The 144179-nt window shown below is 43.0% G+C and overlaps 2 protein-coding genes and 1 long non-coding RNA gene across 5 annotated transcripts; 1 reads left to right on the top strand and 2 right to left on the bottom strand.

Moving 5' to 3' along the window:
- Positions 1-25470: 25470 nt before the first annotated feature.
- LOC144454978 (uncharacterized) lies at positions 25471-37015 on the bottom strand. Its single transcript, XR_013483559.1, has 2 exons — positions 35576-37015; positions 25471-28622 (listed from the first exon to the last, which is right to left on the bottom strand). It is a non-coding gene; the product is annotated as an uncharacterized LOC144454978 (long non-coding RNA).
- A 2389-nt stretch (positions 37016-39404) lies between these two features.
- On the top strand, positions 39405-49184 carry ZBTB33 (zinc finger and BTB domain containing 33). Its single transcript, XM_020975127.2, has 2 exons — positions 39405-39764; positions 44136-49184. The coding sequence occupies exon 2, from the start codon at positions 44138-44140 to the stop codon at positions 46133-46135; it is 1998 nt and encodes a 665-aa protein (XP_020830786.1). The 5' UTR covers positions 39405-39764; positions 44136-44137; the 3' UTR covers positions 46136-49184.
- Positions 49185-49950: 766 nt separating this feature from the next.
- On the bottom strand, positions 49951-141759 carry TMEM255A (transmembrane protein 255A). Of its 3 annotated transcripts, none has more exons than XM_020975140.1 (10): positions 141530-141759; positions 115908-116050; positions 97469-97531; positions 92380-92469; positions 90284-90352; positions 89336-89424; positions 82875-82937; positions 76750-76912; positions 72106-72249; positions 49951-52306 (listed from the first exon to the last, which is right to left on the bottom strand). In XM_020975140.1, the coding sequence occupies exons 1-10, from the start codon at positions 141663-141665 to the stop codon at positions 52148-52150; spliced, it is 1119 nt and encodes a 372-aa protein (XP_020830799.1). In that variant the 5' UTR covers positions 141666-141759; the 3' UTR covers positions 49951-52147. The 3 variants fall into 3 exon arrangements, with proteins under 3 accessions (XP_020830799.1, XP_020830802.1, XP_020830800.1); XM_020975143.2 differs by lacking the exon at positions 141530-141759 and adding an exon at positions 138863-138945; XM_020975141.1 differs by lacking the exon at positions 82875-82937.
- Positions 141760-144179: the final 2420 nt, after the last annotated feature.

Below are 144179 nucleotides of genomic sequence, written 5' to 3'. Positions count from 1 at the left end.
CCTCTTCTAAGTGACCAAAATTTTAGCCGAAAACCTCATCTGGGGAAGAAGTAAGGCAAGGTTGGCTTTCTTACCATTAGAGTCATCACTGTCCTCCAAGTCCTCATCACTGTCCTCAAAATATTTTCTATGTTTTCTTTTGGATGACTTCTTCTTCTTCTTCTTCTTCTTCTTCCTCGTTTTCTTAGCTCTATCCTTGGAATGACTAGACTTCTTCTTTCTCTTCTTCCTTTCCTCTGTACAAATATTTAAAGAGCATTAAGGGTAAAACTACTTAAGTCATTTCCCAGGACACCCCTCCCCACAATCGAACCTTCCCTTATAACCAACAGCTAAGCAAAATCAATCAACACTGAGGCCACATCTGACTGGGTATGTAACATTCCACACCCACAGTTCCCCACCTCTCTAACAAAAAGACAGAGATGTATCTCCCCACTTCCTCCCCAGGACCAAGATCAGCTATTAACAATCATTCATTCATTGGCTTCATTGCATTCTTTTCATTTCTTACCGGCTCTACTTTCTTCAGGATGCATCAGATCACAGACATCCTCTCATGTTTTTCTGAATTCCTCATATTCGCCGATGTCTTACCAAACAATCCTATTCCATTCTATTCATTTATACGCTACGGTCTATTCAGCCAGTATCTACTTTGTTTACCGTTCTTTGCTACCGCAAAAAAAGGCTGCTATGGATATTTTGGTATATAGAGAGGCTTCTCTTGTGATGTCCTTAGGGGTCTATGCCTTAGCAGTGAGATATGTGAGTGAGACCAATCCACAGCTCTGTCAAGTGTGTTAGTGCGCCTATATTCCTGTAGGCCTTCCAACTTTGACTATTTCTCTCTTTTGTCAAATTTGCCATTTTGAGGGGGGTGACATGAAGGTTCAAAATTGCCTTAATTTGGAGTAGTCCTCCATTGGCAAATAGCTCTTGAGCTTACATATTTGGGTTAATTCCCCATACCTCTTAGATATTAGCCCTTTATAAGAGATACTTATTGCAAAGTTTCTCCCTACAGGAGTTTGTTCCTATCTGTAGCGGTTTTATACAAAAGTTTTTCAATTTCATGTAATTGGAATTTTCTATTTTATTTTTCATGATCACCAGTATCTCTGGTTTGGTTAAGAATTCTCCCCCTAACGAGTTTTGAAAGGCGCTCCCTTCCATTTTCATCCAATTTGTCAATGATGAAACCTTTAACATTTAGGTCACATATCCATTTGTCACTTAATGTGATATATAGTATGAGATGCATTTATCTACCAAATTTTCTAGTTTTCCCAGCTGCTTAGCAAAAGCAGTGAATAATTGAAAAATGAAAAATAAAAGGAATGAATAATTTTTCCCCACCCAGTTTTATGTTTTTAAGAGTACTGAATAATGGAGCTACTGAATTCCATTGTTTCTGAATCTAGTTTGTTCTAATGACTTATTTTTTATTTTTGACCAGTACCAAACAGTTTTAATGATTACTGCTTTATACTATAGTCTGAGGTATGGAAGTGCTATTCCTATTTTTTTCCCCATTATTTCCTTTCAGATTCTTGATCTCTTGTTCCTCTACATAAATATTACAATTATTTTATGTTGTCTAGTTCTATAAAGTAGCCCCTTGATAGTCTGATTCCTATATCACTAAATTTGCAAATTTAGGGAGCATTCTCATTTTTATTATATTAGGAGGGCCTAGCCTTGGACACCAAATAATCTAATTATTTAAGTCTTCTCTTGTTTCTGTAAAGAGGATTTCATAATTGAATTTAAATTAAGCTGCAAATGTGTCGGCCAACCAACTCCTAGATACTTTATGCATTCTGTAGTTATTTTGAATGTGATTTTCCTATCATTTCCCTCCTGGTTTTTTTAATTGCTAAATGAATATGTTGATGATTTTTTTATTTAATATGAGTACTGCTACTTCATTGAAGCAATTTATAATCTCAGTTTCTTTCCTGATCCTCTGAGGTTTTCCTAACAAAACCATCATGTCATCTGCATACAAGGATAACCTTGTCTCCTCTCTACCTTCATGCCGTTAGTTTCCTTTCTTTTTCAATGAGATTGCCAACATTTCTAGAACAATGTCAAATAATAGGGGGCATCCTTGTTTTATACCTGTATTTACTGTGAGAGCTTCAAGCTTCGAGTGGCACAAATAATGCCAGCTTTTGTTTTTACATATTTTATTATTAAAAATAGACTTGCTCTACCTATTCATGTTAGAGTTTTAAAGCGTAACTGATACTCTATTTATTAAAGTTTTTCTGACTCAATTGGCATAATTGTGTGGTTTTTGTCCTTAAAAAGATTAATCATAACTGTTTTTCCTAATGTTGAATCTTCCTTACTTCTGTGGAATAAATCCAACTTCATCATAATAGATAATTCTGGAGATATATTGCTGTGGGCTTTTTATTAATGGCTTGTTAAGAAATATTTCTGATTTTCAAAGTCTATTGCTTTACTATTCATAGCCCCATCCACACCATCCAAGAAAAAAAGCTTTGTCATTAAGCAAAAATACCTTTTAAATCAGAAGCAGCATTTTTATCAGATTTTGTCTCTTCCTCCTCGGGAGTATGCTCATCTGAACTAAATGTAAAGAAAAGAGTTGCAAAAATTAGAAATGTGATAAAATAAAGTGTTTACTGCTTTGATGGATCTATGATCTGTGTGGGTTCATGCTTAATTCCCAACCAGTCCACCTCCTTTTTGATATATTTTGAAAAGTCAACTATTTCCCAATCAGTGACATCATCCCCTCTTCTCATTAAAAATAAGTTAATTAAAACAATTCTAATATAGTGATTGGGACATACATAACATTCTACTCTTATAATTTACAAGTTTTTAACAGAAAGCAAAGAAAATGTACTTTAGCTTCAGGCTGGGATTATTTATCCTGTTGTTATGAAATCTAGAAAAAGAATATAATTTTCTTCCAAGTCTACAAAGGGCATAAGAGACAGTAATATCTGTTCAGCTCCCCAAGAATAAGGGGAGAGTAGCTTAAACTGCAACATAAGGTATTTAGGTCAGTTTTAAGAAACTTAGGTGGAAAGGAAGGAGGAAAAGATTGAAGAAACATTTCAAATTCATAGAATGCTCAAGCTGAAAGGAGCCTTGGAGATTATTTCGTCCACTCTTTCATAGACCTAAAGGGGAAAAGAAACTAGTCCATTGGTCCCTTGGAAAGTAACTCATCTATCTAGATGATATGCATGATCTCCTCAGAAGGAATGGTTTAATTTTATTTACGTAGGAGAACAGGGATGAGCTTCAGTCAAAATAGTGGAGTTGGAAGAACTCTCAATGGTCATTTTCATCCACCTATTTACCCCATGCAGAAATGCCTTTCCAACAAGTGGTCATCTGACCTTTTTTATGAGGAATTCACTGCTGCCTCCCAAAAGCAGCCTGCTTCAGCAGTTCTAGTTGTTAGAAAGTCCTTCCTGATGTGCATTCAAAAATCAGAGTCTTTATCATTTTCTACCCATTGGTTTTTGGTTCTGCATAACCTCCAAGGGCTCTTTCCAGACCTCTATGAATACAAGTTCCCTCAGCCTTTAAGAGTCTGCAATTTTCTGCAATATCTACAAGGGCACATTTCTGGTGATGCAACTCCATACGGCATCAGGAATCACCAGTTCATTGGTTACAAACGCTGCTGCAACTGAGCAAAGTGAACCCAGATGTGCAAGAAAAAGAGAACCCCAAAATGAAGACTATTGCTAAAGAAAAAGGAAACATGGGGAAAAAGAGGAGAAACAGCTTAAGACTGTAAAGAGGAGCGTACATAATATAATTGATTCACCAGAAGGACCATTTGCTCCCTATTAAAATTCATTTTGTGATATCCATATATGAGTATATATGTTACAGCTAGGCTAGGCAAAAAGTAAAGTCATTGCAAATAGTTAGCAGTTTTATATTAAATCTTGCTATGAATGAGAAATCAATGTCACATAAACACAAGAATGTTTAAAGAATTAATGTTCTATTTTCACTAAAAAAAAAAATGTTTCATTCTTAGGTCAGTTCTACGGCATAAGATTTAGGAGGAAGATAATGTGGAGCCCCAAGACAGAAAGTAAACCATGAGACAGGTTTGAAGCTTTTCATTTAGCTAGCAAAAAAAAAAATCCTCTCATTTTTACATGTAATTGAGGAAAATAAAATACTAAATAAATCATTTTTTTAAAATGTGGCTACATAAAAAATTCTCAATTAAGACAGCTTCTGAGTAAAAAAGTATAAGATACTCTACTTTTGCAAAGGGAAAATCACTTACTCTGGTTCAGGATTTTTTGGAGAAAGTCCCCAAACTTCAGGAGCCCCTAGTTCTCCAATTCTCTCTCTCTCACTTAATCTCCTAAAAGATACAGGAATCTAGATTTAGTAAATATGTTGTACATATACTGTACTATATTCTGCTTTCTAAATCAGTGGTCTCCAAATCACATACTGCCCATTCCAAGGCGTGATGGAGCAACTGGAGGGTGGGGAGATGGTTTGACTCTCTCCCACCCATAGTCAAAAACAATCACACCTCCTGTTATCCCCCAACATTTTCCCACTCTGTCCCCTCCATATTTCTGGACCTTCCCTTTTTCTCCTTTTGAGAGACAGAGTGAATTTCACAAAACTACCAGGCATGGGATGGTTTATGACACCACATTTCAGATCTCATTTCCTTATCTTTCTCCTCAAATCCACTCCTCTTCAGACCCCCTCCCCCCCATTTATGAAGAAGGTTTTTGGGAGCCATTCTCAACTCACTGGTACTCACCCCACATAATCTAGTCACTTATCAACTCTTATTATCTCTACCTCTACAATATCTGGAGAATCCATCCCCCTTCTCTCTGCTCACACAGCCAGAAGCCTAGCTTGGGATCTCAGCATCTTCTCCTGGACTACAGCAACAGCCTCATTTGGCTTGTACTGCCTTATCTCTCCCTTCTCCAATTAGTCCAGGTGCCAAAATATTAGGTCTGACCAATTTACTTCTCTACTCAAACTCCAGACTCTCTCTGTTGACTCTAATATCAAATACTATGTGATCTTTTATCTCACATTTAATATTTTATGTGTAAATTTTATAATGCACATAATTATCAGCACAGTGGCACCTATAAACATTATTACATATTGTGAGTTATTATCATAAATATTATTCTATATGAAATATTTGGGGCCCACATAGCCTTCCAGTCACCCAGGTTTGCAAATTCAGAGCCAATTCTTAGCTCCTCATATTCCCTTCAGCCCTCCTCTTGCATTCCTATAATAAATAAGGGCAGTAGATAAGACTTATTTTCCATGGAAGGCTTTGGGCCAAGTCCATATACACGTTAGTATTTCCCTTTTTACTCACCACTATATTGAGCCTCACAAGATACCATCGTTAGCCTCCTGAGAGAGGCAGAGATTAAGACAACTATTATCTTTGATTTTAAAATATGGGAAAAGTTACAACAGCTTTTACACTATCACATACTTCAAGCTAGAAGAGACTTTAGACGTTATGTAGTCCACACCCTTCCCTCCCATTTCACAAACCAGATAGCTAGCTCCCAAGAGGACGGTTCATCAAATGCTAGATGAGGATTCAAAACCCACTCTCAGCCATTTACTAGCTATGCTATCCTGGGCAAATTCCTAACCTCGATTTCCTCATGGTACACTTAAGGGTCTGTTCTTAGACTCTTTCCAGGTTTAAATCTATCATCCTATGAGCCCTCTGAGACCAACTTGCTCAGTACCATCAGCAGTAACCGTCAGAGCCCGGATTCGAACCTAGGTCCTCTGACTCCCCAGAGGCAAGGCTCTCTCAAAGGTGCTATTTTTTTCCCTTAAAAAAAACAAACTAATTTCACTTAAAAAAATCTTTCATTCTTTTAAAAAAAAGTATTTTGTAATACACTTGGCCAACACCAACAAATGTGAATATTTTAATAATACACCCATTCTCTGGGAGGTACCACACACGATGCCTCAGATGAATAGCAGGAGACCCCTCTGACCCTCAGAGGGACAGGTGCAAGTCTCCCAAAAACATTTTTCAAGTATTGCCTAAAGTTACCTATACCGATGAGTTCCTAAGGAGAAGGAAAAGGGGTGGAAGGGAGAAAACAAATCGAGAATTAGTGAAGGGGAGATGAGACTAATAGGACGGAAGAAACCGATGGAAAAGGAAAGAAGGGGAAAGAAAAATGGAAAAGGGGTTGGGGAGGCAAGGGAAAGATCGTTGAGGGGAGGGATTTAAGTGAAGCTCAGAGTGTCAGAAGAACCAATGAAAAAAGAAAGGGGGGGGGAGGAGAGAAAAAAATGGGGAAGAGGTTGGGAGGCAAGTGAGGACCAGAAAGTAGGAGAGAAAGGGGAGAAAGCGGGCCCGGGGGGAGGGGGGGACTTACTTTTGCCGAAGACTCTCCTTCGCTTTTTCGAGGTAGCTGGACCAGGGCTGGTAATGCCGGGGCTGGTAATGCCGGGGATCGCGGCGGTAAAAGCGGCCAGAGGCGGTAGATAATGGGAATGAGAAGGACTGGCCATGCAGGACAGAGAGCCACCCCCTGGGCTTCAGAAAGCTCAGGCTCGGACCCGGGAGGATGCTGAGGCCAGATCCCTGCTCCAAGTTAGGCATGCGGCCGAAGCTGGGCGCAGGCACCAGGCAGGAATTAAGGCTGAGGCTGAGGCCGGCGATCGGAGCCGGCCTCAGACTGGGACTGAGTCTCGGACTCAGGTGCTGGCTCTGGGTGGGCACCGGGCTCGGGCTAGGGCTCGGGACCGGGCTCGGCGTCGAGCTCTGGCTCGGTGCCGACCCAGAGCTGAGAGGCAGCTCGCTGGTCAAGCAGGCCGTCGCGGCGATGGCTGCCGCGGGGGGTCCGCCGCCGTCGTGGTAGTCATCGCGCTCCCTGGAGCTGGAGCGGGAGCGGGAGGAGGAGCAGGAGGGGGCATTGGGGCTGGAGCTGGACCGAGATCGGGAGCGGGACCGAGATCGGGGCCGCGGGAGGGACCCGGGCCGAGTGTGGGAGCGGGGCCGAGTGCGGGAGCGGCGGCTCCGCGACGAACGCTTGGCCTCGCCGCTCTGGGGGTTCTCACTGGAGTCGCCGGACTCGTTGGCATCGGCGCCGCCGCCGCCGCTGCTGTCCCCACCACCAGAGCCGGGGCTGCCGCCGCCGCCGCTGCCCTCGCCGGAGCTGCTGTCACGCCGGCTGTGGCCGGTGCCCCCCGTCCCTCCACCTGACGCCGCCCCGCCTCCACCTGCCGCCCCGCCTCTGCCTCCACCTGCACCCCTGACTTGCCGTAGCTGGGTGCCGGTCACCTCCTCAGGTCTGTAAGAGCGGGATGCGGAAGCCATGGAGGAGCGCCGATCCGCTTCACAGGCTCCTTGAAGCACTGAGACGGAGAGAGCTCCGTCCAGTTGCCGAGGCGCCGACATCCAAACGAGGAAAATCCGCGGCGCTAGGAACACCCGAACTTCAACTGACTGCCCGACTTGTGGCGCGAGCTCTCAACGTGTATGCAATGCGCATGCGTCTCCCTCCGTGTGGGGTCTCCCGGGCTACTAGGATTCGCGCCTTCCTCCCGTGCCTAGGCTTCGATTCCCGCCTTTGTCGAGTGCTGAGCTTTGCGCCTTGCAGTTCTTGCTTTGCCCCTTCCTAATTGTATTTATAAAGCATGTGTTTCATCAATAGTTGCTTATGCCAATGAAATCACAAGTCAAACCCAAAAAGAAAAAAGAAAGCAACTCCCTGTAAGGAGAGCCCTCTACCAATGCACATTTTCAACTTCTGCAGTTTGCGGTTTTAGAGAGTTGCTTGGGAACATTGAGAGGGAATATGACTCATGCAGGGTCAGACACAATGTATCAGACGAGAGATTTGAATCTAGTTTTTCCTGGTTTCAAGGCAGGCAGATCCTCATATTCTCAGGCCTCAGACTCCTGTACGCACCCGCTGGACTCTGCTGCCTCTCTTTAGGCTATTACTCCCCACCTATTGAATTCTCCCTATAAACAAAGCAAAACCAGGCAAACTGGTGAGGGCACAGGATGCCTGCCCTGTATTCAAACTTTTCACATTCTCCCCCCATCCCCTACCCCTGATTTGCTCCACCCTTGGTGCAGAATGTTTTATTTGGTTATTTGTTCTCTCAAATGCCCTTGTCATCTTACAGAGGGGGAAACTAAGACCTAGAGAGGGAAAGGGCTCTCAGGATGTCAGATCTGGAAAGGTCCTTTGAAACCACCCAGTCCCATCTCCTCTTATTACAAAGGGGGAAACTGAGGTCCAGAAATAGGAAGGAATTTTCTCAACTTTACACAGGCTGACTCCCCATCTAGTCACGTAGGGTTACAGCCTCAGGATTACACTGCCTTGGTTAAACAAAAACATAAGGGCAAGCTAACAGTTCAATGCATGAATACAAGGGTTGTCATAAACCAATAGATTCTTTTATTAATTTTTTAAAATTATCTTTTGTTTTTACATCACCTTCCTTTTCCAATGAATCCTCTCCCCCATCCCCACCAGGAAAGCTATCCGTTATAACAAAGAAGGGAAAAAAAAGCAGTTCAGCAAAGCGGAAATCAATCTAGACACCAATCAAGTTGGATTATACGAAGTATTTCACACCCATAGTCTCCCACCTTTACAAAGAATGAATGAAAAAATATTAAGAGCTCTCTTTGTACAAAGCATTGTGCTAAGCACTGGGGATACAAATTGAAAAGTCAGACAGTCCCTGCTGTCAAGGAGCTCACATTCTAATGGGGGTGAGGGGAGAAAACAACCCCTAGGGAAGGCTTCATTTTCAATCAGATGGAAAGGTCCTATTGTCCTTAGAGTACAGCAGCAAAGCAGGTGGTAATATTTCTTCTTTAATGTTATTTCCATTGACAAAGTCACATCCATGAGTGATGTTGAACCATTTGACAGTACTAAGGACTTTGGGGACAGGAACTTTCTTTTCCAGATCTTCAGTAGCCATGGCTAAAGCACCTGCAGAAACAGTTGCCTGGTCACACCTCCATGGGGTTGCTCCCCCAGATAAAGGCTGTTGGGACTGACCTGGAAGCAGGACTGTCCAGATTCTCTGTGGCAGTTGGTCAGTGGTTGGTGCTGCTGATGCTTAGGAAGGTTGGCCCCTTCTCCACAAAAATTTCTCTTCTCAGTGCTGCCTGGGAGGCTGGGCTGGGCTAGAAGCAGAGCTGGTAGTCTGAGGGACCTTGCTATCCCCAGGGCTCTTGGTTCTCAAGGTTCTGAAAGGGGAGGCGGGGGGGGGGGGGGGGGGAGTGGCAGTGGTTTGATTCACCTGACACATGCTACCTCCTGTCTCTCCCTCAGAGCAATTTCTTTCAGCCAAGCCTTGTTCACCTGCCCCATCTGTAACAGCTGGAAGGAATGTGCCTTCTTTTTTCTTTGCTAATAGATTCTAAACTGCCAAATGAAAAGTCCACCCAAGAAACACCTTCCAGAGAAGGGAAAGGAACACTTGGGATTTGAAAACTCTGGCCTTTTAGCTGGGTCTAGAATGGGGAGGTTTTAGGGAGGGCATTTGAAGTGGGGAGAGAGGCAGAGCCTTAGGTAGCAGTCCTGGCACCCAGGGGCATTTGGGGGAAGGGGAACCGACCTCAGCACTCAAGGCTATGTATGTGAAGGGGGTGGAATAGAGTGGTGGAGGTCTCCAGGACAGTTCCCCAACCAGAAATGGACCATTCTTCCTCTCCACAACCCACAAGGCCCCTGAAGGAAGGAGAAAGGAGGATGGGGGAGCCTTGTGCTCATTCCACTCTTAGTAGGCACATAATAAATACTTGCTGAATTGAATTTCTCCCTCCTTCATGGCCTCACCAGTCATCCTGGTCTTGCCACTGGACTCCGACGACCCTGAAGGAGAGAGTGAGACTGATGACTTTGCACAGCTCTGCTGCACTTCTATCCAATTCACTTGCAAATCAAGACATCACCCTGCTGATGTCCTCTTTAAGAAAGAAGGACAAACAACAATGATAATTGAGATCAATCCTGCTAATATATTTGAAATCTAGTCTTGGCCAAATGATTCTGTGGCATTGAATGGGAGTCAGTCTCTCCTTTTCTTTTTTCTTTTCTTTTCTTTTTTTTTTTCCGGCTAGTTAATGAGGTTAAGTGACTTGCCCAGAGTCACACAGCTAGTGAGTGTTATGTGTCTGAGGCTGGATTCGAACTCAGGTCTTCCTCACTTCAGGGCCAGTGCTCTATCCACTGTGTCATTCTCATTTTCTTACCATCTATGCATACCCACCTCTTTCCCCAGTTGGTGAGGGACCCCCAAGAGAAGGCACTTACTTCTCTGCCCTCCTGGGATCCCCAGTCCAGTTTCAACAAGAGTTCCAACCCAGACCAGATCTGCCCATTTTGTGACCAGATCCCTGAAAATCCTTCACATTAAATGTTAAGAGTAGTTGGAAGTAGGGATTAAGCTTGTTTGCAGTTCAGAAGGCAGTGAAAGGTGGAAGACACAGCAATAGTTTCCAATTGGACTCCTAAACTGCTTTATTAGGCTACCAAATATGCTCCTTTAAGAGTCCTCCCAACTCTAAAGACAATGAAAGAGATCAGTTCACAGGTTCCTGGGCTGCCGAGCTCACCTGCAATTACAATTCCCTGATTGATCATTTCAGCCCTTTAATGTTGAGAGAATGCCTGGGGAGGGACAGGGGAGAGGATTTCCTGAATTTGGGATTAGATTTTAAACCTGCCTTAATGCAGAATCTCCCAAATCACAGAATTGAATATTTGGGGGAGGGTTAAGGACAATTTCGTCCAATTCTTAGGCTAAAAGGACCCCCCATGCTAAAAAGGTGGCCCAGTGGATACAGCATGGGCTCTGGAGTCAGGAGGACCTGAGTTCAAATCCAGCTTCAGACACTTGACTCTAGCTGTATGACCCTGGGCAAGTCACTTAACCTTGATTGTCTGAGGGGAAAAAAAAGGACCCCCACTACAATACATCTGAGCATTATTTGATGATACCTAATGAGGTACCCATTGCCTCAGAATTAGACAGACTGAACCACTTTTGGGCAATGCTAATCCTGTCCTCTCTCTCTCCTCTCAGTAAAGTAGTAATTTTCATGATTTATATCCACAAAACCTTGTTAAAATATGTATTCATAACTTTTCTTTTTACGACTTTACTTTTGTTATATAATATATCCTTCCTCTTTGTCTACCCTCAGAGCCACCCCTTGTAACCAAATAAAAAATTTTTAAAAAATTTAAAAAGCACTTCAGTAAAACTAATACATCAAAGGAATCTGACAATACATACAGCATTACACACTCATAGTGCCTCACCTCTTCAAAGAAATGAGGGGACCGATTTTCTCATCCTCTCTCTGGGGTCAAGTTTTAGCCATTACAATTACAAACAAACCTTCAGTTTGTTTTTTTAAATTAATTAATTAGTCTATTTATTTTTCGAGGCAGTTGGGGTTAAGTGACCAGTTTAGTTCTATTGCTCTTTTCATTTACGCTGTTGTACCCATTATGTATATTGTTTTCCTGGTCCTGCTCACTTGATTCTACACCAGCCCATCTCAGTCTTTCCAGGCTTCTCTGGGTTCATTTCTTACAGCACAGTCATATTCTCTTACCTTCGCGTACCACCACTGGTTTGTCCATTCCCCAATAGATGGACCTCTGCTTTGTTTCCAGGTCTTTGCTACCAACAGAAAAAAAATGCTGCTATAAATAAGTATTTTGGTCTTTATAAAATCATCTTTTCCATCTTTGCCATCTGTTCTGTGATAGCATGAGGAAGGATGCAGACAAATTGGAGGAGGAATTCAAGACTCCATCTTCACTACTTGATTGGCACTTCTCAGTGACTCTCCACTACCTCCAGAAGAACTCTCCCTTTCAATGAAAAACTACAGTTAAGAAAAACAAACCAAATGCATTGGCCAGGTGTGACTACAGATGCCTCCTTCCCTACTAGCTCTCAAAGAGACATGTTTTGCTATTAATCCTTTCATCTAAATGTTGAGTGAAAGCCAATTTAGGGACCCTAAGTGAGAAGGGGCTTGGTTGTTTGAAAAAATTACACATTTTCCAGGAATTAATCCATACTCCTTTATAAAAATGCTAGTCAGTAACTTGAGGGAAAGTATAGAGGTTTGAAGAAGCTAAAGGTATCTGTGCAGTCTCAGATTGCAATGAGCTACTATAGCTCAACCTTCAAGTGCCATGTGGGGCTTCCAAAGGAGCAAAGGCAGTCAAGGGTGTGCTGGAGGCAGCTCCCTCCGACTTATAAGAACTGATTGTTAAATTTTCTTTCTTTTAAAAAAAAAGTATTTATTTTTATACATTCACTTCTACAAGCTTTTTTTCCTTACCAGCCAGTCAGGGTTAAGTGACTTACTCAGGGTCACACAGCTAGTAAGTATCATGTGTCTGAGGTCAGACTTGAACTCAGGTCTTCCTGACTCCAGGGCCAGTACTGTAGCCACTGTGCCACCTAGCTGCCCCTCTGATTGTTAAATTTTCAGTGTGAGTATTTACACCTCAGAAATTAGCAAACTCTAGGAATCAAGTCTTGATCTAGTGTTCTGTTGATCATCTAGATTTAAGAAAGCATTCTAGAACATGTTAATGCAAATTAAACTTAATTAAAACTGAGTCCCGAGAACATTTGAGCTGGTTATTAAATATTTACCCTTAGTCACATCCCTAGTGGGGAAACACTACTCGTGTGTGTGGTCCATGAATGTTGACCACACCACAGGGTTTCTTATGCCTCACTAATTAATAACAGAGATTGTAGACTGAGAGGTAGTGGAGAGCATATTGGACTTCTGATCAGGAGACCCTGGATTTCAAGTTGTTTAATCCCAAGTGGGGTCAGGAAGAATTGGACACGATTGAAATGAATCAACAACAACAAATAGCTCTCAGCCCTGACTTCAGGGCAGCTGTTGCCGCTCACACCATTTCAGTGAGCTGGGGGGAACCAGCTATAGTCCTTTCGGCAAGAGGAGGGATCACCAGGCTTTCCAATCTGCCCCGCCCCTGGCCCCTAAGGACCCATGGGTCTTTCCATCCTCCCTGTAGCTCCGTCCTCTCTTGTTGCCTCTCCCAATCAGAAGGTGAGCTCTTTGAGATCCAGGGCCATCTTCACTGGAAAAAAAAATCTCTTTATATTCCCCACACCTAGCCCAGTGCTTGTTACTTACTAAGCATTTGACAAATGCTTTTCTATTCCATCTCTCTGAGCCTCAGTTTCCTCATCTTTACAACAGGAATAATAACACAAACATTATTTTACTGGAGTATTGTGAATTTCCTCCAAGTACACATAGGTGAAAGAACTAACCAGAAATCACTCTGTAGCTATTGAGTATGACTCTTGATCAATCACATATACACAGCAGAGTGTCTATTACGTGCAAAGCATGGTGCTTTTGAAATATCAAAATGGGTAAGACACAGTCCCTACCCAAAGTAAAGATTGTCTACAATTCGTATTACCTTCTAATAAGGATGGAAAGATGAGTCTCCTTTTAGACCTTTGTCCCATCATCAAATTTCTATCCCAAATAACATATTATTCCATGATCCTGTTTATAGTAGCATTCTGAAGTTAGAAAAGTCACAATCATCTTTGACTCTTCATTTTTGGACACTTCCTCATTCCTCAGACACTCACTAGCTGTGTGACCCTGGGTAAGTCACTTAACCCTGTTTGCCTCAGTTTCCTCATCTAGAAAATGAGCTGGAGAAGGAAATGGCAAACCACTCCAAGATCTTTGCCAAGAAAACCCCAAATGGGGTCATGAAGAGTTGCACGTGACTGAAATGACACCGTCATTACCACCATCACAACAGGCAGCTATATGTCACAGTGGATAGAAGGCTGGGCCTAGAGTCAGGAAGACCTGAGTTCAAATCTGACCTCAGACACCTACTAGCTGTATGACCCTGGGCAAGTCACTTCATCTTGTTTGCCTCAGTTTCCTCATCTGTAAAATGATCTGGAAAAGGAAATGGCAAACCACTCCAGTATCCTTGCCAAGAAGACCCCAAATGGGGTCACAGAGAGTCCGACAGGACTGAAAGGACTCAACAATATTCTCCGAATACAATCTCAGCTGCCAAGTCCTCTCTATTCTACCTCCCCAATAATTACTCTCCCAGATGTTTTCTCTTTTCCTCTCCTATTACCACTACTCTGGGTCAGAGGTGTCAAACATGCAGCTAGAAGAGGCTACATTGCAGTCTATAATATTTCCAAATTAGCCTGCAACCAGATTAGAATGTAATCAGGAAATATTTTTAACAAAATAAATTAAACCACAATAGAACATAGACAATGTTAATATATGATTTTCTAAATTGATCTGTGGCCTGCTAGGCTTCTTATTTACAGTTTTAGTGACCTTATTTTTATTTGATTTTTTTTTGTTTTTGTTTTGTTTGTTTTAGGCAATTGGGGTTAAGTGACTTGCCCAGGGTCACACAGCTAGTAAATGTCAAGTATTTGGTCTGAGGCCAAATTTGAACTCAGGTCCTCCTGACTCCAGGGCCCTTATTTTTGTATGAGTAAATTTGAGTAATTTTTATTAGAGTAAATCTGAGAAAAAATATTTATTTTATTTATATTTATTAAATATATGAATTAAATAAATATTGTTTATTCAAATATATATTAATTTATTTGAGCAGCACTATTCTAGGCCAGGTCCTCCTTACCTCCAACCTAGACTCCTGTAATAGCCTCTGAAATGGCTCCTAAGGGTATGTTGGTGAATGTTTAACAACTCCTTCCACCCACGCACTTTTAAATTTATTCTGCATTATTAAAATTGTCTACATCACTTTTTTGTTTTGGATAGGCAATGGAGTTAAGTGACTTGCCCAGGGTCACACAGCTAGGAAGTGTTAAGTGTCTGAGGTCGAATTTGAACTCGCGTCCTCCTGACTCCAGAGCCAGTGCTCTATCCACTGAAGTGCCACCTAGCTGCCCCCTCCATCATTTTTTTTTTTTTGTGTGTGAGGCAATTGGGGTTAAGTGACTTGCCCAGGACCTCCATCACTTTTTTAAGTCTAAACCAGTGGTGTTGAACTCAAATAGAAAAGGAGTTGCCTATTGACTTAGAAAACCACAACTTAACATTATTTTATTCTACTGTAGTTTTCTTTATTTTGTTAAACATTTCCCAATTACCTTTTAATCTGGTTCTGACTGGCTGCAAGTTTGAAAGCCCTGGAAAAATCAACGAAACAATAAAACAAGCCTCAATATGTGGTGTGTGCTGATTTCCAAAGTGTAAATGCTCACATGGAAAAATAAACCGTCAGCTCTGGGAGTAAGTTTGAGATGGTTAGGACACATCCCCGGGCCCCGCTGAAATCTATCTTACTGATATATTAGGGCCCTTTATTAAAGAATTAATTAATTAATCAAGTCCCCAGATCAAAAACCTTGAGCAGCTCCTAATTGTCTACTAAACACCAAATTCCTTGTCCTGGCATTCAAGGCTCTTTGTATCAGTCAGTCAACAAGCATTTATTAAATACCTACTATATGTGCTGAGTACTGAATTAGTGATGGAGATACAAAGCCCAAAAAAATAAATAATCCCTGCTCCCACAGAGCACACCTTAAGTCAAAAAACAATAACATTACTTATGCCACCTGCTTCACAAGTTTGTGAGGAAAGCACTCTGTAGAAAAACATTTATGTAAATTTGAGCTGTTTTTATTACTAAAAGGCAGCTAGATGGTGCCCCTGAGTTCAAATCCGGCCTCAGACACTTACTAGCCGTATGACCCTGGGCAAGTCACTTCACCCTGTTTGCCTCAGTATCCTCGGCTGTAAAATAAGCTGGAGAAGGAAATGGCAAACCATTCCAGTATCTTTGCCGAGAAAACCCCAAATAGGGTCACAGAGAGTCGGACGAGACTGAAAACGACTGAACAACAAATATTATTGTGGTAATTATAACCTATTCAGCCCTGCAAGAATGTTAGCTCCTTGAGGTTGGTAAAACCTGTCTTTTTTTCTATCCTTGTATTCTTAGCTTCTAGCACACGTGTTTTTTTTTTTAATTTTGTGACTTTATTTAATTAATTTAATTTAACAAGCACTTATTAAGCACCAAGCACATACCTGCTGAATTTTACCAATTAAATTGGTCCAGTGTTTTAGCCTACTTCCAATTTTGGCTCCAGATTCCCACTATCAAGGCAGTTCAATGAACATTTAATAAGTGCTGAGGGGTTTATTGGGCGTTCAGGGAGGACCAGTGCCTCTGGTGTGAGGGCTTGCCAGGCCCTTTTCAGGGCTGCTCATCCACCTTTGGTGTCCAACTGGTCACCCAACTCTCACCTGGGGCTCCAAGAAATGGCAGCATTCATAGCAGCCACAGTCTGGTAAAAACCATCTCAGATGACAGGTTAAACCAAGGTTTTAGGTAACTGACCTGGTCAGTGAGTTAGGGGGATATCTACCCCAAACACATGAAGATTCTGCCCCACCCCTACCCCCTTCCATCCCACCCCCTGCAGAATAGGCAATGAGAACAATTTGTTCCAAGGGCCATGAGGGCGGCTGAAGCCGGGGCTTTGGTCAGACACTAAGGTCACCCTGGGCCATTGCCAGTCATCCTGACTTCTGTCCTGCCACTGGACTTCAATGACTCTGGAAGACAGGCTGAGGCTGATGACTTTTTGTAACTCTGCCTCACTTAAATCCAATTCATGAGCAAGTCAAAGTATCATTGGTCCTCTTCAAAGGAAGGACCAATAATGCTATTAAATGCTAACTCCATGGCAAGCACTACACGCTAGGTACTGGGGAAACCTACAAAAATGGAATGAATAGTTTCTACCCTCAAGGATCTTATATTCTACTGCAAGCACCCAACATGTCCACAGGTCAGTAAAGTCAAAGTTTAGACAGAATAAATATAAAATAATTTGGAGGGTTGAAGAGGAGCCCTAAGAACAAGGAGGATTAGAAAAGGCTTCTAAATTTGGGCCACTCACCGTAGGAATTGGAATGAAGGCTGTCCCAGAATGAGCCTTTGGTCTCAGATACTTTCTAGCTGAGACTCTGGGCAAGTCATTTAACCTCTGTCTGCCTCAGTTGTCTCAACGGTAAAATGGGGATGATAGGGACAGCTAGGTGGCGCAGTGGGTAGAGCTGCGGCTTTGGAGTCAGGAGGACCTGAGTTTAAATCCGGCCTCACACACTTGACACTTACTAGCTGTGTGACCCTGGCCAAGTCGCTTAACCCCAATTGCCTCACCAAAAAGAATAAACAACTCTAAAAAAAAATGGGGATGATGGTATCACTTACCTCCTAGAGTTGTTGTGAGGATCAAATGAGATAATATTTGTAAAGTTCTTAGCACAGGGCCTGCCACATAGTAGGTGCTTAATAAATGCTTGTTCCTCCCTCCCCCATAAGAGACAGCAAACTCTGGAAATGACTATAGCAAGCAGACTCTTTCCCAGAATTCACCTTTTTTGGTGATGTGGAAATTGTGGGAGAGAATTCTAGGCAGAAGAAAGAAGGTGGAAGAGAGGAGTGTGTACTTCATCCTGAGCACTGAGCTGCAGCTGATTTCTCGACACCAGCTTCCCTGTTCCCTCCTCTGGGACTCTGACAGGCTGCTGATGCAAGACAGTGGTGTTTGGAGCCGATGGGCTGCTCCCCACAGGCCCCAGGTTACTTCCTTCTCCATGAGGGGCAGGAGAATCAGAAGAGGAGACAAAAGGCTGATGTCCTGGGCTAAAGCCAGGGCTTGCTTATGTTCCCTATCTTATGATCGGGTTTTCCCCAGCCTCCTCACATTATCATGTGCAATAATAAACAAGAAAGTATGGCAGACCCCCAATCTTTGTCTGGTGCAATTAATGATCGCATCACATAAAGAAATGGGAGAAAAATTCCTGCTTCAGCATGGGAGTGGGGAGAGGGGCAGGAAAGGACACTCATTCCCTTTGGATTTTTTTCCCCATGCAATGCAAGAGAGATGTACTATGCTTATACACCTAGGCAAGGGCAAGTTTCCATAAACAAGAGAGGCCCCTTAATCAGAGATTCAAAATTTATATCGTTATCATACCCCTAGACCAGAGACAAGACCTTAAGACAAATGTGAGAAGAGTCTAAAGACACAGTGTCCTTTGAGTGAGGTGTCAGTCCATCCCATTAGAAGGAGGTAATATAGCTTTCCTCCACTTACAGGTGGAGACAGCTATTACATCATGGAACTCCAATCCGCCTCTTACATGAGGGCCACCCTGGAACACTGCCCACTTCAGACATGTTACACCTTTATCTACTAACAAATGCTTCTCTAACTGATTTTGCAGTAACCCTGTATCTGAACTGGGGGTGAGGGAAGAAAGAGGAAAGCCCATGTGCAACACCTACATGGCCAAAAGAGATTTATTACAGTATATGGTCTTTATAGTTGGCTGAAGACTGGAATGGCCCTCCAGATCTCTGCCTGTGAGACCCCCTAGGTGGCATGGTGGATGTAGGATACTGGACCTGCAGTCAGGAAGACCTGACTTAAAATCCTACCTCAGACACTAACTAGCTGTGTGACCCTGAGCAAGTCACTTAACCTCTGCTTGCCTCAGTTTCCTCATCTGCAAAATGGGGATAATAATAGCACCTACCTTGCAGAGCTGTTGTGAGGATCAAATGAAATAACACATATATAGTACTTTTAAAGTGCTATATACATATTATCCCTTTTTCTCTAAATTTCACCATTTCACTTCTTTGAGTCTTCAAGGGAAGAGGGGTGAGTCTATGGGAAAGGATAATGAATTCACTTGGAAATGTCTGTGGGACATCTAGCTGTGGACTTCCAAAAGGCAGTTGGAGATAATTGGGCTAGAGATCAGGAGAGAGGTTAGGGCTGGATAAATAAATCTGAGAATCATCTACATAGAGATAATAATTGAATTTATGGGATCTGATGAGATCAGCAGGTAAAATAGTGTAGAGGAAGACTTGTAGAGGGCCTAGGACAGAGCTTTGGGAAACGCTCATGATTACTGGGAGTGATTTGGCTGAAGAACCAGCAAAGGAGACTGGGAAGAAGCACTCAGGGAGGAGGACCAGAAGAGGGCAGTGTCATGAAAGTCCAGAAAGGCCAGAATAGTTGGGAAAAGAGGGTGCTCTATTGTGATCAAGGCTGCAGAGATGGCAGCAAGGATAAAGATTGAGAAAAGGTCATTAGATTTAACAGTTAAGAGATCACTAGTCTCTTTGGATACAGTAATATTGTTTGAAGACTAACTGTGAATGACTAAGCAATTCTGAGTTACGTGAATTTTTTTTTTTTTGGTGAGGCAGTTGGGGTTACATGACTTGCCCAGGGTCACACAGCTAGGAAGTGTCAAGTGTCTGAGGCTGGATTTGAGCTCAGGTCCTCTTGACTCCAGGGTCAGTGCTCTATCCACTGCACTACCTAGCCACCCTGAGTTATGTGAATATTCAAATCAACTATGCAGGACTTGTGAAGAGAGATACTATCCACCCCTAGAGAAAGAACTGATATATGGAAGTATGTATTGTATATATCCATCTGTCTATCTGTCTCAAATGTGGGCCTTCTCTAGTGCAGGGTTGGGAGGAAGGGAGACAGCTCAGAACTTTAAATGTCACCAAAAAAAATAAAAAGAAAACAAGACAGAAGGGGCATCTAGGTGGTGCAGTGGATAGAGCACTGGCCGTGAAGTCAGGAGGCCCTCAGGATGGCCTGAATGGGGGCTGTCCCTACCCAGACATGTCTAGCCCCTCCTAACCCCAGGTCTTCCTGGTTTTGCTACGGGTTAGGAAGCAGTTCCATATTATGATTGCCCCATTTAGAAGTGAGCAGGACATGGGGCAGCTGGGTGGCACAGTGGATAGTGCACTGGACCTGAAGTCAGGAGGACCTGAGTTCAAATCTGGCCTCAGACCAAACACTTAACACTTACTAGCTGTGTGACCCTGGGCAAGTCACTTAGCCCCAGTTGCCTAAAAATCAAAAAACAGAAAAATAAAAATAAAAACAAGACAGAGAAAGAGGGAGGGAGAGGAGAGAGAGACAGAAAGAGACAGAGAGACAGACAGAGACAGAGAGACAAAGAGACAGAGAGATAACTAGTAACTTTGTAGAAAGCATGTTTCTTCTATGCCCAAAGGGTTATAAAACTGTGCATACCCATTGACCCAGCAATAGCACTTCTAGGACTGTATCCTAAAGAGATCATACAAATGGGAAAAGGACCCACGTGTACAAAAATATTTATAGCAGCTCTTTCTGTGGTGGCCAAGAATTGGAAATTGAGGGGATGCCCATCAATTGGGGAATGTCTGAGCAAGTTGTGGTATATGAATGTAATGGAATACTATTGTGCTATAAGAAATAATGAACAGGCAGACTTTAGAAAAACCCGGAAAGACTTACATGAACTAATACAGAGTGAAGTGAGCAGAACCAGGAGAACATTATACACAGTAACAGCCACATTGTGCAGTGACTGACTTTGATAGACTTAGCTCTTCTCAGCAATGCAAGGATCTAAGACAACTCCAAAAGACTCACAATGGAAATTGCTCTCCACACCCAGAGAAAGAACTATGGAGTCCGAATGCAGATGGAAGCATACTATTTGCTCCCCTTTCCCTTTGTTGTTTTGTTTTATTGCTTCATTCTCATGGTTCCTCCCATTAGTTCTAATTGTTCTTTATATCATGACTAATGGGAAAATAATATGAATGTACAAATAGAGCCTATATCAGATTGTATACCGTCTTGGGGTGAGGGGGAGAGGAGTGGGAGGGGGAGAAAATTCAAAACTCAAAATCTGATGGAAGCGAATGTTGAGAACTAAAAATAAATTAATTATTAAGGGAAAAAAAAGAAAGATAGCACTTCACTTATTTCTATAAAATTGTTTTTTGATAAATTGTGTAGTTAATTGGATGAGGATGAGGGAGAGATAAAATAAGACTCATCTGAGATAAAATGAACTTGATGAATGCTGAGAGTTGTTTGGGAGGCAATATGGTAGTGTGGAGGACACTCAGGATGAGCTCAAAGTCGGCCTCTGTTGCTTACCATCTGTGTGACCTTGGGTAAGTCATTGCCCCTTCCCAGACCCAAGTTTCTCGGTGATTGAAGATACTACAAATACTCCACTTACAAGGTGAGGACAATGACAATCTAATCAGCTCGACAACAAGTTGCTCCTTTCAAATTCAAAATCATCAAGAAGATCATTTGAAATATGGATCTCTATCCACTATAATGCTGAATTGGCCCTGTGTGTATACTGTACCTTGAGACTGTGTGTTGCTGAAAATGATGTGTTATCTATAAAAGTTCTCATGTCTACATGCTTAAAAATCTTAGAGAAAGAATTTTAATATGTTTGAAAAACTTTCCAAATGAAGGATTTTAGTGAATTTGAACCCACTTGTCTGAAATCATCCCTTTTGTCATTTCTTACAATGCAACAGCATTTCGTTACATTCATATGCTATCAAAATAATGTACAGTTTGCTATTCTTTTATTTATTTATTTTTTTGGTTACATTTTAAGTTCTGCACTGTCTCCCTCAATCCCCACCTGGCACTAGAAAAGGCCAGCATTTGACACGGATATATAAATATATGTAAAACCATACTATGCATACTTTTATTTATCAGGTCTTTCTCTGGAGGTGGATAGCATCTTCCCTCATAGGTCCTTTGCAGTTAATTTGAGTATTTCTAGTATTCAGAATACCTTTGTTATTCACAGTGACTCTTCAAACAATATTGCTGTTACTACATACAACGTCCTCTTAGTTCAGCTCATTCCACTCTTCGTTATTTTATGCAACTTTCTATGTTTTTCTAAAATCAATCTGCTCATCATTTCTCATAGCACAGTAGTATTCCATCACAATCATATACCACAATTTGTTCAGTCATTCTCCAATTGGTGAGCATCCTCTCAATTTCCACTTCTTTGCCACCACAAAGAGAGCTGCTATAAATATTTTTGAACATAAAGGGTCTTTTTCTTTTTCCCTGATCATTTTGGGAAATAGACCTAACAGTGTTGTTATTGCTGGGTCATAGGCTATACACAGTTTTATAACTCTTTAGGCATAATTCCAGATTGCTCTCCAAAATGGTTAGATCAATTCACAACTCCACCAACAGTGTATTAGTGTCCCAATTTTTCCACAGCCCCTCCAACATTTGTCATTTTCCCCTTCTATCATTTTAGCCAATCTGATAGGTGTGAGATGAAATCTCAAAGTTGTTTTAATTTGCATTTCTCTAATCAATAATGATTTAGAACATTTTTTCATATGACTATATATAGTTTTGATTTCTTCAGCTTTTAAAGCATATAATAAATTTAACACGTAACTTCAAAGATATCTTGCTTGTCTATGATTTCTTCTGGTCCTTCCTTCTATTCTCTTTTGGACATTTAAACATGTTTTGGTGACTCAATTTATTGGTTTTTAACCCTATCCCTCAATCCCTTTTCCTTCCCCACTTCCCCCATCCATAGCCTCTTTTCTTTCACTCCCACCTCCCAATTAAAAGAAGAGAAAGAAAACCTTCGTAATACATTTGCATATGCAAAACAGATTTTTCACACTGGCTGTCTCATTCTGCACTGAGTCCTTCTGTGTCAGGAGGCAGGCAACAGGCTTTATCATTGATCCTCTGGAACTGTGGTTGGCCATTGATCAGGGTTCTTAAATCTTTCAAAGTTGTTTGTCCTTCCAATGTTGTTGTTACTGTATAAATTGTTCTCCTGGTTCTGCTCACTTCACTCTGAATCAGTTCACATAAATTTTCCTAGGTTTTTCTGAAACTGGTATCAATTTCTTTTTTTTTTTTCCCCATGCACAGGGACTTGATTTTTAAAACAATTTTTTTTCCAATTAAAAAGCTTTTATTTCCTGATAAATGGCTAGAGGACATGAATAGGCATTTTTCAAAGTAATAAATATAAGAAATTATGTGGAAAATATACTAAAAATACACTAAATATTAATAAATAGAGAAATACAAAATAAAATACAAAATAAAATGGTTCCAATTCACACCTACCAAGCTGGTAAAGGTGATAAAAGAGGAACATGATAAACGTTGGAGGGGCTGTGTGGAAAATAGGCATACTAGAGCAGGGTTCTACAGGTTTACAGTTTCTTACAGGTTTACAATTCTGTAAAATTTGGATTCAGTTAAAAGGCCATACTTAAGGATCTAGAAGGCCACATGTGGCCTCAAGGCTGCAGGTTCCCCACCCCAACACTAGAGACTGTTGGTGGAGCTGTGAACTGGTTCAGCCATTCTAGAAAGCAGCTTAAAGCAATGCCCAGAAAGTTACCAAACTGTGTATGCATTCCCTTTGACTCAGCTATACCACTACCAAGCTTATACTCCCAACAAAATCAAAGAAAAAGGAAAAGAAAGTTTTTGTACAAAAAATATCTATCACAGCTATTTTTGCAGTAGCCAAAAAGTTGGAAATTAAGGAGATATCCTCATCTTGGGAAATGGCTAAACAAATTGTGATACAGTATATGAATGTGATGGAACTTTATTGGGTCATAAGAAATGACAAAATGGACAATTTCCAAAGAAATTGTAAAGATTTTTATGAACTGATGCAGAATGACATAACCAGAATTAGAATAGCTTATCCAATGATAACATTATAGAGAAAAACAACTTTGAAAGACTTTAGAACTCTGATCAATGCAATGATAAAACAAGTCCAAAAGACAGATGATGAAACGTGCTACTCACCTCCTGACAGAGAGGTGATGAAATTGAAATGCAGAAAGAGATATATTGTTTTGGAAATAGCTAACGTGGGAGCAGCTGGGTGGCACAGTGGATAGTGCACTGGACCTGAAGTCAGGAGGACCTGAGTTAAAATCTGGTCTCAGACCAAACACTTAACACTTACTAGCTGTGTGACCCTGGGCAAGTCACTTAACCCCAATAGCCTAAAAAATAAATAGCTAATGTGGGAATTTGTTTTGCTGGACTATGTAGATTTTTAAAAATTTGTTTAATAGGAGGCAGTAGTAGGAGGGTCAGATTAATTTTGAAATCTTATTGCTTGAAAAATAAAAATAAAGGAAAAAAGTTGTCTTATTTATCTATGATTCCTTCTGTTCTCTTCTGTGCATTTAAAAATATTTCAATGACCCATTTTTGTTTCTTTTATTTTTGCAACGCTATATCTTGATTCTTTCTTCTTCCTCATTTCCCCCACCTGAAATTGAGATAAAAAAGAAAAAGAAACCATTTGTAATAAAATATGCATTGTCAAGGAAAACAAATTCTTGCATTGGCCATATCTGAAAAAATATGTCTCATTCTGCCTTTTGAGATCATTATCTCCATCAGGAGGTGGGCAGCATGCATCATCATTGGTCCTCTGGAATTGTGGTTAGTCATTGCATTGATAGGCATTCTTAAGTCTTTTGAAGTTATTTATCTTTATAATGTTTTTGTTATCGTACAGATTTATCTCACGTTTCTATGAATGCTATATCAGCTCACATGTGTCTTCCCAGGTTTCTCTGAAACTATCCCTTTCATAATTTCTTACATTATTTCTTTCCATTATATTCATATACCATAATTTGTTCAGCCATTCTCTCAAGAGGTAGCGCCCAATCTTAGTTTCTAGTTCTTTGCCACTACAAAAAGCTGCTATAAATATTTTTATACACAATGGATCTTTTCCTCTTTCTTGGATCATTTTGGGGTATATGCCAGTAGTGAGCAATATTGTTGAGTTAAAGGGCATGTTCAGTTTGGTAACCTTTGGGGAATAGTTCCAAATACTTCCCAGAATGGTTGGACCAGTTCACAGTTCCACCAACCATTGCATTAATGGGCCTGTTTTTCCATAGCTTCTCTAATAATTTTTCTTTCCTTTCTTTTCTCTCTCTTCCTTTCATTCCTCTTTCTTCCTTTCCTTTTTTCCTTTCTTTCTTTCTTGGTTATCTTTGCCAATCTGATGAGAGTGAAATGGAAACTCAGAGTTGCTTTTAATTTGCAAGCCTCTACTTATTTGTTATTGGGAAGATTTAAAAAATATAGCTGATTATAACTTGGATTTCTTCCTTTGAAAACCGACAAATGTTGAAGGGACTTTGAGAAAAAGTCATATCGATGCACTGTTAGTGGTGATATGAACTAGATTAGCTGTTTTGGAAAGCAATTTGGAACTATGTTGAAAAAGTTACTAAACTGGGTAGTCCCTTTGACCCATCAGTACCAATTTTTGGCATAAATCCCAATGAGATTAAAAAAAGGGGGAAAGGACCAATATATACAAAATATTTATAGCAGCTCTTTTATTGGTGGTAAAGAATTGGAAACTGAGGAGGTACCCATTGTCAAAAGGCAATCACAACATCATGAGACTTAGGTGAAAACAAGATTTATTACAAGAGAAATGAACATGCAGGTGGAAACCAAAGGGTTCTCAGTCTTTACAGATGTTTACATTTTTATAATAGCAGGACAGAGGGAGGAAGGGATACCAGGAAGGGGCATGACATGAGAGGTGGAGAAAAAAGACAAGACCATTCCCCACGGGGAGGAGCAGGGTGATGGCAAAAGCCTCCTTCATTTCCCTTGGAAACTGCTAGAATTCTGAAGACAGGAGGGTTTGTTTATCTGCAAAGGACCCCAGATTCACAAGCATTATGCCAGCCTGGCACAGACTGGCTAGCTGCTGTCTTGCCTCCCAAGGACACATGTGGATTCCAGCTTGGGGTACAACAACAAATTATGTCAACTCAGGGGGAGTTTTGTCCTTGACACATTCAGGGCCTCCCTTGCACTCTGGGTGCAGTGTTTCTGGAAAATATGGCAACTCAAAAAGACAAGTTCAGGGGACCCCTTAATGGCCCTTAACATCATTAGTTGGGAAATGGGCTAATAAATTATGATATATTGATGTAACGGAATATTATTGCAATGTATGAAATGACAAAAGGGATGATTTCACTGAAGTTATGGTAAAATTAAGGTAAACTGAGAGATAACGTTCTAAGCATGATCAACTTATTAGTTGGGCTAGCAGTAACCAACAAATTATGTCAATGACCTCTCTCTATGACCAAAAATATTGAGTGAGGGCTGACAGGGTCTTTTATAACAATTACCAAGATAACAGTGCAGGTATCTCAAGCAACACAGATGTGTTTTCTTCTGATTGGGTATTAATGACATAGTCAGATTTGAGATTACATCATCTGGACCTTCCCTTCTGAAACCTCCTTAACCACAGCCAAGACATGTGATTCGAGTCATAAGACAAAGGTTCTCAAGTGATGGGAGTATTCTTCAGGGTGATGGGAGTTGCTACAATAGTTTAAATATTTGATATTTGACCATTTAGATTAATCAAGCTTCTCTGGAAAGTGGGTGCTGGGTAGGATTACAAAGATGTTTAAGGAAGTTTCTCTGGGATGTGGGTGGTGGGTGAAGCTTACAAGGGGAAGGAACCTTAAAAGGGAATATTCAATCTAGCTTGATAAAGTCTCAGCAAAATAGAATTAAAATCAACACTCAATTTTACAATTGAAATTACAGTTAACAATTCTCTGCTTTGATTCTTGGGAGGCTTTTGCCTCCCATGAGTCACTTAGCCTGATCAAAGCTACAAATGAAGGAATAGTAAAAATCATGTATGTCTGTCATTCCAAAATGTTTAGTAAAACAATTATTACAGAAACAAAAATGGTGTGGCCTAGTATCTCTGTCAAACTGACATGTTTCTAGCTGCTTGTTCTAATGCTGAAACCCCAATACATGGGAACAGAGGTCAAAGAAATTTCGTCCCAAATATTCTACCTTAATGGGACTAATTTGAGAGTGGATGGCTCCCAAACCAGCAGGCTTAATCTTATCCCTTGGTCTTTGAGACATATTGACAAACACTGGCAGAGGCCATTCCCTTTGGCCTTACAGAAATAGCAGTGCATGGGCAAAGAATGAGAGGGAAGGGTGATTCAGTCTCTTTCCTACTCCCATTTGTCCATTTCATCAGCACATCATATCTTAGGGCTCAAGTGTCTCATGCAATTGTCTGGTTTCTGAAAACATCTCCTTTTAGGCATTCTGGAATGGGCCTGTTCTCAGAGTAACTTTGAAAGGAGGAACTTCTCCTAAAAGATCTGCTTCTCTGATTCAAGTTACCTGCAGATTCATAAATATTTCTGCTGTAATCTTTTGCAAAATAGACCTCAATACAATTTAGTATATCCTCCTAAACTTGGTTTTCCAATAAACAGCTGGAGCATCAGGAATCCATAATTCACCCAAAAGTGCAAAGAATTTAAGTTTTCACATCTGACCTGCTTGTACCTAAACCTTGTACTTGATATGGACACTGACATCAAAGGCTAAAGGGAGAATCCTAAAAAGAAATCTTGGAGGGCTTGACTTTTAAGATGACACCTTCTGGTAAAGATTAATATTTACCAAAATAGACATATAAAATAGGGTGCCCAAAAGGAAAAATCTTCAGTTTTAAATTAAACTTTAACAACATAAATCTTCTACTCCATTCAATTTTGAAAGAAAAGAAAAAAAAATTATATTTCATCTTTTCCTTATATTTATCTTACATTTCCCCTTGGGAAGATAGTATCACTATATCAGATTGAAAGAAAACCCATTCTCATATATGAACACACAATTCTTAAGAGGGTAACAAGCTCAAAAGTTCTTTTATTTAGTTGGTTAGGGAATGATATTCCCTACTGTTATCTTAGTGTTTTTAATATAAATCAGCAGTAACTCAGATGTCTTACTGGCCATCTGCTCTGACAGAGAAACTTGCTATAAAAGCTAAAAAAAGGGGAGGGCCATAGTCATAGCAGGGAGATAATACTCCCCTAGCTCTGTTTGACTTCAGGCATGAGTTGCTTGACAGTCAATAATGTAGGAGAGTGTCATATTATTCTCAGAGTATGGAAGACAGGCTTATGATTGACTAGGTGGGAATATATCCTGTCTAGGAAACTGAGTCAAGAAGATCCTACCTTAGCCCATGCTAAGATCATCCCTTCAACCTTTCCCAGGGACAGATATCTACCTGTAGCAGTTGCCAGACTGTAGCACGTGGCATTTCCTTGAACACATTAGGTGATGTATTGGTGGTCTTTGGTCTATGAGAGAGACGGCCAAATAACCATCCTTTAATTAGTAAACATGTTTGCATTATTAATAAAATGATTAAATTACCCAGAAAAAAAAAAAAGATGTATTGGTGATTTCAGATTTTCATACCTGGAACTAAAACTTAGAGAAATGTCAAGTTACAATTCAACAAATTTTTACCTCAAATAGCAAAATCTCAGAATGAGTAGCATGATAACTGACTTCAGTACATTAACAGATATAATTTCATAAGGGCTATGTGGTGGTCCAAGAAAAGAAATACTCTTTACATTTTCTCAATGTGGCTGGATGCTAGTACTCATCAATTTCACAATTCTTGATCACTAAAGCTGTGGAAAGCAGAGTTGATCATCTCTGCAGGCAAGGGCAATCTGAAGAAATGCCTGTAACACAATTTTAACAAGGTATTATTTCCATTTAAATATAAGAAATCTCGGAGACACAATAGGAACACAATAAGAGTACTACACAAATCTCATAACAAGTTTAGATGATAGCAGTGTAGATAAATGTATTTCCAAATCATCCTTCACAGAAAGCCATTCATTCTATCATAAATGGCTTTTAAGCTCATAATCCTTATAATTTGGAAAAGGATTAGTGCAAAACACACTTCATTAAAGACACAATATAAAGGTAACATATACGTGGGACAACTCTGGAAGGGTGGATGTTACTACTTATCCCTTTAGACTGGGAAACAAGAGGTGATAAGTAAGGGTAATAAGTTCTGGCGAATTGTCCTAATATGAAGATATACCTTGTTGTACATGAAATCACATAAGACAAATGAATCTCACATTAAAATGACTGGGAAATACATAAAAGGCTCTACCAGTTTAAATTCACAACTGTTAGGTCCGCTCAAAGTGTGCTGGGCTAAATATCATAAGCCATTGTTGTTAACGTTTCTCACTCTGTTATTATAGGTGGGAGGTTGGTAGGTATCATGATTTTTGGTCCAGACAAAAGGCTCTAAGACAGAGGTGGGGACCCTGCAGCCTCAAGGCCACATGTGGCCTTCTAAGTCCTTGGGTGTGGCCTTTCAACTGAGTCCAAATTTTACAGAACAAATCCCTTTATTAAGGGAATTGGTTCTGTGAAGTTTGGATTCAGTCAAAGGGCCACACTTGAGGACCTAGAGGGCCACATGTGGGCCTTGAGGCCACAGGTTCCCCACCCCTGCTCTAAGGGGACTCTGATGGCATGGAACCCCACTTTCTTAAACAACAGTCTTAGAGAATTTTAACAGGGGTTAGAGCCCAGGAAACATAAAAGAGATCCCCAATTTGCGCTATATAAGAAAACACTTAAGGCATCGTAGTCACATCTAAAGCCTAGTATCTAATTATCCAGAATGGAGCACTGAAATGAAGTAATCACAACAGCTACCATTTCTATAGGGCTTGATATATGATATGGGCAAGGCACTGTGCTAAGCACTTCACAAGTAACTGTTCCCCATAAGCAACCCTAAGAGGTGAGTGGACTTGACTAAAACTTCAATTGAACAAAAAAGAACAAAAGGCTAAAATAGATTCAGTTACTCCCTCTTAAAGCAACTGATTTTACTGAAATCTTTCTTTAAAACAAAATAGAGGGGGCTGCTAGGCAGCATAGTGGATAGAGCACTGGCCCTGGAGTCAGGAGGATCTGAGTTCAAAACTGGCCTCAGATACTTCCTAGCTGTGTGATCCTGGCTGGGCAAGTCACTTAACCCCCATTGCCTCCAAAATTAAAAAAAAACAACAACAGAAAAATACTTCTGACTTTTAACTATTAATTAATAGTTACATGTTTGTCTTACAAGCTTTTTTCATCATTGCCTAATTATTCCCTTATTATGCTGAGATATTTGCTTTTAGATATGGTAATATTTGAATACCATCTTACGGTAATATACATGAGTATATTTGCTAGCAAGTGAATGGCAAGTTTAGGAACCTTTATCTTATTATCTTAACTCAGATGCTGAAATATTAATTTCACCAACAAATACTTTACAGGTAACCTGCCCTGATTACAGAAATTTGCATGAAAGAAAAGGGAGGAGCAAAGATACAGCAGGGGGAAAATATTCCCCAGCTCATTTTGAGTCTAGGTGAGAGTCATATTCATCAGACAATCATATTGTTAATAGGGTATTAGAGCCAGGCTCACAATTAGCCAGGTGGGAAAATTTCCTGTAGCATTTCTCAAGGCAGCTAGGTGGTGCTGCTGTGGATAGAGCAAAGCACCTGAAGTCAGGATGACTCATCTTCTTGAATTCAAGTCCAGCTGCAGACACTTACTAGCTGCGTGATCTTGGGCAAGTCACTTAACCCTATTTGCCTCAGTTTCCTCATCTGTAAAATGATCTGGAAAAGGAAATGGCAAACCACTCCAGTATCTTTGCCACGAAAACCCCAAATGGGGTCATGAAAAGTCAAACACGACTTAAAAACAACTGAACAACAAGCATGTCTCATTCCTTTTGAGTGGCTAGCCTTTCCTTTCAAATGATGGAGCATTGGCTTAATGACAATTCAGACAATCGTACCTGAAACCAAACTCAGATTAATATCAATTACAGTCTCACAAGATTTAACCTTAAATAGCAAAATTTAAGTGATGACAGTGCAGGGCTAAGATAGTTATCTTTTTTTTTTTTCATATCACAAATCATAGTCACTCTAAGCAAACTTCTGAGTTCTCACCTAGCTTCCCAGAAAACCAATGTAAAATTTTAGGGCTAGAGGATATGATTGGTAATTGTCTATTATTATTTATCTCATGTTAACATAGTAATTTAAATCATATTGTGAAGTTTCTTATATACAAAATTCTAATTAAGGTTAAAATGTACTTCTTAGAAATGAGCAAGACAGCTCTTTTTGTGGTGGCAAAGAACTGGAAATTGAGGCGATGCACATCAACTGCGGAATGGCTGAACAAATTGTGGTATATGAATAAAATGGAATGCCATTGTCCTATAAGAAATGATGAGCAGTATGCTTTCAGAAAAACATGGAAAGACTTATATGAACTGATGCAAAGTGAAGTGAATGGAACCAGGAGAACATCGTACACAGTAATAGCAATACTGTATAATGATCAACTATGATTGACTTAGCTCTTTTCAGCAATACAGTGTTCTAAGACAAATCTTTTTTTCTTTTTTTGTAAAAAGTATTTTATTTTTTCCAATTAGATGTAAAGATAGTTTTCAACATTCTTTTTTTAATAAGACTTAAAGTTCTAAATTTTTCTCCTTCCCTCCTTCTCCTTCCCCCTCCCCAAGATGGCAAGCAATCTGATACAAATCAAAATTTTATTTAAAAAAAAGGAATGTTAAAAATTATCTTTACATGTAATTGGAAAAAATAAAATACTATTTAAAAGGAAAAAAAAGGAATGAGCTAGAAGCAGGAAGGGTACTGCTTTCTATATGTACTTTCATCAGAATTTCTCCCACTTTTACTAATGAGATAAGTAGGCTTAAATGTTAAATATTCTAAGCAGCTTCTTCTACAAATTAGGAAGGTTTGCCTGTAGTTTTTAATCATAGAACATTTACCTAGTATACTAAGAAGTTAAAATTTCATGGCTCTTAGGGCAGTGTGGTATAATAAATTGACTTTCTCCTCTTTGTAATTTCTAGATAGGCCTATGATTTTCTGGGTGTGAGGAACCTTAAAATATATTGTTAAATGATCTTACTCTAGCCTGGGTATGGGGCTACTAGTTCTTAAGAGTTAGATAAATTTAAGCTGCCAACGGTACCCGAAAATTCACCAATACTCAAGAGCTGTTTGCAGTTTCAATCCATTTTGTAAATAATGTTTGCAAACCCATTCAACTCCCCCTTTTTTATTCCCCCTTTAAAACAATAAATTTGTTGGTTTGGGGGGAAAGAGTGATTAAAAGCTGATCTACTTTTCACTTTTCAGCATCTAGAAAGAATTTTCTCTGTAGATTCAATATTTTGCTCCTTTCTTTAAAACATCCAGATAATATTCTGTAATTTCCAAGTCAAGAAACTTGCATTTTTAAATTCTTAACATTTTTCATACAATGATTTTATAATAGTAGCATAGATTTTTAAATATTAATTTTTGACATTCAAAATTGATTGCATCCAAGGCCAATATAGAGAAATCTTGATCAAAGCACACTTTAAGGACTGTGACAAATGAAAATCTCAAAAGACAAGAGTTTCTGGGTAATTAATAATCAATTTATTAATTAGGCTAGGTAATAATCAATAAATTGATGATCACTGGTCCCTCTCAATAACCAAAGACTGAACCATGGAGATCCCTGAATGCTTAAATACCTTTAGAAAAGGGGGTGCCTCAACAGGTAAAAATCAACCCTTATTGGTGAACAATTAATGAGGGGTGGACTTTCAAATGAGGAGGTAGGCCAAAAATCTTCAGCATCTCCTGCTGAGGATGTGGTTTGGACAAAGGAATCCATCTCTATCCAGACCACTCTAGTTGGTTTTCTCCTTCATAAGCTGGGTCCCCCTGGACTCTAATAGAGGGGTACAATGCTTTAAGGCTGGAATTCATTACATTAGATTACTACATTAGATTCTGTTTACACTATAAACCAAGTAAGGTCCCCTAGTTGGGTGGGGTACAACCAAGAAGATAGAGCATGTACCCCAAGGATGAGATCAATCTCATCTATCAGCCTTGTCCTTCAGAGACTGGCTGGTTGGCCTACAAGGGCTGATCCCTGAATGAAGAAATAGAAAGGAAAAAACTTAATCCTAATTTAATAAATGCTTATTAATAGAAAAATAATAAATTTTCTCAGGGAAAAAACGACTTATTTTTGCAGTTTTTAAACATGTTGCCCCGATGCCAAATATTGAGTAGTAACATGAAAATTAAGCTCAACAGCAATAATCTATACCTAATATTCCACAGGGCTAGTTTTATGTTAAGGGCTATTTTTGTTCTTCAAATCCCTCTTTTTTGTGCAATACCACAAATGTAGCCACTTCTTCTTTCATAATTCTTAATGATATGACCTTCTTTCAGACAGTAGAAGCACCTTGGCTGGGCCCTACACTTAGATTTTTCTTTTTCCTTATCTTTTCTCTCATAGACACACTGGGATGTATCTTGTAACTCATTAATTCCTCTCTCATTACACTCTGGGCAATTCTCTAAAAAATGCTTCCTGATTTCTGGTTGAGACTGGTTGACAAAGCTAAATTAAAAATCCGAGCATCACATGGTTTGTTCAAATTTCGAGCTGCTGAAGGCTTAGCATCTTTGCACAATCTATTAAAAAAACCAGTTAAGTTTCTTCTGGAAATTGAAAAATACTCCAAATTCTGAGACAAGTGGTCATAGTCTAAAAATTTTAGTTTTAGAGCCCAGATTAAAATGGATTACAATGTCTAATATTTAAAATCAATTTTACTCAAGCTACTTTAAAAAAGTAAGGATTAAATTTCACTCACCCTCAAGTTACTCCTTGATTTAAACAATTTCTTTCCTTTCAGGGTCAAGAACAAAGTTGAAATTGTGAACCATCTTTGAAATCTTACTGATGCTGACTTCCAGCTGTCTGACACTTTTAAAACTAGTGTGAAAAAACCCTACTTCTCCAAAAGAATTCACGCAGTCTGGACATAATCTTTTCTTCTCCTAAAACAAAATCTACAATTTTGAGATACCACAAAAGTATAACATCTATAAACACGATCAATTCATTATCAGTTTATGTTTAAGGCTGATTATGTTCTTTGCTTATGCCTATGTATAAGCATGGAATGGGCAGATGAAAACAAATTGTTCCAATGGCCACGAAGGAGGCTGAAGTAGGAGCTGTGGAGAGCTTAGAGCTTGGTCAGGCATCTAAGATGCCAATGTCATCCAGGCCATGGCCAGTCAGCTTGAGTTTTGTCTTGCCACTGGACTTAGATGGAAGAGAGAGTGAAGTGGACAACTTTGTGCAACTCTGCCTCACTTAAATCCAACCTACTTGTCAAGATGTCACCTCATGTCAGTGGTCCTCTTCAAAGATGAAGGACAAACATTTACATCTTGTATTTCATGATCATAAGAAAAGTTAGCTTACTCTATCCCAACAAAGAAACACAAAAAGATACAGACATAGAAGCACAAATAAACAGCGTCCCCTGGAGACAATGAATAGGAGGATTGGAAGATTCCTCAATGGTGGTAGTTTGAGGGTTCAGTAGAAGTCTCTGCTTTTCCTTTATGAATTTTACCTCTCCTTTTCAGGTAAGACACTTCAGCTTGGAGAAGTTAAAGTAATCTTTTACCAGCCCAATCTCCAATTAAGATATTTGAGTAGCTAATAGAAATATGGTTTCAGAGAATGCCCTTCTAAGTTTTTAATTGGGCCATGTGGTTCAGCCGAGTGGCCTAGTCACAGGCCTGGTCCTCAGTTCATAGATCTAGTAAATGGTTCAGGAGTCCCTACCAGGTGTCCCTCTGACAGTTCACAGCATTCAGACTGGTGGCCAGTTTAGTGCCAAAATGGGTAGTTAGTTGATGGCTAAGGAAAAAACTTGTGGGTTTCCCAGAGATGTAGGTGCTTTTGGTACAAGTGAATTCCTCCTGGGGGAGGGGCGGGGAGAGGGCCACAGGGTTCTGCTACTGACCCTTGCTTTCCATGACCCGGTTCACAGAGCCATATTCTTCCAGTGAAGGTGTAGCTGTCAAATAGGTTAAGTCCTTTCTCTCGGGACCCAGTTTATAAGCTAATAGAGGACAATGTGGGGCAAAACTTGGAGACCACCTCTCTCTTATTGGTAATTTAAATATAAAAAAATGGGAATCACAAGACAGATGCTCAGAAACTAAATACCGGCGATGAAGCTTCAAAAAGAAATTAGTGGGTGCACATGTGCGCACACACACACATACCCCTCTTTTTAGGTCAATTTTGGGACATATATCTTGGGCTGATTTTGCTGTATATACTTTGGTAATCCCCTCTCTTGTCTCTTTCTTAAATGTGAAGTACATATCCCTCCCAGCTTTAAAATTGAGATCCCCCATGAAGAAAGAAGAATTCTCCAAAGGTTAAGAACCTCCCCCTACCCTGCCTCAGCCTGAGCCAAGGCCCACTTTACAGAAAAGAAATTTTCTAAGGTTTAAAACTTCCTGAAAGGTTATTGATTCTTCTCATCATAAGCTGAGAGACCCCTTTGAAGAAGGAAAAAACATTTCTCAAGAGTTTAAACTTCTTAGGGGAATTTCCCAGGCATTATATCACCAATTATTGCCAATTAGTCACACTATAACATGGACAGGATACCAAGACAAACAAACACAGCTGCAGCTTCCCCAACGGTGTGGGGGCTTACCTTGGCTTACTGGGGTGGGGAGCGTCAGGTCTCTGGTGCAATCCTCTTTGGAGAAATCCCCTCAGTGAAAATGTCAACTGAGCCCTCTGGGGGGGGCCCTCCCTAAGAGGCTCCTCTAGGGACTAGCCTCCAGCCCCAATCCCTTCATGGTCACCAAGCTGTTCTGGTAGAAGTTAAGGTAAACTGAGAGACAAAGTTCTGAGCATGATCAATTTATTAGTTAGGGTCTTTTTTTTTTTTTTGCTGGTGGTCAGTCTTTTTCAAAAGTCTGTGACCCCATTTTGGGTTTTCTTGGCAAAGATACTGGGGTGGTTTGCCATTTCCTTCTCCAGCTCATTTTACAGATGAGGAAACTGAGACAAACAGGGTGAAGTGACTTGCCCAGGGTCATACAGCTAGTAAGTGTCTGAAGCTGGATTTATACTCACGAAGATAAGTCTTCCTGACAACAGGCCTGGTACTCTATCCACTATGCCACCTAACTGCCCATTAGTTAGGCTAGCAATAACCAATAAATTGGGTCAATGGCCTCTCTCAATGATCAAAAATATTGAGTGAGGGTAAGATGACAGTGCAAAAATTTCAAGCAACATAGATGTGTCCTCTTCTGATTGGCTATTGATGACATAGTCAGAACTGAGATTACATCATTTGGACCTCCCCTTCTGAAACCTCCTTAATCACAGCCAAGATATGTGATAGAAGACAAAGGTTCTCAGGTGATGGGAATATTGTTCAGGCTGATGGGAGTTGCAGCTGATGGGAGTTGCTACAATAGTTTAAATATCTGTTATTTGACCATTTCTATAAATCAGGTTTCTCTGGAAAGTGAGCACTGGGTAGGGTTACAAAGATAAAAGCTTGATCTTTAGGGAAGCTTCTCTGGGATGTGGGTGGTGGGTGAAGCTTACAAGGGGAAGGAATCTACCTTGATAAAGTCTTAGCAAAATAGAATTAAAATCAATTTTCAATTTGATACTGGGAAGATTTATGTAAATTGATGCAGAATAAAGTGAGCAAAACCAGAAGAATTTATACTGTAAAGCACAACAATGTTGTCAATGAACAACTTTCAAAGACTTAAGAACTCTGAATGAAATGATCAGCTGTATTCCAGAGGATTGATGATGAAGCATATTAACCACCACCTGCCAGAGAGGTGATGGACTCAGGAGTGCAGAATGAGACATTTTTTTGGATGTGACCAATATGGGAATTTGTTTTGCTTGACTATGCATATTTGTTAAAAGTTTTTTCCCCCTTTGTTCTTTTTTCCCTCCAAGTAGGGGAGTGAGGAGAAAAAATAGATTTTTAATTGGAAAAAAAACTGATTAAAAAGAAAACCGTCTGTTCATAGCTATTGAGGAGGGACTCCTATTCTTGTAAATTTGAACCAGTTCCTTATATATTTTGGAAATGGGAATCTTATCAGAGAAACCTATTGTAAAGATAATTCCCCCCAAACCCCCCCCCCAAAAAACTTTCCCTTCTAATTTTAACTGCACTGGTGTTTATTTTAATTTTATGTAATCAGAATTGCTCATTTTATTTTCTGATCCACTCTATTACTTTTATTTTTTTGGGGTATGAACTCTTCCCCTTCATATATGGAATTTGTTTGTAATGTGATCTTTTGTATCTAAGCCATAGATCCGTTTGAAATTGGATTTGCTACCTGGTGTGATCTTTTAACCTAAATTTAATTTCTGCTACACAGGTGAGAGTCCTTTCTCCAGCTGAACTGCCAAGCATTCAAACTCCATTGTACGTTGAGCATCAAACATAGGTTAGCCTAAAAGACTTTTACAGAGAACTCACACAAGGCAAGCCAAGTGCTCATATGGAGGTTATAAGAAGCAATACAAGGACACTCTAGAGGTCTCTCTGAATTTTGGAATTGATTGAGACACGGGAGGCATTGGCACAGGACTGCCCAGCATGATGTACCCATATCAAAGAAGTCGCTACGCTCTATAAGCAAAGCAGATTTGCAGGAGCTCAAAAGAAATGTGAGATGTGCCAATTTAGAGCCATCTCCATTCCAAATATTCATATGGACCATTTGTGCCCCAGCTGTGGTGGAGCCTTCCAAGCTCCTATTGGTCTGACTAGCCACAGTTGGACACACTGTACCTTGACCCCAACATAGTGATATCATTTTGGTCCCCTTCAAGAACAAAGGAAAACCAATTTCTGCCTGATTTCCAGTTTTTCTAGAAGTTTTTGTCAAATATCAAACCCTTGCCTCAGAAGTTTATTTGGGTTTATTAGACACAATGCCCCTTTGCTTTTGTATACTATGTATCTTCTCTAATCAGTGCCAAATTGCTACCTACTGTTAAAAACCTAAAAATGCAATATCTTCCCATTAGTTTCCAAGTACAACTTGATATAAGGGAAAATGGAAATTTACTAGTCGAATTTCAACAAAAACTTTTGCACAATTGTTGCGTGGTATTGAAAATTAGTATCATGATTTAGTAAACACAGCTCTTGATGCATGTTGGAACAAAGTATTTTTAGGAATTGTCTTTTTCAGTCAATCAGCAAGCATCTATAAAGCACTTACTATGGTGCTTAAAGGTAGCACTGCACTGGCTAGAACGCTGGGCCTAAAGTCAGGAAGACTCATCATCCTAGTTCAAATCCAGCCTCAGACACTTACTAGCTGTGTGACCCTGGGCAAGTCACCTAACCCCATTTGCCTCAGTTTCCTCATCTGTAAAATGAGCTGGAGAAGGAAATGGCAAAACACACCAATATCTTTGCCAAGAAAACTCCAAATAGGATCACTGAAGAGTCTGACATAGCTGAAAACAACCGAACAACAACAATGGTGCTTAATCCTTGGCACTGTGCCAAGAGCTGACCTCCAAAGACAAAAGGGTCCTTGCTCTCAACGAGCTCCCGGTCTAATGGAGATGACACCCATTTAAAATCATGTAAACTGAATTTAGAACCAGACCTTTAAATCGCTGTTATCACAAAGTATTAAACCAAGATTTTTAGAAATAATAAAGCAATCATGTTGCTGTCAGGAAAATCATCACCAATCATTATCAGTAACAATAAGAAGAGATGTTTTAGGGAGGGCCAAGTGGTTTTTTTCTTACCGTTCACTTATGGTGTTTATGAAAATATTTAAAATATAACTTACTGCATCCTTTCTTTGTATATGTTTTATAATGCAGACACATTTCGAAACACGCAAATAAAATACTTCTAACTTGAAAAATAAAATGAAATTAACTTTTTAATAAAAGGCAAAAATAGTCTGGGAATGCATGCCTAACTTTTTTTTTCTTTTAATGACAGCACAGCACCATTCAAAAAGTTTTAACTAGCCTATGACCGTTGCACCCCTAGCTCTCGCTCAGCTCTAGGGAGACCCCGTTGCTTTTCAGCTTAGCGCTTCCCGCCCGTTGGGAAGGAGCCGAAAGTAGCAGAAGGCGCGCTCCCACCTTCCCCGCTAAGGAGCTGAGCGGCCCCGCCCTTTCGGAAAGCGGGGAAGGGGGGAGCTAACATTTCCCTCCCTTTTGGAAGGAGGGAAAAGGAGCCGATGGCCCCCCACCCCCTCGCCCCGCCCAGTCCTAGGAAAGAGGGAATGGTTCCCTCCAGTTGGGCGGGGGCTGAGCTCTCCCCTCTCCACGACTCTCCCTCCCTTCCGAGAGTAGCCGAAGGGAGCTGAGCGCCCCGACTCCGTCCCGGAAAGGGCCCCGGGAGCCCCCCTCCCCACTCCACCCCGGAAGGAGCCCCTCAGAGCCTGGCGCCCTCCTTGCCTAAGCCGCCCCAGCGCCTCCTTCACCCAAGAAGCACCGGGCGGCGAGCACCCCAAGGGGGAGAGAAGGCCGGCCCGGCGGGAAGCGCTTCCGGAAGGAGAGCCGGCCGCGGCCGCGATCCCGCGGAAGGAGGCAGCGATTGGCTCCTGGGGCCGCAGCCGCGTGAGGAGGCGCTGGGGCCCCGGCGCCCCGCGCACATCGCCCCCTGCCGGCTCTCGGAGCGGCCGCAGCAGAGGAGAGGCTGGCTCCAGCGGCCGCGGCGGCGGAGGCGGCAGCGGCAGCTCCCGAGCAGCAGGCGGAGGGCTGGCAGCGGGGCTACGGGCTTCCCGGAGCACGAGAGGAGGAAGAGCCGGAGCTGGAGCCGAAGAGGAGCAGGAGCGGACGCGGTGCCCGCGGCCCCTGGGGACCAGGTGAGGAAGGGCTCCGCTGATCGGGGCTCGCTTGGGCTGGGCCGGTGCCCCCTCATGCAAACCAGGAAGCGACAGCTCTGAGCCTCGGGATTTTCCTTTGTGCGGGGAGGGGGGGTGCTCCTCAAGCCCGGAGAGGGGGGCGTCCGGGGGGGGGTGCTGAGTGCAAGACACAGCTGCTGGATGGACAGGTTTCTCTATGCCTAGGCCCCGGGACCAGACGAGAGGGAGCCTTTTACTATTGCCAGTGCCCTTCCCTCTGGGGCTCCTTCTTTCTCCCACTTGACCCTGGCCTAATCCGCGCTTCTTTTCCCCCCTTTCCCCTCCCCTACTCGCCCCTTCGGGCCACTTCCCGGGCCATAACAATGCAGCCTGCTTCCCTGTCTCCCTCCCTCCCTCTCTCAATAACCAGCAATCTGCTCCCCTCGACACTCCCCACTCTTTCCACTCTATTCACTAGCTTGTACTTTCCCCTATATGTGCCTGTTCTTCTTGGATCTCTCCCCCCCACCCCCCACCTTGCACCGGTAGCTGGTGCGAGACTTGTCCTCCCCAAGGAAAACGCAGGTTGTAAACCTTGCTTTCAACCTACTGGCCTCAAAGGGTAAGGGAAGGGGGGGGGGAGCAGGTGGAGGAAGGGAGACAGGTTTCAGTTTCTGCAGTGATCCCCCTATATTTGATTCCCCATATCTGATCCTGTGTTATTTCCTCTCTATATCCCCTTCTCCATCACCTCTGCTTGTCCCCCCCAGTCCCCCCACCCCCCACCCCAGTGAGAAGGTTGAACACAAAATGGTTGTGCAGCAGGGATATTCCACAAAGTGTGGTTGTGGATCCTCAATTTCTCAACCCAAGAAAAACAAACAAACAAATGGAACTCCACCAACTTGCAAGGTTTCCTGTAAATGTCAATTTTCCTTGCTTGCAGTTTAGTAGGACCCCTTTGTGAACCACAGGAAATCGCAGGGCCTTTTTCGGAAATCCTGCCTACTAAAAAACTGACTACTGTGTTGAAATTCCCACATTTAGGAATCTCAGATTGTTGGCATAAAGCCCAGAAGTCACTCTTTTTCATCTGATGGATTCCTTTATGTTACCCTTAAACTGTTGGATGTTGGATTGACAAGAAATGCTCCGCAAAGTAATATCTGTGCTATTTTAATCATGCCACATTCTGGTGATTTTTGAAAAACTGCACCTTGGATCATGTCAGTGTTGCTTTAGAACTCTGAAGGAAAAGAATATTCATGATACTAACATTCTTTTTTCTCACAAACCAGTGTGATTTTATTGATGGTGTTTGCCCTGATCTTAGTATATTAATTATTATTATTATAAACATCTTTTTCAAGTTTTCAAAATGTTCTTATTAATTAGCTGTGTCAAGAACAGAGCAGCATTTCAGTATTGTCTTTGGCCAGGTGTTATTCCCTGTTTTTGGGAGATTTTCTGAATTGCCTTTGTCATTTATGCATTCAAAAGTTACAACTCTGATATAGTGGTAGAGAACAAGTCACTCCATGCACGCATGGTGTATTTATTATATTATTTTCTTAGGATTGTAGAATTTATTGACCATCTAGTCCAGAAGTTCCCAAACTTATTTGACCTACTGCCTCCTTTTAAAAAAATTACTCTTTGACCCCTTGGAAATCTAATTTCTTTAGCCCTTTAACTTTTTTTTTTTTTTGGAAATTTGTATCATTTCAAAAAATATATAAATTTTTTTAAAAAAAATGATGCATTTTAAATTTAATAATTTGTTGTAAATTTGTGGGTTTTTTCTACATTGAAATTTTGATGACACAATATTTTGTCATGTAACTGTATAGTATTGTGTTATAAACAAGTCATTACATTAACATATTCCTGCCGATGCATGCTGGACTTCTGACAATTCGACACATTTGCCTGCCAACACTTGCTTGTTAAGACCTGTTGTCAGACTTGACCACTGATCAGTTGTAACTTGCATTTTGTGTGTTTATTTGGAAAATAATGTAATCACTATGGCTTTAACTCTGTTGCTCAACAGATGAAACATGTACCAATAGTTTTTCAGAATTTTCTTATCTTCTTTCCTTACGCTTCCACTGCCCCTTAGTTTTATTCAACACCCCTCCCCCAATTGCAATTGAGGCTGCTACCACCCCCCTGGATCGTTTCAGTGCTCCCCAGGGGGTGGTATTGCCCACTTTAAGAAAGTATGAGTCCAACCCCCTCATTTTACAGAGAAGAAAGATGAAGCTTTGAGTAGAGCTAGGACACAAACCTAGATGGTAGGGCCTTAAAGTTGGAAAGGACCTTACAGGTGATCTAGTCCTAATCCCCCATTTTACAGATAAAGAAACTGGGGCCCAGTTAGGCAAAAACTTGCCTAAAGTCACACAGGCAACCAATATTGAGGTTAGGATTCAAACTGAGGCACCTAGGTGGTTCAGTGGATAGGGTGGTGGTTCAGTGGATAGGGTGGTGGTTCAGTGGATAGGGTTGCTGGTCCTGGTCAAGAAGACTTGAGTGTGGCCTCAGACACTTCCTAGTCTTGTGATCATGGGCAAGTCTGTCTTTCTCAATTTCCTCAACTGTAAAATGAAGATAAGAATAGCACCTACCTCCAAGGTTGTTGTGAGGATAAAATGAGCTAATATTTGCACAGTGCTTAGCACAGTGCCTGGCACATAGTAGGTGCTATATAAGTGCTAGCTATTATTATTACTATTATTAAACCTATGTTGTCTGACTTTGATCATAATTAGTTCTCTGATCACTACCATGATGCTGCTTCAACAAATCTGACATTCTTTTGAGGAAGTTAACTAAACCTCTTCACCCTTGACTGTGAAGGAGAAGAAAGTTATTCTTGTTGATAACTAACTAGCTTGAGTGGGGGCAGTTGTGTTTGAACTAGAGTGGATAGTGACTGCTGAGAGCAGAATGAGCAGGCCAGTCACAAATAAAAGGACTTGAGTGATTTCTCCCAGTGTTTTTTCCCCTAAAAAGATGTTTCCAGTACTTGAATGAAAACCAGAAATCATCAGGAACTTTTCTTCTAAATATTGATTTTAAATTAACTTATGGGCCAAGGAAGATAAGAAGAAATGTTCTTTAGTGGTTAACAATGTTGGGTAAATGTCAGAACTGAATCAAGCCTCAAATTTATAGCACAGAGTGACAGCTGGAAACAATTGGTGGGAGAAAGAGAGAGACAACATTTTGTAAAAAGTCAATGGAAAGAGGATGAGAACACATACATTCTTCCTTCCTAGAAACATATAGTGTACTGACAGATATGAAGCTTTAGCGAAAATTGGGCAGGAATGGATCATTTGCTTGTGTGGCTCTTGGGCATTTATTAAGTACCTTCTGTGTGCAGGCAGGCACTGTGTTAGAGAGGATACAGAGACCAAAATGAAATAGTCCCTGTCCTCAAAGTGCTTGTGTTCTGTCAGGGAAGACAACAGGTACATATGTAAGTGTATACCAAATAAATAGAACGCTCTTTATTGTTTGAAACCTATCTATATTCAATCAGAGCTCCTTGATGAACTAATTGTATGAGAGCAGTTATTAGTAGTTAAATGTATAGCACATAATAGTAGCTAACGTTTGTTTATGTAGCCTTTTAAAAAAGGTTCACAAAATGATTTTGCAAAGCACTTACATGAAATAGTAAACCCTGAAAGGTCTTATGTACTTTTGTCAAAGATTATATCAAATTGGTACATCACTATGGTTGAAAAGATTCATCCCCCAGTGGCCAGTCTTAGATGAACCACTCAAAACTTAGCTTGGTTGGTCCTTAAGACATCAAGTGTCTAGTCTGTTGCTTGTACCCGGCTCGGCAGCACCTTCCAGAGCTCTGTTGCATACCCATTAGGAATGCAGGTTTATCTCCACCCTGGGTTGAGGTATTAGAGGGTGATGGTGGTGGAGGGACTGACTAGGTCACACCAGTGAAGAAAGCCCTGCTTAGTCCTCAGGGAAAAGACATAAAATTGAACATGTGAACAATTTATATAAAAGTAAGAAAGATTAGGTAAGACCATGGAGATTCGAGCTGGAAGGGATCTCAGGCATCAGACCTCAGGATCTCATCCAATGCTTTCATTTTACAGAGGAGGAAACTGAGGCCCAGAGAGGGGAAGGGACTTGCCCAAGGTCACAAAGTCAGTAATTGGCAGCACCTGGATTCTAATCCAGGGCCTCTGCCTCCAGGTCTGTTATACTTATACAGTGCAATCTCCATGGGTTGAAACTAGGAGCTGCATACAGGTATTGAAATTATATGTTAAAAATGTTTAAATAGTAAAATGTTTTTGTTTTCTTCCCTCCCATCTTTCTTTCCCTGCTTTTTCCTTTTTTTTTTTCCTGTAGGCATGGAGAACAGAAAGCTTATTTCTGCCACAGATACTCAGTACTCTGGTAATCTACTGAACTCCTTGAATGAGCAACGAGACCATGGCCTGTTTTGCGATGTCACTGTGATTGTGGAAGATCGAAAATTCCGGGCCCACCGGAATGTTCTGTCCGCATCAAGTACTTACTTCCACCAGCTTTTTGCAGTTGCTGGGCAAGTGGTAGAACTAAACTTTATAAGGGCAGAGATTTTTGCAGAAATTCTCAACTATATTTATAGTTCTAAACTTATGCGTATTAGATCAGATCTACTTGATGAGTTAATTAAGTCAGGGCAGTTGTTAGGAGTTAAGTTTATAGCAGATCTTGGTGTACCTTTGTCACAGGTTAAAAGTATCTCAGGTGCAATAAAGCAAGATAGTGGTGATACCTTAGCTCCTGGGACAGATGAAAAAGATCTTCAAGTGCAGAAGGCAGAAAATGAAGGGTCTGATGCTGGGATAACTATGATGCCTGTTATCACTGAGACTTTTTCTTTATGTGCTGAAGATTATGAGACAAAAAAAATTGGTACTGATTCTGATGAAGACGATGATGTCATTTTCTGCTCCGAAGTCTTACCTCCCAAAGAGGCTTTGCCAGGTGGTAATGCGGCAGCACAAGTCCAGCCTGACCCAGGGCCTGTTGCCTATGCAGATAAGGCTTGTGGTACTAGTAGCTCACCCCCTCTAACAAATAAACCACTGCAGACAATTGCTACTTCTGCGAACCAGATGGGCCCAAGCCAAACCCGAAATAGTGAAGAAACACTTAAGTCTTCAGCCCCAAAGCATCTGACTCCCAACATCATTTTGTTAAATCAGCCATGTCTTAACTCCCTACCAAGTTCTTCACATCCTAGTCAGGTGTCTCCTTCTGTTAATTTACTTGTACAGAATCATCAGCAGACATCAAATAACAGCATGGCTTTACCTAAACGTAGGGCTAATGTAGAAGTGGAAGCAGAGATTATAGATGATGATGATGACACTATTAGTTCTAGTCCAGACTCGGGAGTCAGTAATCCCTCTTTGCTCCCCCAGCCTGATGCTGCTTTTAATGGCTCTGTAGTCCAGTCAAAGCAGGTCTCTCTTTTTCATCAAGAACCACTCTGTAACTCTTTAAAAATTTCAAACGTCATTGCTGAAAGTAGTAAGGAGTCAGGTGGAGGTGCGAAACATGTGATGGAGGGTCAGAAGATCATTACGCTGGATACAGCGACTGAAATTGAAGGTTTATCTACTGGTTGTAAAGTTTATGCAAATATTGGGGAGGACACATATGACATAGTGATTCCTGTCAAAGATGACCCTGACGAGAAAGAGGCCAAGCGTGATAGTGAGGTCCCGAAAACATCTGGCGATGAGCCTTCGAACAAGCGCGTGAAAGTCAAACATGATGATCACTATGAATTAATTGTAGATGGGAGGGTGTATTATATTTGTATCGTGTGCAAAAGATCTTATGTCTGTCTGACAAGTTTGCGGAGACATTTTAACATTCATTCTTGGGAGAAGAAGTATCCGTGCCGTTATTGTGAGAAGGTATTTCCCCTTGCAGAATACCGCACCAAACACGAGATTCATCATACTGGAGAGCGTCGGTATCAGTGTTTGGCCTGTGGCAAATCCTTCATCAACTACCAGTTTATGTCTTCACATATAAAGTCAGTTCATAGTCAGGACCCTTCTGGTGATACCAAACTATATCGCCTACATCCATGCAGGTCTCTGCAGATCAGGCAATATGCTTACCTTACTGATCGGCCTAGGAGTATACCTGTAATAAAGGAAGATGGAATTGTGTATAAGGTTGATGGTGGGAAAGAACCTTCAGAAGGGACTGCCACATCTACTCCCCAAAGCAAGCCAATGACTTGGGATGATATCTTTATTCAACAGGGAAATGATTCAATGTTTAAACAAAATGTAACAGATGGCAGCACTGAGTTTGAATTTATAATACCAGAATCCTACTGAATTGCTTTGGGGGAAAAAACCAAAACAAAACCTGAGTTTGTGTCAGGGGGCAATGGTTTCAAAAGACCAGTAAATTTAAATTGGGGTGAAAGCAAGTTAATTAGTCATTCAGAGTCATCCGAAAGTAGTTTTTATTTGCATTATTTTTAGTTACAGGAAATTGGTAGGAGCAAATTTATCTGAAATTTTACTTGAATATAAATTGAGGAGTTATCTCCAGGGCAAGCTGTTTGTTAGTTTATTTTCGGGGTTTTTTTGTTTGTTCGTTGGTTTTTTAAGAAAAATTAATGGTATGAAGAGGTAGAATTTAAAAAGAATTTGAAGCAGTCACTCCTCTCTAACAGGTATTATTGGCATACCTGAAAAATTGAACCTATTTTATGAATTTTCTATTATGTATAGCACTTTACTGCTGATTTCTGCAAAAAAAAAAACCCATTTGAACAATGAGTCTACAATTTTTGTGTTGTTTAACGTGTATGAAATAAAAATATCCAGCAGCTTTGAAAGTTATTTTGAAAAGGTTCAAAATAACTATCCTGCCCACTTGGATGGCATACTTTGGGTCCAGCAGTGCCGTATCGCTCTGGTCCAAATGGATTGTTAAACTCCCATCCGGATAGTTAAACCTGTCCTTTCTTATAAGCTTGTCACCTGGAACAGTGATAGAATTGGGCTCATCAGAACAAGCTTGACTTATATCTGGCCATGTACCGAAAGAGACCGATGGCTGGTCCACTTTATCCCTTTGCCACATGGGATATGCAGAGGGAATCATGACGGACTAAGATCTGAATGGTATGGAATGGAGAAAAAGGAGAAGTCCTGCAGCGATTATTTTGTTAGGAAATTGTCAAGAGCTCTCAACTTCAGACACAGAATGAAGTTAGGAAGCGTTATTGATTTGCTCGTGACTGACGGGCCCAGATTTATGTAATGTTACTTTTACTTTTTTAATCTGAAGGCTGCATTATGGGCTTGCATATGTGCATAAAACTATAAAAATACCTAAACTCCATGGTTTTGGGGGAGGAGTCCCTCGATGTAAATTCTTAAACCTAGAATTTTCTAGTAGGAAGTTTTCATTTAAAACAATTGATGTGTTTGTTTTTTTTTTTCCTCAAAGAAAAACCTTAGCTTTTTATGTGTTCTAAGGTATGCTTTGCTCTATTCTACCTGCAAATCACTGTGATGCTACAGCATTTGGAAACTTTGTGTGGAATCATGTTGGCCTACCGGCCTGTGTGTCATCTTCAAAGTGACGCACCGATGGGAAACTTTCATTGGAAAGGCTAGTAAAGTGAGCAAGCACATATACTTCACTTAGTTATTTCCTAAGTCAGCCTGTTGAATTTTCTGTAAATGATTTGCAAAAAGAAAAAAAAATGTAAAAAATACAAAAAAAAGTTAATACGAAAAGGTTGTGCATAGTAATAGTTATTTGTAACCTTTCATTAAATATTTCTTATCTGACAGTTTAAAAGAATTTTTCTTTTTATGTATTATAAGAAATAACTTTTTTTAAGCTTAAAGCTTTAATTATAAGTTTTCATGCATATGTCATTGTTGCCAAGATGAGTTAGATTTGAAGATGATGATTTTAAAGCTTCTAAAGCTACAAAGGTACCAGAAATCAGTATTTTTAATAAAAGGAGAACAAAACATAAATCATTCTTTGCCTAACCAGGTGTATGCTGTGCATATGTTTTCTGTCTTGCGTGTGAATAGATTTTTCAAATCATGATCATTTTGTAAATTAACCTTTTTAAAAAATTGGGAAGTAGCTTTTAATTTAAGACCCTGCTACCAGAAACCACAGTAGTAGAGTTTGTGTATAGATATTAATGATGTTATTCTTTGGTCATAAGAGTGTACTTGCTTTGAAAAATGTTCTTGGTTGAATTTTATTCGTTTCATTAACATACTTCATCAGTTAAACACGATTATTATGAGTGTGAACAATACCTATACCAGCATAGCTTTCAGACCTTTCAGACCTAATGGCCTATGTACAGTTCAACACATAGACACATTTGGTCACACTAAGGCTTGGTAAGTTTTATGAATCTGTTGTGACAAATGGGGAATTCCTTGTACCACTCCAATTCTTTATTCAGAATGAAGTGGATGTAATTATTTGCTGCTGAATGTGCCCTATTGAAGTCCTGATCCTTAAATTTAAGCCCTATGCCTATTAAAGGTCACTTTTTGAAGGGCTAGAGGGGAGCAGGGGTTTTGAGGAAAACTGGAAAAATTAACATTAAATTGTATTTCTGCCAGAAGACTCTTACTTGCATGTGTCTCAGGGTCTTCAGTTTTCCTAGGAGTAATTTCAATATCCAAAGTCCAGAGCGCATATGAAAAACTTTTGGGGGGGAATAAAACCCTTCACTTCTAGTATTTATTGGGTTGAAAATGTGTAGGGGCCCCTGTTGATGATTTTTTATGGGGCCTGTTGGCCTTTAGATCTCAGCCTGTTGCACTTACTGTTTTGGTTGTTAACGCTAAATTTCCTGTAAATATTAGCAGATGTTGATGCTTTGAAACAGTACTCGCATTTGAAACAGTTACATAATTTGACAACGCTGAAAGTCTTAGCAAAATCAGGAAAAAAAATGCCATAGCAAACTTGCAAGAACCATTTTGAAATACTTTCAATGTTCATAATGATTTTTAGTGGTGAATATCCTCCGCCCTGTCACTAAGGGAAACTCTGCTACGTCTTTCCAGTATAGCAAAGAGCAACATAACACATTCGAGGTAATCATTGTCAGAGGCTGCATATTTATTTTCTGCTGTTGTTAAGGCATGACTATTATCAAGGTCCGAGAGCCGATAAACTGTACATTGTCTTAAGAGCTTTGACTTCCATAGCTCCGAATTCAAACTGTCTGCTGTTTATTTTTACTGACACTGTAATGTGTATATATACACTTGTACAGTCTTTGCTTAACTTTTTAAAGTTGTGCTTTAAACTTTAACCAGTAATTCTTGCTCTTAGTTTTTAGAAGCTTTCTATGGCAAAAATAAAAAAAAGTTTTAATTCTGACTGTCAACCGTCTTTATTTCAAAAGGTCGTCTTTTAGGACTGTGATTAATTTCTCACCTAAAAATCTCCCTCTTAGGGGAATACATATGTAGTCATAGATATTTTGGGTGTGGTGGGGAGGCCCTCTCCCTGGGCATACATACCATATACACATGGATTTCAAAAAAGTTGCCAAACCAGATTGAAAAAGCAGAGTGATGCCGTTTAGAGAACACGTTCAGGGACAGGCATACTTGTTTTCCTTGACTTGACTGAACAGTGAAAAAATAGAAAATTTCTTCCACATTTGTATTACTTTTAAGTTTTGGCAGTTGGACATCAGAGCTAGATTTTTGTTGGCCGATCCCCCCCCCCCCTTTTTTAAATTTTGGATCAGACTTGTGATTTCATTAACATAGGGAACTCCCAATAAGTAAATTCCCTTTACCAATCTGCACCTTGGTCTTAGAAGTTCCTTAGGCACGGATCACGGAGCTAGACAAGATTATGCATTGCAAAGCACACCTCTTAAAAGTTCATAAGCAACAGCCTAAGGGTGGAAATTAGCCTCTGTGTCCCTATATAGCTACAGGTGTGAAGCCTGTCTGAGGATCAGATAGGCATTTCTGTTGACACCTTGGCAAAACTTCTGATAGGGTTAGTTTGTTTTTCCTGTTGGATTGGTTGAGATCTCCCATCTTATGTGTCGTCTCCAGCCCCTACAGAAAAATGAAAATCTACAGTTTTAGACAAGTTATATTTAAGTTAAAAGCATGAGAAAGACAAGTGAATGTTCATACTTTTAATTTCTTTTAGGGATGAAAGAGAAGGATAGTTGAATTAATCAGAAACATCACAAAAGCAGTCAATTTCAAACATGGCAGTGATACAGGTTTTAAGCAACACTCCATTGATACAGATTCTGGATTAATAGTTGATATTTTCATGCCTTGTTTAGCACTTGAATATAGAATGAAGAATAAGGCATTAAATATTACAAAATGCAATCAAAATACATATTTTGGAAACATTCCTTCATTACTGCAAACATTTTGCTAAATTAAGATATTGATATTTCTTATAATGTATTTTATATATATATATATATATGTATATGTAGTTTGGTGTAATAAATACTGATAAAGCTGCTCAAATTAATTTAGTATTACAAAATCCATAATGCATTATTTTTCAGTTACTTTGGAAAGTAAGAAAGATACATAGAAATGAGATCCTTATAATCTTAACACTTTGGTGTGCAGAAATGTGATGGTACAAAGTAACTATATTTTTTCAAAATTAAATGCTGGGGCTAAAGGAAAAGAATAAACAAGATGCCAATGATGATACAAGTTAACATCATAGAGTAGCAAGACAAATCATATATTCTCTATGTAGAATTCAATGGAATCCCCTTTTCCCCCTCTCATGCTTAGATTTGCAGAAAAATAAATAGCAATTTTGTTAAGAATTACTGGGGGGTTTTTTCAGACCCTAAATCTGGATGACAAAACTCATGATGCTAATATTGTTTTCCAAAGAGATGCACTGAGCAAATTGAGTGCATTTTAAAGGCATTAAGGAATCCTGCAGCTAGGTGTCTACAAATACCTATTTGGATAACCAGCACCTGTCTACTACCTCTAGACCCTAGCCTGCTCTATTAATATTGATCATTTGTCAAATTGGGGGAAAAAGTGACCTGTTTGCCAAAGGACTCAATTTTTCTTTGGCCCCTCTATTTTATAATACCCAAATGTACGATTATCAAATTGTTCCTTTAGCACTCTTCTTTCATATAGTATTTACTTATCTCTTCATAGGCTGAGTCCCCCAATTGGAGTAAAAGCCCCTTGAAGGCTGGGACAGATTTTTTTGCAGTAGTTTAATTGCACTGAAAGTCTGTATTTGGTGGAGGACCAGGTGTTAAATTTTGTAGTGGGAGTCAGCCTCACCTTGGGTGTCATGAGGGTCAAACAAATAATGTACATAAAGCGGTAAGCACCATATACATATCTATTATTTGAACTTCACTAGTATGGTTTGAAGCTTGGAATACTTTTTAAAAGCTGCTCAGATGCTTTACATCTACTATAATACTTAGAAATTGAGCGAGATGACGATGTCGCAGTTTTTACAGAAGTCGGGCAGGAGCCTGACATAGTGGAATGATTTCATTGCTGTTCTGCAGAATGTGTGAAGTTTGTTAGAATGCTCAACCGGCCCAGTTTTAGAAGATTAAATAGCCACAGAGATCACAACAAATCACTGACAATCCAAGACAAGCTAGCACTAACGAGAACACACAGAATTGTATCCAAGTAAGATGTGTATTTTTCATCGAAGCAAAATGTGTAATATCCACAGGTTCCTGGATCTACTTTTTGGACCCACTTTTGAAAAACCTCACTTGTATGTCTGGATGGTATGTGAACAAATCCTGATATCCCCACTAAAGGAAGGGGAGGAACTATTGCACTTTTCCCTTTGAGAGGTACCACTAATGAGATCTGAGCTCATTTTTTTTTTTTGCATCACTCAGGAGAGTAAAATAACTCTGGTGAGGTCCCATCAGCTAGGGACTTCGTTGGGGCCTGGCTGGTTGAAGGTAGGGGTGTTTCAATTGAGGGGCCAGGTGGCTGAGGGCTATGGCCAACTTGCATAAAATGAAAAATGGCAATTTGGCCACTGCTGAATGCAGGTGGAGTGGGAAGGTGTAGGATGCGGCATGCTAAGTCCTTGCTATGCGGGATCCCCCGCAAGCATGCTTGCAGAGAGAAGGTGAGATGATCTCAGTTAAATAGAAGTAGTGGGTTTCACCTAGTCACCCCCTCTTCTGCACTGATAAATAATAAGCATCACCTTCCCCTGCCCGGGCAGGCAAATCATGAAACTGCAAATACATTGGAAGGATCACATCTTAAACTCAGCCAATGCTACAATAACAGACATCCATGATCTCAGTGGTGGGCAGGAGTTCTTCATCATGGGCTATATGGAGGCGGCTTTTCAAAAGGCGAATAATATGGTGGGGAGTACTGTGGTGGCTCATTGGAGGACCACATGTAACTCGGAGAAGGTGAATTAGACTGAGGCTCATCAGAAAGTCCTGGCGGGTTGGAGCCTGGAAAGACACTGGTATGCTGTGTGAAGAAAACAAAAGTCAGTTCAAGGCCAAGTTGGTCGTTCTTTGAACAAACGGTTAATATACTCAAGAATACAGTATCCATCAAAATAATTTCTGCTCGTTCATCTTTGAGTTTCACATTTTCCCATCAGAGGCAGCTTGGCATAGTGGCTCGAGAGCTGCCTAAAAGCTCAATGACCTGGGTTTCAGTTTTACTTCTGACATAACTGGCTACATAACCCTGGACAGGGTCACTTAGATACTCAGTATTAGTAGTATCAAATTCAAGTAGAAACTAAATCATAAACTTTTTTTTTTGAATCATCAATCGAGCATTTATTAAACTACTACTACATGCCAGGTAGAAACCAGCTGTGGCAGCTTTATTGTCCTGGATGGTGAAAAATTTGTTATTAAAAAATCTTTGCAGTCCACTTCCATTTTCTAGTTGTCTTATCTCCATTTTCACCCCTGCATGGCCTTGGGAAAACTGCTTAGTTGGGTCTCTTGCCAAGTTGCCTTTAAATTGGTTTTTACCCTCAGCTGCCTCTCTCTTTTATGAGAAGATACTGCTTACAGTCTTCAAGCATCTTTTTTGGTAAAAACTGAAACACAAGTTTCCAAATGAATTTATAGTTATCCTTTCCACATCACAGGGATTAGAGGCGCCTCCCTCCCCGTGATCTGGAAAATCTTGAGTAAATTTTTTTGGCCCCCACTTTGTACCACAGAAGAAGTTTGATTTTTTTTTCTTTTTCTTTTATGGAGTATTTACAGTATCTTATTGTAAAATTTGGGCTAAGTATTTGGTCATAGGCTCTGTGTTGTCTGATGGCCTTTGGGTGTTGTCTGCAGCTTCCACAAAACTTCCCCAAAATTCCCATTTAATTTCTTATGCCAACCCACGATATATTGAAACCGTGATGGGGAAAAGTCACGATGTGGAAGGGATAACTGTATGTTGTAATTGTGTATTGCTATTGGCTGTCACATCTTTCTGCCTCACTTAAGTGTCTACTGCATACTGCAGTAATTTTTAGACTCCTTTGGTTTCCTCATTATGGCAACCGAACAACACTGATTAAACTTTTGTATGCAGTCATTGTTTTGCAGTTGTTTTAATTATATATTGTATCTTGTCCCCCTTTCCTCTAGCTATGTACCAAGTTTGGTCTTTGATCTGATAAGTCAGTGCATAGCAACAGCTACTTTGGGAATGACTCCCACATCAGTAACAAGTCATCTCCTGTCTGTTAAAACAGCAATTTCATTTTTTGGTGATGCTATTGGGTACTTGCCATGTCCAGTGTCTTCTGATACTTTCTTGAAGAAAATATTCATGGTTCATAGGAATGAAGCTTCTGTATAGTTAAAAGTCTATGAACCCTCTCAATACCATATTCCAATCAATATTTTACACCTATGTTTCTCTATAATCTCACTTGTTCCCACATTTCTATTGAGGTCATTGAGTATTCAAGTGTATATTGATTTAAATTTGAAGGGTCTTATCAAGTTCTTTGTAGAACTCTACCTCTTCATCATTGGCAACAGATGTCTGTACATACATTGAAATTCTTTTCATGGTAGACTTTGCTAGTTCTGTATGGTGATATCATCTGAAACAATGTTTCTTGTTACCTTTGAGTACGTGATAAAGTTGACTTTGCTAACTTCTTTTTTGTCTCTCTAAGGAGCAGACCCATCATGCCATTTAGCTACAGCTTCACTCATTCTTCAGGTCTCATTTATAACAAGAATGTTAACATGGCTGCTAGCTTGACTGATTTAGATTATCAACAACCAAGTTAAAGTTTATAGTTTAAAGACTGCTCCCTTTTGATGGCACTGTTTCCATTACTGTCGAAGTGAAAAAGGACTGCAAAGGACCGAAGGCCATTTTGTATATTTCTCTTTCATGGGTTGTCACAGCTAAAGAGTTTGTTACTAAGCGGTTAGCCTATTTGTGATGACCTCCATTCTCAGTTAGGTTGGTCCTTGGAAAAGTAGACTTAGTTAATGCCTTTGAAAACCTAGGGTCCCTGCCATACCATGGTTAAGTATTGGTGTAGAACACTGGAGATTAGCCAGATTTGGGGAATTGGGGGTGGGCAAGGTTGACAATTTGTAGTCATCATCATCAAACGTTAACCCTGTACTCATCCTGTATAGGGGGACTGGGGGTGGTGGTGGCACAAATAGGTACGGGACAGGCTGACTTTGGAGAAAGAGTAAATGTGTACTGGCAAAACGAAACCAAACCACTCAGTGAACTGAAAAATGCAACCCCCCCTTTACTATCAAAAACCCCTCAGGTGTACTGATGGTGAGGAGTTTTCAAAGACTCAGCTCCTTATTCAGCCATGAAACCTGGTCACATTTACTTGTTTTAGTATGACTAGTAACAGTTAATAGCTACTATTATGCTATGGTTAGTATGTTTGGGAGGGAATAGAGAGGATGTGTATCAAGAAAGAGAACTGAATTATCTCTAAAGTTTCTCCAGAGTTCATTAAGAAGTCACAACTCCCATTTTTTCCCCCTGCTCACCTAAGTTTGTGTGGGCCCAGAGTTCTCTGAAATCAGTGGCAAGACAGTCCAACAGACAGAGTGGTGGACCTGCAGTCCGGAAGACCTAGGTTCAAATCCTGCCTAAGACGCTTATTGGCTGTGTGACCCTAGGTAAGTTATTTAACTTCTATGTGCCTCAGTTTCTTCATCTGTAAAATGAGGTGGTTATACCTGATGGCCTCCAAGGTTGTTTCCAGTTATAAATCTATGAGCCTATGACCATGAAAGCAATAAAGCTGTGCCCTCTTTACCATGCCCCCCCCCCCCAAACAAGTTGGTGGAAAAGGCATGTCTGGCATTTCCTTTGCTTGATGAACTGTAAGTACTCCTATCACATGTCACCACTGAGAAGACATTGCAACTGCCATCTTTTATTGCCTTGGATAAAATTTCCAACTGAAGGAATTAAAGAGTCATCGAAACTGGAGACCTTTCCCCAGGTCTTCATTCCACGAGGTAAACTGGAGAGATACTCAGTTCACTTTACCGATAACTCTAATTTTCTCTCTGCCCTCTCCAATGAACACCTCCTCTGAGCCACCAAAGGCTAATTAGGGAGGGGGAAGAAGCAGGCAGAGGGTTGGCACTCGTCCTTGCTAGAGCATATCTGGCCATTTTCCTGTATTATTTCTTCTTCTAGTATTGCTTTTTGGTTTTCACAACTGCTACTGTTGCCACTGAGGCAGCCCAGTGGTTAGGGTTGGAGCTGCTGTCTATGACCTGACAGTAGGGGAAAGAGCAAGCATAGTACAACTAACTGTAAGGGAAAAGGATTTGGATTTGGAGGATGTGGGTTTTAACTCTATCCTAACCCAGGGGTAGGGAGGGAACCTGTGGCTTCGAGGCCACGTGTGGCCTTCTAGGTCCTCAAGTGGGGCCTTTTGACTAAGTCCAAGTTTTACAGAACAAATTCTTTTATTAAGGGGATTTGTTCTGTGAAGTTTGGCTTCAGTCCAGGGGCCCCACTTGAGGACCTAGAGGGCCACACGTGGCCTCAAGGCCGAAAGTTCCCTACCCTTGACCTAACCTGACTAGGGCTGGACTCAATGACTTTAGGGTGCATCCTTCTCAGCTCTAAATCTATGACTCTTTGTGCTCCTTCGAGCTGTGGTGGAGGTGGGGTGGGTTTACTTGAAGGAGTCAGGAGAAGCAGGGGCTGTTCCCAAGCCAAGGGTTCGCCTTAGCTTAGGTGGTATGCATTACAGGCCTGCTGCTCCCAGGAATGGAGAAGATTGGGGAGCTGGGCTGGGGCTAGGCCAAGGATGCCCGCTATTGCTTTGGGAGCTGCCACTAGGGCCCCTGAAGAGAGCAGCTGCTGGGGCGGTACTTTGATGACTCCCACAGGCTGTGGGTGGCGGAACATCCCCAGTGATCTGACTTCAAAGTTTCATATTTTAGGAAATAGCATGTGGGAAAGGGCTTGAATGCCTTGCTCATCTTTTCCAAATGCTTCCTCCTCTGAGTGCCCAGGGTGAAATTGAGGAAGCCCTGATAAGCTGAGGGAGAGAACTGGTTATAGAGTCTACACGCTAGGGAGGGGTGTACAAGTGTGTGTGTCTATGTGTAAGCATGAGTGTGTATGTGTGAGCATGTGTGCACGACCGTGTGAGACTATGTGTGTGTGGTTATGTACATGAGAGAGAGCAGATGGATGTGTATGATCATATGTGTATGAGGGGATGTGCGACCATGTGTATGAACGTGAGAGCATGTGAGAAAATGGGGATGTGTGTGAGCATATGTATGAGTGTGAGGGTATGTGACAGTATATGTGTAAGCATGTGTGTGAGAGAATGTATATGTGTATATATGTAAAAGTGTGTGTGTGAGACCATCTGGATGTGAATGAGTGGGTGTGCATGAGTGTGAGAGCATATGAGAAAGGGTATATGTGTGTGAGCAGGTAATATAAGTGTGACCATGAGTGTGAGAGACTATGTGTATGTGTAACTGTGTGAGCATGCATGTGTGTGAGTGTGTACTGCACATGTGTATGAGAGCATGTAATGTATGAGCATGTACGTGTGTGAGAGCACTGTGTATAATAGTGTACATGCATGTGAAAGCATGATTGTATGAGTGTGAGCACATGTATGAACATGAGTGTATGTGTGATAAAGCATGTTCACATAAATGTACGACTGTGAGCATGTGTGTATGAGAGTGTGTGCATGTGTATGTATGAGCATGACTGAACATGAGCATATGTGTGAATGTATGAGTGAGCGTGTATCTCGTGAGAGTGTGTATGTATCTGTAAATATGCATGTTGAGAGCATGTGTATGAGTATGTGAGTCTATGAGTGTGGGAGAGCATGTATATATGTATATATGTGTGCATATAAGCCAGTGTACATGTGTATAAGTGTGTGTATATGTGTCTGAGTATATATGCAAGAGAATGTATTGTATCAGTGTGTATCTGTATGAGTGTATGAATGTGTATATGTGAGTATGTATGTGCGTGTGTGTATGTTAAAGAATGTGTATGTGATCTTATATATTGTGAGAGTACGTGTTTGTTGAGAGTGTAAGACTACTGTGTTGGGGTATACTTATCTGTGATCACATATGTTTGTCAGTGTGTGCATATGTGGGAGTGGGCATGCATTTGAGAGCATGTGTGTATCTATGTTTTGTCTGTGTGTATAAGCATGTGACTGTGATAGCATGCATGTGACTAGATGTGTGAAAGAGTATGTTATGTAAGTATGTGTGACCTGTGAGTGTGTATGTGAGTGCATGTGTGTATACAGGAGAATGCAGGTACATTTGTGAGAATGTGTGAATGTACGTATGTGTATACATGTGTGCACGTGCATATGAACTGTGAGTGTTGTACACATGTGATAGAGAATGTAAGTGTATGAGTGTGTGCACTAATGTGCTAGAACATGTATAAGTGCGCATGTGTGAGAACGTGTATGAGGTATGTAAATGTGTGTGTAAGCATGAGTGTATGTATAAACGTGAGCATGAGTGTATAAGAGCATGCATATATGTATGTGCATTGTATAAGAGTGTGTATATGCATCTGTGAGCACATAATCCGAGAGGGTAGGGGGATATGTATATATATATATATATATGCATATATTGTGTGAGAGATGTATGTTGTATAAAAGATGTGTATATATGTATGTATGAGAGCAATGTATGTGTGACAGCCTGTATATGAGTGTATATGTATGAGCATGTTAGTATAAATGTGTGTATGAGTGTGAGCATGTCAGCATATGTATGTGTATATGAGTGTATGTTAAGTGTATGTCAGTGAGTGCATGTGAGCTTGTGAGTGTGTGTATATATATAAACATATGTGGATGTGTGTTGAGAGTATTGTAAGGGTTTATGTATGTCAAAGTATATATGTGTGAGCATACATATGTGTGAGTACGTATGCGTGAGCATGCGTGTGAGTGAGGGCATGTGGATATGTGTGAGTATATTGCGTGGGAGTGTATGAACATGTGTGTCCATGTGGCTGTATTATGTGTATTGTGCGTTTCATGAAAGTATGTGTAAACGTGTGTGTATGTGTTTGTGAGAGCAAGTGTGCTTGAGTGTATATGTATGAAACAGCAGATTGTGTGGGAATGAGCACATGTGTGTGCATGTATATATGGGTATTCTATGTGTGCGTGAATGTGTTGGAGTATGAGAACATATATATATACATGTGTGTGAGTGTGTATGTATTGTTAAGTGTGTGTTTCAGGGTGTATTGTTTAGGGGTGTTGAGAGAATGTGTATGAGTTTGTCCATGTTGTATATGTAAGTATGTCTGTGAACATGTGAGAGCATGTGTATATGTGAGAGCGTGTGTGTGTGTGTGTGTGTGTGTGTGTGTGTATGAGAGCATCTGTGCATATGAGTGTGTGTATGTGTATGTACACTCATGTGTCTAGCTGAGGTGATGGAGAAGGGAGAGGCAGGGGTTAAAGATGAGCCCAGGCATTAGCATGTGGCTGCCTAGCAACAGCCGGCACCTTGGAGACCATGTAGCTTTGTTCCAGCTGGAGAGCAGGCCGGTGCATTTTGGTCCCAGCCCGAGTCTGGTCTTATTAATGGGATGGGCAGTTGGAGAGGCCAGGCCTTTGATTTTTCCCAGCGCACCACAGGCCATGAAAGGCTGTGGAAATCGCCTACTGCTGGGGCCAGTCAGCCTAGTCCTTCCTGCTCCTCCTCAGTGGCGGCCTGAGGGGGCCCCAAATTGTACCACACTGAGAGGAAGACTAGAGTGGGGCCTCTCCCTCCCTCCCACCTTCCCTTTCCTTCCCCCACCTGGCCCCCTATGAGATTATGGACCCCTAACCACCCCCACTTGACTCACTATAAGAGCAATTTGGAATAATGACTTGGGCAAAAAAAAATTCTAACTCAATTAGGGTATTAAAGACTGCCACCCAGTATGGAGGGAGAGTAGGGCCCTGAAAGCCCGGTGCCAACCACATCACTGCCCTGCTCAAAAACCTTCAGTAGATCCCTATTACCTATGGAGAGGTGTAGTGTATTATGCTGGCCCTGGAAGCAGAAGGCCAGAGTTCAAACTGTATTAGCCGTGTGACTGTGGATGAGTCATTTAACCTTTTTGAGCTTCAGTTTCCTTACCTGCAAAATGGGGCTACTAGTACTTGAACTACCTGTCTCACAGGGTTGATAAGGCAATTAAATAAGCTAAGGCACATAAAGTTTTCTGCCAATCTTAAAGCACCATATCAGTTTTGCCTTTTTATTTCAGAACTGTCAAAATTCAGCCTGGCATTCAAGGCCTTTCAAAATCTGGCCCAACTCTGCATTTCCAACCTGATATCTTACAATTCTCCTGAATATTCCATATGTTCAACAAACCAGAGTATTAGTTGTACCCTGTTCCCACCTCTGAAAGGCTCACACTCTTTCCTCTTCCCTCTCCACTCCCTTCAATCCCTACCTGTTGAAATCTACCCATCTTTCAAGGCTGTTCTCAATGCTCCCTTCTTCCTGAAGCATTCTGTGATCCTCTCCAAGCAGACACAACTGCTCCCTTGTCACAATCCACGGAGCACTTTGTACCTCTCTTAAGGTATACAACTTTGGCCTGGCATCATAGTTATTTATTGCTTGTCAATTGTAAGCTCCAACTGGATTGTCAAGAAAGCAATTTTCAAAGGGCTGAGGTAAGATCCCATGGACTAAAAAATTCTAAATGACAAGTCAGCTCAGAAGGTTGGGAAACTGTCACCAAGAATGAACTTCCAAAGATATAAAGGGAAAAGATTCCAATGAAGAGGAAAACCAGCAGTTGTCAGAAAGAAAGGAAGATGTGGGATCATGTTAAGAACAAAGAGGAGGCTGAGGTGCTTAATTTTTACTTTGCTTCTCTTTTCTCTACCAAGAAGAATGACCTTTGGATTGGGTGGCTAACATGGGGGCTGGATAGGAAGAGGGCATGTAGCTGCCCACAATGACTTCAAGTCGATGGGCCCAAATGACCTACATCCTTGGGTACTGAAAAGCTGGCAGATATGACTGCTGAGTCACTATCAGTGAAATCCAAAAGATGGTGGAGAATGGGAGAGGTAAGCAGGATGGGAGGAGGCATACCACAATTTTTTTTTTTTAACAAGGAAAGAGAATAGAGTCTGCAAACTAGGAGCCAATGAGGTTGATTTCAACTCCTGGAAAAATCTGAGAACAAGTGATTAAAGGGATGGTTAGCAAACACCTAGAAAAGTAAGCAGTGCTTCCTACAAAGAGCCAGCAGGGCTTCATTAAGAGCAGCTCATGCCAGACTAACCTCATTTCCATTTTTGTACTGGGTTACTAAAAAGAGCAGATCAGAGGAGCGCTACAGATACAGATTATCTATCTTTTAGCAAAGTCTTTGATAAAGCATCTCACACTGCTCTGGTGGAAAAAACGTAGATTTTGTAGAGAAAAAATGTAGAGTTCACTAAAGTGAACACCATACTTTTTTGATCACATACCTTGTCAGTGAAACATTATTGAGCTTGTGACCTCAATATGTGTACATTAACTAATTTATAACTTGTTTATGTGTACTAGTATGCTAATCACTGTGTATATTATAAAATATACACAAAAATAGAAAAGGAGGAGATAAAGATGAACTAATATTTGATCCTAGCATCAGTAAGGAGCCCCTGGAATTTTTCAGGTAAGGGAGTAACATGATTAGACCTGCACTTTAGGAAAATCACAGTGGTAGCTGTGTGGTTGATGGATTGGAAAGGGGAGAGACTTGTGGCAGAGAGACGGTTACAAGGCCATTGCAATAGACCTGGCGAGAGGTGATGAGGGTGGTAGCTGTGGGGATACAGATGTTAGCAGCATTAAGGCAGAAATGACAAGATCTGGTACCTGATGGGTTATGTGGATGTGGGGCATGGAAAGTGAGACATCCAAGGTGATGCTGAGGTCATGACAACCTGGGCAAGTGGAGGGATGGTAGCACCCTTGACCGTAACTGAGAAGTTTAGAAGATGGGTGAGGTTTGGGCAGGGGAGGAGGGGGAGGAAGATAATGTATTAAGATTTGCATTCCAGTAAGCCATCCATTCTAGGTGACTTTACCACTCATAATAAAATGGGGGAGGAAAGGGAAGAGAGATGTCTGGTTCTTACTCACACACTTGCCCGCCAAGTGAAAAACCCAGCCTCTGAAGGATGCTGCCATAGCCACAAGGTCATCTGGGGGCCAGGATTTTCCCAGTGGCACCTGTGAGCTGCTGTGGGTAGTGGTTAATTTAGGTTGCAAAGGAGGAGGTAGAGTGAAGAACTGGTAGAGATTAAGGGTTGTGTTGGCAGAGCGGGTGGAAGGCAGCCTGTCTTCTTACATTCTGACTGGTTTTGACTCCTCTTGGGGTCAGGCCATGGTCCCTCTGGATGGATGCCATGGCCCACCAGGGGTCCCTGCTCCCCCTTGGCAACCACTGGACCAGATGACAATACAGTCAGAAGGATTTGGAACTGGCTGAATAGCTAGATCCAAAGAATAGGCCAAAATGGCAGGTCTCCAGTGGAGTGCCCCAGAGATCTATGCCTAGCTCTATGCTGTTTAACATTTTAAGTAATGACTTACATCACAAAGGCCCAGATGGCAGGCTTATCAAATGTGCAGCTGACATGAAGCTATGAGCAATAGCTTCTATGTTAATTATGTCTCTCCTCCCTTTCACAGCCAAATGCCTAGAAAGCGCTCTACTCTTGCTGCCTCCACCAATAAGTTCTTTGCAAAATCCCCAATGATTTCTTTATCGCCTTTTCTTAGTCTTCATCCCTTTTTGATTTCTGCCGCATTTGACCCTGTGGACAACCTCTCCCTCAAGGTTTTCTCTCCTTCTTGGCCAGCTTCTTCCTACCTGTTAGACTGGTCTTTCTTGGTTCCCTCCACAGGCCCATCCTCCATTGTGCTCCTCCCCTCCCCACCCCCGTATGTGGGTATCCCCAGGGCTCTGTCCTTTGTCCCTCTCTACCCTCTCTCCCTAAAATCTCTCTGGGGATGACTCAATCATCAGTTCTCATAGGCTCAATTATTCTCTCTCTGCAAATGACTCTGAAATCCATATAAGTAGCTCTGCAGGCAGCTAAGGCTCACAATGCCTACAGTATGGGACTTGGGATCTGGAAGACATGGGTTTGAATCCTGCCTCAGACCCTCACTAGCTGTGTCCACTCTCTGAACCTCAGTTTCCTCATGTGTAAAATAAGGCTAATAATAGGCCTACTTCCTTGGGTTGTTATAAAGGTCAAAAGAAATAATATCTGCAAATATATTGTATATTTATATATAATATATGTGCAGATACAACAATACTGTAAATATAATCTGTAAAATATAAGAATATCTGTAAAAAGATTTTGTGAACCTTAATGTACAATGCAAACACTAGCTATTATTACCAGTCCCTTCCTGAGTGCCAGTTCTGATTCTTCAACTGCCTGAGCTCCTGCCACCTGGGATCTCGAATTCAGTAGGTCTAAAACAGAACTCATGGGGAAGCTAGGTGGTGCAGTGGATAAGAGCACCGGCCCTGGAGTCAGGAGGACCTAAGTTCAAATCTGGCCTCAGACCAAACACTTGACATTTACTAGCTGTGTGACCCTGGGCAAGTCACTTAACCCCAATGGCCTAAAAAGAAAAAACAAACAAACAAACAGAACTCATCATATTTTGCCCTAAACATCCCCTCCACCCCTGCCCCACCTTCTCCAAATACCCTTACTTTTGTTGAGGACATCACTCTGATTCTAGTAATAACAGCCAATATTTCTTTAGAACTTTAAGGTTTATAAACCATTTATATAATTTATCTTGTCTGATCTTTACAACAACCCTGGGAGGGAGGTATCATCATCATCATCATCATCATCATCATCATCATCATCATCATCCCTATTTTACAACATCTGCAAAAGTGACAAGCCAAATCACCAATAAAAATGGTGATCAACACAGGACCAGTATCAGATCCCATGGGTGTTCCATTAGAGGGTTCCCTCCAAGGGGAAATCACTGAGTTACTAATGGCTACTTTGGGGGTCTCGTCAATCCACCTAACTATACTCAATCCCACAAAGAAAAAAAGGGTGAAGTCAGTCTGGAATGACTTGCCCTCAGTTGAAGCTACTCTGATGCTTCGTAATCACTGCCCCTTTCTAAATGCTCACAAATCAACACTTGGAAATATTCTTCAACTTTCCTCACTGCACGTAATGTACCATCTTCCAACACTGGCTGTCCCCGTGCCTGAAATTCTCTGCCTCCTTATCTTTGGTTTTCTGGCTTCCTTCAAGCCTCAGCTAAACTCCTATCTTCTAGAAGTGTCTTTCCTGATTCCTCTTAATACTACAGCCTTCCCTCTGAGATTATCTCTGATTCATTCTGTCTATATCCTATTTGTGCATAATTGTGTTTCCAGATTAGACTATGAACTCCTTATGAATCATAGCTAATATTTATATAATGTTTACTATATGCCACGCTGAGTGTTTTACAATTATTACCTCATGATCCTCAAAACAACCCAGGGAGGTAGGTGCTATTATCATCCCCATTTTACAGATGAGGAAACTGAGGCAAGCAGTGGTCATATGACTTTCCTAGGGTCATACAGCTAAGGTATCTGAGGCTGGATTTGAACTCAGGTCTTCCTGACTCCAGACCCAGCACTGTGCCACCTAGTTGCCCCTCCTTGAGATCAGGAACTGGGGTTTGGCTTTCTTTGCATCCCCAGTGCTTATTCCTGTGCTTGGCTCACAGTAGGCACTTACTAAATGCTTACTGACTTGACTCCACTTGGAAAACTAATAATATTGTCCAGCATGAGGGGCTATCGCCAGGGATTCTCTTCCACCCTTCTCCTCTTTCGTCCCAACATTCAGAGGCAAGAGAAAAACTAACCCTGCCTGACTAAAAGTCACATAAAGGCTCTCCTTGGCAGGTAATGGCCCGTTGGCAGGACACAAGATGAACATTTAAAAAGATACATCCTTTGGCTAGAAGTGAGGCTGGTCTGTAATTGGATGCAGTGGAGCATGGCTGGTAGCAGGGGGGGCGGGGTTAGTGGACTGGCACTTCTGGAGATTTTACAGACAGACCTGGGATTCTCCTAACAGCTTTTTATTTATCTGGGAACAGAAACAGATCCTCCTCCTGTCCTTTCAGGTTTTCCAAGTAAAGACTGCTATTTCCTTTAGTAAAACTACACAGGATGGCACCATGTTCACAGCGGCAATTTTCGCAGTCACAAAGGACTAAGGAAAAGCAGGGTGCCCATTGATTGGGGAACAGTTGAACAAGTTCATAGGATCTGAAACCAAGAGCTGGAAGGGCCTTCAGAAGTCACTTACAGCCCTTTCATTTTACAGACAAGGACATTAAGTCATACCACTGGATCCTAGATCTAAAACTGTAAGGAATCTCAGAGGCCAGCCATCCAGTCCAAATCCCCATTTTTCAGATGAAGTCTTCCAGCTCTTTCTTGCCCATAGCTTACCCAAGATCACACAGATAATCATCATCAGAGAAGGGATCTGAACCCAGGGCCTTTGACTCCAGATTCTGTGCTCTTTTTTCTTTTCATACTGCCTGATTTATGAATATAATAAAAGATTGCTGTATTGATGGATATAAAGAAATTCAGAGAAAGGTGGAGAGATTTCTATGAATTGATGGAGAGGGAAGTGAGCAGAACTAGGAAAACCATTTCCAAAATGGCTATAAGAATGTAAAGGAGACCAATATTAAAAAGCTCAGAGCTCTGATTAATTCTGAAAGACTTTAAAACTCTGACCAGTGACCAATCTCGACTTCTGAAGACTGAGAGGCAATCATGGTTTCCATCTCTAAGTATAGAGGTGAAGGGCCACAGGTATGGAATGAGGCAGACATTTCCAGACTTTGCCAAGGTGTTGATTTCTTTTGCTTGACTATACTTGTTTCGGTTTTTTTTTGGCTAGGCAATGAAGTTAAATGACTTGCCCAGGGTCACACAGCTAGTAAGTATTATGTGGCTGAGGCCAGATTTGAACTCAGGTACTCCTGAATTCAGGGCCGGTGCTCTATCCACTGTGCCACCTAGCTGCCCTAAGATTTTATGTACGTGTGTAAATATGTATACATATATATGTGTATGCATGTATGAGAGAAATGATTATTAAACAACTAATTGTTAACATTGGGAAGACACAGGATTTATCCCTGAGATTTTTTTTTTTTAGGCAATTGGGTTAAGTGACTTGCCCAGGGTCACACAGCTAGTAAGTGTCAAGTGTTTGGTCTGAGGCCGGATTTGAACTGAGGTCCTCCTGACTTCAGGGCCAGTGCTCTATCCACTGTGCCACCTAGCTGCCCTTGTTACAGTCAAGGGAGGGTTAAATTCAATTGTAGGGGCTTCAGGGAGTCCCTGGGAAGTGACAATGAATGTAGAAGTGTGGTACGGTAGGAAGGATGCTGACTCCTTTGGGGTCAGAGGAGCTGGTTTCTAATCCTGGCTCTTTCACTTACTAACTATGTAACCTTGTACAAGTCCCTTAACCTCTCTGGACCTCAGTTTCCTCCTCTGTAAAATGAGGGAGTTGGACTAGAGGACCTTTGAGGTCCCTCCCAGCTCTAGATCTGTGGCCCTGAGAAAAAGCATTTACACAGAGAAATAAAGGATAAAATAATGTTTGCTTTGCAAACCTTAAAGGTTTTTTAAAATGTCAGTTACTATTACTGGGTAAAACTAGACTGAGAATATCGACAGAAAGCTGAGCTTGGATACTCAGGAGAAATTGCTCATCTGAGCTCTTTTCTGTCAAAAACAAACCAACATTTTTATTGATGCCTTTTGTCTTTATATCATGGGGGATTCTGGAAAAACACACATCTTCCCTTTCAGAATGAACTCTCCTTTGTAACAAAGAAAAACCAAGCAAACTACCCTAAACCAGCACTTCTTAAACTGTGGGTCACGACCCCATGGGGGTTGCGAAAAATTTGGCAACAGTAAAAGGTTTCTGAGCATACAATAACCAAAAATTAATTAAAAATCAAACACATAATGAATCTGAGGTGTTTCTGGCAGTACTCGTCCGTATTGCACCGTGCAATTTCACTGCAGCCTTGGACCTGAACACAAAGCACGTGCACTTTGCACTGTGTATGCCATCACGCCACACAATGCCAACTGATGCTGCCGAAATGCTAAAATGGGTCGTGAGTGATCCTCTCTTAATGGAAGTTTATACCTCTCAGCTCCCTGCTCTACCCTCAGTGATCACTCCAGAAGAGCAGGTTGGGGCTCTGTGGCTGACTGCCGTAAACACGAGGGCTGAAGAGAGCGCACAGCCAGTATGGGGCAGAGACTGAATGTGAACCTAGGGCTTCCTGACTGCAAGGCCAGCCCCTGTTTACTATGCCAAATACCTACTACATATGAACTTCTAACACTAAGCTCACATTTCCATAGCATTTGAGGTTTGCAAAGTAATTTACATGTATTATCTCATTTCATCCTCACAAATGACTGTTCTTATTAATAACAGTTAACATTTGTATAGGGCCTATGTGCCAGGTACAGTGCTAAGTGCTTTACAATTTCTATCTTATTTGATACTCACATTATAATCCCCATTTTACAGATGAGGAAACTGAGGTCCAGAGAGGTTAAGGGACTTGTCCAAGGTTACATAGTTAGTAAGTGAAAGAGCTATTTGACTAGGGTCACACAGCTAATAAACGTTTGCGGCCACATTTGAACTCAGGTCTTCCTGACTCCAAATCTGGTGCTCTATCCATGGCGCCACCCAGCTGCCCATACTTGCTATGTTATATTATAAAAAGTGAAGTCTCTTGTATTTATTGCTGCTTCTTTAGTCTTATTTAGGGGAAACTAAATGACACCGTGAATAGAGTCTGGACCTGGAGTCAGAAAGACCTGAATTCAAATCCAACCTCAGACCCTTACTAGATATGTGACCTTGGCCAAATCACTTAACCTCTAATTGCCTCAGATTCTTCATCTGTAAAAATGTGAATAATAGAACCTACCCCCCAGGGTTCTTGTGAGATAAAAATTATAAAGCAGCCAGTATGGTGCCTGCCACATACTGGGCACCATAAAAATGTTAGCTATTATTAGTTTCATGGGGCTTTGAGTTAGAAGGGACCTTTGAAATAATAAGGGATTTTGAGGATGAAGGTCCCTTAGAAGTCATCTGGTTCTTTGTTTTTCAGAGGAAGAAACAGGGGCCCAGAGAGGGAAGCCCAGTCTGGCTTCCAACCTCACCAATCAACTGAAACTTCACTCTCCAAAGTTACCAATGATTTCCAATTTGCCAAATCTGATGGTCTTTTCTCATCCCTGTTGCTTCTCAACTTCTCTGCTGCATTTGACATTGCTGACCACCCTCACCTCTTAGATACTTTGTCCTTTCGAGTTTTCCTCCTGCTTCTCCTCCTACCTCTCTGACCGCTCTTGTTCAGTCTTCCTTTGCTGGTTCATCATCAACATCCCACCCCCTAACTATGGGTCTTCCCCAAGGGGTTCTCCTAGACCCCAGGCTCTTTTTGGGGGGGGGGGGCGGCTAGGCAATGGAGTTAAGTGACTTTCCCAAGGTCACACCACTAGTAAGTGTCAAATGTCTGAGGCCGAATTTGAACTCAGGTCTTCCTGCCTCCAGGGCCGGTACTCTATCCACTGCAGCACCACTTAGCTGCCCCCTACATGTGTACTTTTTAGTCCTTATTATATGACATGGACTTCAGGACCTCACCACTTTGCATTTTTCTGAGCTTATCAATGTTCTTATTAATCTGTGGAGCATAGAACTGAGTACTAAATCCCAGTGTGATCTGACCAAGGGCAGAAGAAAGAGATCATCAACTCACTCCTGGAAGCTACAGTTTCTCTCTCTTCTTGTAGTCCAAGATCACCCTGGCTTAGAGCACCAGGCCTGGAGTCAAGAAGACTCCTCTTCCTGAGTTCAAATCTGGCCTCTGACACTTCCTAGCTGTGTGACTCAGGGCGAGTCACTTCACCCTGTTTGCCTCAGCTTCCTCCTCTGTAAAATGAGCTGGAGGACGACATGGCAAACCAGTATCTCTGCTACAAAAACCCCAAATGGGATCATGAAGACTCAGATATGAGTCTGAACAACTGAACAACAACTGATTTATATTGAGCTCCAGGCAAACTGGGAATGGAAAGGAAAGGAAGAAGCATTTATATAGCACCTACTATATGCCAGGCATTGTAGTAAGTGTTTTTTAGAAATATTATCTCATTTGATTCTCACAACAACCCTGTGAGGTAGGTGTTATTATTATCCCTACTTTATAGTTGAGGAAACTGAGGCAGACGAACTCGCCCAGGGCCACACAGCTAGCAAGGATCTGAGGCCAGATCTGAACAACACAGGTGTTCCTGACTCCAGGCCTAGCTATCTATCTACTGTGCCACCAGCTGCTGTCTAACCAGGTCTCTCCCTCTAATTGTGATTTTTTAATTTTTTGAAGCAAAATGTAAAACTTTCCATTTGTCCCTGGTGAATTTCATCTTCTTTGGCCCAGTGTGCTAGCCTGTCAAGATCTGTTCAGACCCCAACTTCTCATCCAGTGTGTGAACTGACCCTCCTAGCTTTGTGTTATTTCCAAAAGTGACATATGTTATCTCTGCCTTTAGCCAAGTCACTGATAAAAATATTAAACAGCCCAGATTTCCCAGGCAGTGTACCACACACCTGCTACGGTCAGAGCAAATCATTAACAACTCTTCTTTGAGCCCAGCCATCCAAGCAGTTCCAAAACCATCTACCTGGATTACTGCCTAATCCCCATGTCTCCATATCTGCTCCTAGACCCTGGGGAGAGACTTTATCAAATGTCCTGCTAAAGCCAGGTAAACTGTATTCACGGCATTCCTTTGAGAGTTGCTAGTTAAGCAACCTTGCCAAAGAAGGAAATGAGATTAGCAAGGCATGAACTGTTCTAGAAGAAGTCCCTCTGGCTCTTCATAATCATTACTTTCTTTGCTAGATGTTCAGTAACCATCTCTTTAAGGATCCATTCTAGAATTTTGTCACGAATAAATGTCAAGCTCACTGACCTATAGTTGACATACTCTGGTCTCTTCCCTTTTTTGAAAATTGGGGCAGTCACTTTCCCTGGGCCCATGGTACCTCTCCCATCCTCCACAGTCTTGAAAATATCACTAATAGTGGCTTAGCGATCACGTCCTACCATTCTTTCATCCTCTGCACCTGGCAACTTGAACTCATTGAGGGTCAGCTAGGGGTTCTCTTCTTCACCTTGGGTATCAATTCCCTCTTAGCCATTTTTGTTCTGGCATTTCTAGCACAAGGGTCATTCTCCTTGGCAGAGAAAACAGGAGCAAAGTAAGAATTAACCAGTTTAGGGGCAGCTAGGTGGCGCAGTGGATAGAGCTCTGGCCTTGGGAGTCAGGAGGACCTGAGTTCAAATCCAGCCTCAGACACTTGATACTTACTAGCTGTGTGACCCTGGGCAAGTCACTTAACCCCGACTGCCTAGCCAAAAAGCAAAAAAAAGGAAAAAGAACCAGTGTTGTTTCCTCTCTGTTGTCACTTATCATCATCGTCCCATCTACTCCCAGCAGCAGCTACATCCCTTTTCTGAGCCTTTCTTTTCTACTGATGTTGCCTGGAAATGGAGTTGCTGTCCTTAGCTTCAGCATTCCTAACCTTATTTTTACAAGCCTTATACTCATCCTGTGTTCCTCAGACTTACTTCCATCTTCTTCTTCTTCTTCTTTTTTTTTTTTTGGCTGGGCAATGGGGTTAAGTGACTTGCCCAGGGTCACACAGCTAGTAAGTGTTATGTGTCTGAGGCCAGATTTGAACTCAGGTCCTCCTGAATCCAGGGGTGGTGCTCTATTCACTGTGCCACCTAGCTGCCCCTGTACAGATCTCATTTAAAAACTAAGTTGGCAGCCACATCTGTCTTTTTAGACAAATCCCATTTTTCCTTCTTGTTGCAATGTTCTGCTTTGCAATATCAGAATTCCCTTTAAGAGCTTCCCAACCTCTCTGGGCTGAATTTCTCTATAAAATTTCCATGGGATCCTGTGTATCTTTCCTCCAAATCTTTTGAAATTTGTTTTCTCCAAATCTAGGGTACTGTTCAGACCATGCCCAGCTTTCCTCTATATTCCCTCTCCCCTAGTTTCTGAATTTCTTCACATAAGTATATCTTAATATACCATACTTCCTCACCCACTCCCTGACTTCTCCCTCCCCTTTTGACTATCTTATTTCTTTTGAATGATGTTTTGAATGAGCTGGTTTAGTAACTCAGCACTTTCAAATTAAAGATAAACTGAGACTGCTATCTTAGCCTACTTCCTTACTGATTTCCATCTCCATCTGCCAATTGGAGATCTCAAAGAGGATGTCCAGTAGACATCTTCAACTCAACATGTCTAAAACAGAGCTCATTACCTTTTCCCCAAACCCTCCCCCCACCTACCTTCTCCATGACAGTAGAGGGTAACACCATTCTCCTAGTCCCTCAGGCCCATAAGCTAGGAGTCATATTGGATTCCTCACCAGCTCTCACTCCTCATATCCAATCTCATGTCATCTTGTCACTTCCACCTTTGTAACACCTCTCATGTACACCCCCTTCTCTCCTCTGACACTCCTACCACCCTGTTGCAGGCCCTCATCACCCCACCCCTGGACTATTAAATAGCCTGCTGGTTGGTCTGCTTGACTCAAGTGTTTCCCCACTCCAGTCCATCCTCCATTACGCTGTCAAAGTGTCCTTCTTTTGTTTTGTTTTTTTGTTTGTAGGCAATTGGGGTTAAGTGACTTGTCCACGGTCACATAGCTAGTAAGTGTCAAGTGTTTGGTCTGAGGCCAGATTTGAACTCAGGTCCTCCTGACTTCAGGGCTGGTGCTCTATCCACTACACCACCTAACTGCCCCTTCAAAATGATATTCTTAAAGCACAAGACTGACCCTTTCCCCCCACCCCCCAAAACTGCAGTGACTCCCTATTACTTCTAGTACTGAATATAAAATTCTTTGACATTCAAAGCCCTTCATTATCTGTCCCCTTTCTACCTTTCCAGTCTTCTTATACCTTATCCTCCCTGCCCCCATACTCTGTGATCTAGGGACACTGGCCACCTTGATGTCCCTTGCACATGACATTTCATCTCTGGTCTCTGGGCATTTTGGCTGGCCGTCCCCCAAGCTCATAGTCAGAAACCAGTCTAAGGCGGCATAGCTGAATTCCCCAAGCCAGGGAATGCCAAAGTTAACCCAATTAGAAGAATATCAATTTCTTGCCGTTTTAGTAAGAGTGATACAAACTAGGGCAATGCAAGGCCTGAGTTGCTTCTTTAACCACACAGGTGCTGAAAGGTCATGTGAGAAGAACTTCAGTGGCTGGGGATAACATCTGTCTATGTCACACTAGCCATACGGGGGCTTCTGAAAAAAGGGGAACTGATAAGGGCCTGGATTTGCTTTGAAACAGAGGGAGCCAGGGGAGAAGAGTGAGGAGGGATCTATTTGGAAATGAAGGTCATGTCAAAACCAAAGAGAAAAATACAAATTTCTTTTAAAGTGATTATTAAGAAAAAGGGAGAACAGGAGAGGGAGGGAGGGAGGAAAGAAGGAAGGAAAGAGGAGGGAAGGAAAGGAAGAAAGGAGGCAGGGAGAAGAAAGGAAAGGAAAGAAGGAAGAAAAGGAGCCATTTCCTAATGACACATACCTGAAAGTCGTAAGCCGAATAGGGTGGCAGACGGGGCGTACTATGGTAGTAAGTATTGTACGATGTTATCTGAGGCCGTGAATAGTAAGAGACCCTTGGATGGGCACTTTCCACCGAACAGTTCATTGCCGGAATTGTAGGAGTCTGTTTAAAAAACATCAAACAATCCATAAATTGTACTTGTGCAAAGTTGAATGGGCTGGGGGATGGTTTTGTTTTCTAAAAACCATGTAGACAAGGGGCACCACAATGTTACAGAAAGAACACATGCCTGGGGGTTAGGGGACCTGGGTGTGAGTCCTAACTCAGCCACTAGCTTGGGTGCCCAGTTTAGACAGATGGGAAAGGAAGGGGCTGGATTAGATGGTTTGCTGATTCTTTAAAGCCCGGTTCTTTTTTTTAAAAAAAGATAATAAAGGCAATAAAAGAATGCTCTGTGAGGTAAAAAAGATCCTATTATTGGCTTTTCCAATCTGGGGCTGTTATTTAATACTCTTGGCTATTTCCAGCCTGAGATTAGCTATTTTCATTTTCTACCGATGGCTGCCCATCTTTGGCTCCCTTCTCAGCAGGGCGAGATCTACCTCTATCCTCCTGACTTAGGTCAAGGTTTTTCTTAACCAGAATTCATCACTGTCCTTGACTTTTTCTTATTTTGGTAGAGTGATCAAAGCGAGTCAAGTCTTTCCTTAGTGGCCATGACTACCATCTTATATCTTACGATCAGGAAATCATAGCATTTAGAGCTGGAAGCAGAGTTGTGCTGAAGTCAGCTCAAACTGGCTTCTGACAGCTGATTGTGAAATTTTCAGTGAGAGCATGTGTATCTCAGAAATTGGTAAATGCTACAAATCAGGGCTTGATTTATTGTCTAGGTCTGAGAAAGTGATAGAAAAAATATTAATAATGTAGATTAAATGTAAAAATGGGTCCTGTATACATTTTCCCTCCTGGACAGACAATTGTTAAATATTTACTAGCACACTCCTGGCAGGAAAGAACCTTAATGATCATCTAAAAGGAGGCTGAACTAGGTGATCTACAAGGTCTCTCACAGCTTTAAATCCTACAACTGACTCGGTCTACCCCTTTGTTTTACAGAAAAGGAAACTGAGGCCCAGGGAGGGGAAGGGAGTTTCCTGCCCAAGGCCACACAGGTTGTAACTGTCAGAAGCGGGATTGAAACCCACTTCCTGTAATCCCAGAACCAGGGTTTTCTCCACTGTACCACAAGGATTCTTCCAAAGGGATCTCATTCTCACTAAGGCCGGTAGAGCTTCTTAATTTAAGTTTCACGACCTTGTTTTTAAAAAGTCTCTTGATAAGTGTAATTCAATATAATTGGCTTTGTCTTCCTCTCTATTTGATGCTTTTAGAACCATGATTCTGAAAAGGGCCTCCCCAGACTGCCCAAGGGGTCCAGGACCCCCAAAAGGTCAAAAATTCCTGCACTAAGACATCATGACTTACTGGGCCGGGCCTCCCAATTGCTTTTGCCTGAAGGAATAAATACTGACTGTTTTCATTTTTTTCACCACCTGACCCCTTCCCTACCTTGAGGGTCACTGAAGATCAAATAAAATATTTGTAAAGCACAGTGCTTGGCACCTAAGACATGTTTAATAAATGCTTATTTGCTTTTCTTCCCTTTCCCCATGTTACATTTTATTCCTCTTCCTATTCTATGATCTAACCACAATGGCCATCCCCCATGCCTGGAATGTTCTTCCTCCTCACTTTGGCCTCCTGGCTTCCCCGGCCTCCTTCAAGACTTGGCTGGAATCCTACCTTCTGTGCTTTCTCCAAGTCCATCTCCCACTCCACCCCAATGCCTTTCCTCCAAGATCACCTTCTACCTTCTCGGTATATATCTTGTTCTTGTATATCTGTATACATCAGTTATTGATGTTTTGGCTCCCAAAGTAAAATGGAAACTCCTCGAGGACAGAGTCTCTGGTTTTGTTTTTTTTTTTGCCTTTCTTTGTATCACCAGGACTTAGCACAGTGCCCGGAACATAGTAAGTACTTAATAAATGCTTGGAGACTGACATCTAATTTTCAGGCACCTCAGATCAAGAGACAGAGAGTGTATCATCCATTACATATAAGGTGGTCCTGCCACTCATACTTTAAACTAATCATGGGTATCCCCTAAGAATAATTCATGGCCTTACTAAAGAGGAAGCCTGGTATAAATCATAGAAGAAAGACTGACTTGGAGTCTGAGGTTCTGGGTTTGAATTTAAGTCTTGTCACTGGTCAGGACACCAGATTGGGTTCGTCGCATCACCTCTCTGGGACTGAGTTTCCTACCCTATAAAACTGGTAGTCAGGGACTGAAGGCCTCTAAGGTCCTTTCTGGTTCTAAATCTATGCCCCTATGATTAGAGAGAAGGTTTCTGAGATTTCTTCTCACTTCACATGTGAGAATCCTCTGAAATGGAGAACCTCTCCCCTAACAGGAGCCATGCAGCTCCCTCTCAATGGAAATCCACAGTAATCAATGAACTCCGGATCCTACCCAGACTCCTCTGCTCTCCCCTCTCCTTTTCTCTCTCCAGGTCTTCCAGGGGGAGCCCCAATTCAAGAGCCAAATCTTTCCAAGAATCCTTCACCTGCATGACCACAGGTGATTAAAATTTCCTCTAGTTTTGCTCCTTCAGAGGTGACACAAATCTATTTCCTCCCAGAATCCTTTTGGTTTTCCAAAAAATGAAAGCAGGAGGTATTGGGAGGGAGGGTAGACACAGAACTGGGGGAATTCATATGCTTTAGAGGCAGCAGCAGGTGGTGGGCACCCCTCCATTAACACAGTCCCACCACTAACATCCTGCCCAAACATCCTTGGGCCTTAGGGGAACAGAGGGTGTGTGGGTCAAAGGAAAGCCTCATTAACTGCCCTACGCCCCCTCCCCACAGTTCACAGAGACCTGCAATTCCTTTCTCAGAGAACTAAGCCCTCCAGCATCCCAGCTGGGAAGTCTGGGGATGTGAAGCTCTGGGGGTAGGGGATCATTTAAAGCCAGGTATAAATGACAGATGAGTAAGGCAGGTTTGTGTGAGGATCAGGGCACCAATGGCCTGGGGTGGGGGAAGGAGGGAGGCATCAAAGGCGGAAAAAAAGGCCAGGAAAGGGAGGCCCCAGCTGGGCCTGCTCTCCCAGTTTGCCAAAGGCCTGACTTTCACTAACAAAAAGAAGCCTTTCTCTGGACAAAGTCTGGGGCAAAACTAGGGGGAAAATCCCAGCGAAATCCCACTGACCAATATTTCCAGTCACTAAAGGATTTTGGAAATGAGGCTATTCCACTGGAGAAAAATAGAGGTCAGCATTTATATGATAATTACTGTGCAAGGAAGAGGCAGAAAGGCCACCCCTGCACTCTTCCCTCTAGCATTTAGGACAGGAGACACTGTGGACATTGTTACCATGGGGAATACGCTATAACTTCCTGGCAGAGAAGATACCAACTTGCATTGGTGGAGGGAGTTTCCTCACCTGGGAAATCCCAGGTCCAATATCCTTTCTCCCTCTCTTCCCTTTGTCTCTCTCACCTTCCTCTCTCTACCCCTTAGCATTGTGCCTGGCATACAGTAGTTAATAAAAGCTCATACATACATACATACATACATCAGGGCATATAGCTTAGGCCCTGCAGATGGACGGTCATCTGGGTTCAGTAGTGTGAACAGGCAGGAGAACTGTGGGCTGAATTGCATTTGAAAAATGACCCTACTACTCCCCAAAACAAAGACCTAACTTTTCAACAGAAATCTTCCTACCAGGAGTGCTGAATGGTGTCAGTTCTTGGAATATCACAGTCTCGGAAGAATCAAAGTTATATTTGAGCCAAAGGGCAATGGAAGGACATATGTGGCAAGCTGGCTGGGGAGAAGGTGGCCAGATGAAGTGAAGAAATGAACCAAGTCAGGTGACCAAGGGGAGGCAAAATGAATGCCGGGGAAGCCCAATAAGCCCTCAGCTCCTTGTCAGAGACAACATATTGCACTGGACTGGTCAGTTTAACTCAGAATGAAACATCTCAAGGACTCTCATAGACTGGAACATCTCCAGGGGAAGGCAACCAGGAGAGGGCCTCCGGTGGAGCACACCACGAATGAAAGAATGAATGGAGGAATAATTAATAAAACAAATGAAGGACAAAGCATTTACTAAATACTTCCTAAGTACATAGGAAGGAGCTGTCCTAAGTGCTGGAAACAAAAGTACAAAAAAGAGAGATAGTTCCTGCCCTCAAGGAACTTACATTTGAAGAGAGGGAGACAATACACATTTGACCAAGAGTTACTCATCTTTTTTTTTTTTTAACGTCATGGATGTGCCAAGAAGTCAACCACTCCGTTCCCAGATGACTATCTCCCCTTCATACTTTCATGGAGACACCCCAGGCAGACTAGTATCCTAACTCCGATGCCAGGATTCTTCAGATGATACCATGCTGCACCTCCCCTCTCCCTCTCTCCCCCTCCTTCCCTCTCTCTTTGACTCCGTCCCTCCATTCAGAACATTACCTACCCAAAGCAGATTACCTGGTTTCCAAACCTTGGGTCTCATTCTTTTCCCCTCCCCCAGGGCATAACAAGCAGGATGTTTTGTGTCCCAGGACACCCCCCTTCTCTCCTCACCATATCTTTAAAGCTTCCAAGGATGGCCGCGGTGATGATTCCCAAGAAGAGTCCCACTATATTCAAGATGGTGGCCGACCACAGCAGGTGGTAGAGATGAATGATATCCTGGCAGCTGCTGACATCAATGTATTCGTAATAGCCTCCAGAGATCTCCACACGGCTAGATGGGGAAAAAGGAGGACATACAGACACATACGTGAGTTTCTCAGGCATATCTTAGGTTGTCCTATAGGCATGGGGATAAAATGGCCCAATGGATAAAAAGCACAGAGCGATGTCCTGGAAATAAGAGCATTTTGGAAATAAGACACTATATCAATCCAAGGTATGGTTTGTATCATGAGAGGCAGTATGGTGTAGTAGATGGAGAGCTAGCGTTAGAGTGAGAGAAAACCGGGTTCAATTCCCACTTCTGCCCCTTACTAGCTATGAGACCCTAGGCAAGGCACCTCCCTCCTTCTCCCTCAGTTGTCTCATCTAGCAAATGACTTATAAATGGAAGACATGCCTAACCTGTCCAAAGGCCAAGAGCTACAGCAGATGCTCTCTTGAGGTCCTTTCCAGCTCTTGGAACTAGGAGTCTACAAACCCAAGCTGTTGGTCTCTGTCTACTTAGGCAAGGCCGAGTTAGTTGAGAGTTAAAGCAGGAAAATGAACGATGATATTGGCAGCCCATGGCCCTTTGAATGAAAAGCAGCATGGCAGAGCAGAGGGAGACCTGGCCTGGGAGACTAGAAGACCTGCATTCGAATCCCAACTCAATTGCTAGCCATATGACATTAGGCAAGTCATTTACCCTCTCCAGGCCTCAGTTTCCTCATCTGCAAAATGAGGGGGTTAGAATAGATGATGTCTGAGGGTCCCTTCTGGGTTTAAGCCTACGAACCTAAACGCCACATATTGAGATGAATATTGCTGATAGATCCTACCTTAAGAAAAATCGAACTCAATAACCCAGTCACGTAGGACATGCTTACTTTGTATGCTTGAGGAACTTTATAGTTCCTTTAACTAGTGAGTTTCCCTAGCACATTCTGTATATTCCTCAAGAGACCAAAATGTGATGTATGAACTTTTTTCAGTAACATATCTACTTCATAAAAGGTGGATACACAGGGAGAGAGGTAGTGGAATCTAAGGGCCTGAGTTCAAACCCTGCCTCTGCTACTTACTAGCTGTATGACCTTGGACAAGTCCCTTCCACTCCCTGTGCCTCAGTTTCCTCCTCTGTAAAACGAGGGAAGACGGCCTCTGAGATCCCCTCCAGGTCTAGTTCTAGAATCCTATATGGGACCACAGGCAGGTTACCTCCCCTTCTTAGGCCTCAGTTTCTGCCTCTGTAGAATGAGGGAGTTGAGCCATATAATTACTAAGGTCCCTTCCAGCTCCGAATGCTATGATCCTCCTGATTTTGTTTGTTGGTTTTGTATTAGCATCCCCAGGGCCTAGCACAGTGCCTTGAATACAGTAGGTGGTTGAATTAATGATTAATTCATAATTAACTTATGAATTACTAACTAATAATTAATGAATGAATGAATATTGAGTGAATTCAATGATTCCAATTCCTGATGCAGCAATACCAGTTTCTAAACCTGGCCTTTCTTTATGTGGCTAAGTGTGCCTACTGCTTACTTCCTCAAGTGTACAGATACTAAGTACAGCCAATAACGGTGAGCATGTCTCCATCCTTAAGTATGGATAACTTCCAGGGCAGCCAGTATGATGGCTCAGTGCTACAGGTGGACCAAAGACGAGGAGGAGGAGGCAGCGGCTTCCTCTTTAGAGGAGGCATGACTAATATACATACAACAATCAGACAGCAAGGAGTGGTGTCTGGAACCAAATGTCAAGCGGGGTACTACTGACCAGGGTATAGTGGAAAGGATGCTGGATTTGAAGTCACTTACTCATTTGGGGCCTTAGTTTTCCCATCTGGAAAATGAGGGAGATGGACGAGATTAGAGCTGTCAAACACAGCCTGGGCCTGGGTGGCCCCAGTGGTGCCTGAAGCAAGTTAAAATGTAATTGGGCAATGTTAAAACAAAATAAATTAAAATGCAATAAAACATAGATGATTTCAATTTGTGGTTTTCTAAGTTGAGATGCCATCTGCTGTGACCCTTAGAAATGGGGGTTTAGTGGCCCCTATTTCTATTTGAGTTTGATACCACTGGACTGGGGCAGCTAAGGGGCACTACAGGAGATAGACTGCTGGGCCTGGAGTCAGGAAGACTCCGCTTCCTGAGTTCAAATCTGGCCTCAGACACTCACTAGCTGTGTGAACCTGGGCAAGTCACTTCACCCTGTTTTCCTCAGCGTCCTCATCTATAAAATGAGCTGGAGAAAGAAACGGCAAACCACTCCTATATCTTTGTCAAGAAAATCTCCAGGGTCGGACACGACTGAAAAAAAGACTGAACAACAGTTCAGCACTGGACCAGATGACATGAAAGATACCTTTTTAGCTCTAGATCAATCATTCTATGTGTCAATATCATAGAAGGCTGGGGATGGGAGAAATCAGTATGGGCCAATGTAGTCCTACAAGGCTTCCTAAAGCAATGGGGATTTGAGCTGGGTGGTATAATTTGGAGAGGGGGACAAGGGGACAGGAAAAATGTACTGGGGAGCAGCAGAGGATAAAGCTAGAGCTGGTTGGGGCCAGACATTGGAAGGCACTGGATACCAGGCAGTGAAATCTGGATTTGACATCCCAGAGAGCCCTTGAAGTTTCCTGAAGAACAGAGAGAGATGGGACATCCCTTGCAACTGACCATTTACCTCCTTTGCAGATTGTTGGTGGGGGAGCATTGAATTGCTCCCCTCTTTACCAGGAGTCAAATCATAGGTTCTTTAGATCAAACCTTTGATCCCAGAGGCTAGAATCTGTCCTTCTGGATGCTAGAATAGTGAAGGCCTAGAAAAGAGTTTGCCCATGACTATAAGGATGTGTTAGTATTCAGGATTTTCAGTTCAGAAATTATTTTAATGCTGTGATTTTTGAGGGGGTAGGGATAGGGACTCATTCTGTGGATATTACTGGAAGAACGAACTCCCAGAGGAGGAAATTCCCTCCACTAATACAAGCCAGCACCTGCTCTGTAAATACCAAGAGAACAAATGATGTGCCTGGTCACGTAGTCAGTATGTGTCAGAAGTGGGCCTGGGAGCCCAGGTTTGCCTGGCTTTGAGACGACTTTATCTGCTAATGCTGTGTGTTAGTGTTCACTAAAAGGAGTCCAGATTCAGTTTCAAATGGTTTGCCAAGTGGATGGGGTTTCTTTTGTTTGTTTACATTTGGTGGGGTTTTTGATAGTAGAATCAAAGTGACCATACAGATTCGGTGTCTTACAAAGGGCACTCTGTTCTTATCTGGATAAATTCGCTGATCAATATTTAAAAAGTAAAATATTCTTTCAAAATGGTGGCTGCATCTGCCCCCTCCTCTCTGCTCCCATGGGCATCAACTTCATTCAGGCCCTCGTAGCCTAGACTCTTACAATAGCCTCCTGAAACAGTCTCTGCCCCCAGTGTCTCCCTTCTGTAATCCACCCCTGCTTGCACACAGCTGCTGCATTAATGCTCCGATGCATCTGTGTGTTCCTACCTCTGAATATTCCCTTCACTGATGGGTACATTCATGCATGGATTCACCCCTCTATGCCTTCTTCAAGAATTCTTCACAGAGGACTCAAGGAGCATGACATTGTTATAACGGCTAGGGCAGTGGAACTGGAGACAGTATAACCCAATGTCTGAATACTGCCTCAGATATTTTATTCACTAGCTATGTGACTGGATAAGTCACTTCCCTCCCTGGCCTCAGTTTCCTCCCCTGAAAAATGAGAAGATTGGTCTAGGTGGCCTGGGAGGTCCCTCTCAGCTCTCAATCCAAGATCTTCTGAGCCTAGGTGTTGGAAGCCCCCCCTCTGGTTCTTTCAGTATACTGGAGTACCAGTGAACCCTTTGGCTATCTACCTGCCATCCCAAATATTTGCCACATGACCAGCCCACTTCCCTTAGTAGACACAGATGTCCTCACCAATCTTACTCCACTTCTCGTATGTAAGTCACCATTAGTAAACATGCTTCAACCTACTTACATCCGCCATGCTTTTTTTTTTTGGGGGGGGGGGTGTTAGGCAATGGGGTTAAGTGATTTGCCCAGGGTCACACAGCTAGTAAATGTTATAGTAAGTGCCGGATTTGAACTCAAGTCCTCCTGAATCCAGGGCCATTGCTCTATCTACTGCAACACCTAGCTGCCCCACCACCATGCATTTTATAGTTTCCCCTTATCCAAAAGCTTTCAGTGGCTCCTCAGGACCCAAGATATCAATTCCAAACTCCTCCTGGTATTCAAAAATTTGGTTCCAACCCACGTTTCCATCTTTACTTCTCACTCCTCACCAATATGAACTCTCTGCTCTGGCCAGGTTGAACTCCTCACTGGTCCCTGGTCATATCATGCTCATTTCCAACTCAAAACCTTTGCTCATGTTTTCTTTTTCCATTCACCTGTTCTAGTCCTCTTTATCCTTCTAAGCTAAGCTCTGTCCTCTCCAACAATACAAACTTCCCTGACCACTTCTGGTACAATCTGTGCCACCCATCTTGGCCTGGAATATACTGCCTTGTACTGTTATTAATGGTTTCTTATTGGTGTATCTTTTCCCCTCAACTAGATAATGAATTCCTGGAGGCAGAGACTGTGTGTGTGTGTGTGTGTGTGTGTGTGTGTGTGAATGAATGGTCAGTTCACAGGATTCTAGGATCATAGATGCAGAGCTGGAAGGGTCCTTAGATGTTATACAGCTCAATACCCTCAATCTAGAGATGAGGAAACTGAGGCAGACAGAGGTTAAGTAATTTGCCCAAGGTCACACAGCTACTAAGCATTGGAGGCAGGATGACATTAATAACAGCTAACATTAGATGACATATTAATGCCTAATATTATATACATACACACACATATATACATACATATATATATATATATATATATATATATGTATAGTGATTTGATTCTGACAACTCTGTGAGTTAGGTGCTATTATCATCTCCATTTTATAGCTGGAGAAACAGGCTGAGAGAGATTAAGTGACTTGCCCAGGGTTGCACAAATAGTAAATGCCAGAGGCCAGATTTGAACTCAGGTCTTCCTGACTCCAAACCTAGGTGTCCATTCAGTGGGCCACCTAGCTGCTTCTTGGAGTGATCATCAGAATGAGTACCCTAGGTTTGTCTCCCTCTTCTTTGCTCTCAACTCATGTGTCCGATCTGGGGAAAACTAATCAATATTTCTGCATCAGTGTCTAGTTTATAAAGGCCTGGAACAGGGATGTATTAATGAGAGGTCGTATAAGCATTTTGAGCCTTGATCATCCTATCTGTCAAATGAAAGGTTTGGACTAGACCAGGGGTGGAGAACCTGCAGCCTCAAGGCCACATGTGGCCCTCTAGGTCCTCAAGTATGGCCCTCTGACTGAATCTAAACTTCACAGAACAAATCCCCTTAAAAATAAAAGGATTTGTTCTGTAAGACTTGGACTTGGTCTTTAAAAAGCTGCACCCAAGGACCTAGAAGGCCACATGTGGCCGCAGGTTCCCCATCCCTGGACTAGACAATCTCTCCAATCTCTTCCAAGTCTGGGGTTCTATGGTCCTAAGGCAGGAGCCAATGCTGGCTCTTTCTAAAAGGCATCATGGTATAACAGATACAGTATGGGCTAAGTCCTTAGAGTTAGGAAGTCTAGAGGTTCAAAACCTGCTGTGTGTCCTTGGGCGAATTATTTAAACCCTCTCAGTTTCGATTTTCCTTGTGTCTAAAATGAGGGGGCTGGACCAGATGGCCTCGGAGGTCCCTTCTGGCTCTAGATCCAGGGGCCTAGGGATGACTTAGACAAATCACTTCCCCTCCCCGAATCTCAGTTTCCCCCTCTATAAAATAAGAGAGTTGGAGTCGATGGCCTCTAAGGTCCCTTTGGGCTCAACATCTCTTCTCCCCTGACTCTGTGACGCTCTGATAACACAGTCCCGTGTCCCACTGACTTTGGCGAATTTCGGCGGGCAGAGCATGGTGGAAATTGTTTCCGTAGCACCATACAAATGACTACCTGGTCGTTTTTCTCCCGACATTTTTCTTCTTGGCCTTCTTTCCAGGAAATGTGCTGGGGGAGCTGGCAATTGATTAAAAATAGGTGAGGAAGACATATACGCATGCATTAGGCAAAACCACGGTCCCTTGCCCCTGGGGGCTCGTCAGTGGCTATATTTAGTCCTTGTGGTCAGGTTTGAATTTTAGCTGTCCTGAAAAAACCTTGGTACTGGATAGCGGCTGTTCTACAGAGATGTTTCCCTTCTATTATGGGATTACTGCTTCCTGACTCTTGGGCCTTGAATGGGCTGCAGACTCCCTGCAGAACAGCTGGGGCTAATCTCTAAGTGACCTTGTCCTTGGAAGGGGCCTCCAAAGCTTTCCAACCAGAAGGCAGCTCCCTACCTTCATGCAAGTGAAGGGCTAACATTCAGCACAGACAATGTACTAATCTCATTACTCAGAAAGTATTCTGAGACTGACAGTGGTCAGCTTTTGCAAGCGCCCTACCTAATATGACGTTCCTACCAAGTGGAATCAAAATGTCCCTTGGTACAGTGAAAAGGGTGTCAGAGGACCTGGGTTCAAATCCTACCTCCAACACTTCCTACCTGTGTGACCTTGGCCAAGTCCCTTCCCCTCCCTGGGCCTCACTTTCCTCTTCTATAAAGTGAGGGGACTAGAGTAGAGGACATCTGAGGGTCCTTCCTCTTCTAAATCTAGACCCCAGATCTAGAACACTATGATTGCCCTCTTTCTCTTCTTTAGACACTTAAAGCCAGTAATGTTGTACTTGAAGCAAAGCTAATGCTACTGAAATATCAACTGACTCAAAGGATAATAGAGTCCATGTTGAGACAGGGTAGCCCAGTCATGAAGACCTGCCACCTTAGTGCTGCCTCAGGGATTTACTAGATGTGTGACCACAAGCAAATCAATGCACCTCTCTCAGCCTCAGTTGCCTCATCTGCAAAATGGGGAAAATAATCCCCATAACAGTTACAGGATTGTTGCACATAAAACCCTTTGCAAGTAATAAAACTCTCTCAATAGTAGGGCTTTTTTTGAATCACATCAATGATTTCATTGGTCAAGGAACTCCCACTGAGGTCATTGCCTCCACCAATGAAGATGGGCACCCATTCTAAAACTTATCATCTGAGAGATTATAAGTGGGAACACTGAGAGGTACAATGATTTGCCCAGAGTCAAACAGCCAAGAGGTGGCAAGGGCAGGATTAAAACCTACATCTTCCTGATCTGAGGCTAGCTATGCTACAAAACAGTGGCTCACAAAATTGAGGGTCCAGAGAATGATTCAGATGAGGAGGAGCCTAACTGTTGGTAGGTCAGGAAAAGCCACTGAGTCTTTCTTGGCCCAAGGGGAATCTCTGTCTAGACAGGGTTGTGGGAAGGCTGAAGCTAAAGGCAGCCCAATTTCCTACCTAAACCCCCAGTGGTCGGGGGCTCTAGCGGGGCAGAGGCCACTTATGTGAGCTGGAGCTAGGGATAGGCAATACCCATATGCTCTGAATTCGGACTGCAGAGCAGAGGCACTGAGGATGAAGACAGTCAGGCCCGGCCATTCACAAGTTTGGGATTAGGACTGCAGTTGGGTACATCTGAAGATACCAAGGGTAGAGATCTGTCAATGGGCCACTAGCAAAGGGCCAGGGACCAAGCTACTTTACTTTGTATCACTTTGCAGTCATTTACTTGCGTGTATATTGTAGCCACTCTACAGAATGTAAGCACCTGGAGAGTAGGAATGATTTTGTCTTTGCATCCATCCCCAGCATCTGGCTTAGGGCCTGGTAGATTTTTAATAAATGCCAACAGAATTGAAAGCTTTGTATTTGGTTATCTACATGTGTATTATATTATGTAGCTGGGACGATCACCTATATTCAGCCCTCAGCACAGTGCCTGGCATATAGGGGGAGCTTAATAAATGCTTCACCTGTATTCAGCACTCAGCACAGTGCCTGGTATATAGAAAGAGCTTAATAAATGCTTATTGACTCACTGAGCATGTTATATCCTAAATTATGATGCTTATGGTGTATGTTTGTAGATATCTAAGTGTACCCAATATACTTTATAGGGACTGCAAATTTCTTACTAGGAGGGGACTGGGACAAGACCAGCAAGAAGGCATTTTCCCTTTTTGCTTTATTTGCTATTCTATTTGTTTGAATGTCTTTTTTTTTTTCAAATGATACAGGGGAGAATGAATTAGAAAACTGGTAAGATGCCACGAGTCCAAATGCATTAACTATCAAGAAAACTGTGATGCTGGGACCTTCTGAGCAAGAGACATAGGGCCCTTTAAGCAAAGCCAGGCAGAATTAGTGAGAAACAAATATATGTATATAAGAACAGGAGGGCAGGAAAACCCGAGCGAATAAAAAACAAAGAATGCTTATACATCTGGCCAAGAGAAAGCAAAAGGGCCAGCTGTGGTGACTTCAGCACAAAGGACAAAATAGGTGAAGATGGCAAAAAATACATTGCATGGTCAGCACCTAATAATGTCACAAAAATGAAACTGATTATATTTTAATAGACAGGAAATGACTGATTATAATGTGGAAGTCATTCCTCAATCAGCCATCTGTACAGAGAGAGCACTGTATTTTTCAAAATCAATACATATCTAGAAGACAGAGTAAAAAAATCCGATACACAATTAAAACAATTCCAACCTGACCTCTTTAGACACATGATTAATGCTAAAATGGGATACGGATAGATGAAAAGGCATTGGCACCATTACTGTTATTTCATATGAAAATTCAACTGGTATAAATCAGTGGCCAGAACAGAGACCCAAAAGAGCCTAAAATCCACCCCAGTCCACAGAGAGATGTGGCAGCCACAGGTAGCGTTGGGGGCATTTAAGGATGAAGCTGGATGAAGGGTAACAAAAGGAAGAGATATATAAAAGATATAGATAGATAGATAGATAGATAGATAGATATACAGATAGATAGATAGATCTGTAAAAGAGATATATTTTCAACACGCTCTTTTCATCATTAAGAAGTAGAGTCATCACACTGTACTTTAACTTCGAAGTCTTTTGCACGGGCCGATAGAGGAGATAGGAATGACATCGAAGAAAACAAAGATGGAAAACCGTTGGACCAGAACAAGAGGAGGTCTGGATGAGGTCGGGAGGTGGTATAATCATGAGGGATTGGTTCTCATGGTATCTGAGGGAGAGGAAGACACTAAAAGCCTGGAAAAAATCTCAGGCTTTATTAATACCAAAAAAAATAAAGATAACTGAGAGAACAAAAATAATGACCAACCTACATGCCTAGTTTCCCATCTATATATATATATATATTTTATGAGAATCATCTTCACACACTTGGTGAAAGTTTTAGAAGGGAAAAAGCAGGTTTCTGCAAGTGATATTTCCTAGTACACCACATCTTTACCAGCACACAATGGAAGACAGAGAAAATAAGATCCTGCTGTGTTTGCTGCTTGGGGACTATAAAAGAAGCATTTGAGTTGACGGGGAAAATGTGATCTTAAAGAGTGTCCTCCAACAAGGGCTCTTCTATGCATCGAAATTATAGGACATGTAATAGGAAAGATATAAGCACAGCTTCTTTGATCATTAATAAGAGGAGAGGCAGAGAGCAGAGAGCTATATCTTCAGCCAAGGTGCTCCTCACTGTCATGGAAGGGATCTAGTGTAACATCCAAGATCAAGGGGGATTCCCCAGAGAGAGAGGCTGGGAGGCCCAGCAATCTCATTTGCATACGACATGTTGACTGCACCAAGCCCTGACAGAAAAGAGTTTGGCCTGATCAGGTAACCCAGGAAAGATCAAGTGGATGAAGGTTGCCTACTTGTCCAGACTATGATACGCAGTTTTAAGAACAACCTATTGAGCCTCATTCTTTGTGTGTGTGTGTGTGTGTGTGTGTGTATGTGTGTGTATGACAGGTGTGCACACAACATCCCATACATACACAACCTCAGAATATGTACGGCAGAAGATTAAGATTGATCCTATATCATTTTCTTATTGAGCCTATTTACAATGAATTCATTTTGTCCTGTAACTGTCATGCTGCTTTGTCTCTGAACTTAGTTCAGAGTTCGGCTGGCCTATAATGGGTTAAATTTGAAAACACCTATCCTTGCCTCAAGGAATTTTGCTAACCTTGTGTGTGAACAGAAAGGGAGTTTAGGCCTGTTGTCTTTATGCCACCAAACTATGCTTCAAGGATATCTGGTTTGCTGTCCAAAAGTCTGAGCCACTATCTCACACCTGGACTCAAACAAAGAGGACCTCTTAGTCTCATGAGAAAGGAAGGCGGGTCTTTGTTAGCCCCCATTACCAAATTTCCAACCAATCATGTAGTTCCCTGTGCCTCAGCTCTGTAACCAATTGTGTTGCTCTTAACTCCATGACGTCATCTACCCTGTTTTTCTTTGTTCTGTACTCCCCAAAACCTGTATGAGGGGAACTGGCCTTTTGTTTGGTGTCTTTGGCATTAATGGAGGCAAGCCATTGACCCTTTTATTGACAGGTAGCATTCCCCTGCTAATAAATGTTATCTTGCATGGAGATCTGCCTCAGTTTACCCTTTTGTTGAAATTTAAACCTGAAAGTATTTTTGTATGTATGTATGTGTATATACACACCCAAATATACCTTGTAATAGACCTTGCAAATGGACAACGAACTGGGGCCACAATTTAACAAGAAGAAGAAGAGAGCCCGTAGGATTGCCTTTGGGAGACTGAGCTTAATTTTCAGTGCTCCAAACTTCTCCCAGAAACAAAGGCCCATTTCTTTCAGTGTTGTTGTAGTATGGCTGTGGGACATATAACCTTACTATCTTAGGAGAACTGAAAATGGGCATTTCCCCAAGGGCAATGAAATCCCAAAGCACACAGTGAGTATTAGATTACAACAGATGAGGAATTGTGAAGAAATGGAAGAAATCAAGTTATTAAAGAAATATTTGAGTGAAAAAGATGGGTTGGTCATGCTGACAGGTGCTGGTATGCTCCATTCTTATCAAGGAAGGCCCCCAGAACACTGGGAGTATTCCATGTAGACTTATGGGAGGAAAAGGACAAGGATCTCCCAGTCTGGGCTGGAATGGATGAGTAGAGATCTGTTTTGCTAGAAGGAATACCCACATAAGGGAGATCACAGGTCCAAGTCAAACATTTGAGAAATCATAAAGCAGATTTATGGCCAACACTCAGTTTACTATGTTCAGAAAGGGCAGGGAGCATGTAAGTTATAGAAAGCCCAGGAATCCCTAAACCTCATCTCCAATCTAATGAAAGAGACAGTTTTGAAGAAAGTATAGGTACTGACTAGTAAGTCTCTCCCTGAAATAAGGCTCTCCCCTCGTGCTCCCAGGCTCAAGTCGGGGAGGGGCTAATGAACAATAACACAGAACAAAGTCCAAAGTCTGTATGAGCAACATTCCAGGGAAAGGGGCAAGAGCTGACCCCAAGATCCCAGAACTCCCTGAATAAACACAAGAAGAATCCTGGAGATGAAATATTAGCAAGATTAATAACAGAGATCAACTGTACCATTTCAAGGTCCACACGTGGCCTCTGCTAGAACAATTTACAGCCCACACTCATGGTTTCTTTCCTCCATGTCCCCCTTCCAGACTCAGTTTAGGCATCCCCTTTTACAGGAAGCCCTCTCTGATCCCCACCCCACCCCAAATGCTCATTCCCTTCCTCCCAACCTCTCTAGTATTGAATTACTTTTGTATTTATTAACTTTCGATTTATTCTAAACCTACTTACATATGTACTTGTGTCTCTCCCATCAGAATGTAAGCTCTGTGAGAGTAGAGAGTATTTCATCTTTTGTCTTTATGTTGCCAGCACCCAAGACAGTGGTGGCACATAGCATGGGCTTAATAAATGCTTCTTGATTGCTTGACGTCCCCTCTGGCTTTCCATACACAGTTGACACCACCTGAGCGTGCACAGCCTGACATATTCCACCTATGTGTTCTAATCTATATCCCCACCTAGACTACAAACCATTGGGCCCAAATCTGAGGCTCGATTTAGGCTTGATGTCAGAAAAAACTTTCTAATAATTCGAGGTGTCCCAAAGTGTAGTGGGCTGATCCAATAGGTGGTGGGCACTCTGTATGGTGTTCTCCAAGCAGAGGCTGCATGACCACTTGTCAGGGACGTTTTCGTGGAGATTCCTGTCATGGGTGGGTTGGGCTAGATAGCCTCTGTAGTCCCTTCCAATTCTCCCTTTTAGTGACTCTATGCTTGGCATGTAATTGGTGCTTATGAGCTTAATAAATGCTCAGTGACCGATTGATTCTGTGACCACATCTTCTGCTTCTTTGATAGCTGCCCCCATCACAGGGCTGGGTGAATGGGGGTAGCCATTCCTCCCTTCCAGGGACAATTCCCTCCAACTCCCTTCCCAGCCCTGCCCAAGGCTCACTACTTACTTGCCACAGTTGTAGAGATCACAGCAGAAGCAGGTGTTACCCCTAATCCTGGATTTGCAGTAGCCCTGGTTTGCACGGAGGCAGTTCACCTGAAGGGGAAGAGGGGTAGTTTAGGAAAGGAGAAGGAGAGGAATGGAGCCTGGGACCAGCAGGAGTGTTAATGAAGATGGAGGCCATTAGTAAGGATTTCTTGCAAGCAAACAACCCAGAGATGAAAAGTGGGAGCAGGGAGTTAGACGTCTGTGACTGGAGCTGGAAGAGGCTGATTGCTGGATGGTTGAGTTTATGTCCATTCTCAAAGTGGAGGGAGGATTTGAATTAGCAGGGGAAATGGGAACTGCAAGGCCTCCTGGCATTCTCCCTGACAAGCCTGAACAGCAACCCGTGCACCCCTCTCCCCACCCCCCACTCTTAGAGAGGAGGAGAGAGAGAGAAGAGATAGCAACCCTAACAAGGGAGAACACGAGGGAAAGAGCGGAACAAGGAAGATGAGGGAGGTCCAGGGAAGCCAACCAACCTTGCCATGCCATGCCACCAGGACCTTCAGTATACTTTATTCTGCCAGCATGCAGATGCTGTCTTTCATGAACCAAGACGGCACCACTGGCCCACCATCCCAAGGCGATGCCCTTGGAGTTGGGTTTCCAGGGCTAGGAAATGCCTTGGTCCTGAGCCATGCACACTCTCACCTCATCCCTCTTGTGGCCAGGGTCACATACCTGGGAAGTAACTGGCTGGGGCCAGGGGTACAGCCTGGCTCTGGAACACAGTGAAGCTATGCAGGCCACATGGGGACAGAAAGCCTGGCCTTGGCTCCTTAACCCATTGACAGCTAGCTGCAGATTCTCCCTAAAAGACCAGCTCTAGTCCTGTGGGAAGGAAGGGGTTGGGGGGGGGCGGTTTGGGGAATGGGGAGGATGGCCTTTCTGGGAAGCCACCAACTCTTACCTCCTCAGCCTCCTTCTGGGATGTCTTGGAGTAGTAGTGACAGCGGTTTGCATAAAGAGGTTTGAGATCCTGGGAAAAGCAGAGTAAAGGCAAAGGTGCTAGATGTTTAGGAAGCAAACAAAGGAGCTCTGTTTAGCAATAAGGAAGATGGACACACATGCACATCACCGGTCGGGCCAGCTCAGTCTGAATGACCACCAGTTATTTACCATAAACATCTGAGAGTCAGCTCAGAGGTGTAAAGCACTTAGCAAAACTTAAAGCCCCATGGAAGAAGTCACCAGCCTCATTTTCTCCTCTGGAGCCGTGTGGGTCCAGTGGCCAGATATCAATCAGGATAACTGGACATGGCCCCTGGTGAAGCAAGAGGGAGAGATGGAATGGGAGGAGGTCAGGGTCAGTTATAGGGAAGTCAGAGTTCCTAATTAGGAAAGTAGAAGCCTTGTGAGTAAGGGCTAATCTAGCGTGTGATTCATTGTGTGGATGAAGTGGACTGAAGCAGTGGCTCATGGGACTTAGGGAAAGGGGAGGGGAGGGAATCTGAGCTGGTAGCTACACAAATATTCTAATTCTCTAGCATAAGGGCAGGAGCTGGGGAGGAAAGGAGGAGGATGAACAAGGTGCTGAACCCCTTGAGAAAGGAGGAAGAATGATCACCATAATTTTGATTGAAATGAGGACTTTTGACTTGAATGAACTTCAAAGGATGAAAGTTTACTGAGTGAAGGAGGCAAAGAGGGTGAGTTTGAAAAGAAGGATGGAGTACAAGGAGTCTTCAAATTCTCCTTCCAGGACCAGTGTGAAAGAGGGCATGTGCTAGAGTCAGCTCAAACTGGTTCTCAAGAGCTGATTGTTAAATTTTCACCGTGAGCATTTATACCTCAGAAATTGGTAAGTGACAAATCAGGGCCTGATTTATTGTTTTGCTGATTGTCTAGACTTAAGAAAGTGATAGCAAAAATAGTAATAATGCAAATTAAATTTAAAAGTGTGCCACACACAAATTTTTTGGGGTGAGCCAGTTGTTAGACATTTCCCAGCATACTCCAAGATGTGAAAGAAGGTATAGCCAGGGGGCAGCTAGATGGCACAATGGATAGAGCACAGGCCCTGGAGTCAGGAGGACTTGAGTTCAAATTCAGCCTCAGACACTAGCTGTGTGACCCTGGCAAGTCACTTAACCCCAGTTGCCTCAAAAAAATAAAATAACAAAGTATAGCCAGCACTGGAGAAGGAAGCCAGGGATTCAGTGTCATCAGAGCACAGCCAGATCTTGGTGAGGGCCAAGAGTTGAAATGAGTCTGAAAAGAAGTTCAAGGTGAATGGCAGCTTACACTCACTATCGAGAGCAAAGGGAAAGAGTGGGTGAGGTTGGATTAGGGCACAGATGGGGTCAGGCTAAGGGGGATCAAAATGAGAGAACATGGGGATGGGACAGGGGACAGTTTTTTCTTCAATGGCTAGTGATGAATTATTACAGGGAGAGGGAAACAGGAGAAACTGTAGGGGAAATAGTGGGTAGCAGATGGCGAGAGAAGCTAGCTCACAGTCCAGGGAGTGTTCTAGAGAGAGCTTTGGCTCAAGCTGGTTTTTGAAAACCACAAAATCACTCCGTTAGTGCTGGTAAAAATGACTGTGTAGGTCTGGTCTGGCGTTCAGCTTGCTCTGGGTTTTGGTCTCTGGGGTAATCTAGAAAAGTGTTACGGGTTTTTCAATAAGCGATTGTTCTACTGGGGAGGGACACCTAGGCCTGAATATCATCCTGAACCTCCCCAGAGGGAAAAAAAAAAAGGCAGCCAGCTGTGACTTCTCTCTCCTTGCCCCTAGCCTGGGGGCAATGTGACTTAGGATTCAAAGACAGAAATGCCCCCAACAGCCCAGATGCCAAGTGAGCCCACATATCTTAGCCCTCTTGCCAAGGCCAACACCTGCCTTGACTTAATGCTTAACTGCACTCTAGTTTCCTATGGGTGTGCAATCTCTGAGGACTTGGGCCCTAACCTCCCTTTCTGATGGGTTCCCTAAGCCCCTCAGCCTAGCACAGTGCACACTGCAAACATTCAGTACGTATCTGCAGGGCTGTTTAATATACTCACGATGTGCCGGGCCGCAAACACTCCATCCACAATAGCACAGCAGAAAGCAGCAATCACGCCAAAACTGATGAAGACGATGGAGGCCACCAACTGCAAAAGGGCAGGGAAGAAAAGAAGAGGAGGATCTGTTACCAGTCACAACACCCTGGTGACTGGGCCCACTACAGATTTAACTTACCTAATCTTAACTGGGCTTTCACAGCAACAAGGCAATTCTTCTATACTTCCCTACTCGATTTGCTATCTCACTCAGCACAGTGGCTATTCCAAACTTTTTCATCCCTTCCTTCCATGGGACCTCTCAGCTAAAGACCTTTCTTCATATTTTACTAAGCCATTCAAGGAGAGCTCCCCCTTCCTACCTCCTCCTCATCTCCTATCACCCAGAACTCTTCCCCCACCATGTCCTCTTTTATTCCTCTCTCATGAAGAGGCAGACCTTCTCCTAGCCAAGGCAATCTCCTTTACATGCAGCCTTGATCCTATCTCATCACATCCCATCTTCTCTGGTAGACTACTCCTTCTATCATCCCCACTATCGCTCCAATGTTTAATCTCTTCCTACCTACCGGCTCCTTTCTTGCTGCCTACAAAAATGCCCATGTCTCCCCCATCCTTACAAAACCCTCATTCTGATGCTACCATTTTGCTAGCTATTATCTTATACCTCTCTCCCTCTTCCTAACTAAACTTGAGCAAGCTATCTACACTCAGTCCCTCAATTTCTCTTTCACTCTCTTCTAATCTGTCTTTTTGGGGGACATCTCCTGTCATCCTCATGTGGATCTTGCCACTGGACCCAGACAGTTCTGGAGGAGAAAGTGAGGCTGGTGACTTTGCACAGCCCTTCCTCACTTAAACCCAATTCACTTGTAAGTCATGGCATCACCTCCCTGATGTCATGGTCCTCTTCAAGAATGAAGGACAAACACAACAACAACAATCTGTCTTTTGACATCATTGTTTGAATAAAACTGCTCTCTCCAAAGTCACCAATGATCTCTAAAACGCCAACTCTAAAGGCATTTTTTCAGTCCTTATCTTTTTTGACCACTCCCCAATGTCTGACACTGTTGATGACCCTCTGCTCCTGGACGCTCTTTCCTCTCTAGGTTTTCATGACCCTGCTCTCCCTGTTTCTCATCCTAGCTGTCTGATTGCTCCTTCTCAGTCTGTTTTGCTGGTTATTAATACACATCACGTCCCCTAACTGCAGGTGTTTCCAAGACCATTTTGGGCCTTCTTCTCATTTCCTTCTACACTGTTTCACTTGGTGATCTCTACTGAGATGATTTTCAGATCTATACATCTAACCCTGACCTCTCTGCTGACCTCCAGTCCTGTATAAATGATTGCCTTTTGGACATATTGAATGGGATGCACTGTAGATATCCTAAACTCAACATGTCCAAAACAGAGATATTATCTTTATCTCCAACCTTCTCCTCTTCCAAATGTCATTATTACTGGTGAAGGATGGTAGTTAATATCACTACCATCCTGCCAGTCACCTAGGCTCACAGCCTGGGAAGTGTCATCCTTCACAATTCACTCTCTCCCATCCCCACTCCCCACAATATCCAGTCTGCTGCCAAGGGCTGTTGATTTCATCTCTGCAACATCTCTTGGATGTACCCCCTTCTCTCCTCTGACACTGCCACCACTCTGGTGCAGGCCCTCAATACCTCATGCCTGGATTATTGCAACAGCCTGCTGGAGGGGAGGGTCTGCCTTCTTCAAGTCTCTCCCCATTCCAATCCATCCTACACTAAGCTGCAAAAGGGATCTTGCTAAAGTACAAGGCTGCCCATGTCACCCCCTTCCCAACACATATTCAATAATGCCAGTTCCCTATTATCTGCAGGATCAAATATAAAATCCTGTTTGGCATCAGCCTTAATTTTCTTCACAGCCACACTTTATCTCCCATCTCTGTGTCTTTTCACTGGCTGTCCCCTACACCTGAATGCTCTCCCTCCCTACCTCTACCTCTCAGTTTCTGTGGCTTCCTTCAGGTGCCAGCTAAAATCCCACCTTTCCTGCTATACGGCACTTCCCGCACTCCACCCCTTACCTCTCACTTTCCTTTGATACTTCTCATTTATACTGCCTATTTCTTGGTTGTATATAGTTATTTGCATGTTGTCTCCTCTTTAGAATATAAGCTCCTTGAAGGCAGAGACTATGTTTGTGCCTTTCTTTGTATCCTGGTTCTTAGCACAGTGCCTGGCACATGGTAAGGACTTAGTAAACGATTGTTGATTGATTACTTCCTGCCTTTTAATTTCCATTTTGCTTATGAATGGGAGCAATCTTTCATATGGTTGTTGGTAGTTTGCATTTCCTCTTTTGAAAACTGCCTGTTCATATCCTTTGACTTTTTACCTATTTTTGTTCTTATATATGCACATCAATTCCCTACATATCTTGGATATCAGACTCTTCTCAGAGATATTTGCCATGAACTCTTAGTTTCTTTCAAGGCTCGGTTCAGGTGCCATCTCCTCTGGAAAGTCTTTTTTTTTTTTTATAAACCTAGTTTTTAGTGCTATCTGCCTCCTCCAACGATTTATATTGAGTTATCTGCCAAGGTGGTATGGTAGCCCCCTAAGAGAATGTAAAGTCCTTGCAGGCAGAGGCCTTAGTGAGTTTATTTAGTCTTTATATGCCCAGAGCTTAAAAAAGTGTAGTCCACAAAATAAGCACTTAATACATCTCTGTTAATCTGAATATATAACCAGTTGCTTTCAGCCAAACACCCTGGAGAACTATCACTTCCTCAGAACCTCTTTACCTACCTCGTACCTCAGACCTTTGGGTTAGGAGCTTCTGTGGCCCGTGCAATTGCTAATCAGTGTCTCTAGTGCCTGTGACATCAGAGACGGAAAATCAAATGAGCCTGCTAGAGATCCCACTCCTTTCTATAAAACACTTGGCCCTCATTCAGATGGCTTAAGAAGCCAGAATCCAAGCGTGCCTACACTGAGCCTGGAGGAATGACAAGAGCCATAACCTCACCACCAAGCCAAGTGGGCTTTGTCTCGGTGCATCATTAAGCTCCCATCTCCTCCTGCTGAGGCCGGCAGATTATCTCACCTAAGATCTAGACCCCTCTGCTGGCTGGATCACCCACCAACGTATCTTACTCCTCTAGAGATTTCATTACAGAATCACATAGTTGTAGGTTAGAAGAGACCTCAGGTGCCATCTAGTCCAACTCATAGCCCAAAATAATAATGATCATGATAGCTGGCATTTATATAATGCTTTAAAGTTTGCACAACACTTTATATATGTTAACTCATTTGATCCTCACAGCGTCCTTGTGAAGTAGATGCTATTAAAATCCCCATTTTACCAATGAGGAAACTAAGGCAGCCTGCCCAGGGTCACACAGCTAGTAAGTGTGAGCTGCTGGATTTGAACTCAGGTCTTTCTGATTCCAGGCCCAGCATTCTACCATTTCACCACCCAGCTGTCCCATGCTACAGTGGTGGTACATATCAAGCCTGGAGTTCACTAAACTCCTCAGATATTTTTCACATCAACTGTAGTCTAGCCAGACCTCCACCATCTTGTACTTGTAAATTTAATTTTCTGAATCCAAATGGAAATTGATTTTTCAAATCCAAGCGTAAGATTTTACATCTATTCTTACAATATTTCATTTCCTTAAGTTTGTCTCAATGTTCTAGCCTGCCAAGAATTTTTTGAATCTTAACTCTATCATCCAACATGAAGTCTACTATTCCCAGCTTCATGTCATCTGCAGACATAAGAAGTATGCCATCTAGGTCTTTATGCAAATTGTTGAAAAAGTGTGAAAAAAACACACTGGGAGAAACACTCACACACTCCCGTCTAACACACCTTTCTATCTTATTCTACCCCTAAACATGAACCTCATTCTGTTGATGGACAGTGTCAATAGGAAGAAAGGTCTTCCTTTATTCTGAGCTGAGATCTGCCTCCCTGTATCTCCACTTCCTTCCTTCCCCCATTGTTCTCAGTTCTGCCTTCTAGGGTCACACATAACAAGTGTCTAAGCCCTCTTTCCCCAGGCTAGCTCTTGGAATATATTTAGACAGCCATTGTGCTCTCCCCAAAGTTTCTCTTCCTTGGTCCCTTCAACTGATTCTGATATGCCAGTTCAGAACCCCCTCCCCATCCCAGTCACTCCATTCTGGCTGAACTCTAGTCTTTACCATCCTTTGGAAAACGTGGCCCCCAATCACCAAGAAGACATACTAGGAGAGGCATCCCCAAGGACAAAAGGCTAAGGACATTCAGGGGGGAAAGGAAGGAGAGAGCTAATAATTTGCTTGGTGATGCTCAAATATGGCAGCTCTTGGGGGTCCATCTCCATTTAACTGAGGAAACTACTCTTCACCAGAAGAAATGCAGCGTGGTATAGCAGAAAGAGAGGCAGGTAGGTGGTGCTGCAGTGGATAGAACCCTGACCCTGGAGTCAGGAAGACCTCAGTTCAAATCTAGCTTCAGACACTTACTCGTTATGTGACCCTGGGCAAGTTGCTTCAACCTGTTTACCTTAATTCACTGGAAAAGGAAATGGCAAACCACTCCAGGATCTCTGCCAAGAAAACCCCATGGACTGTATAAACATGATATCAACCATGGGGTCACAGAGTTGGACTCGACTGAATAACTGAACAACAACAGTAGAAAGAGGTCTAGACTTGGAATCTGGAGACCTAGGTTCAAATCCTGCCTCTGACTAGTAGTTACTAGTTGTACGACCTTGGGCAAGTCATTCCTCCTTTCTGAGCCTCAGTTTCCCCACATATAAAATGGTGACAATTACATACTATCTACCTCATGGAGTGGTGAAGAAAGCACTTTGTGAACCCTTAAGCTCTAGAGAAATGAGTGTTATGTGGCCCATTCCTACCATCAACTCAATGTGTTCCCATTAAAGTTTTCTTAAATGGCATTTCTGTTCCAAGAAGCCCTGGATTTATTTCTAAGCTGGATACGAATTATCTTTGCATCAAGCCTATGTCATAACCATACATCAATGGAAGATATAAAAGCCCTCTATGGCTCTTAATGCCACTGCTAACAAACTTACCATTTGCCTTTTATTTTCAATTAAGTTTGAGCCGATGATTCCGAGAAATGATCCAAAGCCAAGCTAAAAGAACAAGATAACATCACTTTAGAAAAAACACTCAGTGAATGTCACAGTTAATTACCTGAGTTGCCACTAGCTTCCAGGGGGTAAATGCGCACCAGTGACCAGCAAGAAAGCAAATTGTATCTGGGTTCTGGAACCTAATGGTTTCTATATCGAACCAACGATGGCTTTGGTCTCCATTAGTCATTAAGGCCAACTGCTGGGTAGGGACTTTTTTGTTTTTTAAGTACCCTTCTGATAGTACGGAGTATTAAGGAAGAGAGTCAAATGAAGAGATCATTAGGGTAAGAATGCAGTGTCAAAACCATCCCCCAATTTGCTTGACCTGCTAAGGTTTACAAGGTAGTTAATAGAAATTAGCCAGGGGATGTATAATAAAACCAGATGGAGTTCATATGCATACACCTACATAAAGGAAACCCAACAGAAGAATACTTCCCCTAACATTTGCCAAATATGTCTTGGGGTATGAACCACACCCCAAAACTGAAGTGAAATGACTTCATGTAATATACGTGTATTCATTCTGTATAAACTTTTCTGAGTCCTTGTTGTCCCCCCCGCCAATAATCCTAAACTCCTGGCAAGTAAAGATCGTATTTGTACGTGCAACACCCAGCAGAGGGCCTAACACATGGTAGGTGTTTAATAAATACCTGCTGATTGACTTACTGACTGAAGAGTTGTCATCAGTGAAAGCCTAAATGAATAGCCTTCAAGGAGAGGGGTATATGAGGCAGCCTGGAGCAATGATGGACAATCAAGGTGGTACCAGCCTCTAAAAGTCCAAAGCTTTCCAACAGTAAATGAGTACAGAGAAATGTTGAGTGGGGAATATCTGGGCAAGGGAGGGTGTTTGGTGACAAACACAAGGAAGGAGGAGGGCCAGAGAGACAGAAGAGAAATTCTTTGGAACCAAATATCCCAGAAGCCTTGAGGGAGAATCAGAGACACTAAAAGCTAAAGGGGATCTCAGAGATTTGCCCTGAGCCTGATCAGGAATACCTTCCATGATACATCAGGTAAGTGATTCAGCCTCTACTCCCAGGAGCCAAGATGAGCATGTCTGAGGCCTCTTCCATTTAAATATCTGAAGACAGCTCCTCGATAAGTCTTCTGTTCTCTACGTTAAATATCTTGAGTTCCTTCAAGCAAATCTTATACCCTATCTTCTCCAGTCTTTCTCCCCATTCCGATCAGTCTCTTCTAGGCCCATTCCAGCTTGTCTCTCCTCAAAGGTGGTACCCACAACTGAATGTGATACTGCAGGTGTGGTCTGGCCAGGGCTGACTAGGGTACAACCATCACCCCCATCATTCTGGCCACTAGGCCTCTCTGAATGCAGCGCAGGAGGAGCATCTTGAAGAGACTTGAGGCGCACAGGGAACTCATTGATTAACTCAGATTTGTTAACGACTTGTAGAAAAGACTAGAACAAAGGGAAGTCACCAAGGAGAAATACAAAAGAGGAGCAGTGCTATCACAATAGTGTCAAAAGCTACATCTCATAATGAGCTAAAGTTGAGGGGGAAAAAAAAGCTAAGGATGCCTAAAAGGCTTTTTTAAAAAGGGAAAGAGGATAAAAGAAGGGATAGGACCACTGCTTGGGATGGATGGATGGATGGATGGATGGATGGATGGATGGATGAATGGATCAATGAGCTACAAATAACAAAGAGTGGTGAGAAGGCACTTAATTCTCATCTTGCTTCTGTTTTCTCTTCTAAGGAGAATGATCTTTGGACTGTGAAATATAAAACCAAATCGGTTAGGGAGTGGAAACCCAAGATAAATGGAGAGAGTCTCACTGCTCTGCTGAATTCAAGACCCTAGGTCCAAATGAACTACGAGCTAAAGCACTGAAAGAACTTGCCAATGTCATTGCTAAACCACTTCGGGTGATCTTTGAAAGGTCTTGGAGAATGAGCAAAGTGGTCCCAGTTTTAATAAAGAGATGAGGGCAGTGTCTGAAAGTAAAAGAATAGGAGCTTGGCATCTTTTTTTCAGACAATTTAGAATACATTATTATGGGCAATGGTTTATGAACACTTAAAAGGGTTAGGGTGGTTACCGAAAAGCTAACATGGTTTCATCAAGACAGAGTTATGCCAGAGTAATTTCATTTCCTTTTATGGACAGAGTTAAGAGGCTGGTGGATCAGGAGAATGCCTAAGATTTAATACACTTACTCTTTCAGGCTTTCCTGTGGACAGGATGGAGAAATGGGAGCTAAATGATAAGAGGGGAATTTGGAACTGTTTGAATGAAGAGACCCCAAGAGAAGTCATTAGGGAATCAATGTCAGCTTACAGTGAAGTCTCTAAATGGAGTACCCCAGGAATCTGTCCTTCACCTTGTGCTGTTCAGCACTTTGATCAGTGATTTGGCTGACAGGGTAGGTGGCATGCTTGTCAAGTGTGCGGATGACACAGTGCTCGTGAGGGTAGTTACACACTAGATTAAAGTCTGTATCTTAAAAGATATCACATTAGAACTTGCACCTGAAAGAACAAGATAAAATATAATAGGAAAAATGTAAATTTCTATACTTGCCTGAAAAATCCATTTCCCAAGCATAGGATGGGACTAGACAATAGCTCTTGTGGAAACAGTCTGGTCATTGTAGTTGATTTCAAGCACTGTATGAACCAATGGTGGCAACTCCCAAAACGTCTAACGTGATCCTGCACTGCATTCAGAGAGGCCTAGTGGCCAGAATGATGGGGGTGATGGTTGTACCCTAGTCAGCCCTGGCCAGACCACACCTGCAGTATCACATTCAGTTGTGGGTACCACCTTTGAGGAGAGACAAGCTGGAATGGGCCTAGAAGAGACTGATCGGAATGGGGAGAAAGACTGGAGAAGATAGGGTATAAGATTTGCTTGAAGGAACTCAAGATATTTAACGTAGAGAACAGAAGACTTATCGAGGAGCTGTCTTCAGATATTTAAATGGAAGAGGCCTCAGACATGCTCATCTTGGCTCCTGGGAGTAGAGGCTGAATCACTTACCTGATGTATCATGGAAGGTATTCCTGATCAGGCTCAGGGCAAATCTCTGAGATCCCCTTTAGCTTTTAGTGTCTCTGATTCTCCCTGAAAAATACTGAACCATTGAATCCTAGCTAACCTTTTTCTGAGCCCTTTGAAACCTGCTCTCCCCAAACCTAGATTACAAGTCAGACTATCCTTTACTTTTCTTGCATACTCTGTGATGAAACAGTCACTTGCCCTGAAAGTTCTTGGCATTTCTATGTCAGCAATCAGTTCCATCTTGTTGGTCAGAATCAGGTCCAGGAGAACAGTCCCCCTTGTTGCTTTTTCTACTTTTTGAAGGCTGAAACAATCACTTCAATCAAGTCATAAATTTATGACTTACCTGCTTTTGGCAGAGAGAGAATATAAGCAGCAAATCCCATCTCTGACATATACTGGCCATGTGACCCTTAGCAAGTCATCTAACCTCTTAGCGCCCCAGGCAACTCTCTTAGATTATAAGCTACAGAGAAGGCACCAACCTGCATTGGCTGAGGGAGTTTCTTTGTCTGGGAGTTCCCTATATCAAAGAAATCCTAAGTCTAGTCCCTATCCCAATCTCTATGAGTATATTTGAAGTCCCCCATCACTATATTATGCCAGATTTGTGATCTTTTCCCAAACCTCTCATCTAATTCCTCCTGCTGTCCAGGTGGTCTGTAGTATAGAATATTGCTTCTATTTCTAACTCCATTGGTCCCTCAGCCATATGTTTCCCATCATGCTTCCCTCCTCCCCCAGTTTCTAGATTCCTCATATTAGCATCAATTCTTCAAATACAATGCTACTCTTACACCTCTTTCTACATATTTAGTCACAAACAAGGGCCAGCCCACCAAGGTTCAATGAATTTCCCTCACTGCATTAGGATCTCAAGTTCACCCCATTTACCACCCATTCTTTGTTCATCTTTACACTGACATTTGCAACCACAGGTTTGATTGTTGGCCCTCTTCTTGGATTATGTCTCCTATGAATTAACCAGTCTTCTCTAATGCCACACTTCTTTCTGTTATACCTGCTTCTCTCTGGTGAGGTTTATCAGAATCACAGTTTTATCCATACCATTCCCTTTTCAGAGAATGCCTTCTTGCTGGACAATATCTCAGGAAAAAATGTTTTTATTGGCCCTCGTTAGGTGTATTCCATCATTTGTCAAGAGCCTGCCATTCTCATTTATCAAGCTGTGGTTCCAAAATCCAAATCCTGTTAACAAACATCTCTTCTTATCTAACTGTTCATTTCCTAAATCTGTCTTTCTCTTCTGAATTTCCTACCTTCAATTGTTAGCAGTGATGAAAACACCACCTGTGCTTCCAAGGTCTTTGGGTTTTGCCTGGGGCTTCATAATCCATAGGAATGTTCTCTAGGTTCCATTTGTGGGGTATTATTTATCTCCACATGAAATCACCAGAAGCAGGTGGTGGCCATCAGGTTTGACAATTCTGGGGTGAGGCTCTTTCATGTTCCAGATCTGTGCCCTGAAATTCTCAGGTGTAAGTCTATGTTATATCATATGTTATATGTAAGTCCCAGTTATATATTATATCAGTTCAACAAATGCCTACTTTGGCACCCCTAGGCAGAACATCACCAACCACTACGACCTGCCTCTTCTTCCTTTGGTTATTATTGGATGACCTTTCACTTGATGTCACCTTTGAGGCCACATCATCATATTTTGGAGCACAAGGAGCCACTTCTTCCAGTGATAATCTAGCACCTGTTCTATGGGAAGAATCTCATACTTAATACATTGCTCCAGATGTTCAGAGGTCCTTCTTTTCTCCTTTCTCTGTGTCACATTCTACTACGCTCCAACCTCCTGACACAGGAGAGAATTGTCCTCTACCTCTTTAGACAGTTTTTCCATTTTGTTTCCTCCTTGAAGCACTTCCATTTTCTCAAGAAATAGAGCATTCTCTCTGATAATCTGGAGAACAGAAATGTGTTCCTCTAGCTTCCACTTTCTTCTCTAGGAGAACTAGTTTGTATTTTGAACACTTAGGGGTGTTTCTTGCCATTGGCCAAAAAACAAACAGCCCACTTTCTGCAGGTCACAGCAAAATTCCCCTTACCCCCTCTATTTGCTTAAAGTGAATTCAGTCTTTGTCTTGTTTTATTAGTTTCCTGGACTAATTCTTATGGCTAATTACTATGGCAACGACCTACTGTAGGTTGGCATGAGATTTGAGATATCAGTATAATGAAATCCACCCACATCCCTGCACCCAGCTGCTGATCTTCAGGTCTTTCACGGACACTATGCTCTCTGACCCTACTCAGAGAGGCTTAATTGATTTAGCAGATGGAAGCAGACAAGATAGAAACAACCAGGACACAAGGTGAAATCAAATTATCTAAAAAGATGTACGTAGCTTGTTTTACGTAGCTGCCGCTTTCCTGAACACTTCATTTACATCGAGGCTCCCTGGCCCCATCTAAGGGCCAAGGCTTAATTTATTTAGCAGACAGAAGTACACAATGGTACAAGGACACAGGATGAAATACAATCATCTAATGAAATCTGCAAATCTTGTTCACCTTCCCACTACTTTCCAGAAGCTCTCTGAGGCTTCTAAGAGGAGTTAATCCACACTGATTTGTGATCTGGTGAGGGAGGGGGGGTGAGATAAAGGGGAAAAAAACCCTTCCTGGCAGCAAACCCTGGAAGAGCTGGGACTGTTTCTGCTAATTACTTACTAGCTGGCTGGCCGGCCTTGCATAACTCACTCTCTGAGCCTCATCAGTTCCTTTCTCTGTGAAACAGGGGACTAAACTAGATGATCTTTGAGGTCTCTTTCAGCTCTAACAACCTGTGATCTGAAGACCTTGTAACTCTTCAATGAGGGCCTGCTTATCTTTGAATTTCCTCAGTTACAGGGCTACAGTGGAAAGAGTGCTGGGTCATGGGAAACCAGTTCAAAACCTACCTCCACCACTTCTTAGCTGTGAGACCTTAGACAAGTCCCTTCCCTTCCTGGGCCTCAGTTTCCTCTTCTATAAAATGGGGGTGTAGACTTGATAAACTCTAAGAGCCCTTACAGCTCCAGAGCTAGGATCCTATGACCTTCTCATACTCGGTGTTTGCCTTTTGACTCAGTATTAGGTAAACGACAAGAATTATACTTCAAATTTCCCTTTTTGGAAGAGATCTTTTTATAGGCTTATAGCTGGGCTACAGAAGGACTGTTTGAAAGGAAAGACAGTCTTGGAGGTAGCTGGAATGCTAATCAACCCCAGGGAGTACTTTACAAACCAACACACTCCTTAACACGCACATTTTTTTTCAAGATAGGACCTTTTTGAAAGCAGCAGGCACTGCAATCTCTGTTAGCACTTAGTCACCCCTTCCTCCACCTCAGCTTCACTTCCAGACAGAAGACACTCCCTCACTCAGGGTCAAGCAGAAACAACCAGGTAAATGCTGAAAAGTAATTTCCCTAAGTGGTTGGCATGACAGCCGGTGCCCTCTTGTCCCTGCCATTAGTGGGCTGAGCCTGCCAGGCTGGCTGAGAACAATAGCTGACTGATTGGCCTTGATGGGGCTGTGAAAGACGATGAAAATTAAATTAGAGGAGAAATGGTGAGAATAGGCCAATTAATCTTAACACCAGTTGCAGATGAACAAGCCTTGCCTTGATTGTTATTCACTGAAGGGCTAGGCTTTCACAGGAGGAAATATTTCAATTCTAGGACTGACGGGTGTGTGTGTGTGTGTGTGTGTGTGTGTGTGTGGGAAATTCCAGCCCAGAAAAAGGACAATAAATCCCAGAAATGTCCTTGGGGGGATATAGGGAGATGAGGGGCCTTCCTCTGGTGGGCCCTCAAAGTGGATAGAATAGCTTATCATTCCACAATTTTTCATCGGCACTTTAGGTTCAGGAAGCCTAGTGCCTAGTATGCCCGTCTATTGGATAATCCAATGCCAATGAGAAAACCTCACAGGCCCCACAGGCCTCCCTAGGAGCCAGTCACAATATCTCCACTCTCCAACCCCTGCCGACGGATGTCCTTCCTGGGACTGAGTTATCTCTGTTGCACAGACTCCCCTGGAGGGCAAACAGACATTCTCTAAAGAGGCTGGGCAAACAGACAGTGGACCTGCTCTGTCTGGCCTTCCAAAGTGGGAGACTGAGCCTGCGGATGCTGCCCCCACTGGCTTGGCCTCCTGGGAATCTGTCCAGCTGGCCTAATGGCAGGGATCCAATCACAATCTTTTCTCTTCAGGTTGGGACGTGTGCAATTTGACAAATGACTCAGAACTCAACTCAAAGGAAGGCCAAATAAGGCAGGGAAATGGAGCATATGCAAGTTTGGAAAAATACATTCTTGGGGGGTGGGGGCAAGTGGGTGGGGGTGAAGGGAGTGAGCAAACATGTCCAGAGAGTCTGGTGCATACTGGCCCTCTGATAGACATGCAGGAAAATGAATGAAAAAGTCCTGGGTGTCATACCTGGCAACCCCCCTTCCCCCCAATCTCATTTCCCAAAATCCGAAGAGGCAAGAAGGGCCATGCCCAACCTATTTGGAACTCTTTATCAGTCTTTACCTAATTTCAAGACAAGATGAACTCTTGAGAATCTCTTCCACCCCTGCCCAAGGAAAAAACTCCTAATGGCACGCATCTAAATTTAAAAACATTTAGGCCGGGTTATTTAGTTAGGACTTTTACCCTTATTTCTTCCTTCCTCCCCCTCCCCCCAAATTAAAACTTGGTCTGAGTCCTTGCTGTCCATTTGTGTGACCTCTCTGGGCCTCAGTTTCCCCAGAGGCTCGCAGCTCACAGACCACAAAGGCCATCTATTTCAACCCTCTCATTTTATGAAAGAGGAAACTGAGGCCCAAGGATTGTAAGGGACTTGGCTAAGGTCACACAGGTAGTAAATAAAAGAGCTGGCATTTGAAGCCAGGTCTTCTCTCTAGATCCAAAGTTCTGTCTGCCTCGGTTTCTCAGTAGTTACAGAAGCTTGAAAGGAGCCCAAATGAAAGAAAACCACTGGTGCCATGCTGAATACTCTATTTTTTATACATTACATTGCACTTTTCTTTATTTTTTAATTTTTTAAAGTTTAATAATTTTTTCCCCAGTTACATGTCCAGAAAATTTTACCCTTCATATTTACAAGATTTTGAGTTCCAAATTTTTTTCTTTCCCTCTCTCCTCCCCTCTTCTGAAAATGGTAGATTTTGATACAGGTTATACATGTGCTATCATGTAAAACATTTCCATATTAGTCACAGTTGTGAAAGAAGAGACAGATCAAAAGGGAAAAGAAAACCACGAGAAAGAATAAAGTTAAGTGAAAAATGCTTCCATCTGCATTCAGAGTCTATCAGTTCTATATCTGGATGTGGATAGCATTTTCCTTCCTGAGTCCTTTGTATTTGTCTTGGATCATTGTGTTGCTGAGAAGAGCTGAGTCATTCATAGTTGATTGTCATACAATGCTGCTGATAATGTGCACAATGTTTTCCTGGTTCTGCTCATTTCACTTTGTATCAGTTTGTACAAGTCTCTCCAGGTTTTTCTGAAGTCTGCCTGCTCATCATTTCTTACAGCACAATAGTATTCCATTACATTCACATACCACAACTTGCTCAGCCATTCCCCAATTGATGAGCATCCCCTGAATTTCCAATTCTTTGCCACCACAAAAAGAGCTGCTATGAATATTTTTGCACATGTGGGTCCTTTTCCCTTTTTTATGATCTCTTTGGGATACAGACCTAGTAGTGGTATTGCTGGATCAAAAGTTATGCAGCTTGGTTGCCCTTTGGGAATAGTTCCAAATTGCTCTCCAGAATGGTTGGATCAGTTCACAACTCCACTAACAATGCATCACTGTCCCAATTTTCCCATATCCTCTCCAATATTTATCATTTTCTTTTTTTGTCATATTAGCCAATCTGATAAGTGTGATGTTGTTTTAATTTGCATTTCTGTAATCAAAAGTGATTTAGAGCACATCTTCATATGCCTATAGATAGCCTTGGTTTCTTCATCTGAAAACTTCCTGTTCATATACTTTGACCATTTATCAACTGGGGAATGGCTGCACATTTCTTTAAAAGGAATGTTGGACTTTGTACACAATAACAGCCACATTATGCAATGACTAAGATTGTTAAACTGAACCTTTCTCAGCATAATGAGGATCTAAGACATCTCCAGAGGCCTTGGGATGGAAAATGCTGTCCATATCCAAAGAAAGAACTATGGAAGTCAAATCGCTATACTTATTTTTACCTTCTGTTGAGTTTTGTTTCATCCTTCTGATGGTTCCTCCTATTGGTTTTAATTTTTACTTACAACTTCACTAATGTGAAAATATGTTTAATGGGTATGTAAATATAAAGCCTATATCAGATTGTGTGCCATCTTGGGGAGGGTGGGGGGAGGAAAGGGAAGAAAAATTTTCAACTCAAAAGCATATGGAAGTGATTGTTGATAAATCAAAATAAATTAATAAACTTAAAAAAAAAGAAAAGAAATGTTGGGCTTTAACATTCAAATGTCTTGGGATCTTAGGATCCCAGATCGATGGCTGAAGGGAGCTGAACAAGAATCTTCTCTTCAGCTTCCCCAACAAGTGGGCATCCTGGCTCAGCCTGAAGACCCCTGGGGAGGGGGAAGCCATCACTTCTCCAAGACACAGCTTCCACCTTGGGATAGCTTTTTCTGACATCTAGCCTCAATGTGCTCCAGTCCACATCCCACCCTTTGCCTGCTCCATGTTCTTCCCTCTGGGGCCAAGTGAAACAAATCAAATACCTCTCCCACGTGGCAGGCCTTTAAATACTTAAATCTCTTCTCCATGCTAACCATCCCCAAGTCCTTGCATTAAGCCTCCTACTGAATGATCTCAAAGCCCTTTCACTATGGTTGCCCTCCTTTGGATGTTGTCTAACTTGTCAAAATTCTTCCTAAAACCATGCCCAAGGGGCAATCAAACTGTTCATAGTCTTTGATCCAGCAACACCACTGCCAGGTCTGTATCCCAAAGAGATCATAAAAAAGGGAAAAGGAATTGAGGGGATGCCCATCAATTGGGGAATGGCTGAATCAGTTGTGGCATATGCTTGTGATGGAATACTATTGTGCTATAAGAAATGATGAGAAGCATGGTTTCAGAAAAACCTGGGAAGACTTACCTGAACTGATGCAAAGTGAAGTGAGCAGAATCAGGAGAACATTGTACATATTAATAGCAACATTGTGCGATGATCAACTATGAATGACTTAGCTCTTCTCAGCAATGCAATGATCCAAGAAAATTCCATTGAATTCCAAAATTCATAATGGAAAATGCTATCCACATCCAGAGAAAGAACTAATGGAATATAAATGCAGATCGAAGCATACTATTTTCACTTTCTTTATTTTTTTCTTGGTTCTTTTCTTTTGGCCTGTTTCTTCTTTCACAACATGACTAATATGGATATTTTATGTTTTACATGATTGCACATACATAACCTATATCAAATTGTTTACTGTCTCAGGAAGGGGTTGATGAGGGAAGGAGACAATAATTTGGAATTCAAAATTTTTTTTTAATAAGTATTAAAAATTGTCTTTACATGTAATTGGAAAAAATACCATTAAGAAATTCTTCCTAAAATGTGGCCTGATGAAAAGAGTTGAAGAGAAGGGGAGCTGGATCTTGGGGGAAGAGAGGGTGGTAATGGTGGAAATGATGCAGGCCTGACCAGAAGGTGAATCCCCCCCCCCCGCAATAGTAGGCAGAGGTCAAGGATGGTGGAGGAGCAAAGACTGGAGACGACATTGGGTACTGTTCCCTTTGGCTACTGGGTAAGATCGGGAGACCTGGGCTAGGCCTGCCCCATAGAACTTGCAGCAATGAGTTCACTGATGTCAAGAAGTGGGAGCCAATGAGAAATGGAGAGCCCAGATACCCAGGACTACAGCTGAGGAAGAGCTGGAGACAGATCATTAGCTCCCAGGTACCAACTTCCCCAGATGACTTGATTGTGTGACCCTCAAGGAAACCATGAGTGGGAAATCCAATGAGGAATACCGAGTAGGAAGCCCTGAGCAAGTTTATTAAATCCAATGGGTCTAAGCATCTGAAATGTGTATGGGAATTTCTGGATTTGAGGTGGGCCTACACATTGGTCGGGGATAACCTGGGTTTAGAAGAGGCTGTGGAGGCCAAGCTTATGCAGCAGTTAAAAAAATGCATATGCATATGTATATATATATATATAATATATGTATGTATGTATAAATGATATATAATAAATAAAATCATACATGTACATATAAATGATATATAATAAAATTAATACATAATCATACATGCACACAGATAAACATATTTTTTAAACTGTTTTCTTTTTACATCCTTGGTCATGAGTAAAGGCTGTCTAAGCAGGCTTGTATGGTTGTCTCATTATGCACTGGTGATGTGACTAGGGTTCACTAGGAAAACAGGCAGAGTCTTCCTTGTTGGTGGGGGCTTAAGCTAAGATTCAGATTTGATAAATCACACTGACTACCCCTCCCTAGACCAGGGGTCAGCAGACTATGGCCTGTGGGTCAAATCTGGCCTGCTGCCTGTTCTGGTATGGCCTATGGGCTAAGAATTGTTTTTCACATTTTCAAATCTAATATTTATTTAAGATTCAGGTTGGCTGTTGTTTGCCAGTCTCTGCCTTAGGCTAACAAGGCATGGAGCTACTAACACAAAAGAGCAGAGCTGGGGCACAGATAGTCATAGTTCTCTGCAAATAACAGAGACAGTGGAATACTCCCTGACAGCCTCCTGGTGTTGACCGGGAAGTACAACCACAGAGTGCCAACACCTGTGCCTTCCTAAATAAAAAGGGTCAGAAACTGGTGGGCAGGTACCCTATGGGTGAAATTTATAACTGGCTCTGACCTCTAACCTCCAATGGACTTTTTCCTTCTTTGAATCTGAACTTTCTCCTGCAATTTCTTTCACTCAAATTCACTTGAATGCCTAAGAAACACTTAGAAGTGCCCAGAAATGGTAAGTGAATTCCCCATCCCTAGAGGTCTTCCAGTGGAAGCTTGTAGAGGGGGGCTTGGACCTTGAGTAGAGGTCAGACTACATAGAGAATCATAGCATTGTAGACTTTTTGCTGAAAGGGACCTCTGAGACCAACCCTCAACTTCATAGGATAGGCCATGGAGACTCAGAAAGGTCAAGAGTTTGCCCATGGCCACCTGGGAAACTGAGGCAGAGTTTGAACTCATGTCTCTTACTCCAAATCCAGCACCCTTTCCTCTATACCATGACCTCTGAGATCCCTTTGAACTGTAAGGTTCTGTGACAGGTGCTCTAGGCTGGGGATCAAAGAAAGATCTGATACAAGCCTTGCCCTAAAGGTGCTTCCAATCTTTTTTTTTTTTTTCTTGGTGAGGCAATTAGGGTTAAGTGACTTGCCCAGAGTCACACAGCTAGTGAGTGTTATGTGTCTGAGGCCGGATTTGAACTCAGGTCCTCCTGACTCCAGGGCCGGTGCTCTATCCACTGTATGACCTAGATGCACCCCAAGCTGTTTCCAATCTAATAGAGGGGAAAGACAAGCATACATTTAGAACCAAGGGCATACTGTCTACCAGGGCATGGCTTCTTCCCTGCTACTCACTCTCTTACTAGCTTTGCATATTCTGTATGCTCAGTCAGCCTGCAAGCCTATTTCTCTGTCCCTAGGGTAGAGCAGAGCTGGATAGAGGGAATATAGCCCAAACCATGAGACAGTTGTAAAATGAGTTCTAACTGGCACCAAAGAAAGGCCTGCCTAATCAAATGCTAAACAAAAGCAGCGGTGACCTGGGATGTCTGATAGAATAGAGCTGTCCAGTCATGTGTCAGGGGCAGAAAACCCAAGGCCTACAATAATCAGATGTCATCTGCACCACCACCACACCTCAACCACCCCCCTCTGCCTAACCTAGAAAAAAAAATTCAAGGAGCAAATCCATTTTTGGATACAGTAAATGAAAAATATCTTCATCTCATCCATCTGAGATTTTGAATCTTGACTTCTGGATTTGGTTTTAGATGGCGTCAAGAGGGTTTGTTTTGCTATCAAAGACTCAGAATTTGAATGTTGGAAGGATTCTGAGTGACCCTCTAGACCAGGGGTTTCTCACCCGCTTTATGAACAGTTTGGGCAAGTCTACGGATCCCTTCTCATAATCATGGTTTTAAAGGCATCAAATAAAATGCATAGGGTTGATTACAAAGAAAACCAATTATATTGAAACATATTTGTCAAAACTTTTTTTTAAAAGTTCAAAAAATTAAAATAAAAAAAAATTTTTTTTTAAGTTCACAGACTGCACCCCAGGTTAAAACCCCCTAATTTAGTCCAATCCACACCCAAAAAGAATTTGCATTATACTATACCCAACCAAGGGGTCATCCAGCATCTATCTGAAGACCTCCCAAGTAGGGAAAGCCAGCACCTCTCCCAGCTGCTCAGCCCACTTTGGGGCTCTCCTCCCCTGGTTAGGAAAGCTTTCTTGACTCCAAGCTTAAATTGGCCCCTTTGAAACTTTTACCCCCTTTTCCTGATCCCGCTCTCTGGGGCCAGACAGAACAGGCCTAATCCCTTCTCCACAAAACCACAGCCCTTCCTACATACAACCTGGGTTCGAATCCCAGCTCTATTACTTATGTCCTGTGTGACCTCGGACAAACTGCTTTATGTTTCTGGGCTTCAATTTACTCATCTGTAAAATGAGGGGGTTGTGTCCTTCCAATTTCAGGGTTGTGAACCTCTAAATTACAGAATGCCATTGCTGGCAGGATTTGAGGCCTATCTCCTCATTTTCCTGAGGCACAGAGGACAGTGACTTACTTAAAGTCACAGAGCTCTGACTGGAACCCAGGTCTTTGGGTTCTCAATTTGGGGACCTTTTAGCCAGGAATGTTTTCTTAAAGAAAGGTCTCCTTTCAGAGCAGACCTAACAAACTGCACTTTCAAGCCACTAAAATACCCATCGGAAACGGGTGCTTACTTCAATCTTATTTTGGTTTAAAAATAAAAACCAATTCTGCTGAGAAGTAGAGTTCTTGCCTTACCACAGGAAGAGAATGGGCTAAGCATTTACGTCAGGCCTCTAGCAGAGGACACCGGGCAGGTACATACACACACAGCTGCCTGTTTGGAGGGGGGGAGGGGGAGCCCCGACTGGCAGAAGCACCAGCCAGCTGGAGGGGGAACTACCCCAGAAGCACCAGCCAGCTGTGGCTAGCCTAGGACCCGGGCCAGCAAAGCCTCTCTTGGACCCTGGCTAGACCTGCTGTCTCTAGACAAAAACACCAAAGGCCAGGACAATCATGATGCTTCCTTCCCCAAAGCATGGGCTTTAAAAAAAAATTCTCAATTTTAATTAAAAGCTTTTGTTCATACATTATCTTCATTTCCAAATATATCCATCCTCCCTCTCCTCCCCAGCCAGCCAGCTCTTGTAACAAAGAATAAAAAACGAAAACCAGTTCAGCAAAATGATTCAACACAATCACCAAATGTGACAGTATATGCAACATTATACACCCACAGACCCCCATCTCTGCAAAGAAAGGGAGGTATATTTTCTCATCTCTTAAAATCATCAACTGTCTTACTGGAACAATGGGACATTTTCTATATTTGGGGTCAGAGGACGTGGGTTCAACCTCTAATACTGACACTGTGACTTGGGGCAAGACATTTCACATCCCAGGAGCCTTAGTTCCTTCATCTCTAAAAGGAGGAGGTTGGACTCCATGGATTGGAGGTCCCTTCCAGCTCTAAGATCCTATGTGTGACCTTGGGTGAGTCCCTTTGCCTCTCTGAGCCTCAGTTTCCTTCTCTGTCAAGTGAGAGGTTTGGACTAGATGATCTCTGAGGTTCCTTCCAGCCCTAGATCTATGCTCCTAATGTGTGTGACCATGATCCTTTGCTGCTTCTATTTCCCATCCCCCTCCATCTTTCCTCATGCCCCCATTCTGCTGCCTCTAGTAAGGTCTTTCAAGAAGCCCGAGGTCGGTAGAAACGATTGTCCCCTTCTCCCAAACCAAATTGTTCCCAACAATGAATCATAATGAGTCTGGGAGGGCTACTTAACGTTTCTGAGTGCAGTGGGCCAAGTCAGCACAGAGCAGGGGCTCTGTACCTACTCTTGCCTCTTTAATTTCGGTGTGATCATGGATCAGTCACCTCACCCCCTGAGCTAAAGTTTGCTCACTTATAAAATGTGGATTGTAATGCTCATTGTCCAGATAAGAGACCATGGTGAGGCACTGAAGGAAGAGGGCAGTGGAGGGTTAAATAGTAAACCAGCATTTATTAACCACCTACTGTGTACCAAGCTCTGTGCTAAGCTCTTTACAAATATCACCTCATTGTATCCGCACAATAACCCTCTGAGGTAAATGCTATTGTTATCCCCAATTTACAGATGAGGAAACTAAGGCAAACAGAGGTGAAGTGACTTGCCCAGGGTCACACAGCTAGTAAGTGTCTGAGGCTGGATTTGAACCTAGGTCTTCCTGACTCTAGGCTCCATACTTTGTGCACTCTGGTGCCACCAGGTGCCTCTATGAAAATTCTTAACTTTCAGAGAAGGTACCAACCTGCATTGGCAGAGAGAGTTTCCTCCCCTGGGAGTTCCCTAAGTCAATAAAATCACAGGTCTGGTCTCTATCCTCATCCCTACTGACTCAATCACATTTGCCAAGGGCTTTATCTGTGTTATCTCATTGACCCCTCACAACAATACTTCAAGATAGAGTCTATAGGTACTATGATTCCCATTTTACAGAGGAGAAAACTGAGGCTGAGAGAAGGAAGTGTTTTGGTCCCATAGCCAGTCCTCTGTCCACTCCATCTCTACAGAAGCAGGAGCCAGTGTTGTTTGGAGGGTCATATATCCCTACACGTCTTTCCTTCCAGAAAGATCTTGTTTTAGGGGGTACCTACATTGAGGCCAACATTTTGCATGATTTTGCATGACAGATGGCTTCTGAAACCTCTGCCAATTCTACCACCAAGTCTTGACTAAGCACCTCGGAAATGAATCAGTGGGGTACTTGAGAGGGCTCTGGAGTCAGAAGACCTCAGTTCAAAACCTGCATCTGTCACTTAGTACCTGTGTGACCTTGGAGAGGTCATTTCAATTCTGTGGCCTTCCATTTCTTTCTGTGTGAAGTGAGGGAGCTGGACTCAATGGCTTCTGAAAGTCTTTCCAGCTCTACACCTAGGATTCTATGTGTGACTCTGGGCAAGTCATTTAATACAATAAGGCCTCAGTTTCCCCCTCTGTAAAACAAAAAGGTTGAACAACTAGTCTCTGAGGACCCTCCCAGCCTGAGAGCTTTGCTTCTATAATCCTGTATGCCCATGGTGGGCTTGGCTCCAGCAGTAGAGGAGGTAAAGCATTAGAGGATAAGTCCATCCTTCTTGGTGTGGAGGAGTTTAATAAGAGTCTGATTATTTCATTCACATCTTATTTATACAGAAACGTGACAAATTTCAATTGAGTTGGAGAGGCAATTAGCAAACAATATAAAACAACATATAATTAAATACGGAATTGTTTGGTGTAGATTCATGTTGGGGTGGAAAAAGCCCAAGGTGCTGAGTCAGAGGCTTTGGGTTTGAATTCTGGTTCTGCCATTTCCCAGTTGCATGACCTCAAGCAAGCCCCTTCTCTTTTCTGGGCCTCAGTTTCCTACCCCGGAAAATAAGAAAGGTAGCCAATCGCTAAGATGCCTTTCAGCTCTACATCCAATGATCCTAAAATCCCAGAAGCAGGAAGGCCCACTCCAAGCTTTGGGATGAGGGTCAGGTCCCCTGCCTGCGAATAAGGTCAGTGGTCAATGAGAGCATGCTTCAGTTTCCCTTACTAGCATCTATGATGCCAGGGAAAGTGGCAGGTCCCTTGCCTGAACAGCACAGAGAGAGCAATGGTGAGAAGATAGTGGAGACCTAGCCTCTTCATGCCAATCCTCCCTAGAGGCTGAGATGAGAAGGACACTGAGCCCTTCGTGGGCCCAGGGGATTCAAAGCCCTTCATAAGAATGATCACATTTGAACCTCACAACAACCCTGCAAGGTAGGGTTTGTGTTTTGCTTTTGGGTATTGTAATTTTTCATTGGTATAAGGAACTCTATTATACCAAAGTTCAGAGAGGCCTGAGAGACCTGGGTTCAAATGCTGCCTTTGACATATCCTGGCTGTGGCACTAGTGTTCTAGGCAACTCTGCCCAAAAACTGCAGAGAAGGCAGCAATCTGTGTTAATAGACAGAGTTTCCTCAGAGGGAGTTCCTTACACTGGTGAAATCACAGGTCTTAGATCAAAAAGAGGCAGCTAGGGGGCGCTGCAGCGGATAGACTCATCTTCCTGAGTTCAAATCCAGCCTTAGACACTAGCTGTGTGACCTGTTTGCCTCAGTTTCCTCATCTGTAAAATGAGCTGGAGAAAGGAATGGCAAACCACTCTAATATCTCTGCCAAAAAAACTCCAAATTGAGTCATGCAGAATTGGACATGACTGAAAACAACTGAACAAACAACAGACTGAAAAAGAAAAGAAAAAGATCCTCCCAGGTGAGGAAACTCCCTCTACAAATGCAAATCTGCCCCTGTTCCACACCTTACAGTCTTACAGAGTTGCATCTCTAAATGAGGTAGGCATTTCAGGTATTATAATTCCCACTCTATAGATGAGGAAGCTGAGGTCAGAGACGTGGGATGTAAACGCAAATCTTCCTAATTCCATTCACTAGGTCAAGATGCCTCCCACTTTACGTGGTGCAGAACACTGAACTTTCTTTGGTTTCCATTTTTCTTATTAAAACCTACCTCTGATGACAGGCAATGGCATGTAAAAGGGGAGTTGGTACCAATCTTCAAGGCTGTCCACAGGATTCTCACTTTTTTTCTCTTTTGGGGGAGCAAAGTAATTCAAGCCAATAGAAGTGTGACATCTCCAATAAACAACCCAAGCTCTCTTGACCTACGTATTCCTAGAACTAGGGTCACTCGCTGAACCCTCCAGAAAAGGCAAATATTCATATCTTGGAAGATGCTCCAGTCTTAAAAGTCAGCTGTGGTACCACATAAGGATTTCTAGGCTGGTCGTCAGGGGGCTCTGTTTCAACGTTGCTGTGTGATTTGGGACAGGTCACATCCCCTCTCTGGGCCTCAGTCTTTTCATCTGTTAAAGGAAGAGGTTGGACTATTTGATGTGTAAGTCTGTGCCCCACTCAAAGCCATCACTATAGAATGTGAAACACCATAGCCAGTGCGTAACACAGAGGCATTCACTTACTAGCTCAAAACTCTGTACTTACAATAACTCCAGGGTAATACCCTCCAACAGTCACATTCTGGGTTCTGGTGGTAGCCGCCAGACCCACGGTGAGGATCAGTACCGACACGATGAGCAGTGTCACCGTGACGTAGAGGGAATTTCGCTTCCTTCGGTTGAAGGTGCCTAAAAAGACACAGAAAAACACTTTGTTTATATCATCCAGGGCTAGCGTGGCTCCCGAGACATGGCCAAGGATCCATTACAGGCTTCGTTTTGCCACCTGTCAAAGCAACAATACAAAATGCAGGCTGAGAATGTGCCAACTACATTTGTGTGTATATTATTTTTATTGCTAGCTTGTATTTCTACACCACCTTTATTTCTGAAGATATCATCCCCCATAGTTATCCCTCGTAGGATAAAGACAGAGACAAGACCCACGATTTCATCAGGAGAGGGAACTCCCTCTTCTATTACAGGCTGGCTCCTGGCTTGGCAATGTCTAATCTCAAAGATGTTAGTGTCAGAGGCAAGAATTGGGCTTTCATGCCAGCTCTTTAACCATGCTGCCTCCAATGTAAAAAAAAAAAAGATTAATAAAGGAAAGAGGAAAAAAATAGCAAAACTAACCAGCACATAACCAGTGAGTCTGACAGCATATGCAATGTTCTACACCCAGAGTCCCCTACTTCTACAAAGAAGGGAAGGGCCTCCTTTGGGGCCAAGCTCGTACCAATTATATTTAAAAAGAAAGCTTTGTACTTTTGGCAACCTAGAAAAGTTATGTCATACCCACTTAGTAAAGTGGTTTTTTGGCCAACTTCTAAGGCACATAATATATGCTCACTGGTGGTGGTATTACATGATAATATTTTTGGACCTGGCTCTGGAGCTCAAGATGCTTCAGAATTGCAAGGACCCTGTGATTTCATCTCCAAGGGTGCAGACTCTCTCCCAATCAATGCGTCTCGAGGCCCCTCCGGGCCTTAATGGCCAATCTTGATTTAGCTTAGGCTAAGTAAGGTGCCCTCTGCAGCTCTTCCCACTTGGACCTGTGGATCTGGCTTTGAACAGGATCACCTCCACCCTACAAGGACATCTCGAGGAAGGAGTAAAAGATTAGAAACTATCCTCCTTGGTGTAAATCAGAAGAGAGGCTGGTTTTCTTTGTTCAAAACTGCTTCTGATATGTTCACTATAAATTCATGAAGTCAGAGAATGATAGCAAAATCCATCAGTAAGAACCAAATGTCTTCTGGGCTCTAAGGTTAACAGTCCACAGATGGGGGAGGTGGGGGTTGGGTCTTTACATTTTATCCTACATCCACATAGAGATGATGGAGAAATAGTTCTGCCTTACAATGCATTCAATCTGATAGTTTTAGAAACTGGCTTGTCAAAGTCAGATTTTTAAAAAGGAAGTTAAGATAGATTTTTCGAGTTCATTTTTCAAAAAGATACACTGCCACCCCCCCTCAACAGAATCCAGCTTTGACCATATGATCCTATGTAACGAGGACCACTTGGTGGGCCAAGCTATTTGTTCCAATGAAAATATTGCAGACATTGAGGTAAAGCCCTGCCCTTGAGGTCCATATCAGACTATGAAGGCCCAGACCTTGTTTGAGGGGGCAGACATTTTTAACAGGTCTCCTGGGCAGTCATTTAACTTTTCTGGACCTCTGCTGGAAAACAAGAAGGATCCTAAGAGCTGCTCCTGCATTCCTCCCCTTCCCCCCTCCCCCCCACATACACACCTCAGGCCATTGGGAAGAAAGGGCTTTGGGATCCTTGGAGCTGCTGAAATGGAAGCTGATAAAATTGTTCAAGAACCATGGCATCCTGGGAGGCCTTGCTGACAGCAGCTTCAGGAAGCTGCAGTTCCTCTAGGCCCCAAATCCCTCAGGAAACATCAGGGGCGTAGCCATCCTGAAGACTAGTTTTGTGGCTGTCATAGAATGGAGGACGTCTTTTGGACAACTCTCTCCTCCCTCAGGAATCAAAATTGAGAACAGAGACAAGGTTTTGCTATTGTTACAGCTGGCTTGCTCTCCCTATCTTTTTTTTTTTAAATGGCGGGGGGAGGGAGAATTCATTGGTCTGAAGAATTCCCAGTGTGGAAATTCTTTCCCCCAATGAGATTGACACTTATTCTATAATTTATAGTCTCAGAGTTGTCAGTGAGCACTGAGGTTAAATGATTTGCCCAGGAACACACAGCCAATGTATCAAGAGGCAGGACTTCTGGGGCAGAGCCAAGATGGTGGAGTGAAAGCAGTGACTTGCTTGAGCTCTCCCCCAAACCCCTCCAAATACTCACAAAAAATGGCTCTAAACAAATTCTGAAGCAGCAGAACCCACAAAAAGACAGAGTGAAACAAATTTCCAGCCCAAGACAACCTGGATGATTGATCAGAAAGTTGTATCACGCCAGGCTGGGAGCACAGCGCAGCATGGGCACGCAGGCCACAGCAAACCTGGAGCAGGCCTCAGAGGACGGAATCTCGGGCAGCTGTGGAGGTTTCCAGACTCCTCAATCCACCAATGCCAAAGACAACTTAGAAGGTCAGTGGAAAAAGTCTGTTTCTGTCGCTTGAGAAAGGAAGGCAGGGTTTCAGCTCCATTCCCCAAGAACGTGGCCCTGGGGAGGGGCAGCTGCTTCCCGAGCTTCTAGCCCACAGACTGAGGGGGAATCCAGTGGCTGATCAGAGAGGGATTGCAGGGATCTCTTTGCCAGTGCTGAGGCAGGAATCTCTTGCTTTGCCCATGTTTGGATCTGGGTCACAGTTCTGGGTGGAGGTGCTGGGGTGAGGAGGAGTGCTGGCTTGGTGGAGCTTGTAGTGGTTGTGGAGAGGAGCCCCTCATCACAGTTATAGGACAGAAAGGAGTACTTGGTCACAGGCCAGGAAAGGAGTAAACACCTGCCCTTATCATACCACCTTGGAAGAACTGAAAATTTACAGGTCCCTACAAGTATCTCTGAAAACAGCTGTACAAACCCCTGAAGCTTGGGACAGTACATTCTCCACATTGGAAGCAGACTCTTACCTTAACAAAGAGTTTAAAACTCAAGTAATTGGCTGGGATCATGAGCAAGCAGCGCAAAAAGAGTCAGACTATATTATCTTACTTTGGTGAAAAAGAAGATCAAAATATACAACCAGAAGAAGACAACAAAGTCAAAGCTCCTACATCCAAAGCCTCCAAGAAAAATATGAATCAGTCCAGGCCTTGGAAGAGCTCAAAAGGGATTTTGAAGAAGTAAGTGAGAAGTGGAGGAAAAACTGGGAAGAGAAATGAGAGTGATGCAAGAAAATCATGAAAAACAAGTCAACAGCTTGCTAAAGGAGACCAAAAAAATACTGAAGAAAATAACACCTTAAAAAATAGCCTAACCCAAATGGCAAAAGAGGTCCAAAAAGCCAATGAGGAGAAAAATGCCCTAAAAAGAAAAATTGGCCAAATGGAAAAGGAAGTCCAAAAGATTACTGAAGAAAATACTTCCTTAAAAATTAGAATAGAGCAATTGGAAGCTAGTGACTTTATGAGAAATCAAGACACTGTAAAACAAATCCAAAAGAATGAAAAATTAGAAAACAATGTGAAATATCTCATTGGAAAAACAACTGACCTGGAAAATAGATCCAGGAGAGAGAATTTAAAAATTATTGGACTATCTGAAAGCCATGATCAAAAAAAGAGCCTAGACATCATCTTTCAAGAAATTATCAAGGAAAACTGCCCTGATATAGTAGAACCAGAGGGCAAAATAGAAATTGAAAGAAATCCACAATCTCCTCCTGAAAGAGATCCCCAAAGGAAAACTCCTAGGAATATTGTAGCCAAATTCCAGAGTTCCCAGGTCAAGGAGAAAATATTACAAGCTGCCAGAAGGAAACAATTCAAGTACTGTGGAAACACAATCAGGATAACACAAGATTTAGCAGCTTCTACATTAAAGGACTGCAGGGCATGGAATATAATATTCTGGAGGGCAAAGGAGATAGGATTACAACCAAGAATCACCTACCCAGCAAAACTGAGTATAATCCTTCAGGGGAAAAAATGGTCATTCAGTGAAATAGAGGACTTTCAAGCATTCCTGATGAAAAGACCAGAGCTAAACAGAAAATTTGACTTTCAAATACAGGACTCCAGTGGAACATGAAGAGGTAAACAGGAAAGAGAAATCATAAGAGACTTATTAAGATTGAACTGTTTACATTCCTGCATGGAAAGATGATATTTGTAACTCATGAGACCTTTGTCAGTATTAGGGTAGTTGGAGGAAAAAAATTATATGTATGTATATGTAGATAGATAGATAGAGGGCACAGGGTGAGTTGAAGATTAAGGGGTCATATCTGGAGAATAAAATTAAGGGATGAGAGAGGATGATACTCGGAGAAGAAAGGGAGAGGTAGAATGGGGTAAATTATCTCACAAAAAAAAAACAAAGAAAAGTCTCTCACAGTGGAGGGGAAACAGGGGAAGGTAAGAGGGAATGAGGGAATCTTATTGTCATAGGATTTGGCTTAAGGAGAGAATAACATACACATTCAATTGGGTATGGAAATCTGTCTTACCCTACAGGAAAATAGGGGGAGAAGGGGACAAGAGAGCAGGGGGATGATAGAGAGGAGGGCAGATTGGGAAAGGGGGTAATCAGAAGTAAATACTTCTGAGGAGGGACAGGGTCAAAAGAAAGAATAGAATAAATGGGGGGGCAGGATAGGATTAAGGGAAATAGAGTTAGTTTTTTACAATATGTCTACTACGGAAGTGTTTTGCATAACTGCACATGCACAACCTATATTGAGTTGCTTGCCTTTTCAATGAAGGTGGGTGGGGAGGGAGGAAGGGAGAAAATTTGGAACTCAAAGTTTTAAAAACACGTGTTTTAAAAAATAAAAAAAAAAACAAAAACAAACAAACAAAAAAAAAGAGGCAGGTCTTGAACCCAAGTCTTTCTGATATCAATCTTAATTTCCTGGCTCTATCCTCTATGCCAAGGGTGGGGAACCAGTGGCCTCGGGGCTACATGTGGCCTTCTAGGTCCTTGGGTACAGCCTTTTGACTGAGTCCAAGTTTTACAGAACAAATCCTTTTATTAAGGGGATTTGTTCTGTGAAGTTTGGATTCACTTGAGTACCTAGAGGGCCACATGTGACCTCTAGGCCACAGGTCCCCCACCCCTGCTCTAGGCCAAAACTGCCTCACTATCCCACACCACAGCAAGGAGATAAAGCATCAGAGCTGAGCACCAGAAGGGGGAAGTTGGGGTGATGGGGTGATGGGGTAGTGGGGGAGGGTCAGGAAGCGATTAAAGGCAGCTCACCGGCTTGGAACAGAGCATTAGCAGGGCCTACTCAGGTCACAGAAGCAACCTCTGCTAGAGATGGCCCAATGCAATGTCATTGTTTGCAACCAGAACTCAATTCAGCCCACTGGTCACACCTGCTAAGGAAGAGTCTGGCAAACCCACCCCCACTTCAAAGTGTCCATTGTCCTGCATGGTGACTCATACTTGAAGAGCGGTGCATTGTAACAGAGAGTCAAGTGGGTTAAACACAATGACCCCTTCCATGTATCCACAGGGGTGTTCTGCAAAGCTGGCTGGCTCCCCAACCACAGTCTCTTAGCAGCCAAACCCTGGCAGGCAGGTCTGGGATTTTATTAATGTGGGGAGCTCCCAGTATGGAATTTCCCTATATCCCAGGGGTTCTTAACCTCTGTCCTAGATCCCTTTGGAAGTCTGGAAAAGCCTACAGACCCCCTTTCAGAGTTAGGGTATTAAATGCATAAAATAAAATAAGATTTTATTATATCAAAATATTATTTTTTAAAAAAAGAAACAAGTTCATGGGGCCTAGGTTAAGAACTTCTGTTTTATCTATTACTTGTGGCCTTATCAAGTTGCCCTGGGCACTCAGAGTAAGGACTTACCCAAGGTCATCCAGTTGACATGTATTAAAGGCAGAACTTGAGTCTTCCCGACTCAGAGGCAGGCTCTCTAAAGAACTATAATACAGCAAGACGTTTAACACATACTGAACAGAATACTGATCTACACTGTTGCTTCCTAGCCAAGTGACCTTGGGTCAATCATTTCACTTCAGTCTTGTACATTTGTAAAAGGGCATCATCAGTATCTACCTACCTTTCCCAACTGTATCCCCACATAAATATGAGCATCTGTGACAATTATGGGTCACAGGTAGAGAGGGCCCCACAGAGGAGAAAGAAACACTCTTATCAGGCTCAAAGAGGGAGGGAGACAACATGGAGCTTTTACTACCAAACTCTGGGTCTCTGTTTGCATCGCTATAAAATGAAGGAGTTTGAACAGAATCTGAGATTCAGAGCTGAAAGGGACCTTAGGGAGGCCATGAAGTCCAACCCTCTTAGGGAGAAGAGACTTGTCCAAAGTCCTTACAGGGAACAAGCCTGAGTCAGGATCTGAACTCGGGTCCTGCAATTCTCAGTTGGGCATTCTTTGTACTGCTTCCTATTAAGCCAGTGAGCAGACCCAGATCTCCTTTGTGCAGGGCTTTGGCTGGTCCACTTACTTGAAATCAGTGCCAACCCTCCTCAGGGTTCTCCTAACTGAGCAGGGTGCTCATGTACACAGTTTCCTATCGCACATAGGATCCAACAGGAAAAATCTTCTGTTGGGCATTTATAGCTTCTCCCGACCTGGCCCCTTCCTATCTTTCCAGAATTCTTTCTTTCCAGGGCAGCTAGGTGGCGCAGTGGATAGAGCACTAGCCCTGGAGTCAGGAGGACCTGAGTTCAAATCTGGCCTCAGACCAAACACTTGACACTTACTAGCTGTGTGACCCTGGGCAAGTCACTTAACCCCAATTGCCTAAAAACCAAAAAAACCCCAAAAAACAGAATTCTTTCTTTCTTTGGAGGCAATCAGTGGTTAAGTGACTTGCCCAGGGTCACACCGTTACTAGGTGTCTGAGGCCAGATTTGAATTCAGATCCTCTTGACCCCAGGGCCAGCGTTCTATCCACTGTAGCACCACCTAGCTGCCCCCTTTCCAGCATTTTTAGATCTCATTTCCCTCTACAAACTACCAATCAGATACACCTGTAATGCAGAACATTATTTTACCATTCAGGTAGTAGGGCCCTTTGAGTCATGGAAAGCAGAAATTACTGCTTAATCTTGCCCCAGAACTCCTTTCTCCTAAATCTAAACAATAGTGAAATGTACTCTTGCATAGCTCAGCACAGCCCATACCTCCAACGCAAATGGATAAGAAAGCTTGCAATATAATTGCTTTAGATAATTATGTTTATACCAGAGGCCAGGACATCTGGTCTGGTTTGTGTGATCTCTGACCTGTAATCATGGGGTACTTGGGTGCTTGTGCTTGTGCCCCAATTTCTCCCTAGTCTCAGAAACACTGTCTCTGACAACCACTTCCCAGCCCAAGGACACTGTGCCTAGCAGTTATTCATGCGTGGGCCTCAGCATGACCCTTACCTCTCTCCCTAGTACAGCTACACAGAGCTGGGCTGCTCAGGCCCCAGCCCTCAGATCACGTCTCTGGAAGCCTCCCAATTCCTCAGTAAGCTCCTATCTTGTGAGAAAGCTTTCCCTTGTTGCAGAGCATTGTCTCATCAAGACAGAGAGAGAGGGGTGTCCTTGGCCAGCCCAAGGACTCTTCCTCCTGCCAGACTCCAAACATCCATACCTCTGTCATCTCCCTCCCTGTCTGGTATACTCCCTGTACTTTCGCATCCATAGCCCCCAAAGACACCTGTACCTTTGGATTACCTCATCGGTGTTCCTGGCATTTCTTTCCCATATAAACCCTAGCTCGACCCCTGATCAGGGCTGCTTGATTTGGGTGTGTATACCCCTTGCAGTCGTGCGCTAATAAATCCACATTTTAAATTACATCTGGGTCTCACTCGCTGATTTCTCAGTACAACATTTTGGAGGCCCCAGTGAGATAGCAGTGTACCGTGTTGCTGCAGAGACCCACCTGGAGAGGACATCGGCCTTGGGAGGGGGGAATTGTTCTGTTCTGACTTTTAGGGGAGCCGGCCCCTGATGATGTTCCAGGGCCCCAGAACTCAGGACTAGGAAAAGCCTCCCTCCCTGACTCTAATTGTACCTCATTTAGGCCTGTGGACCTGGTAACCCTCCGGAGGTAAGTGTCTGAAGACCTGTTTTCTGGTGGAGAACGAGTGCCGGACATGGCAGAAGCGCTTAGTGCCTCATTCCCCCAGGCACCCCGAGACCTCGGGACTATGCCCATATCTAGTACCTGGTTTCTGTCGGGCCCATATCTGATTCCTGGTTTCTGTCTCAGTTGTTTTGGTCTATTCGTTTATATGTGTAGAGGTTTGTGTTTTTAAGAGATTCTCTTTCGCCATCATCTGCCTGAAGCCACCTCTGTTTAATACTGAAAGGCAGGTGTCAGACTGGATTGCACAGTTTTCTCCAGTGCAGTTCCTCCGACTTCCATTGGGAGGATGTGTTTGTGTTCAGGCTTTTATTGTTTGTCTGTGTCTGTGTTCTGCAAAAATGGGGGGGAGGTACAGCTAGTACATCATTTCCCTCCCTTTTGGGTTGTTTGCAGCCAGACAGCCAAAGGCTGTAGCAGGACTCTGAAAAGTTTCCTTCTTTCTCCCCCTGTCCCTCCCCAGGTAACAACAGCTTCAAAGGAGTGGGTGGATGGGAGAAGGAAAGAGAAAAAAATACTTTATTATTTAGGTTATATGGTTGGTAGAGGGCAAGTTGGGAAGGATTTTTGAAGTGTCAGGTCGAAATTAGAAAGGAATGAGATATGTACGGGTTTTAAGGGGATTTTAAATCATTAGAAAGAAAGGCAAGATTAAGCAGTAATTTCTGCTTTCCATGACTTAAAGGGCCCTACTACCTAAATGGTAAAATAATGTTCTGCATTACACACAAGCTTATTTGCAATTCCACACAGGACCCTCCATCTCCAGTCTCTGACTTTGTGTCCTCCCCACCCTCCAACCCTGGCCCACCCCATACCTGGAATGTTCACCCTCCTCACCTCCCCCTCTTAAAAGTCCCTGGCTTTCTTCAAGCAATACCTTTTTTCTGAAGCCTTTCCTTATTCTCCCAGCTGTGACTACCCTGCCCCTACCCTAAATATCTTCTGTCTATATGGTATAACTGTATGTATGTATATGTATCATATGTACATACATAAACATATTATATATACCCATACACATAAATGTTGTCTCCCCTAGAGAATGTAAGCTTCTTGAGGACAGAGTCTGGTTCCCTTTTGTCTTTGTATCCCTATCACTTAACATTAAGTGCCTAGCACACAGTAGGTGCTTAATAAATAGGGGCAGCTAGGTGACACAGTAGATAGAGTGCTGGTCCTATAATCAGGAAGACCTGAATTAAAATGTGACTCCCAACACTTACTAGCTGTGTGACCTTAGGTAGGCAACCTGTTTGCCAGGTTTGTAGCTTGTTGTTATTAGTATAGGCAGCTAGGTGGCGCTGCAGTGGACAGAGTGCCCAGCCTGGAGTCAGGAAGACTCATCTTCCTGAGTTCAAATCCAGCCTCAGACACTGACTAGCTGTGTCACCCTGGACAAGTCACTTCACCTAGTTTGCCTCAGTTTCCTCATCTGTAAAAAGAGCCAGAGAAGAAAAGCGCAAACCACTCCAGTATCTCTGCCAAGAAAACCCCAAGTGAGGTTATGAAGAGTAGGGCACAACTGAACAACAACAATTATCATGATATTAAATGCTTATTGACTAACTGTTGGCTCATTGATTTCCATTTGCTTCTCTACCACAGAGCCACCCCCTCCAGGCTGGTCAAAAATTAGCTTGGGGAAAACTCAATTGATGGGAATAACTAGGGTACAATAGAATTGCCTCACACCCACACATTTAAATTACAAGGGAGAGATTTAAATGGTGCCCTGAAGCGGTAGAAGATGGGAAATGTGAATGTGCTGCTCCCTCAGTGGGAGGGGGCCTCTCCTTATGAGGCCATGTCTTTAAGTTGCTGGTGATTCTAGAATCTTCTTTTAGTCAAAAGCATACACAGTCTATTCATTCTGCCTGGGCTGGTAGAGAGCTAAGGAGAGGGTCAGCTTTCCCAGCATTCTCGGTCAGTTAGAAGACCTCTCTGCTGCGTGGCCTTGGACTTCCTTGTGTCCTCTCTTGCCTCCCACAATTACTATGGGGGTGTGATGATGACCCTACAATATAATTACATTCCTCCCTGAAGCCCTTTCCACACTATTTGCCCCCTAATCATCTGATTTCCTGCCAGCTAAAGTCTTTCCTTCTTTTTTTTTTCTCCCACTAGACCAGCAGTCCTGGTTCCCCTTTCTACTGAGCAGTGGAATAAGTGGGTATTGTGAAAAATGGGATTTACATCCAATTTCCAAAGCAACCACCTTCAGCCCCAACCACTCTCTGATACAGACTATCTTCTTTTAAAGGGCCCCTTTCTAGCTACAACTGTGTAAGGACACTTTACTGTACTTCCTGGGTGATTTAAGGGATTTTCAAGGATAACTGGGCCCATGTGATTTTTTTTTCCTTACTGTGGCCCCAAAATCACAGAATCTAAGAGCTGGAAGGAAAGTCGGAGCCCATCCAGTCCAACCCATCCATAAAAGGAATCCCAGTATAACATCAATGATCAGTGGTCATCTCTGAGCAGAAGGAACCTACCACTTCCTGTGGCAGCCCGTTCCACTTTGGGACAGCTCTGATTGTTAGGAAGTTTTCATGACATCAAGCCAGGCACACCCACCCACTGTTCTTCGTCCTACCTTCTGGGGCCAAGCAGATCAACGTAATCCCTTCTTCCCAGGACAGGCCTTTCACCTACAAATACTTGAAGATACCTAGTATGGCTCCCAAGTCTCCTTCTCTCTAGGCTAAATATACTCAAGTGATCCTGATGAGATGCTAGTAGTCCTTCACCATCCTTGCTGCCCCCCTCTAAATCTTCTCTAGCTAATCAACGTCCTCTTAAAATCGTGGCATCCAGAACTGAACATAATGCTCCAGATGAGGGTTGATGAGGGAACAGGATAGTGGTACTATCACCTCCTTCTTCCTGGAAGAAAGCCCAAGATGACAGTCATTTTTTTGGCTGCCACATCCCACTGCTGACTCATGTTGAGTTTGCAATCCACTAAGACCCCCAGAGCTTTTTAAGGAAAAAAAAACCTGTCTAACCATACATTACCCTCAATTAGAAATTGGTTTTTGTTCCCAAATTTAAGATTTTACATTTATCACTATTTAAGTTATACAGCACAGAGCCAAGCAGAGATACAGGGGCATGCCACCAGAGATGTCCTGCCATGTTATCACTAAGTCATTAACTGGACTCCTTGAGTCTGACCAGGCAACCAGTTCTGAATCCAGCTGATTCTTCCATATGTTTTATATTTACATAGATAGATAGATACATATATATAGTTACATATGTACATATCCATCTGATTCTTTCATATCTTTTATATATATATAATAGTCATCTGATTCATATATATACACATGTATGTAAATATACACACACACACACACACACACACACACACACATATATATATATATATATATATATAATAATATAATATATATATATATATAATATATATAATATATATATATATATATATATGGAGAGAGAAAAAGAATATGAGATATAAATCCAATAGGCTTTCCTCAATTCTCACCCTTTTTGACCTGGCTGTGGCAGCTCCCATAAGTTTGAAAATCATCTCTATATAGATGATTCCCAGATCTATACATTCAGCCCTCTCTCCTGAGCATCAGTACTCCAACCACCTTTTGGACATCTTGACCTAGATGTACCATGGACATCTCAAACTCAACATGTCTAATAAAGAACTCATTATCTTGCAAATTTCCCTATTACTTTTTTTTTCTTTTTCAGATTTTTTTTTTTCCCCCACAAAGGCACCACCGTCTTCCTAATCACTCAGGCTTGAAACCTTGATGTCATCCTTGACTCTTTGCTCTCATTCACCTCACATACTCACTCTGTTGTCAAGTCTTAGCATTTTTACCTTCAAAAACAGCTCTCCTATACACCCCCTTCTTTCCTCTGGACACTACCACTACCGTGGTACAGGCCCAACTACTGAAACAGATTGTTGGTGGGTCTGCCTGCTTCAGCCTCTCGCCACTCCAGTCCATCCTCCACTGAGCTGCCAAAGCGATTTTCATAAAGTGTAGGCCTAACCAAGTCCCTCTCTTCCTCAAAAAACTCCTGCGGCTTTTCATTACCTTTGAGATAATTTTAAAAAATTTTCTTCTTGGCTTTAAATCTCTTCCCCACCTGACTCTTCCTACCTTTCTAGTCTTCTCACACTTTACTCCCCACCCCATACTCTCCGGTCCATCTACACTGACTTCTTTGCTTCAAACACAGCACTCTATCTCCATACTCTAATATGGCGCCTTTCCATTGGTTATGTCCATGCCTACAATGCTCCTCCTTTTCACCTTAGTCTCCTGGCTTCCTTCAAAAAGTCTCCACTTAAATCCCATTTTCTACAGCCCTCTCATGGTGGTCCCTCTTTCCCCTCTACTGCTTCCTTCCCTGAGATTGCCTTCCATTCATACTACATACTGCAGCTAGGGGGTGCAATGGAGAACATGACAGACCTGGAGTCAAGAAGACTTGAGTTCAAATCCTGCCTCAGACACTTACTTGTTATGTGACTCCAGGCAAGTCACATCACCTCTGCCTGCCTCAGTTTCTTCATCTGTAAAATGGAGATAATAATAACACCCACACTCCCTAGGTCACTGTGAGGTTCAACTGAAACAATGCCTATAAAGCACTTAGCATGGGGCCAGCCACATTGAAAGTGCTTAATAAGGTCTTGTTGACTGGTAGACTGAGAGACTTGGTCAAAAGCTTTGCTAAAATCAAAGTAAACCACATCCACAACATGCCCCTCACCTACTATTTTAGTAATCTTGTCAAAAAAGAAAATGAGGTTAGTACGGCAGAACCCATGTTTTTGTTTTTGTTTTTTTTGGCAAGGCAGTCAGGGTTAAATGACTTGCCCAGGGTCACACAGCCAGTAAGCGTCAAGTGTCTGAGACCACATTTGAACTCTGATCCTCCTGACTCCAGGGCCAATGCTCTATCCACTGTGCTACCTAGCTGCCCCCAGAACCTATTCTTGATGAAGCCAAGCTTAATATATTCATTGCTTCCCTTCCCTTTTAATGATCTGTTCTAGAATTTTCCTAGGAATAGGAGTCAGGCTCACCAGCCTAGTTTGCCTCTCCTCTGTCACTTCCTGAAAAATGGGACATTTGCTATCTCCAAACCTGTGGTATCTCTCTCCTTTTCTCTGATCTTTCCAGTATCACTGATAGTAGATGGGGAATCATACCTGCCAGGTCCTTTGGGGGTCTAAAGATGGAGATCATCCGGGCCAAGTGACTTGAATTCCTCAAGAGCACCTAGGGGCTCTCTAGTTTACTACTGCCTTCTTTATCTTGGGTATGTGCCAGATATTTGTGTTATCATTTCCAGAGCAAATGTTCTCTTTGGCAGAGAAAACACACAAAATAATCGAGCAGCTCTGTCATCTCTCTGTTGTGAGTTATTATCATGCCAGTCACCCCCAAGCAAAGGTCTCAACCCTTCGATTCTCCCTTTTCTCTCTAGAGAGAAAAAAAAAATTAACTTTCATTGTCCTTAGCATCTCTCCCTAGCCTCAGCTCATTCTGAGCTTTAGCATTTGCTACTATTTTTACAAGGTCCATGACACATGCATTCTTATATTCGTCTTCTGCACATTTCTTTTTTAAAAATCTAAGTTGGGTTCCCCAATTGATAAATGGTCAAAGGATATGAACAAGCAGTTTTCAGATGAAGAAATATGAAAAAATGTCCTAAATCATTATTGATTAAAGACATGCAAATTAAGACAACTCTGAGGTACTACCTCACACCTATCAGACTGGCTAATATGAGAGAAAAGGAAAATGATAAATGCTGGAGAAGATGTGGGAAAATTGGAACACTAATGCATTGTTGGTGGAGTTGTGAAATGATGCAAACATTCTGGAGAACATTTTGGAACTATACCCAAAGGCAATCAAACTGTGCATATTCCTTGATCCAGCAAGACCACTACTAGGTCTGTATCTCAAAAAGACCAAAGAAAAAGGAAAAGGATCCATACGGACAAAAATATTTGTAGCAGCTCTTTTTGTGGTGTCAAAGATTTGGAAATTGAAAGGATGCCCATCAATTGGGGAGTGGATGTCAAGTTATGGTTTATGATTGTGATGGAATACTATTGTGCTATAAAAATGATGAGCAGGATGGTTTCAGAAAACCTGGAAAGACTATTTTATAAACTGACACAAAGTGAAATGAGCAGAACCAGGAGAACACTGCACACAGTAATAGCAATATTGTGAATGACTTGGCTATTCTCAGTAATACAATGATCCAAGCCAATTCCAAAGGAGACCATGATGAAAAATGCTATCCAGCTAACTGATGGAGGCTGAATGCAGATCGAAGAATACTTTTAAATTTTTTCTTGTTTATTTTTCTTGGGGGGGGTTGTCTTTTCTTTTGGAACATAGCTAATATGGAAATATGTTTTACATGACAGTACATGTATAATCTATATCAAAGTGCTTGCTTTCTCAAGGGGAGGAGCAAAGGAAGAGAAGGAAGGAATTTGGAACTCAAAAAATCATAAAAAATGAACATGAGAATTGTTTTTACATGTAATTAAGAAAAAATAAAATAGGGGCAGCTAGGTGGCACAGTGGAAAGAGCTCTGACCCTGGAGTCAGGAGGACCTGAGTTCAAATCCAGCCTCAGACATATAACACTAGCTGTGTGACTCTGGACAAGTCACTTAAATCCCAATTGCCTTGCCAAAAGAGAAGAAAAACATTTTAAAAAATCTAGAGGCAGCTAGGTGGCGCAGTGGATAGAGAGCCAGCCCTGAATTCAGAACCTGAGTTCAAATCTGACCTCAGACACATAACACTAGCTGTGTGACCCTGGACAAGTCACTTAACCCCACTGCCTAGACCCCCCCCCCAAAAAAATTGGTGAGTTGCCTATGCATCCACATTGGTCCCTTTTACTTTTTCCTCATTAGAATTATTTCTCTTTGTGTCTTCAGAATTACATTCTTGAGCATCTCCCATCCCTCCTGGGCTGACTTTCCACATATCCTTTTATCTCCATGGTATCATATTTCTTTTTCTCCTTTGACCTCTTTGAAACTCATTTTCTCAAAATCTTGGGCGTGTATCAGACCAGGCACAGCTTTTCTCTTCTTTATCACAAACTCTAGGAGGAAGTGGTCTCTTCCCCCAGGGTTCCCATCATTTCTAACCCAGCAACCTCTCTGTTAGTGAGAATCAAATCCAGAACAGAATTCTCCCTTACTGGTGCCTCCACCTTTTGAAGGATGAAATCATCACTAAGGCAAGTCAAGAAGTTATTACCTACACTGCCTCTGGCAGAGAGAGCGAGTGCTACAGCAGATGCGTGGATAATTAAAGACCTACATCACTACAGTACCCTGCCCCAGTTAGATTGGACTTCAATGTAGTGATTTCTTAAAGCAGGATGCACCTGGAGTCTGAAGCAATTAGGTAATACTGGGAGCCTAGAGATGGAAGCTCATGCTCTCTTACCAGGCCTCTCTTTTTCACGATCCTACTAGCAATCTGCCATCACTATACAGCTCTGAAAGGGCCTGGAAACCGAGCTGTCTTCCTGAGACAAAGTGTCACAGGATCACAAATTTCAAGCTAGAAGGGCCCTCAGAGGCCCTCTAGTCCAAGCCCCTCATTTTACAGTAGAGGAAACAGAGACCCAGGGAGGGGAAAGTAATCTGTCCAAGGTCACACAGGTGGTAATCATCAGAGCTGGCATCTGAACCTGGCCCTCCAACTTCCAGAACCAGTGTCCTCTCCACTGTACCCAGATGCCCTCAACGTATCCTGTCACCTGACATCCCTGGCTTAGGGAACAGATAAGGTGTATTCTACTTTCTCCCTGGTCCACAGTAGCCAAAGCAAGGCCACAATCACTGCTGACTTGCTTTGATCTCCTTTGAAAATATCTCTATAACTCATGCACAGGAGTCCTGTCAGAAATGTGAGTCAGCAAACCACATAGTGGCACTTGGAAAGCAATTTTGTTCTTCCTTAGCCGGGTGTGTGTATGGGGGGGGGGGAAGGTCAGGCACTTGAGAAACTCACAGAATGACCTCCTAGCCCCACCAGAGCCTCTGCTCCACAGATGTGTATTTCATTGGGGAAAATTGCCCTCAAAGTCTCCCCCATCACTGGGCTACCTGGTTCCTCTTGTACAGATATACAGTCATCTTGTAGGAATGTGTTGTTTTATGTCCTAGAGGCATGGGGGGGCAGATGGGGGAGTAGCCTTTTGTCAAATGAAGAATTATACAAAGTGGGGGGCAGCTAGGTGGTGCAGTGGATAGAGCACTGGCCCTGAAGTCAGGAGTACCTGAGTTCAAATCCGGGCTCAGACCAAACACTTGACACTTACTAGCTGTGTGACCCTGGGCAAGTCACTTAACCCCAAATGCCTTTAAAAAAAATAAAAAGAAGAAGAATTATACAAAGTGGACCTATTTGGGGGATATCAAGGCATAGTGGAGGATATGAGATTCTGAGTGAAGGTATCTGGATATCCATGCACTACCACAAACTAGCTGTGTGACTCCTCCTATTCTGGTCTCAGTTTCCCTACCAGTAAAACAAGGGTTAATAACGCTTATGCTACCTACTACATGGGACAATTGTGGGGAAAAAATGATTTACAAACTTTTAAATTGCTATAGAAATAGAGCAATGGATTTGGAATCAGAGGATTTGCATTCAGATCCTGCTTCTGTAGGACCTTGGACAAATCCCTTCCCTTCCCTGGGCCTCATTTCCCCCACTGTAAAATGAGGGGATTGGACTCGATGGTCTTCTAGGGCTATTCTAGTTCTAGTTACTGGATCCTATGGGTGACTTTGAACAAGTCCCTTCCCCTCCCCAGGCCTCAGTTTCCTCCTCTATAAAATGAGGAGGCTGGCCTAGAGGACTCTGAGGGCCCTTCCTGTTCTGAATCTATGATCCTAAAAACACAAGCTGTTATTATTCAGACAGATGTGCATCTATTGGGTTTGCCAATACATGTGTATAGATGTGTGGCCCTAGCACCTCAGCTGGGTTGACCCTCTAAGCTGAACTTCCACGGATCAGAGTCCCACAGGATGGGAAGGCATGAGTGGATTTCAACCTGCCCCATTGGTAGAAATGCCCACATCAGTGGGATTCTAGATCCAACTGAGTATTTGTAAATTTGCTTAGGAGGTGGCTCAGTGGATAGAGCCCTGGGCCTGAAGTTAGGAAGACCTGAATTCAAGTCCAGGCTCAGATACTTACTAGCCATGTGACCCTGGGCCAGTCACTTCACCCTGTTTGCCTCAGTTTCCTCAGCTGTAAAATAAGCTGGAGAAGGAAATGGCAAACCACTCCAGTATCTCTGCCAAGAAAACCCCAAATCGGGTCACGACTGAACAACAAAACAAGTAGTTTGCCTGAAGACCTCCAAGGAAGGGCACACCCACCATCTCCTAAAGTAGCCCATTCCATTTTGGGACAGCTCTCATCTGGCCTCTTTGCACCTTCCACCCACTGTAGCTCATTTTCCCCTTTAGGGCTAAACAGAACAACTCATTACCCCCTCCTCTGCTATCAGTGTGCCCCCACTAAGCATCCCTAGTTCCTTGAATTGATTCTCACATGACATGGATTCAAGGCCCCTTACCATCCTAGTTAAGCTCAGATCTTTTTCAGAGTAAGTGCTGTCTAAACATGCCTCTTCCCATGTCTTGTACTTGTAAAGTTGACTTTTTGCACCCAAGTTTGACTTTACATTTATCCCTACTGAATGTTATCTTATTACATTCAACTCAATGCTCTAGCCTGTCAAGACCCTTTTGGATCTGGACTCTGTCATCCAGTGTGTTAACTATTCCTTCTAGCTAAGATCCCCTGCAAATCTGAGCAACTCTTCTCTGTCTGCATCCAAGCTACTGATCAAAAATGATAAAAAGGGTAGGGCCCAACACCAACAGATACTGGGAGTATGTGACCACCAGAGCCCTCATCCACTAGTTAGGAACCTTATCAAAAAGGAAGATGAGGCTAGTTTAGCACGATCTGTTCTTGAGGAGGCCATCCTGGCTCTTTGTAACTACTACTTCCCTTTCATCCTCCTCCTCCTTTCATAGTCCCTTCCAGAATTTTCCCACAAATCAAAGTCAAGCTCACTAGCCTATGGTTTGCACTGTGCTGTCTCCTCTTATTTGGAAATTGGGACATCTGCCCATCTCCAGGTTTGTGGTACCTCTATCATGTCCCAGGATGTTTCAAATATCCCTGGCAGTGACTCAGCGATCTCACCCACCCCTTCTCTTGGTACCTGAGGATGTAGTTCATCTGGGCCAGGTGTCTCGAATTCATCAAGGGCAGCTTGGAGCTCTCTTACTCTCCCCTTACTTACCTTAGTATTAACTCCCTGCTAGTCATTTTTTGTTCTGTCCCTTTCAGGGCAAAGGTTGTTCTCCTTGCCAGAGAAATCAGAAACAAAATAATAATTGAAGAGCTCTGCCTGCTCTCATGTTATCATCATCCCAACCACCCCAAGCAAAGGGCTTATCCCTTCTTCAATTCTCCTTTTTCTCCCTCTTTGTGCTCCCCTTGGCAGCTATCTCCTGTTACCTGGTTTTGCTTTCATCTTCAGCACATTTTTTAAAAATCTAAGTTAGCTGGCGAGTTCTCTATTCATCCACATCAGTTTCTTCAGATAAATCCCATCCTTCCTCTTCATTGGAATTGTTTCCCTTTGTAGCTTCACAATTTCATTGTTGGGCATCTCCCATCCCTCCTGGGCTTACCTCCCCCATAGCACTTCACTCCATGGGATACTACCTAACTTACTTCTGAACTCTTTGAAATATGCTTTCCCTAAATTTAGAGTATATTTCAGACCCTGCCCAGCTCTTTTCTCCTTCTCTGTCACAATGATTACTTTCTCCCAGAGTTCCCATCATTTCTACCCCCAGGAACCTCCTTGTTCATGAAAATTAGATCCAAAATAGAATTTTCCCTTATTGGTTCCTCACCTGTTGAAGGGGGCAAGTAAAGTCAAGAAGTTATTAGCTACTCTCCCTTCTGCAAAGAGCTCCAGCTGTTGTCTAGATAATTGAAAACTATTCCCCGCTCCTCCCTCTCCCTCTGCATCAGTACTATATCATGACTCTGTGTCAGACTTCTGATCTATTTTCCAAATACCTCATCTATTTCTTCTTTCTGTCCAGGTGGTCTGTAGTATACTCCAATGACAGTATCATTTCTGTTTCTCTCTCCTTTGAATTTAACCCAAATACTCTCCTGTCATGCATAGTTCCCCCTATGGTTCCTTGAGGGAGAATCCTCACATAAATATACCTTCTTATTATGCAACATTACCCCACCTTATCTCTTTTTACCTCTACCCTTTTTACCTCTACCCCATCTCTCTCTCTCTCTCTCTTTTTTTTTTTTACTTTTTGGTGAGGCAATCAGGGTTAAGTGACTTGCCCAGGGTCACACTGCCAGTTAAGTGTCAAGTGTCTGAGGCTGGATTTGAACTCAGGTCCTCCTAACTCCAAGGCCAGAGCTCAATCCACTGCACCACCTAGCTGTCCCTTACCCTGTCTCCTTTTAATAAAGCATATGCATCCAGTCATGGCACAATAATATTTATGAAGTCAAGGTTACCTCCTTGAGTTGGAACCTCTAATTTCTCTTGTTTGTTGCCTAAACTTTGAGCATTTATGTGTGGACATCTGGGGCTATGGGTCTTACTACTGGCTCTATTCTTGCATTTTGTCTCTTGTGAATTTCTGGGAGTCTAAGCTGCTATTCTTGGGGGATATACATAAACGGTCTTCTCTCTTCCTCATCCTTTTCAGTTTAAATCCTTTTTTATTAGCTTTGCAAGTCACCTGTGAAAATACATTCTTACCAGCCTCTATTTAGTATAATCCATCTCTGGTTAGGAACCTAGTATACCTCCATTATAACTTATGGTCCAGAAGTCTAACTCACATTCTTAGATACTACCTTCTTAGCCAGATGTTCACTTCCCAAATTCATTTTTTTCTCTTCTTCATCCCTTTCCTCCAATGGTTAACAGTAAGGAAACTGCAAACAGTGCCCACATGGTCTTCAGTTTCTCTCCTAAGACTTCATAATTATCGGTAACACATTTTAGTTTCCTTCTGGAAGTATCATTTTCGCTCACATGCCTCACCCAACGTAGCTAGTTTGTCTTCCATTTTGATAACTCTTTGGATGTTTCCTAATATACCCCAGAAAGAGGACAGACTCTGTTCTTGTGATCAGGTCAACAAATAACTGGCCCGGTACTCCTGAGCAAGGAATCATTAGCTACTACTATTTTTCCCTTTGTCCTCTGACCTCTACTAGAAGATTTCTCCCCTAACAGCTCCTGTTTTTAAGTTAGATGCATAACTGTCCTTTTCCTTCTCTCTCTCTCTCATTATATTCCCCCTATTCTCTATCATTCTAACAAGGGCCAAGTCTCCCCTCCTCCACCTCAGATCTCTTTTACCACTGAAGCCTCGACTATTTCCTTTACCAAGGCTTCATTCTCCCTTGCAACTGGGGAGTGTGGACCCTTTGAGACCCTTCACCTTCTCCGCCAGGAGGGAGATCAACTACGCTTGGAACATAGAGCCTGATGTGAACCGAGTTCCTTTGGGTGCCTCAGGCTGAACCACACTGATCACTGCCAGCCACTGGGCAGTTTCACTTACTGCTCCTAGTAGGGACCTGCTAAGGTACTCTGTTGACCAGCCTTGGGCACACCTGAAAATCTGCAGGTTGCCAGGAACCCCAAAAGACCTTCCTCCACCTGACTACTGCAGCTCTTTCCTGGGCTTCCTGATCACATGGATTCCCCCCCCCCATCACTCCCAGAGAAGCCCAACTGCTTGCTGTCTCCTCCTCCCACCTCACCCCAAAAATGCCCAGCCCCAAAGACAATTTGGCTGTACCCACCTTCATGTCTTGGCACTTGCCACTCATCTGATAAGGAATACATACTTACTTAGAATCCGTGTCCCTCCTTTTCCTTCAAAACTCACCTCCTCCAAGGAGCCTTCCCTGATTGACCCACTCCACTAGGCTCATCCTTTTGCTGTGTCCCCTCAGGTTACATATTCTGTTGATACTTTATTAATTAATCATTCCTAAGAACAGAAAAGAGTTCTCTTGCTGGCTTAACAGACGCAAACACCGAGGGATAAGGAGAAGATGTAGGAGACTTGAGAAGATGTAGGAGACTTGCTTTCTATGGGTTCATATGCTGCTTTGTAAATGTTCTCAAATTATTGTTCACCATGTGACAGCAATTGGGTGATACTGCATGAAGTGCCCTGAGCCTGAACTCCAGTTCTGCCGCAGCTTGTTTGGGCAAGACCCTTCCATCCTCCCCTCAACCTCGATTTCCCCCTCTGTCCAATGGGATTGAAGTAGATGATCTCTAAGGTACTTCTCAGCTCTGACATTCTTTGGAATCCCTAACCAACCCCTCTTTCCTCCCCTGCAGGCCAGGTTGGCAAATGACCCACATGGGCAAGGAAATGGGATTAGGGACTTTTTATCTTAGGTCTGCAGAGTGGAGCCACAAATCTCTCTCCCAACTAGGCCCCACCTGAATTTGATCACATTCACTCCAAGGAACAGGATCTGAAGAGAATGGGATCCAGGTCACCTTTCAATAAGCCTGGTCTCCCAGGACAAGGCAATCAAGCAAGTCTCATTCTCCCCATGTTACAGATGAGGAGACCGAGGCCTGATGAGTGGCAGAGCCAGGACTCAAGTGTAGGTCTCCTTACTTCCAGGTACCAGGCCACACTGGCTCCCAAGGGCAGGTGATTTTTTTTAGAAATAGAGAAGGGGTCAGGACATTCACTGCCCAGGGAGAAAAGCTGGGGGCCCTGACCACTATGCAGGACCCAAGGATCTACCAAGAGGGGAAAAGAGGGGGATTGAGTATGACCTTGGGCAATGGCCAATTTACCAAGAGGCAGCCTTGGTGAAGGCCTGGGCTATTGCCTCAATAATCCAGATAGTCATCTTTTATAAAGTGCCTTAAGGTTTGCAGAGGGTTTGATAAGCATTGTCTCATTTGATAATGGACCCTGTGAAGTAGGTGCTATCATTATCCCCATTTGAAGAAGAAGGAAACTGAGGCTCAGAGAGAGGTTAGGAGACTTACTCAGGGTCACACAGCTAGTTAAGTATCTGTCAGAAGCAGTGTTTGTACCCAGAGGAGAGTGTCTGCAGTAATGAAGGTCTTGCTTCAGAGTGCTCAGATTGGGGAGGGGGGAGGCCACCGATTTGTGCTTCAGTTTCCTTTATGTCAAGGGAATCCCCTCAGAGCTGCTGAGGCTGGAGGCTGAAACACTAACCGCCCTCCAGGGGAGTAAAGGAGACTTCGCCAGAGCTGAGTTCAGCACCAGCTGCTCCTAAGTAGCCCAGAAGCTGATTCAGGCTTGGGCTTGGTGGGAACCGAGCCAGGGAATTCCGGGGAGACTCCCCTGCCTGTACGATAACAGTCTAGGGCTCAGGCTGAACTCAGGGATTGCCAAGCACCCCCACCCACAGATGGCTTGAGTGGAGAAGAGCATGGGAGCAGCCAGGCCAAAGGTCAGCTCCAGGATTCCCTTCTGTGCTACACTAAGGTTGACCTCGAGGTCCAGCTTTCCCCACACCCTCAAGCCTATGGATTCTCCTGGAACCCTCCCCTCCCCTTTTCCCCTCCTCAAGGTTCCCTCTTCATTTTGCCTTATGCCCCACGAACTCTGCAACAAAGCTAAGTGTGACCCTTACTTGATCTTAGAGGATGTTCAGAATCCATTCCAGTTTCTTCTTGTCCTCTATAGGCTTGTTGGATCAAGGTGACAGGCACAGTCTGCGGCTGTGGGACAAAGGCTGCCTTCAAGTCCCTCCCCCAACCAGGCCCCACTGCCTTCTGAACACGTTCACTACAAAGCATCGGGCTATAAAGCAAAGACCGTTGGCTTTGCCACCCAAGGATCTAGAATCAAATTTGCCCCTCAGTGCCATTTACCAGCAGTGTGACCTTGGGGAAAACACATAACCTCTTCTGGTCTCAGTTTCCTCATCTGTCAAATGAGGCCAGTTACATGGGAGGTTGCCTCTAGATCTATGCTCCTACTATGTGTGACCTTGGACAAGTAACTTCCCCTCCATGGGCCTCAGTTTCCTCCTCTGTAAAATGTAGGGGTTGGACTAGATGGATCTCTGAGGTCCCTTCCAGCTCTAGACCTAGGATTCTGTGTGTAACCTTGGGTAACTTCCCTCTCAGAGCCTCAGTTTCTTCATCTGTAAAATGAGGTAGCTGGTTGGATTTGAGGACTTCCAGTGCCTCTTAGCTTTGATCCTATGATTTGAAGATAATGGGACCCAGTTCACCTCCCTATAAGCCCATTCCCTTGGGGTTCTGTGTGGGGATCAGACTTTGACCTGATTAGGCCCATGCCCTAACTGGCTGAACAGAGTCAGATCAAAACCCTAGCATTGATGGGTTGACCTCATTTAAAGTAGACATCTCTCTATTATCCAAAGGATGCTGCTTTCTGGGGCCTTTTGGGAAGGAATTCCAGACTCCTTGCCTTTTCAGACAAGGGAAGTCTAAACCAGAGTGAACCCCTCCCAAGCCTGAAACATCTCATTCCAGGCTTCTGTCACCAATAATTGGAGGCCATAATTCAGGCCCGTGGGATTCTGCAGCCTGTGAAGTATTTGAAAAAAAAAAAAAGCAAATCATGTCTGACTACCTCAGGGAAACAGCTAGGCTAAGCAGCCTTATTATTTTAAATCTTTAAATCCTACTTTATTGGACCCAGAAGGAAATTTTCAGCCCTTAAGAAGAAGGAAGACATGGAGCTGGTGTAGCTGCCCAATGAGTAAGGTTGGGCTTTCTAACAGGAGGCAGCTTCAGTCTTCCCCACCCCCCAATTGTTGCTTTAAAGTAGCTTCCCCAAAATTCTGACAAAGATGGGGCACAGGCTACCTGGGCTAGGCGGCCTGGAAGGAGAGGGTGCCCCCTCAGAGCCTGAAAGAGGCTGGCTCCTAGGAGGTGTCTGGATAATGGCGTAAAAAGGATGCTGGGGGTCTTGCTGACGCACCCTGGCCCTGCAGAGCTGTTCACTCACCCTGCGGTGAATCCCCCATATTAGGGCCCCAGGGAAACCGCAGAGGCAGGTCCTCCACCCCACCCCACCACCACTGGCTGCTGCCAAAGCCCTACCCTGCAGCCCTGTGCCATTGAGGGGAGGGGCTCTCCAAGCCCTTTGCAATAGGGGTGAGATGCAATACATGAATATCATTAGTAGCACTCAAAGAAAATTGATGAGGGTTTGGGCACCTAGGGAGCAAGCTGCAGGGAGCTGCTTGGATCCAGAGGAGACTGGAATCCACCCCCAGGCTTCATGCCTGGGCATCCGCAGCCAGGCACGACACTCACTCATACATATGCACAGACACACACACACATCACACACAGGACAATCAATCAATCAATAAGCATTTATTAAGCAGTTATTACAGTGCCAGGCACTGTTCAGGATATACACATACACACACACCCCAGGACAGGCACAGACATACAAACCCAGCTACAGACACACTGAACAATCAATCAATCAACAAATATTTATTAAGTGTCTGCTCAAGAGGCCAGGCAGTAATGCAGAGGAGACACACAGACATTCACAGAGACGCACAGAGACTCAGACCCACACAGACAGACACAGACGCACACACAAGACAGACACTCTACAGGACAGATACGCTAACACGAAGATACACAACGATAAGAGACACATATTTCCAGACACAGAACAATCAATTAAACAAGCAACAAGCATTTAATAAGTGGCTACTGTGTGCTGGGCACTGTACTGGGCAGACACACACATAACACCCCCCCCATACACACACAGTCCCAGACTTAAACATAGACACAGACACACCCACATACATATCCAGACGCACTGGCGGGCAGAGGGCTGCATAAGCCGAGAGCACTGACGGACACACACACACACACACACACACACACACACACACACACACACACACACACACATGTACATCTCCCCCCCGCCGTCCCCCACCTCCCGCCGGCGCAGCGCATCGCAGCTCAGCGCAGCTCGGCCCCGACCCCCCTCCTCTCCCAGCCAACCCGCTCAGCGCAACGAGCGCTCCGCACCGAGCGCGCACCGCACCGAGCGCTCCCAAGCGCTCCGCACCGAGCGCGCGGCGCGGCGCAGCAGCAGGGGCGGGGGGGGCAGGGACTGGGGGGCCCCGGGGCTGCTTCTCCCACTCCCACCGTCACCGGGGCTAGTGCGCTCGCGGGCACGCATGCCAGGCACCCAGTTCCAACCTGCCCGGGACAGGCGGCTGGCTAGCCGCTGGGCAGGTAGACGGGAGGGTAGGCGGGCGGCGTGCGCGGCGCCTCTACTTACTTACCCATGGAATCGGCCAGCGAGATTTCGCTGGAGCGCTGCTGAGTCAGGGACTGGTGCATGGAGAGAGGCGCGGCGCTGCAGCGCCCTCCGCCCCAGTTCCCGGGCTCGGGAACCTCCGCCTGCCCCGCCGTGGCCATGGTGTCGGCCGTTCGCTCCCTCCCGGAGCCCCGCTAGGAGACAGCGCTCGCTCAGGAGCTGCAGCCCAGCCGCCGCCGCCGCCGCCGCCGCCGCCACCGCCTCCTCTCCTTCTCTATTCCCAGGGCGCCCGCGGCATTGGCTGGCTGGCTGGCGGTCTGCGCTTGCGCAACCTTCCCCCCTACACACACACCCGCACCCCCCTCCGCCCTCCCCATCCCTACACCCCTCCCCAGCCCCAGCCCCATCTCTTCCCCCCTTACTTCTAGACTGCGCCCATTTAGGACCCCGTTCTAGTCAGAAAAGTGGAGGGGGTGATTATATTGGGGTGTTGCGGTGGAGAAAAGGGGGAATGCGGAGAAGCCTTCTGATGTAAAGTTGGATTTGGGGGGCCAGGGTCACACACTCAGCCGCAAGCTCGCTCTCACACACTCACACACACTCACACACACAGACACACGGGCTTTGCAGTGTTCTCTGCATTGCCCCAGGGAAGACACCAGGGAGCTAGCAGAGGAGCCAGCAAAACCATCAAGGGGATTAACCAGGACAGGGACTAGGGGCTTGTGGCCCCTTCGGTCTTAGAGATTAAGGCTGAGAAGAAATAAGATGGGATCTGGCCAGTCATGGAGAGCTAGCATGCGGAGAAAGGCACCGGGGTTGTTGTCAGGGGAGCTAGGTTCGAATCCCCCCTGTTGCTTTCTCCCTTCCTGGGCCTCAGTTTCCTCCTCTGTCAAATGAATGAATAGGTTGGAAGAGATGGCCTCTGAAATTCCTTCCTGAAATTCCAGTTCTAGATTTAGGATCCTAACTATGTGACCATAAGCAAGTCACTTCACTTCCTCAGTTTCCTTCTCTGTAACATGAACAGGCGATTTAAGAACCAGACCTCGTCCAACTCTTGGATCCTGGAACTAGAGACAGAAAGGCTGCAGCTTCAGGTGCAGGTCGAGTAATGAGCCTTATTTCGTTTTAGACTCAGAGCAACTCAGTGAGGAACGGCAGGAATTCGTATCCCCATTTATACATGGGGAAACTGAGGCCCAGAGGGGGTGGGGCGGTGACTTGCCTCAAATCCCTCTGTGAAACCGTGGTGGAGTCCCGATTAGAACCTAGGTCTCCAAGACTCCCGGATTACTGGGGGGGTTTCTACTCCAGTAGTTGGAAAGAAAGGTGGCTTCCCCACTGTAGTAAGCTTATGCAACACGTTATTCTAGCAGGGAGTACCAGCGGGAAATAGAGATCAATTCAGAAAGGTCCATGGATGGCAGGTCCATGACGGGTTAATGGAACAGCTGGTTGGTCGCTGCTGCAAAAACCCCACCGTCTCTCCAACACCGTTAATCTCCGGGGAATGTCATATGGGTATAAATCAAGGAAAACGAAGAACTCCAAAGAAGGCACAATTGCGGGTGACCCAAAGATCACGGGAAAGACACGGTGGGTGGAAATAGGTGACAACACGTTAGGGAAGGGCTCTGCAAGAAAGGGGGAAGGGCCGGGAAAGGCGGTTGTCATACAGGGCGAGTCAAGGAGCAAGGAGCTGGGAGATGGGCCCCCTTAGCTACGAGGCAGGGCTCCATGGAGGAAAAGGTAGATCCGGCCACGACTGCTTGGAAACAAATGTATGGAAAACTGGAGAACTGGAGAACGCACCCATAGTCACCCACCTCTGCAGAGAAGGGGGGGGGAGGGAATGCATATATTGTTTAGTTTTAACATTTTTATTGATCTTTTTTTTAAAATATCACCTACATTTCCCAGTGTATCCCTGCCCTCCTCAAAGTGTTATCCCCTTGTATGAAAGGATAAAAACAAGAGAAGAAAACAACCAGCCCAGCTGAACTAACCAACATGTTGAAAACGTGTGAGGTACTCAGTGGGCCTGCAGTGAAGTGAGGGAGGGCACTTTGAGATATTAAAAGCCCCAGGGGGCCTCCAGCATGAGAAAGGGACCGAAGGAATGACACCAGAATATGGAGGCCACTTGCACAGGATGAGTAGGTACAGGGAGGAGGTGGCTTAGCACCAGCAGAAAATCTTACCCACACTGGTGATGTCACACATGCATTCATAGGATCATAGCTCTAGAGCTGGAAGGGGTCTCAAAGACCCCCTCATTTTACTGAGGAGGAAATGGAGGGCCAGGGAAGGGAAGTGATCAGCCCAGAGTCTCACCTAGGCCCCTACATGTAGAGCTAAAAGGGACCTGAGAGTATGACCCCCTCATTTTACAGAGGGGGAAACTGAGGCCCTGCTAGAGGAAGGGACTTACCTAAGGTCACACACAGGTTTTGATATGGAAGTGCCCTCTTCATAGGTCATCCAGTCCAAACCCCTCATTTTACAGAGGAGGAAACTGAGGCCTTGGGCCCTGCCCCAGATCATACAAGTTAGTAATGATGGAATTTGGACCTAATCCTTTGCACTCCAAAGTCAATGCTTTTTCCACTGTACTATACCCCAGGGCCCCTTCTGATCTTTGATGGCAATCTTGTCTTCTGGCCCCTTGCTTC

The sequence above is a fragment of the Phascolarctos cinereus genome, unplaced genomic scaffold, assembly GCF_003287225.1.
Source record: "Phascolarctos cinereus isolate Bilbo 61053 unplaced genomic scaffold, phaCin_HiC Scaffold_8;HRSCAF=390, whole genome shotgun sequence".
Classification (NCBI taxonomy): Eukaryota; Metazoa; Chordata; class Mammalia; order Diprotodontia; family Phascolarctidae; genus Phascolarctos; species Phascolarctos cinereus.
Note: the sequence above shows the minus strand (reverse complement) of the source record. Positions and strands in the feature narration are given on the sequence as shown.

What these genes read in the sequence shown, in the direction of transcription:
- TMEM255A (XM_020975140.1), bottom strand. Translation starts at nt 141,665, where the DNA reads ATGGCCACGGCGGGGCAGGCGGAGGTTCCCGAGCCCGGGAACTGGGGC. An exon ending in GGTATTACCCTGGAGTTATT is followed by an intron (nt 97,532 to 115,907) that starts GTAAGTACAGAG and finishes TTGTTCTTTTAG; the next exon opens with CTTGGCTTTGGATCATTTCT. An exon ending in TTGAAAATAAAAGGCAAATG is followed by an intron (nt 92,470 to 97,468) that starts GTAAGTTTGTTA and finishes GCCCTTTTGCAG; the next exon opens with TTGGTGGCCTCCATCGTCTT.
- ZBTB33 (XM_020975127.2), top strand. Translation starts at nt 44,138, where the DNA reads ATGGAGAACAGAAAGCTTATTTCTGCCACAGATACTCAGTACTCTGGT.